Source organism: Thunnus maccoyii, chromosome 16, assembly GCF_910596095.1.
Source record: "Thunnus maccoyii chromosome 16, fThuMac1.1, whole genome shotgun sequence".
NCBI lineage: Eukaryota > Metazoa > Chordata > Actinopteri > Scombriformes > Scombridae > Thunnus > Thunnus maccoyii.
In genome coordinates this window covers 17,175,114-17,289,539 of record NC_056548.1, presented here as the reverse complement: position 1 = coordinate 17,289,539, position 114,426 = coordinate 17,175,114, and the positions used below count along the sequence as shown (strand labels likewise).

The window sequence follows — 114,426 nt, the reverse complement described above, 5'->3', positions numbered from 1 at the left end:
GCAACACCCTTTGACCTTTGTAACGCCTTTTTTCAACCCAGAGAAAAAGGAACATAAGCCTGAAATTTCATTCAGGTCAATTTATGAAGTTAAGGTTGAACATTGGATAGTTCCATTAAACTAAGTTTATCACATTAAGTACCAATAATTATATTTAATTGGACCTTCTCATGTGCATATGCATCCATCTTTAATCAAGGAACAACAGCAAACAACATCCATATTCAAGTTAAGCTTCAAATGTCTAAATTCTACTGTTGAATCCTCTCTGCCACTGACCACAGATGCCCTCATTTGTTTACCCTCCTTCATGTGTCTCCTCTGCCAAATCATCAACCATACTTTTCCTGTTTGTCCACTCTTTCTGCACACCCGACTAGTCCTCCAACATCCCATAAATCCTCGCTTTCGGCACATTGCTACCCCAACTAGGCCGGCCCTCCCTCTGCCTCCTGGAGCACTGACAATAAAGCATTACAGCAGTCAATCCATGTCAACAACAGCTTTGCTTAATTCCTGCTAAACACGTTTAAACTAAATCTTCACCTAATGATGCATAATGATTTGCTCTTTAGTGTGCCGGCGGCTCGTATCAATTTTGGTGGTTTATTTTTCCCGCGATCGGGAAGATGACTCAGGTGGTCTAGCCGTAACAGTCACTTAGGACGGTATTAAGGATCTCCCTGTTGAAATTAGTCAGGTAATTGTCACCAAACACACTGCAGAATGCATTTCACTCGTGCAGGATTTCACATGCAGGTAAATGTCCTTGGCTCTTATTTTTCAAACATAACAAAGTTCATCAGAGTCAAATGTTTAATTAGTGATCAGTTCAGTGATCACTGAAAATATTGAGCCGTAGAATTGAGAATGGTTTATAAACCGAAAGCAGGACTGGATATCCATAGAAAATGGTTATTTTCTATTCTTCAGGATTTCTGTGACAGACTTAATGGAAATGGTGGGGTGATGGGGCACACAGCCAGGCTCTCTGATGAGATGCAGATGTTGCCCTGGCCTTGACCTCCTGCCCATGTGATGCCGGGGCCAAAATGGCACAGGTGCTGCACCACCTTCAGTCTTGGGCAGCCAGGAGCTGCACTGTGCAGGATGTGAACGATGCCAACTCTCCTCCTTTGCTCACTTTTCTCATTACGAAGGTCTCGTCTGATGGGGCTTAATGAAACTCTCCCTTGATTCTTGCAATCATACACCACCGTCCTTTTGATGATGCTAAACTAGTGCGCTGTCCCTTATTTTCCTCCACCCTCCCCTGTGCCTTCTCTCCTATAAAAACACTATTAATTCTCTGCCGTAGTGGAGTGTTTTCCAGTGCTATTTCCTGGCCCAGTGCCTGTGCCTTGCTCTCTCTTGGCTGGGTTTGTCTGGTTGACTGCTCCACAGGAACAGACTGGCACTCTAGCTGAGAGTCCAGGGTCTATTAAGTATATTTCATAAGATATAATTATACTTAGCTAAAATTGTGCTTTATTGTTGTAGATGTAACAGTAGTTTAATTAAAAGTCTAAAATGCACTCTTGTGATTACATGCATGCATGCGTAAATAGATACAACATACACCACTGACTGGCAAATTGGCACATCCATAGTACAAGTACATAAAAACATACAGTACATAAACACTACATATTAAAATCACACAGTGAGAGTATAAAGAACAAATTGATTCTGATGGTTAAGGGACTTCAGTGCTAAACACATTCACTCACAGGGCAAACAAACATCTGTTACGTTTGTAAGGCCTATGGCCCTCCTAACCCACTGATGTTGAACCAAGCCTGTGTACACGCCAGAGAAACAAATGAGGTCTCTCTCTCCTCCACTGAAGATGAAACACTGCATCACCAAAGCATGTGCATTTGTCTAATCAAGCTTTTGCCTGCGGCTACATTGAATGTAAATGAATAGGCTTGTGTGTGCCAGCCTCTATTTCTGCTCAGACTGGCTGCGTTTGATGATGAAATGGTGCAGTGAACATCAGGCAGAAGGGGGCACTAGTGCTCCAGTGTTGCTCACCTCCCCTGTGGAGCCCTCTCTTCCTCAGAGCTCCTCACAATGGGGATCTGCCTGAGGGGGGAAATGTTGCTTTTTTAGGTCTGTGAGCCCATATCCCTTAATCCCCAGCCATGATTGACAATCATGATTTAGGGTATATGGTGTCCCATTCTAATCCACGAGCAATGATTTCATTTGCATACCTTCCGTACGTGGCCTCATTTTGGAGGAAACGGCTGCCTTTGTAAGTGATACAGAGAGAGGGAGAAAGCTGAAGAGAGTGAGTGCAAGATAGAGAATGAGGAGGAGAAAGAGAATGGATGGGGGAATGTTTGTGTTTTTTTTCTTCTTCTTCTTCTTTTTGCCAGAAGGAAGATGATAGCAGTCTCCATGCTTAACCAAACCTTCCCATATATGCTTTTCCTCTGCAGCACTTTCCCCTGACACACACACACACACACACACACACACAATGCGTGTGCATATTCAAGCACAAACTGAAGCATATTCAGAAATGTAAAGATGTATGGAGACGCGGGAACACAGAGGAACACACAGAGATGCTCCCTCACAAGATGCAAAACTAAATTGGTATTTGCTCATTTTATAACCAAGTCAGGCTTAATTATAATCATGGGAGTTTGGGAGTTACCGTATAATCTCTAGAAGGTATTAAGAATTACCCAGAGCGCACCACAGCAAAAAAGAAACAAATACAAATACGTACAATTATTTCCCAGTCATAACACCCAAGGGAGTCTGAATCAAATAATGCTCAGTGTTTGGTATGCCCACAGAGACCATTCATCCTCGCTTTTATCTACTGAGGAAGTGGAACAGAAGTAAAACACTGGATAAAAGGTCAAAAGGGTCATGTCTCAGTGTTAGGTAGAGATGTATAAGGTGAGATTTATTTTTATCCAGATAAAATACTGAATATCTAAATATATATTTATTATGTACTTTAGAAATGTGGATAATGTATATAGCTGTATAGCTGTGATTTGAAATGATTGGAAAAAAGACAAAGAAAAAAATATGTACAACAAATTACACCAAATTTAATCTGCTTATTTATTGTATATAAAAATGCTGCAAAATGAGACTAGAATTATGATAGTACTTGTAATTTTATCTTATTTATTTTTTTATTACTGGCAAAATAAATAAAAGGCATTAACATATTTTTTTTAAATTGAATTATTTGATTAAAAATTAAATTGTTTCATCTCGGATTTAATTATCAAGATGCAAGGTGTGAGATAATTACTAATAACAAATATAAACACAGACAGCATAATTTAAATTCAATTTTAACTCCCGAACAAGCAGCAGGTGATTCAGACATTTCAAACTCATGCTACGACACCAAAGGTGTATAATATTATGTATTAAATATCTAGAATATTTCAATGTGATAAAATGTGTCATGGGGTTGAATATTTCATTCAGTGTATGATATATGATATATACATATATAATGATATATACAGTCCAAATAAAAAATTGGACACAGCTGATACAAGATTTATATGATTCTGTCAGACAGTGTGGAATAAGATGATTTTAATTTCAGGGGAAACAAAAACAGAAAACTAAGAGATTAAACCTTGTGATTCAACAAAAATAATGTATTAAAAATACAGCCTTTTTTGTACATTTTACACACATCAATGCAAAATATTCTAATAAACAAATATACCTAATCTATATTTATCTGATTTGAGTCCCCGAGGCGACACTACAAAGGTTATGCTTACAACAGAAGGAAGAGATAGTGAGGATCCTCTTCCCCCTAAGTAATCACCACATACTGTACCATCCATCCATCCATCCATCCTCTCTGACTGACTGAGCCTGGCCAGGTCTCTGTGACAGAGGACTCCCCTTTGGAACAATAACAGTCTGATAATCTCCTCTTATCTCCAGTGTGTTTAGTGCCTGGTTAACAGGCTGTCTACTTGATGGGTGTCTTTCCACGCCTACGCCATAGGGGAATGATCGTGTCATCATGAACCTAAAAAACAGAGTAGTACAGTGAATGAAAGCTACAGTAGAGCAAAGCAGGGCTGGTGGAGAAAACAGAAGCAATGACACTGAAATTAAGCAGAGAAAAAATGAAAGAGGGCATTTATCAAAGTAATATGGAAACAAATTGGTAAAATAAACTTCTGGAATACTTTTTTTAAAATCACATCAATCTACCGTGACAATGAGGGCAGGAGTATGGACAGAGTTTCTGTGTGTCTGCTGCCCACCTGTCCTGAGTTTCCTCGCCCTCTGGCCTCACCAAGCCCACTTCTCATCCGCGATGTCAGCGTGGGAGGTGGCGTGGGATTAGGTGGCCCGAGGGTGTGAGCACTTGAGCATCGCACCCATCATCCCACCTCCATGGGCCATCCCACCCTCTCCACAATTAGCACTGTTTACCAGCCCTGGCCTAATTGATTCCCTCTCTTTATCTTTTTACCTCCTTAATTTTGTTATTAAGTGTGCGGGAGAGGCGCGAAAGCTCCTCTTTTTCCCATTTTGAGAAATTATACTCTTGTACTTGATCCAGCTAACAGGATTTTCTTAAATTACTTTATAAAAGACCATCTTTTAACTTTCTTCTTTCTCTCTCTATCCATTCATTAGCAGGTCTGCCTCAAGGCCTGCTCACATCAATTTCTTGGGTTAAAGTTACAAACTTAGGCAGCTCAGCTCGACGCTCACGGTGGTTTGCGGACGAGAGGGGGTGGCTGGGGGTGGAATGGGGACGAATTATTAATTTCTGAAGTATTAGAAAAATAAAGAGATTGAATTAAGAGTATTGGTCCTCTGTTATCCAGCATGGCTAGCCTCAGGGACTTACTATGGTGGAGGACATTATGCAAATGCTCTGCCTCTCTCTCTCTCTCTCTCTCTCTCTCTCTCTCTCTCATAGCCTGGTATCTTCCTTTCTCTCTTCCTCCCTCCCTCTTTCACCCTTTCTCTCTCTCTCTCTCTCTTACAGTCAATCTCTGCTCTCCTATAATCTCTCTGTCTCTTTAATCTTCATCAGTCAGCAGAGACAGAGACAGTGTGGAGAGAGTGTCTCCTGTCGAAACAGCTCGCTATTCTCTCATTTGCCTCCTCATTCATGAAGTGTTGATTCCCAAAACCTCCAAATGAAAAACTAAAGGTCAGGAAGAGAGACCCAAGACACTCACAGTTGCTATTAATAGCTACAGTAATGAAGATGTAAACTTCCGCAATGTCCATCATTTTATGAATAGTGCATATATGGATGTCAATGACAATGGATCCATCTGTTACTATCAATACCAGCTTTACTTTCTTTAAGCGTTATGTTACTTTAAATGTTATGGCATGGTTGGAGAGGTGGGGTGGTAGGTGGTTGTGTTGAGGGATGCCATGGAGTGTGAAGAGGAGGTATTTGCTTATACATCATGACATAGAAACCAAGCTAAACAACAAAGATATGGATATTATGGACTTATATAGATGCACTTGTCACATAAATATATGTCTGCAGACTCTATATATGCTATACAGTACATATATACTTACAGTACACATGCACACTCTGGCACCCACACAGTCATGTACAAAACATACATCCAGTAGACACATGCATACACACATGCTCATAGTCTGTTTTATCTATTCTCGTGTTTTTTTCATCTTGAATCTGTTGTAGCAATTTGTTTGTTTAGTTGTTTTAACCTGAATTCAAAACCTTAACCAGGGACAGGAGCTGCAGTACATTTGTTTCATTTTTTCTCCATATGTAACAATGTTTATCTGTATTGTCCCTGTTAAATAAACAGACAAATAAAATAAAAGGAATAAATGCAGAGTTAACGAGCTTGAAAGGACATGGAAGAAAAAAAAAAGAAGAGTCAATATTAGAATATTACTCCTAAATGCCGCCGTTTTACACAAGTACAAAAATCTACAGATATAATCAAATCTCCATATCTCTCTATTGATATTAGGATTCTCCACAATGTAGTTAGTTAAGCCAGTAAAATATCCCAAGATACTAAATATTTTCTTATTTAAGACAGGCAAGTGGAGACAGGTTGAAAACACTCATCATCCATGATCCATAAAAATCCAGATAGTCTAAGCTGACATGCAAAACTTTGGTCAATATTGATGTTTATTCAAGAAGGCAGGCGTTCTGTAGAAGGCTGATGAGGCCCAAGTCCAGTTAATTAAGCTTTAATGGAAGAGGGAGAAGAAGAAGAAGAAGAAGAAGAAGAAGAAGAAGAAGAAGAAGGGGCAGGCTGGATGATAAGAGGAGGATGGCCAAAAGGGAGGCGGAGAGGAAGAGGAGGAGAAGGAGGAGGGCAGCGAGGCATGGTGTCAGTAACAAGGCCAGTAATCTTACAGCAGGAGGGGGAGAGGCTCCCAGCAGCACCGGTGGCATCCTGCACCAGCGGCGTATTCGGCACTAGAGGCAGAACAGACAGGTTTGATGTTAGCAAATATTAGCTTTGTGCAGGACGTGGGTGTATTCTCTTTGACACGCTCATTGCATATTCAGAGACAGATGTTTCCGTGGCAGAGGCGAGGACGAAGGAGAGGAGGAGGAGGAGGAGGAGGGTGGCTGAATGAAAGGCCTGAGATGGCAGAGTCGCTCTCGGAGGAGCAAGTAATTGGCCCCTCGACGGTAGCGGCGACAGAGAGAGGCACACACACACACACACACACGCACACACACACGCAGCCTTTTCCCTCGCTCATCTCCTCTGCCTCTCTTCACAGATCTGATAAAGGTAAACGTGTAGCAAATTTGTCATTTGATGAGGGAGGATTTCCACAAACAGAGCTGACATGATGAGCCTGTGATCTGCCTGTATGTAGTCAGCAGGGGCCCAGGCAGGCAGAGATCTCAATCCTCCCTCTGCCTCTTCCCCCCCTCTCGCTCTGTGCCTCTCTTCCTCGCATACTGTCATACACACACAGACACGCACACACACACTTGGCTGTGTTCACATGGAGCCTCAGTCTCAGTAATTGCTGCCTGCCATCCATATCTTTCCCCGTCCTCTGTCTCTGAGTCCCTCGCTCTGGTGCTGTCTATCTCTCCTCCTCAGAGACATCCTCCTCTTCTTTTTTCCGTTCCTCTTTTCTCCATCAAATAAAGGGCCCGGCCCTCGCCTCAGCATCACACTCAATTTCTGACTCTTTCACTTATCTCTGGGCTCCATGCCTGCAGACTGCTCAATTATCCACACTCACCTAGCTTCTTCTCGCCCATGCAAAGAAGAAAAAAAAAATTCTCAAATATTTCCAATGCCATATTGACAAGTTTAAGGGGTTAATGGTCAAGAGCTAAGTCATAGACATGAGCTAAGTGATAAAGTTGCAACACATTCAGGTGATAACAGCCCCACTGGCATAATACAGAGATTTATGAACAGGTTTTTGGGGGACTGACATCAGATGGATTCAGGAGGACTAAGTTAAATGAAGTTTGGTGGCGATGGCTCATTCAGGCTCCTCAGCCAGAAATTGACCTCCATTACCACAATCATTGTCAGTACAGTAACCCCTCTGCAGAGATTATGAACACACTCTTTCAAAGTGATCACGAGACTCTCCTCTGGCTATAAAAACACATCTCCTCATCCCACCACACCTAATTGCTCTGCACTCCTGCAATCCTCTTCTCGGATGCATACACCCCTCCCTCCCCCCCTCTCCCTCCATCCCTCTCTACTTCTTTTTCTCTCTCTTCTTTTCATATCCATCTGATCTGAGAAGGAGTCACTGGGTTTGAGCCTTTCCACTCAGAGGTAATGGTCCTGCCTCTGCCTAGTCCCATGACTCTAATCCTGGGACTCGGGACCCAAGCTACTGCTCTCCTCCATGCTGCCTGCTCAATGCCCCTCTGTCTCTCTGAACTGCCTCGGCTGATGTTAACCCTTTAGCACAATCTCTGTATGCAAATGAATTATTTAGCACCAACAGAAAGGACAGGGCCAAAGCACATTCTGCAACAAACACAGTTAAAGGCTAATTCCGGTTTAACTCGGGTCTAATTTTTCAAAGTTTTGGCCATCATCACTGATAATAAGATTATACAACTGTAAGACTGTGTTGTGTTGATGGCTGTTTCACCCATTTGGAGAAACAGTCAACCAATCAGAGTTTTGTAGGTTGAATTATGAACGGGAACATCATCTTCCTACATAGCTAGCTATCCAACCTAGTTACAACAATATAAAATATAATGAAAGAAATACAGCCAGAAAATGCCACAAGGGTAAATGAGATCAGTGCAGCTGTAGAGGTTGTTGTAAGTTGACTTACAAAAATAGCAACTCATTAATGTCATTAATGTGCATATTTCTTAAATCAAGATGAAAAAAACCCACCTGTCAGCTGAAAATAACATTTGCGTCATGGATATGTCACTCGTTTCCAGTGTTGGGCTACAGTTATTTGAAACATTTAGTCAATTACTCATTACATATTACTCACTAAAAACTAAACCTACTAATAACTCAACAGCAGGAGTAAATTGTTAGATCACTTGTTACATGTTTGTTACTCTGCTCAGCTCGATGGTGCCTTTAAACAACTCCACACCCACACATCAAATGTGATGTATTTAACACGTGTAGAAATAGAAAAGACAATATGCTTTCACAATCATCTATCTTAAAATTAACCTCTTTGACTCCAAAAGGTCCACTCTCACAATACAGCTGTGGGTTCACCCTCCAACACCAGGTGACCCCTGAATGTAGACTTACCAATGGTTAATGTTACAGGGATTACTGACTGAATGTCAAATAGTAATCCCTTACCCTAATCATTACTGTAAAAAAAGTAATCATTACTGCAACATGTTACCGCTTGATACTTCTCATTACTGACTGGTTTGGTCAAAATAAATGAAACCCCCCCTCCTGACATGAAATCATCTCATCATCTAACATGAACACAATGTCATGTTGATAGAATGTAGTGAAACAAATTAAATGTTTCCTGATTTTTAGGCCAAGAAGAAGTAGCAGTCAGACAATCAGACAGGTCTTGAACAGGTTAGCCAGATTTATTTGGAGGAAAAAAGGCGTCCATTGCTAACATCCATCACAATTTACAGACAAAATTTATGGTTAAACCATATTTACCATAATTGTGAGTGTACAGTCCTCTTGTGCAATTAAGAATCATTACCAACATGTCATTTTTGGTTTTACCTCCACTTAAAGTGATTAAAATCATCTGACTAAACTGTTAGATTTTTTTTACAGTCAGTCTCTGATCATCTCATTGCTTGTATTTCTTGTCCCATCAAATTTGTTTCATGGCGATGTTGCTTTGTTCCCAGATCTCAGCAATTACTTTGGTGAGTACAATGTTATCATAACCAATAGAAATAATTGCCAAAACTATGAAAATAAGACCCGAGTATTATCCTTTAAGACCCTAACCACGCCTGGAGCTCTCTCAGTCAACTGTTTCCTCTCTTATGTACATTCTTCCTGTTTATTAAGGCACAGCACCCTGGAACATCATTAGAAAAAGCTCTGCTGCCTGGGAGAGGTCTTCTGTGGTGGGAGAGGGGTAGAGAAGAGGGGGGGTGGGGGGTGGGAAGAAAGGGGGGCTCAGAGGAGAGCTGAACTTTGTTAATGGAGTGTTTCTCCGTGCAAGTCACTCAGCTTTGAAAGCCAAGCCCCCCGGGTGAGGACTCTGAAGCGCAGGAATCAGACATGCACAATCAGTTCCACTCCTTAAATCTCCTTCAGAATCATATCTATTTGAGCAGCCTTTCCTTAATTTATTTCTCTATCAGTTAGTGGGTTGTGATCTGGCGAAGTGCTTCGGGAATAGGAGGCACCGCTGAATGGTGAAATGGAGAAGGTTCCTCTCTTTCTCTCTTTCTGTTTTCTGCTCCCTCGCTGATTTCCACACACACTCATACTCCCTATCTCTCCCCCTGTGCCCTCACCATCCATTTAGGCAGTGCCTCTGACTAATTTGCCCATCACGCTTGCTGTCTGGTCCTTTACGGTTGAAGATGTTTTGACGTGTCTCTCTCGGCTCGCTCTCTCCACTGGCACTGTCTCCACTATGATTAAGAATATTCTGATAATAAGCAAAATGCCAAGAGTCACCGAACGGCTGAGGAATCTGGAGTGCCACAGCGTGAGAGAGTGTGTTCTCCTGCATCAGTGGAAAAAATGTTTAGTGTGAGCAGTGCATACACAGCATTTTCAGTCAAAGGAAATGTAATCCAAGCTGCAGAAGGAGAGGCTTCTAGAGGGCAGATTCTTTATGCAGAAGATGAAAGAGTCGTGCACTCTCACAATGTTCATTTATACCTAAGATTTAACATCTAGATCAATGACAAATTGAATCATATCTCCTGTTAATTATAGGCATTTGTTAGTGGGGGGTTGGGTGGATTTGTAAGCACCAGCATGGATGTAGGTGCCACATGCACGCACCCACGTGGCCTTTCTGCATGGCCCGAGTCAACACCTCCAGCCATCCGGTGGCTCACTCCGGAGGTCGCACTGTTTGACTCTTCCCACAATCCCCTTGGAAAAAAGGGCGTGTCACTGACAGGAAGAATGTGCCAGGCCACCGCGGCAGCGCCCTTCATAGCCCTCATACCCCCCCTTCCTCTCCAACCCCCAACCCCAAACCTCCACCCACTGGACTCACCAAGTGATTAGTTGGGGATTAAAATATTTGCTGGGCAAATATCTGCCTTGGTTGTCTGACCCAACATCATAGTTCAAAGACATGGGCTTAACCAACTTTTCTCTTTACTTGACAAACCATCAAGACATCCCAAGACCACACCCAGTACACAGTCCATGAATGATTTATAAACCCCAGTTCTCAGTAAGAAGAAAAGGAAATACCGTTACTTTCAATTCATTGTAAATCTTTGCATTTAAACAGTACTTCAGCTGATTACACTGAATATGTTTGTTGGGTGTACTGCATATGGAGCTGAAATGCTGAGAATGCAAGTAAAGTATTGATGGATCATGTGCTCCACTGAAACTGAGGTAATTAGCTACTAGAGAGGTCTAACGGGCATAAACATGCATACCGTGGATTACAATGGACAAACTCGCACAGGCTGCTGGAAAACACGTCTTGTGCAGCAATGGAGGAAGTATTAAGATTCTCTAAAGTATCAAAAAAGTAGTTGTTAGGCAAAATTATTATTATCATTATTATTATTATTATTATTATTATTGCGTTTTGATGTTGTAGCTAGTCAAAATTGAGCTAATTTTAAATTATTTTCATTCAATTGGGTGGTTTTATCTATCTAATCTAGCTAATTAGGTGTTTTGCATGAAAATCTTCATGTGCAAAGTAACAACTGATAAATGTAGTGAAGTAGAAATTTAAAGTAGTATAAAACAAAAATATTCATGGAAAGTATGAGTAAGTTGTTTTGCTTAAATCAACATTTTGATTTTATTATTTTCTGAACATGATTTCATATATTGTGCAAACAGAAATTTGTGATTTGTACAGTAACCATATTTAACTTTGTATATTTCGCCTAGTCCTTAGGCATAATGACACATTTAACTAATTGCTTTTTCTGTTATGATACAGACTAAAGGGAAGATCAATTTATTGTTTAAATACTAGGAAGAACTAAAGTATGGAGTATATAGCATTATGCATAAATTGCCTTTATGTGGCATGTCAGATAATATTTGTAATTACATTTTTAGTTGAGTTTTTGTAAATAAAAGACAGTTTACTTTCTAACATGCTGTTTATACACCAGAGTCTATGGGTGCCCACAGGAGGAGCTTTTGTGGACAAATGCATTAATAAACACTTACATCTGCTTACAACTTCATTATAGTGTGTTTTGAAACATTAATTAGCCATTTATGTACTGATTCTCAATATAAATAGGGGGACTTAAAGGTAAGTGTAACCCTTTGATGTTTTATGCAGCGCTTATGTGAATTTGTGTCACAGCTTTTCTTCCTGCCAAATAGGAGTTCAAGCACTCCTGGTTGCTATCAAGACAAATTGGCCATTTTAATAACAATCAAACATCAGACATCTGTTTTTATTATTCATATTATTGTGAAGCTACATTTTGCCAGCTGGCTCAGTCACCATGATGACCTGAGAGAAGGCCCATCATACGTCATGATGCATTTCAGAACTTCCAGAACTCAGCAAACTGTTCATAAATTAGAATCTTCTCCACATCAGTTCAACTTTGTGAGTGCAGAACACAAGACCAATTTCTAACCATCTTATCTACAAGAGTTTGGAAAAACAGTTTGGAAAAAGAGTTTCATGCAACAGGATTCCTGTTGTAAAATGGCTGAGAAATCCAGCTCCTTTGTTACTTCTGACATGGACCTCCAAGTCTTCAGAGGAAGCCAGCTCTCCTCCATGTCCTCGAACTACACAGTTCAGGACACACTTGGAAAAGGAGCATTTGCAACAGTCACCAGATTTATCAAGATCAAGCCTCTGGAGAGAAGAAAGAGGGCCTATGCTCAAGTTTCCCAAAAAAACAACAGGAGCTCTGACAGCACCTCACCTGAAAGGAAGAGGAGGAAGATCTGTGGAGGAAGATCTCCAGTGAAAAGGCCCTACAGTGAAATTTCACCGGGCAGCCACAGAATCGCAGAACTCTCTTCCCCTGAAAGGAAGAAGAGGAAGATCTGTGGAGGAAAATCTCCGGTGAAAAAGCCCTACAGTGAAATTTCACAGGGCAGCCACAGAATCGCAGAGCTCTCTTCCCCTGAAAGGAAGAAGAGGAAGATCTGTGGAGGAGGATCTCCAGTGAAAATACCCTATGGAGAAATTTCACAGGGCAGCCACAGAATTGCAGAGATCTGCTCCTCTGAAAGGAAGGAGAGGAAGATCTGTGGAGGAAGATCTCCAGTGAAAAGGCCCTACTGGGAAATTTCACAGGGCAGCCAAAGAATCCCAGAGAACTCGTCCCCAGAGAGAAAGAGGAGGAGGATGACAACGGACATTGAGGAGAAAGTCATAGAACTACCAAGCACGTCTAAAGAGGCTTCTTGCACCGTGGTCAAGATCATATCTACGATGAGGAGAGAGGTGGCTTCAAGTGGCACCAGAAAGCCAGACACCATGTCCCCCCCTAAAAAGAGGAACGAGGACTGGAAGGTGACAGAAAGGGTGTCAAAGATCTGGATCATCGGCGACAGTTATGTTCGTCGAGGGGAGGAAGCATCGCATGAGTTTGGCAAGAATTTCGGACTTAATGCCAATGTTCAGTGGTTTGGCAAAGGAGGAATGCGTTGGAGTGGTGTCCTTCCCCGTTTTTATGCTGAGTTGGCCACACAGAGTCCTCCAGATATTTTGGTGCTCCATGCCGGTGGCAATGACCTAGGACTGATGTCAAGTCAGGAACTTGTATCTGTAATGCAGAGGGACTTGATGCAGCTGCATGCAGAGTTTCCCTCAATGAAGATTGCATTTTCCTGCATCAATGAACGGCAGGAGTGGAGAAATGGAAAGCCATGGAAGGTCAATAATGACAGGAAGATCATCAACAGTTGCATGAGGAATAATATTGGCAGCCTTGGCGGTGAAGTAATTGAACACCCCTTCTTGAGATATTACGACAAGAAAATATTTCTGCCAGATCGAGTACACTTCACAAAACATGGGAACCAAGTCTTTTTGACGAGCATCCACTGCAGGTTGAAGAAGATTCTTCAGAGGTCTTCTCCAAAACAGCCATTCTGAACTGACCGTAACTGTGAATATAAATGTGATTGTTGTTTGTATATGTGTATGAAATAAATACAAATTTTGAAAAATGAATTAAAAACGGATTCTGTATGGTGGTGCGATGTCTGTAGGGACAAAGCAGAGCAATAAATCTGAACAACAAATTCTAAAGTTCATAATTGGCAGTAGTGTTCAAAATTTTCATTTTATCTGACCTTTCTCTTGGCTAATCTTCTGTCCTTCCATTTTAGCTCAAAATAGTTATGTATATCAACCTCTCACATATTAATTAAAGACACATTACACTGTCAATTATTCTATATGACATTATTAATCAATGTGTAAGCAGAATTTTCCTGTTGTAGCTGCTCAAGGTGAAGCCAGTTTGAACTACTTTATATACAGTTAGCTACCTTAGTCCAGTGCGTCCCAAACAAGTGGCTGGGCCCCTCCAAAAGGTCAAAGGTCCAGGGGGTAGTGAGATGATTAATGGGAGAGCAAGAAGAAAAAACAAAGTTTGAAAAGTTTTTTAAATTAAACCATGTGAGATGTTCAGAGGGTGATAGAGCTGCAAGTCATAGACATCTGAAACACGACAGAGACACAACTACACAATGATTTTATACAAGATCTCAAAAGACAAAGAGATTGGAAACCACTGGTTTAATCTTGTATTGTATTTTATAAGCTTATTATATTTACCTTTGTGTAAAATCTTAATCTAAAAGGTAACTAGTAACTAAAGTCATAATATAAATATAGTGGAGTAAAAGTACAATGTTTCCTTCTGTAATATAGTGGGGTAGAACTATAAAGATGAAATATAAAAATAGGAAAACTCAAGTGCAAGTGCCTCCAAACTGTACTTTAGCACAGTACTTGAGTAAATGTATTAGTTAATTTCAACCACTGACCTTGTAACATTTCAGAAATTATTCAGGACATAATGTTTTGTGCCCCCTCTTCTACTACTTTTTCTTGAGCTTCTTCTCATATTAATATTAATATAATATATATATTAGTAGTAGTATGGGTTGTACCGCCATAATTATTGTATCCAATTAATTACAATATATTAGTATCCTGTGAAAAACTGACGTCTAACTGACATCTTCAAATTAGAAAGAATACTAGTCAATTGCATACAAAACTGAATTTTGAAATGTTTTCATTCTAATATTATTGAATATATGAATAAAATACCTTTTGGACAGTTGTTGAGGATTGAAACAACATGATCTCCAGTGTTTACAAGCTGTCAGGGTTTGTCTCATTAATATGTGTTCATACTGTGTGTCAAACAGAGGTGCTGCAACAGCACCAATGACTACACTAATAATGATGATGATGTGTGTGTATTTTGATTCAACGATATATGAATTGAAACAGGCTGATGCTCTAGACTTAAGATCTTAAGTTCTGGTGTCTGTAGGAAATATTTTCTAAAAGTTTGATTCATGGATATTCTTAGGCTGAAAAATGTCCATTCTGTCTCAAACCTAAGATTGAACCACTGGAAACACTCAATGCTAAAGCAGCTCTTTTGATTTTCTTAATAAATGAAAAGAAAAAATATTTTTTACAAGGTCTTGGGAGCAGTTTATGAGTAGTGAGGAAACATTTTTAAACTTCCACATAAATTGCTGAATGCAGGGGAGATGAAGAGAAGCTGCCAAGTACATTATTACCCCTCAGGGCCAAACAACACGCACCCCTGAGGACTTACATCACTCAGCAAATTAAGAGCGGGCTCTGTGGCTGGGGCCATCCACCTCAGCAGCCTCTACCTCCCCGCTGAACAATACAACCTGCACTACCACCGCAGAGCATTCATCTCAGCTCTATGCCTGGTCTTGTTATTCCTTTATTATGAGTCCTGGCCACTAACTCAGGGGGCTAATATTGTTTTGCTTCCGACGGTCATTTGGCACTGAGTGTTCTTAATTTCTTGCGCCCCCTCTCTCCATCCTACCTTTTCTTTGTGTCTCGTGTGGGTGGGGGCAGACGAGGCATGTCGGCAAAATGCAAAGGTTTAATTACTTTTTGTTGAATTAATTAAGGAGGAAAAACTTGTTCTTAGGGAACAAAAGTGAGGCTGGCTGGAGGCAGTGGTCGAGAATGGGCGTGGGGCACAGGGAAAGCGTCATAGTAGCCTGGCAGCCTCTGAGGATTTAATTTAGAGTGGGTCTCCTGGAGGGCCCATCTACTGGAGCCCTGGGCCCCAAATCGACCACTTGGAGGCTCTTATTGGTACCAAGCTTACAGCTATCCATCACTGTCACGCCACCCTCATGAAAACCAGGGCACACTGCGGAGAAACTGCATCAACACTTGTGGCTTCAGGAATCTAGAAGTCACTGTCTGCAGGATGTGTGCATTAAACCTGAAAACTCAAATTCTTCCTGCGCCTGCGGACAGTTTGCTGTGAATTTTGTGAAGATAAACAATTCTATCTCAAAAGAACAAATGAGAGAAATATGACTCTGATTTGTGATGTTATTTTGCCTGGAGGTGCTCCATTGACAGAACAGAAAGTGAATTTGTTGATACATCAAATGTTTGTTTTAGGTTTTACACCCTGAGGGCTGTGGAGTTTGAACCAGAAAATGTACTCATACCCCAGCAACATCTTACTGCATAATATACAGTTACTTAGCCAACAGATTAGGAGGAGAAGGAAACTCTTTTCTCCCCTTTATGGCCACAAGTGACATTGTGAATGTCCAGTAAACTACAACCCAGATAATACCTCCAGGTTATAAAAGAGAGAATACATGAGCATTCACCCTAAATAAAACAACAGAGGGTTAACCTTTTACCACCCACTGCTCTGCCAGCAGGATGCTAGCATGTTTCATGTACTGTATGTAACAGAGTGCCTTAAGTGTTACAGAAGCCACCTGACATAAATCAAAATACAAAAACAGTGAGGTAGGTAAAAAAAAGAAATATAATATATGCACTGATACATTACACTCTTGTCTCTTTTGTAATTGTGGAAGAGTTCAGCATTTCAGAAACCACAATTATTCACTTTCTTGCAGAGAGTAAGATGAGAAGATCAATACCACTCTCCTTGCTTGCCAAGTTAAGTATCTTCTCATGTGCTTGAAAGAATCTCAGTTCATGTTTTTTTTTTGGACATCTACCTTGTGGTACGCAGATAAGGGTTCAAAACAGGGACAGGGGGAAAAACAGTCTCAGCAACATGGAGATAAGTATTTCCAAAGTGAAATCAGGGTGCAGCTGTATATTGGAGTGCACTTGTGAACCAATGAATACAGATAAGAGGGAGAAACAGGACTGAAAAATCTCGACAAGGCACCAAACTTTAGAGATTAGATTCCTAGATAGTAATCATTTGATTGAAAAATACCTGAAAAGATCAGAGTTAAAGGTGAATATCAATGAATTAAAGATATGAAATATACATACACAAAGTTAATTCAGTATTCTGTATTTGAACATTCATTAATGTCTCTTACAGGTAGAGATGTGATCAGATGTGTTGAAGTAACATGTCTATTAGCGTTAGTGAGCTTAAATTGCCGGTAGGGGTGTTTTGTTACCTTCGGACAGTGGCAGGCTAAGTTTTTTTCCATGTTGCCCCCTGCTTCCAGTTTTTATGCTAAGCTAAGCTAAACTAAACGGCAAGCAAGATAACTACATGATGTGCTGCAGTGTATTTGTTTTTTGTGTTTTTGTGCTTGTGGCAAAGGGGGAGGGGAAGACTGTTTGAATACTACATCCAAAGTGTGCATGACAGAAATATCACCAAATTAGATGTCTCTAATCCCTTGGGAATATGAATTAGCCTAGAATGAATCAGTCCTCAAATGAGTAGGTGTTTTGAGGAAAGAGAGGCACTGATATAACACGCTGAAGCCAGTAAACAGCAATCCACAATGAAAATACAAAAAGAAGAGCGAGTGAAGCTGCCAGAGGAAGATGCCAATGAGATCTGAGACATTACATTCAGTATCACAAACAATGAGATAGTGCCATTGTCAACTGAGGATTTTTCGTCTCATGTTTCTTACCTTTTGGCTTAATGTGTACAAAATCTTAGGAAAAATATGGCACAGTTTTTGCTCAGTTTCTTGCGGAGGGTTTTGCTTTTGTTTCATTTGTCAGTACATCTAATATATGAAGTTCTAGTTCCAAAATGACAATTAAATATAGACACTGAAAGGTATTTCCGCTCTTTGTAACGAAGATTGCTGGATGAAACTGCCTCGTGCTGGTTAAACTGCTTTGATGTTGAGACGGGAGGGAAAAAAATGAATTTTAGTTTTTGTGATTTAGTGGAAGTAGGCTAAATGGAAGTGGTTGATATGTTCATGTCGTCACTGCCAGTGATTCAGTGATCAAAGCTGCTACTTCTGCAGCCTTTGGGTTTGTCAGTGTGTGTGAGCAGGAGAGCTGGTGCTGAACTAATGCCTACCATCGCCGGGGTGTAGAGTTTCTCCTACCGGGTGGCCATGCAGCCCCTTAGCTCTGTGTCTCCCCATGTGTCTGCCCACCCACAGTACGGAGGTGTTCAAATCTCCATTGGGACAAATCTGCATCTCTCTGGCCCATGGCTCCCTCTCTCCCTCCTCTCTCTCTGTTTTTCTTTCGCTCTCCGTTGGTTGGTAAGTGGCTGTGATGGCAGCCAAAGTTAGCGCTACCTCTACAGATGATCCTTTTAAGAAGCTTCAGACTGTTTTTAGGGTAAACAAAGTGGCACGCAATTCTTTACCTTTCTCCTCTTCTTTCCTACAAGTGAAATACTGCATACACACATTCACACACAGGCATCATCTAAACACAGAGATGTCCATGCTGAAATACAGGAAGACTTCCCTGCCAAGGTTCTGCAGCCATGCTAATGAATTCCCAATTAAAAGCAGGGTAGCGTAGCCTGTAATCTAAAAGTGTGCACTTTTTTAGAGGCACTATCTTCCCCCTTAATCACACTATCAAGTTGTAAGATCAATAAAGCTTAGTGCTTAAGCTCTGTTTTATTTTAGGGAGGAAAATGGAGGCAGTGTACTCTGTAAATGTTCTTACTGGCACATGTGAATTTCTTTGCACTCAAATTAAGCAGGATTAAGGGGTGTGAAGAGGGGGACAGAGAGGGACAGGGGGGGAGCACCGGCCTCCTCAGACCACAGCTCATGTGACAATAGCTGAGTGTGGTCAGCCAGACTATCTGTCCAGCAGCAGCCAGACATGGGAGCTGTAAGGTTGCCCTCTGGAGCACCTCACAATAGTGACACATATGGATAGGTGACAAATTAAAGAGGAAAAAAACAACAAAATGTGTCTCCGTGAGGTGTTGGCCACCACCACTAGCCGCCAACTGCTTCAGTGCACTTTGGCAAAGATATTCCAAGTCTCTGAAACTCGACTGGAACACCATTCTTCCAAAAGATATTCCCTTATTTGAATGTTGAACGTGGTCTGCTTTCATTATGTTTCTCCACTCATTTTGGGAAATATGCTTATTTGTTGTGTGTTGTTTAGTGTTAGATGACAAGATCAATACCACTCTCATGTCTATACGATACATATGAACTAGATGTTAATTAATGAGCTTCAGAGGTTCTGGTAGGCAGGTTTTGTTACCTTTTGATGGAGCCAAGCTAACTGTTTCCCCCTGTTTTCAGTCATTGTGCTAAGCTAAGCTAAGTGGCTGCTGGAGGTGGCTTCATGTTTAACGTACAGACATGAGAGTGGTATCAGTCTTCTCATCTAACTCTTGGCAAGAAAGCAAAGAAAGCATATTTCCCAAAATTCCAACCTATTCCTTCAATACCATACAAACGTAGTTTTAGCCTTCAATATCAATTCAATACCTCTGGGTAGTTTTGTAAATTCTCTCAAGAAAGGTCTAATTTCTGAGTGAACAAACAACTCTTCAATCATCACATGCTAAATTATTGGCACAAAATACATGTAGGCTACAGGAAACTTTGCTTTCTTTGGAAAGTCCAGGCTATGGCCATTTCACGATGTGTCACTTTTACTTCTTCAAATCCCCTCAGGAATAATTTACCAACATTACAGAACTACAGAGAGAAGTGAGATGCCGTTACCTAGGGCATCACCAGAAACTCTCTACTCAGAAACATATACACAATACTTCTACTCCCACAGGAATATTAACAAATTACCACTGTGATTATTAGCTCTGTATAACTGTGTTATGCTGAAAGTATCTAAAGAGTAAAATGGACAGCATAAAGAATGCCTGGTACAGGGCAACAGCTTTATATAATTGTCAGTGATGTTTAGTGTGACTAAAGAAGGATACAGTTGCTTGAGGACGCCTATAGGTTGGTGTGCTTTAAAGATGGAAAACGATTTAAAGAGTAACAGAACTTGGGGCAGTGGTGCCTCAACCAAAACAGATTAGCCTCTTCAGCCAAGCTTCATGATTACCTTCCTTCTCTCTCTTTTTTCCTGTCCTTCTTTCACTCACACACACACACACACACACACACATTGCTTGCTCATGTTGACCGAGAGCAAATGAAAGCAGCCAGACCTAGAGAATGGATGAGACTGCGGCCATAGTGTGAGGAGGGGAGGAGGCCCCAGTGTGCTGAAATAGCTTAGGCTCCAAAAGAAATGAGATCCAGGCACTTATTTGTCAGGGTGTCTGCCTGCTCTTTCCCCGTCTCTGCACTGTGTGAATATGCATGAGGATTTGAGAGGTATAAATAGCAGAGGTGTCCATATTGCCACTGCGTTTTCCATCAGCACAGAGAAAGGCTTTAATGGGCTTATTATGAACCGCATTACATCACCAACGGCAAATTACAAATTCCTTAAGGGAAAAGGAAAGGGAGAGCTTACTCTTGGGCAAAGTTTATGCAGCTGACAAGTCACATGGCCGCAATGTTTTGGTTTGTGTGAAGGCATTGGCCCTATAGGTGTCATGTAATAGCTTTGTGTAATGTAATAATATGTGTATGTCACTCTGTTGTGTCCATAAATGAGAAAATATGTATTTGATTTATCACCTGTTAGTGCCAGAGACATACCTTGATCATTACATATTGCAAAAACATACACCTTAAAGAATAGGTTTACAATTTTTCAAGGCTGTCTTAAAACAATAGTCACAATGAAAGTTGGTTTTGCTTGGTGTAATCATTCCTCCTGCTAATACTGACCATTAAAAGATCCCTTCCTAAAGTGTTTCAATGTAAGTCATGTGGGACAAAATCCAAAGTCCTTGCTTTGTGCAAAAATGTATTCCTAAATTTATCTGAGGTTTAAATGAGGCTGCAGCTGCCCAAACTATAAGTGGATACCTTCCAAAGTTACAGTCTTTTTAGTACAGTATTCCTTTCTATGGCAGCCATCTCTTCAGTGCTTTTATAATAATTTACTTCAGTCTTTCATGCCCGTCACTGCATACCAATTTTACTTTAAAAACCTAAACTAATAGATAACTCACTGTGAACAGTTTTCAGTGGAGCTATTTTCTACCTAAGGAATATTCTGTGGATAATCCAGAGTAATTGGGGCATTATTTCTGGAAAGAGAGACATCTGAGTTTCGAAAGGTTTTCTCAAAGCACCTTTTGTTATCTTACTGTATCGCTGCAGTTTTGGTAGCATATCGTAATAGTGAAATACATTATACCATAGTAACTTTAGGTTCTGCAGAATATCAGTGTTGTTATCATTATTTTTCCTAAAACTTCAGTTTTGTTTCAAATCTTTACGAAATTACTTTCCTCTAAAATGCCCAATTGCTATTCCCTTGATCCCCATAGTCTTGTTTTCCTTGTTTACTTGATTCTTACAACGAAATTACACAGTGAATCGCAGGCTGTTTTATAAAGTATTGCTGGTTTTTGGTTGTCACTGGTGTTTTGACTCTTGTTGGAGAATCTGATCCTCCTGTGTGTTTCAGAATACGATCTTTGCTTATGGTGTTTAAATTTGTTTAGCAGCGTGCACCCTGGCCCACTTCTACCCATAGTTCCTGATGGGGATTCGCTCAGTCAGACTTCTGCTCCACTTACTCCTCACAGTTCTGTCTTTGACCCACTTTGATTCACTTCATTCAGTGTCCCATTAGAACCAGCTCTGAACATGGTGACATGGGATGAAACAAAACTGGAAGAATTATGGATGTATCAGTGGAAATATTCTGTACAGCCATCCCACAGGGGGAATGAAGAGATGGACTTGAGGTTGCGTCATCTGAGGATGGCAACTACATGGTAAACGGTGCATTCAAGGAGAGCATAGAAGGTCAGAAGCAGAAAGCTCCCTGTATGGCTGAAGAGAATGAGTACAGCCGTGGGAGATTAACATGTGAGATACAGCCAGAGCCAGTGTAGGAGAGAAAGAGAGAGTGAGATAAGTTGAGGAGGGTGGGCGAGGGGGAGATGAAGCAGTGATCTCATGATAAGCCTGATAGAAAGAGGGCTCAGAGTTCTCCCAGGGAGCAGGTCGAGGGAGGCGGATGGATGCAGCAGACAACACATCGGGCACCCCTGCCATCAGCGGGACCCCAGCACCAGCAGAGGGCCTGCCGCCGGGTAGGTGCCAGTGCAGATGCAGATGAACGAGTGTCGGAGAGAAACAATTGGGCAGGGGGCAGCGGGCTGGGCATGAGGGGAGGCAGATAGAAGGAGAGAGGGAGCTAGGGAGAGGGTACCATCCCCGCCGCTCTTTATCGCAGCCATTGATCGTGGCGTGTGTGCATTGATCCAAGTCGACCATCTGCTACAGTTAGATAAGCGTGCGAGGGCCTGGGCATTGTGCTGTCACTCATGGAGTGTGCACTAAGAGAGAGAGAGAATGAGCGAGATAGAGGGAGAGCGAGATAGAGAAAAAGGGAGTGGTGATGTTGAGGAAGGAGGGGTGCTTTGGCTGCAGGGAATTATGGGGGCAGGATTAGCCTCCTCACTTGCAGGAAACAGAATTTTAAACGGCTGTCTCCTGGCTCCCTCACACAGACACACACACACCACCCCCCTGTGTCTTCTCTCCCTGCCCCCATCCTGACTCCTCACACACTCTCTATTACAGTGAACTTCATCAGAGCAGCTCCGGTGTGTGTGTGTGTGTGTGTGTGTGTGTGATGTGTGCGTGTGCCCCCAGAGGCCACACAGCGGATCGTCTCGATGACTTCAGTGGCCTTGAGCTTAGGCCCTCATCTCTCATCTACTTTCTCGCTCCTCTTGCCTTGGTGGCTCCAACCATAATAAGAGAGGGAACACAGCTTCATCAAGATGTCTCATTTCATATTCAAGTCTCCTCCTCATCATCATCATCATCATAATCTTCCTGGTAACTCTTATCAGATGCCTATGCAATACATCTTTCAAGTTCCTTTGTGAGGATTTCTGATGAAATATAGTTTCTAGAAATGGCTCAAAAGACATCAAATTTGGACAAAACTACAAATGAATGAATAACTACAGCCTGATTACAAAGCCATACATCCACTTTGTCCCATGTGGAAATATACAAATGGGTGAATCTGGTTTAAGGACCCTGGAGTGAGATCCACATTTTCTTGATCATTTCTGAAAAATCACTTTTGATCCACCAGCGAAAAGAGTCCTTGGAAGCTACAATCCCCACTTTTTTTTTGAGTTGTTCACATTTGGCTGCTTTTTTGTTTTACTGGCTAATCCAGCAGGATTTAGAAAAAAACAATATGGTGTATCACAGTCGGTATTTGTGTACAACGGTAAGCCCATGTGCATTCGGCTGAGTGGCACCTGTCCCCTTCCCTCTGGCTTGCAGTCTTTCTAGAAAATGGAAAATATGGAGGATTCGGGAAATATTTCGGTTGCCAGGGAGACCTATAAAAGAGCAACTGCAGCAGCATCAGGGCCCGACCTGAGGGGGAGAGTGGCAGCAGAGGGAGCGTGTGTTCTCGCAGCGAAGGAGTCTACCATGCCCCCACCCTCACCCCAGAGCTCGCCCTATCTTCTGTGCAACTGTCTTTAAGTCTATTCTGCTCTGTTGTTGCAACTTTTTCTTTGCTCCATTTTCCTCTTTAGAATTTGCACATTGGGGTCCAACGCACAAGACCGCTGCTTTGTGGGAGGGTGGGGGTGTTTTTGATGTGAAGGCGAAAGTGGTATGGAGGGATTAGTGTGGCCGGTTGGATCATCTTACAGCCGCCGACCCCCCCCAGACTCGTGGACAATGGGGATTAAAACTTCTCTTATTCTTCGGCCCCAAACGGCAGGATGACAAAGACAGTATTCCTCTGGGTCTTTTAACACCGGGCTGCACAGCTGAAGTTGTGGACGGGGCGGGGGTTGGGGGCCTGGGCAGGGGTCTTATACAGAAAATTAATCCTATGGAATTTTCTCCTCATTGCAAATGGAGATTTGTAGCTTTTGCCTTGCTATCTTGGCCAATTCCACATAACGCATCAGTGTCACTCAATAGAGGATAACAGCATCCGGTGGAATGAATGTTTATATCTGAGGCACCCAGGGGCCAGACACAGCTGATACGCATCTACATCCACGCAGCAGCACAGCTTCAAAGGCAAGGTGTCAATGGCTCATTTGGAATAGATGTGATAGTTTAATTATATTTCACTTACACTGGCGTCCCACAGCACAGCTCCTTTGCCAATTACAAGGCCCAGGCAATAGTCACCATGTCCAAGACACTGAACAGGCCTTGATTTTTTCCTCATCATTTCACTCAGTAGTGCAGGATTGTAATTCTCTGCACAGGGGCAGTGAAGGTGTTTCTCATCTGAAATTGACCAAGTATTGTGAATGGCAGGTCATCACACGAATCATCTGAATGTCAATCACCTGACTATTATAACCCGCCTACCGCTGTGACTCCGCCACATGTCAACAAAAGGCTACTTCTAGGTTCAATTATGCATGGGTCTAAAATCACTCTGCCATCGTCATATTGTATTGTGTTGTTGTTGTTGTTGTTGGTTGGGTTTATCCCACCAGAGGAAACTCACAATGTCACTCCGTTCTCTTTCACTGATGAATGGAAATATGCAATGTTGTCTTTGGGGGTTGACGGCGAGCAATTTCCAACAACAAATGACAAACTACCCCCATCCTCCACCCGGGTGTGTGGCAAAATTGTTTCTCTAATAAAAAAAAAAATGCATCTTTTGATTGTGAGGGCGGGGATATTTTAAATATATGCATATTATCTTTCTCTCTTTCACCCTAGCCTCTCTCACCCCCTCCCCCTCTCTCTCCTATCGCTCTTCCAACCCCCCCCCTCCTCTCTCTCTCTCTCTCTCTCTCTTACCCTCTTCTCTCCTTTCTGTCTCTTGCTCTCTCGTTCCCCCTCTCTCTCTTTGCAGTAAATAAAAGATTAAAATGACTGTTCTAAAAACACCGACTGGTCACCAGAAGATAATTGTTTCAGCTTTGTTTACTGTGCGTGAATGTTTTCTCCCTTTTTAGTCCTTTTTTCTTTTTCATTGTGTCCATAATTAAAATTCCTTTATTTTCAAAGTAGTTCTAAAAGAGGGAGCTAAATTGCCTTTTCTGTGTTTATGTTGTCATTGGCCCACTGTCGGGAAGGGTAGAGGAGGGGGAGGATGGGAGACAGCAGCAATGTCCTTGGGCTGGATGGTAGATCAACTTTTAGTGTATAGTAAATGCCATATGTACTACACACGTGTGTGTGTGTGTGTGTGATGGGAAAGTAAGTCCATGCATGTTTTTATGTACACTCAGACGTACACATCTGCTGCCATCAGATATTTTGTTAATGCTAAGATTAAAAAAAAATCAAATCGTGCTCCTGAATTAAATTCCCACCTGTCTACTGTGAGGAGGCGCATGCTGGGTGGGCTAATCTAATATCTTCAAATTGGTCGTTATACACAATTGAGGTGTTGATGGATCCCAAAACAACAGTATGTAAATGTGAATGAAAATTACAAGAGCCACTCTAACACCTTATAATGAACACCGCATCTCCTCAAAAACACACTGCACAAACACTGACCTGAAACATGCTTATCTAGCACAGGCGGCAGAAATGAATTTCCGGAAGCCTGACTTTCATGCATTGATGAAGTCAGAGTGTAGCTCCCATTTGCCTTCCACAACCAGGCCCTAAGTCTGTGCCTCCTCCACCTCCTTCTCAGGCAATGTCAGAACTGAGAACACATTTGATGATCAGGGAACTCATTAGAAAAAGGTGACAATGAGGTTTCACAACTCTGAATTTCCACCAGCCAATTTTCCAATCTCCCTTTGCTACCCAGAGCATGGCCAGGGAGACTGACGTGGGCTGCCTTTGAATGATGCCAAGACTCCTGGAAGAAGAGATCAGAGGGCCTTTTGCCCCTGACTCAAGACTGTGAAGGCCAAGACCAACACCATATTATAAGCCCTCATATATAACTCACCCACAGGTCCGAGACCAAGAATGTTCACGCATACATACACTTCACACAGATATACAAACCCAGAGACAAGCTCCTCCACGATCACAGTCCCCTCACCCCTGCACGCAGTGCTATCCCTCTTCTGCTTAGCCAGGCACCCATAATTGAATCTCAGGTTGGGATTAATTCTAGGAGCTGCACTTGACTCGGTCAAAAACAACTATTACAGGGAGGCAATGTATTTTTTTACACAGCACTTCACATTGATTAGGCAATGTGCAGCGATGAGAGATGCATTGGATTCTAGATGACAGTCATTTGCATTAAATGAGGGGTTTGCTGCATCCAGGGGAGAGGTGCTGCCTGACACCAAGCGGAACAGACTGAATAGTGCTTTCCATAATGTACTGAGAGTGAGACACACCTGCATGCACAAGTGCACACGGAAACACAAGCGTACAGGTTTGTATGCATATACATGCCAACTCTATATACCACATATGACAAAAAAAAGCTGGTGATATTGTATGGGTTGAGACATATAAAAAAGGGTTAAACCCAATAAAATTAAAGAGTTCACTGCCTATAGTGGAGGTGGGTGGGGTTTGCCCATGGATTGAAGTTGAAAAACAGTTGATTGCAGTGACATGATCATAGGATCTTGAATTGTAACTCCACTGTTGTCATTCCAAAAGATCAATGACACATCGTGAGGGGAGCTAGTGGTCCAGGGAAAGCCGCGGCCTGTTTCATTAAAGCATGAAAATAAATAGAGGGGTGAGAGGATGGAGGGTAAGGAGGGAAGGCAGAGCTAGTTGGGGGGACTGAAAAAGGCCCTCTTTCAGTTTTGAATGAGAGCAAGAGAACGTTTTTCTTGCCTCCTCCCGTTGTGCTGTCAAACTCGATCAGCACTGAGGAGCAGTGACGCTGCTCGCCTCCCAGACTCCCCCTCTGCACAATGGAGTCTGCGAGAACCCACCATGCATTTCACATTCAATTTAGCCCTCCCCGGGACATGGCTGTCAGGGTCAGCATCAGCGGTATTAGACAAGGCTGGGGGTGGAGGCCAATGTCTTGGACTGTGGCAGGTTTCAAGGGGAGGAGGGGTGTAATGACAATACTGATGGGTTTGGGCTCATAGTCCAGAAAAGGGGTGCTGGTGTTGGTCAGGTTGGAGGGAGGTCGGCGGGGACAGAAGATCCAAGGAAAATGGACAGCAGATTTGGGGTGAAAATGGGGGTGATGGAGGGTGGCCTCTTCCCAATAATAAAAAACTCAAAAAGAAAGGTCTGGCTAGAGCCTTTATTCGACAGAGCTTATGCTGCTTTCCATGGGGTCCTCAATGGGAGCTGGGAGACTGTTACTCTGCCGAAGCCCATTAGCCAGCATTAGGAGCGTCCACACACCCGCACAAGGAGATTTGAGACAAACCCTAAACAGCCCACAATAACCGCGAGGTACAAGCCTTGAGCCTTAAGACCTCGGCTTGGCCCAAAAGGGCCTTGAATAGACGCGCCCCAAATCATGTTGTTGAACAAATCAGGTATTAAGGAGAGAGGAGTTTGTCCGAATTTACTTTCCCTAAAGACTTTAGTTAAGCTAGTTACTGCGGAGCTTTAGTTAGGCGTCGGTTGCTTGTGTGTGATTGTGCATGTGTAAGGGGCCATCATTCTTCAGACATCTTACACTATGACACCCTGCAACCCCCCGGCAACATAAACCCTTCCTCTCACCCTCACAAATATCAGCACCGCCGCGCCAAAGCCTAAATTCACCCACTCCAAACAATAGGCCTCTATTGGCAATTAAATGGCATTTGGCGATCCAGGGTGCAAGTTAATGGTATTACTGTTGCAATTCTTCCCCTGAATGGCAAAAGGGATTTCCCTCTCCACCAATAAAGCACTAGTCACTATCTTACCAGCATTACATAGCTTACCTTGGGCTTATGATTCATGGCCTTCCGATTACCATTTGAATATTTCCCTTTTCTGGAGCGGTGGCAGATGTAGTTTGAGGTGCCGCTGGGCCTCAAGCTCTTCATGGATGAGGAACCGGGCTGTCGTCACCCATCGCAGGCCTGTCGGTCAAGCCTGCCGGTGTTCTCCCACAGCCCGTCACTGGACAACCACCCAGGTAGACTGGCTATACTCTTTGCTCACATTGCTGTCTGGATTTGTCACTCACACTCTATAGAAACTTGAAGCATCAAGACAACCTGTTAAACACGCATCAGTAGTCTTTTACAAATACCGTTAATGCTGTCAGGTGTGATGGATGCTTTACAATTTTTTGCCTATAAATGTTGAGAAGGTATGTTGGGAGGCAAAATAAATTGAAATATGGTTTAACATTTAATTCGAACATGAACTAAAACAAAAGTTTTAACTAAAAGTGTGTCATAAGAGCCTTTATAATACGACATTTATACCATTAAGCTTCCATCTAATTATGTTTTTATTCATTTGCTACTAGTAGCAACATGGAAAAGTAGGAGACAGAGGCAGAGGTAAAAAGAGAGGCATTTTTATTCCTCACCAGTGGTTAAATAATTTGCTCAATTTTCTCCATGTCTCCCATCTCTCTCTTTCTCCGCTGCTCTTGTTTGTCCAGAGATCCGGTTTGGCAGGCGCCTATTCTATGGACAAGATGCTTTGAGTAGAATATGAAAAGACAGATTTAAAGGTGACGGCTGGTCAGAGGGGGGAGAGAGAGAGAGCCTGGTTATCACAGCTATGTGACTACATTTAGAAAGCTACCTCCCCTTTTCACCCTTAGCTGAAATGAACAAGAGAGGAAATGCTGAAATTTAACAAAGTCACAGCTAGAAAGGTCTGTTCCTAACAAAGATGAATGAAATGATGAAAGGAACTGAAAAGCTCCGGGGAAATATCTAATGTATTTTTCTGCTGCTTTATTCACTCACACCTTTATTCTGGTCTGCGGCACATTCTCACAATATGAAGTGAGACTCAAACTTTATTACAGAGCAACTGCCAGATCTCAGACACATGTGCGCTGAAATATAATCTCCCCACTCATAAGGAACAAAAAACTAGCGTTTTGTTGTAGGGGCCAATTAAATAATGATTCCCATTGAAGGAGCGGGGATGATAGTAGGCCAAGGACAATACATAGGAAAGGCTCGGAGATCAGCTGAGGGCTTGTTTATAGATTTGGTTCCCACAAGCACTAGAGGGGCTCCCTTAACTTGACAGACCAAACAGATCAGGCGGAGAACAGAGCAGACCCTGTCAATAGTGAGGATTATGGGAACGGCTGTTTGGCCTCCTACCATTTTGCCCGCCAGAAGACACAAGAGGGCTCCAGTTTGATTCAGTTCCACTCTTATTGTCAAGTGTCTCTGGCGCTAAACAGGCCCAAGCACTAGCCGACAGACTGACAGAGATTTGGCCATTGACCTACTGTAGACTGAAACGCAATAACTCCTACTGTTGCCTTTCTAAAATAGAAATATTTGAATTAGCTAAGCCACAAAGCACTCAGATGATTATCAATTAATAAACCACTTCAAAATTGTGGAATTGATGTTACATGAAACATCATTACTACAGCACACTGGGAGCTATTCTCCTTCACGCGTAATTAACTTCCATAAATGTAAAGAAAAATGTATGCAATCATGCACTCTGCCTCCCAAACACCCTACTTTAAAACTGCCCTTTCCCTAATCGCCAATATGTGCATTCACAGGCTGCAGAAAGATGGCGTCTCACTGGCATTGTTCTGCTCCTCTGGGACCTGACTGGTATTGCAGTGCAGTTTAAGCCATTTCAGCCACAGCTATGATCTTAATTAGCTACACCTAAAGCCCATCTCTTCCCCAGACAAGTCTAATTAAGCCCAGCGCCTTTCCCCAGCCAGAGCCCCTCTGCTGGCTGAAAAGGAACCCACAATCTCTTGTCCGAGGATTACAACCTGGGATACATCACAGGCAATCATCTTTCCCCACAGCCTCAAAACCCTTGGTCGCTGCCCCCCCATCCCCGTTTCATGAAAGGCACAATACTATTTCCCCACTAATTTGCTGTGTGTGTATTAAACAGCCTCTTCACCCAAGTCAAAGAGGAGAATCCCTCTCACAGGAGTCTTAATAAGTCCAGGGCAGAGAGGCTAACCATGTAGCAAAGAGCAGTTGTTCCTTTGTACATGGCAGCAGTCGCTCAAGCTAAACGGCTTGTTATTAGTAGATGGGGGTGTAGTTCTTCTGCATTAGCTCGAACACTGACTCTTGCCTCGCTTGTGAGGATCCAACTTTGTGTGAATGCTTTGAGAGGCATGCTTTCTTAATTGGATAGTTCCCTTAACCCTGCAAGGATCTTTGATCCTTATTGTAAACTTTCATTGTTGTCCATCAGTCTTACAGCAGCTACTGCGATTGCTTGGTCTCATCTTAGCATCCTAAACTCCTTAGTGTTAGTATCAGCTCAAGCTCTTAGCGCTGGATAAGCCCTTGCTAATGTCATAATGGTGATGATTTGGCTGAGCCCTCCGGCGTTATGTCAATTCAGTCGAGGCAAGTAAGAGCCACAATTAACAGAAATTAGCTAAATGCTATTGAGTGGTTCTGCATATTTGAGGGCAGGGCACTGACCCCCACAACCCCATACTGTGTTGCCAATCAATTATATTTTCACTACTGCAGGCCAACTTCATGATTGTGAGATCCAAGCAGCTGTTAGTAATATTTTCTGTGGAGTTTTGATGCTTTTGCCTCATAATTAGAACACCCGGAACAGATATAAGTACACATTTTTATAGAAACTTGCTGCACAACCTAGCCTCAATCTTATGTATACATCTGCGTATTAGACACATTAGAAAATCTGTATGATATGTGTAGATATTTGAACTCAAACCATTTCAATATTACAGTATTTGTAGCCATGGTATCTAAGGGAACACTGTGGATGGTGTTATTGGCTCCACTCTCAGTTGAAACAGCTGAAATGACTCACATGCACTCCCACTTTGAAGTTCCTTAACAGACTTGTGGGTCAGACCTCCTGAGGAGAGAGAAAGACTCAATTCATCAGGGTGCAATAGAAGTGAAAGTAGAATATGCTTCATGTCCAATCACTGGAGGGGGGCCTGAGGAAGAGCAAGTGTGTGAGGCTAGAAGTGAGACTGCTGCAGGAAAGACGGAGCAGAGCAGAGGAGTGTGTGGTGATCTCCTGCAAGGAGGCCAGCCCTGGGTGGTTCTCACTGAAAGCCTATTTGTGGATGAAAGTGCAGCAGCCCTGGGGTCCACTCGCACAGAGAGACGAGGCCAGTGATTAAGGGGGCGCGAGGGCAGGACGGCCCTTTAATTTGGGGCTGCAGAGAGAAGGGGGGCCGGCACTGGTGTATCTGTAGCCAGACAATGGCGATTACCTTCCTCTTTATCTGGCGGAGAGGGGGCTTTGAGAGAGCAATCTGAGGAGCGAAGGAAATGGCACGACACAGGATTAGTGGCACAACAGGACGGTAAATTAAATGTTGGAGATGAAAGAATGAGGCTCTGACATGCATCAATAGAGAGCATTTGCTGCATTCTAATAACAGCAGCCGAGGAGAAATACCTGTAGAGATTAGTGTGTGTGTGAGAGAGAGAGAGAGAGGGAGGAAAGATACACAATCATATAAATGACTTTGGACGCCTTTTGTCATGTGACAACCCTCAGCGGGGAAGCAAACAGGAAGGGTGTGTTTGTGAACATGAATGTAACTCCACTATAAAGTGTGTGTGAGAGAGAAATGGTGCCAGCAGGTCATAACTGTATGAATACACTGAATGGATAAATGTGACAGCGTTTGAACCCAGCTAATCCATGGTACAATACACAGTAAAGGACCTTTACCTGGGCAGGTGAGAATTAAGTGCCCGTTTTACACATCCACCTCTTCATAAAAGGAGCTGATTGGTTGGAGCTGAGCCTCTAAACATTTTAGACTTTTCTTTAGTCCATGATGACTGCTTCATGATGTATATGGACATAGTTACACATAAAAAAGCAAACAAAAGAAATAGAAATACAATAAATGGAAGGTGACACTTGTTGCCCAATAATGAAAAAATACAATTAAAGAAAGAGAAAATAAATAAACAAATATACACATGAGCAAACAAACACAGTCTGGTAAAAAGTCAATCTTATCTAATATAATTTTAAGTCTTATATTCTTTTTTGAGGGTGACTTTGTAACATCTATCCAGAGACTACAGCCTCTTGGCTAACTCTGGCACATTTATAGCAATATATAGATTAATGTGCACGTTCCCTGTTGAATAAATTAATAAATAAACTACATTAAAGTTATTTAAAAGTAGCCTTTATTATTTTAACAAACCTGTAGATCTGAAGCCTACCATGCTACAGGCTTCTGCTATATCTACCTACTTTAATATGATAATCGCATATCCAAATACAGCAGATTGTATCTTAAAGGAGGAAATGGTTACCAATAATATAATAATATCTATTGCATATCTCTCTGTCCTGGAAAAGGGATCCCTTCTCTGTGGGTCTTCCTGATGTTTCTTTCACTTTTTCCCTGTTAAAGTTTTTTTAGTGTTTCTTTATCCAAATCTAGGGTCAAAAGACAGAGGTGTATTGTTGTATTGGTGTAAAGATTGTAAAGCCCCCTGAGGCAAATTTGTGATTTGTGATATTGGACTATACAAATAAAATTGATTTGACTTGACAATATCACACAGTTACTAGCCATTTTTTCTGACATTTAGTAGTTTATTGACCCAGACTAGATAATGAAAGTTTAAAGCTGCTCTGTTCACGGGTGTAAGACTCAGGAATTCAGGTAGATTACTGAGTGTTGTTTCTGTGGTTGCCGCAGTCGCAAACTGAAAAAGTTGAACCATCTTTAACGATGATAGCCATCCTCTCTCTCCTTATCACCTCTGCTGTCGCCATGGCTGCAGCCATGTTTACATCAGCAACAATGGAGGCAATGGTGACAACCGCTCTCTGGCTTAAAGTAAATTAAGTATTGAATAATTTTTCACATTAAAAGTATTTATGCTAATCTGTTTCTCAAAACCAGGACAAACTAATATATAATGATTTCTCATCAAAAAAGTAAAGGGTTGTGGCAGATTATGACTACCACAGCTAAATTCAGCCAGATTAGTTCTAATTCAAAAACAAAATTAGTCTTTAACAAACTATAGTTATTATACTGAAGATCCATATCCTTGAGTTTAAGGTTGACCTGAAATTTAATGTATTCTGAACGGATATTACTGTTACTGTTACTGTTGTCCGTTTCTGTAGCTTAACACAATATCTTATTTTAGGCCCCACTTCTATGCATTTTTACAATTTTGTCTAGCTTATATTATCTATGTAAAGTCGCCATTTACAGTAAAAGTTTCTGTGGGACATTTTTTTATGAATGGATTCAAACTGATTTGCTCAAGATTATGGGAGCCAATACCTCACTTCCATACTGAAGGATTGAAACTGTCAGATGATCACAATTCAACTGGAATTCACCTTCATATATTATATTTTCATGGTGTGACATAATCGATTCCCATAATTCAGAGTTAGTATTCATACAGGAGTCCAATGCCGAAATCAAAAACATATATTCTAACTCACAAAATCTAGAAGAGCATCAGACATGCAACGCCAATATCTGGTCACCTAATTTGAATATGAGTGTGTAAATGTGAGTATGTCATTTATGAGGCTGGCACCTATCAATACAAATGTTGACCCACAACACCTCCACAAGGATCATCAGTAAGTCCCTGCTGACATCCACATGACACCAAACACAAGAATGTACCTACAATCAGCTCCCAATCCTCCATGTAAGGCTTCCTGATCACTGAGAGCATAACTGTTCAAATTAGTTGGTTTCTCTCAGTGGATCCAAAATGTATCCAAACAAACCAATCACAGATGTCAAGTTAGACTCTATTAAAAGTTCTAGCAAAAGTTCTTTCCTCTGTGTTACAAACAAAAAGTAACATTCAAACATATTCAAGTCATCATTAGCGAAAATCAACATACACAAACATTCTCATTAGTGTCTAGCATTGTGACTGACAGGTATTATAGATAAAAAGTGAGAAAATAACAAAACAGAGATGAATGACATTGTGACAAAGTTATGAAGTGAAAGAAAGAATAGAAACGAAGCGTCTGATGCACAAGCGACAGCTGAGAGGGAGAGAGAGAGTGCAGGTCCTGAACGAAGGCAGAAATGATTCAATCAAAGAGTAGCTTTATCTAGGTTATTACTACACTGAAGCAGGATGATGAAGAGGAGGTTTGCCTTAATCTCGGCCACAATGGAAGGGAACAAAGGCGTACTTACAAGCACTATCAGCCACAAATATCAAATCAGCTCTAGCTGCACCTAATCCTGCCAGACAGCATTGTTGATTCAATGAACCTGCGGTCAGAGACATACACAGCCATATGTGCAAAGGAGTTACACACACCGACTCACACACACGTATGCGTTGTCGTTCACGTACATGGAGGCTGTTGTCTTTTCATTTGGTGTCAGCTACTGTACAGTGTGTCCCATGTTGTCATACAGTATCAGGGGAGTCAGATTGTTAATATTTGGCCTCAGAACTGCCTAAAATCAAGAACAACAGGAAGAAAATTCATTGTTTACTTTCTCATAATCACATTTGAACATAGAGTGCATGTTAGACTAGTGGTGTCATACAGATCATCTCTTTTTTTAGTTAGTGTTAGTTACCACAAATACACCATATCATTAAAGCAGAAATCCTTAAGTTACCACTACATCACTGTCTTAAAACAGTCTGTAACATTATATGCTACTATACTGCATCCCCCTACTATTCCTTGACAAAAGGTGGCTACCAGGTCCACGACACACTCTGTGACCTCTGACCTTGTCAACACCTCTGTCTTCAGGCCCTGTCTACAGTAACAGCAGCAGTGGTGAGAACATCCTTGTTCAAGATGGCATTTGGCAGAGGGAAAAGGACACTCGCAACTTCATTATCCCACAATAACAGGCTAATTATTGTGTTTGTTAGCAACAAATCAGAGCACAACAGACTGCATGTCCCTGTCCTGTTTTGAGCATCTTAATTACTTACCCCCCACACCCCCATCCCTCTCTCTGTTGCCACTGCTGCTGTTGTTATTTTGCATATAAAAGGCAACAGCTAATTGTCTGGACTATAAATATTCGGCATGCAATTAGCGTCCTGGCCTGCCTCTGCGTTGTGTTATCACCTCGCTGTTTGGTACGTAGTGCAGACCGCTCACTCAATTCTCCATATCTAATGGGAGTGTGATAGCAGCACAGAACCTTTGTTTCTAAGAACAAATGACAGTGAGCGCCTCCCCTGTTGTCTCGCCCATCCACTTGGCTTTGAGGACAGAACACATCCACATCATCACTTGAGCAAGGAAGCACTAGAAGGTTAATGCCACACCGATTATACCTGTGGATGGTATGCTACGTGGGGGACATGCAGTAGAAATAAAGTGCCATGCAGAATTTATGCATGGCATGAAGGGGTATTTGAAATACTGGGAACAATCTGTTTGAGGTGGACATTTTTGATCATGAGTATTGTAACAAAGAGAGAGTTCACACAGCTCTTGGAGACAACAAAGTCAGCTCTGCTGTTACAAGTAAAAAACTGAAAGGAAAACATTTCTCACAGGCCTCGAGGAAAAGGAAAAAAAAGCAAAATCCTGAGAAAGACGTGAGGAGGGGCAGAGGAAAAAGAGGGTCCAAACACCAGGGTGTGCTGACATTCTCCTCCACCTCACCTAAAATTAAAGAAAGTGGGGAAGGGGAGAGAGGTGCAGAAGAAAGACAGCAGGGGTGGACGGGTAAGAGAGCCTTCACGGATGATTGCAGCCCAGTTTGAGCTGCTAAAGTGCAGACGAGAACTTCTTTCATCTCCCTTCAGGGTCACTGTCCACGGAGGGAAGGGTCCTGTCATCCTGCTCTCACTTCCCCGCAGTGAGCTTCCCAGCCCCTCAAGCTTCCCACCTAACAGAGCCATGGCACCCTGTGAAAGACCAGCAAACACAGCAGGATCAACCAGCTCAAAGCTGAGAGCGGCACCACGGGCAGCTGAGAGTTAAGGCATCACACGGCCTAAAGAAGGCCAGAAAGAGGCCTTATTCATTCTTGGAGGGAGAGAGGCCATTAAGAAGTTCACTTTAGGACGAGTCAAAGCGAACCAAATTGGCTAATGGAGAAGTCATGATTTTACGAATATAATGAGCAAATGGGCATAACTATGATGATAAGTAAAAACACAAAAAGAAACTCTGGAGACCACTGCCATTCCCCTGGGGGACACCAAAATGATTAAAGAAAGACAGAATAAAGCAGGTGGAGATTTGATGGGGAGGAGAAAGGCCGAGAATGAAGGAGACTGACCCCAGTCTGTGTGGAGAGGCCGACTGGAGCCTGGAGACTCGTTAGAGGCAAGATCCTGAGGGCTCCTAATTGGGCCGGCCAGGGCCAGGCAGTCTGAGAGAGAGAAGAGAGAGAAAGGGGAGTCAGTCTCAAGATCTGGGTTTGGAGAGGAGGGATGGAGGGGTGTGGGAGTTAATGGTGAAGGGGGCTTTCCAAGTCACATGAAAGTTTGTGGGGATGAATGTACCATAATTAGATTAATAAGTAGCTTAATTTATCGCAGCAGAGGATATCAGCGGCTCCACATTAGAGGCAGGCCAGAAGATTAGCCTCGATCAGCGTTTCCAAAACACGATTAGCCCCCCGGCACAAAGACCAGGCTCTTTCACAGGTTCCTACCACAAGGGCTGGGATTAGAGAAACATGTTGAATAATCAGCAGTGCCCCCGCATGCTCCTCTCAAGTCTGCACTGCAGCCAGGGGTGCAGTGCAACCCTTTGCCCCCTCCCTGTCCTGCTCACAACACTTATCAATTAGACTATTAGAGGGCCAATTAAAGTCAAGAGTGGATACACTAACACCAGGTTTGCCTGTACCACCCAGGTTCAGATACACACCTTCTGCATGTTCACTTTATCCACCTGCACCTCCTGAAATAATCAAACATCCAATACATGAGTCATCCTCCAATAAAATCCGTGTATGGGTAGTAATTCACCCGATGGCATTTGCCCATGAAGTCAAGCCCAGTCAATTAGCATCTTGGTGTGTGTATGGCCACTAAGTCATTTGGATATCCCAAGAGCCCCTGGGGACACACAGCTTCATGGCTAATTGATTGTCCCTTCAATCTCCTCTAGAATGCCAATAAAGACCTCAGCATATGTTCGCTCCAGTCCCGACCACCAGCTACATGCATCATGAATGCAGCGCTCTTACTAGGCTTTAGATCCTTTGATCCTCTACATCCTCCACATCCGGCCTCTTGTTTGAAAAAAAAAAAAGTGGATGAAAAAAAACAAAACTGATGGGCCTTGAGCCAAGATCTTTGCAGAGTAGCCAATCTATAGTAGAGAGGTTGCAGCTGTTAGTCATCTGCTGATGACGCCCTCAAGCAATATCTCAAGCAAAACTCCACTCTGATTCTCAAGAACCTGTTTTTAGGAAGGGGACACCTGTCTTTACAGCATTTCTGTTTACCTGTATAGTTGAAGAATCTCAGGGAACATGGAGAGGGAGTAACACAGGAAAGGAATCTCAGATGGGACATTTAGTCAAGTGTAATCTTCACCACCTCTGGGCACCACAGGAGCATATTTACAGCATCCAATACCACTTCTGCTGCACATAAGCTATTCTAAACATGATTTATACCTCTCAAAATCATGGTATTGTAACAATGATACCATATATCTTGCAGAATTGAATGCAACATTACAAAGATGCTGGTGCAGGCTCAAGGGTGTTTATAAATCACTCAGCTGTCACCACCTTGTCAGGGAGACGAGTCCTGTTTACCCTTGAAAAAGCAGCAACTTTTACATTTCCTGCTGCTGTGCCGTGACTGCAGGCCAATTATCCTGTGTGACTATGCAGCGCCATGCATTGGTGATAATGTGCACAGAGTCAACACGTCCCACTGACGGAGCTTGCTAGCAGGGGTTGGCCTCAGCAAGCCCTAACCTACCCTGCTGTGCAGGTCACTGCAGCGGGGCTCACCTCTGTTAGTTAAGCTGGAGGCAGTCTATGTGTGTATGTGTGTGTGTGTGTGTGTGTGTGTGTGTGTGTGTGTGTGTGTGTGTGTGTGTGGTTAGATGTGGAGATGGTAGAGACCTTCCCTCCACTACACCATTTTTTTCCCACACTGGAAACTAGATATCAGCCATGTTTTCTGGATATGAGAGAATATGAAAACAGCCTTCTAGTGTCAAACTCTACACATACATCATTCTGCACAGTGAAGCTCAAACATCCAAGTGAAGGAACAATAAGTAAAACACATACAACACAGTGGACTTTAAAGTACTGTATATAAACAACACATCCTCATAATTAAAAGACCACATAGGTTGATTGTACCTGCACTCCAGAACGACTCATTGGAGCATTTTCTAATATGACGCCTCTATCAGCAGTAATCATACAAAAATAATGATGTTTTATGGTGAGACAATGCTGTGGTTAAGGTCTGGTTAGGTTTAGGCACAAAAACCACTTGGTTAGGGAAAGATCATGGTTTGGGTTAAAATAATCACTTGAAACGTGGTGTGGGTTAAAGTTACTTCCTTAAAGTTACACAACCTTCATGGCCATGGCAACAGTAAACGCCACAACAATTGAAGTTAAGGTTTTTTTAAAAAAAAAAACTGTCCCAACTCGCAGTTTGAAACAGGGAGCGAACATCGGTCTCCTGCAGCTAAGTCCACTTTTTCCATCCACCTAACCCGTCTCCTCCTGATATGAAAATTTGTCACATTATACTGACGTCATCTAAACTGTGTCACTTCCCCAGGTCATAATTACTATGGCTGCGAGATGACATAAACATAACTATAGGTCGTTTTTGCCAGCTGAATTTTCGACCTATACTTTCCTTTTTCTTGTGAAAATGGGTGAAAACATGTGTCTTTTAAATATTTTTTCTGTAAATAAAAGACTTTGTTAAAGTGCACACTAGTGTCAGCAATTTCTTATCCACTATCATTTCTTAACTAAACCTTTAATACTCCCAAGCTCTTTACTCCACTCTATTATCTGAATTAATGCTTAACAAAGAAATCAAGCTTAGTTTGACTTTTTAAATTGGTATCTTGACCTTTGAAATCCCTTAGCGGCATCAGATTGTCACATTTAAAGGGTGGCTGGAGTTGGGGAGAGGACTTAACCAGCTGGAGCTCCACCTGAGAGGAAGAGCCTGAAGTCATGAGTGAAAGGTAAAAACCAGTTTAGATATACTTGCTGTGGAGAGGAAGTGAGAGCTTGATGAAACACTGTAAGTAACTTTTAAATCCTTCTTATGACCAGCAAAAAAAACCTCTTGAATGGATTAGCAAGTATCTGTAGGTTGATAATGTAGTAGGACTTTCTATGCACCTTCTAACCAGTGGTCAGCTAGCTTCTCTCCAAGACTTCATCCTAGCATCGCAGCCCAACACTCTCTGCACTCTGCTTGTTAGATAGCAGCTGTTAAACTCTTTTCTGGTAGAGCAATGTCTGTTGCTGAACAAACGAGGGAAAAATAAACAAACCCCGGGCTTCATCAGGCCATGAGCAGTGTGCGGCGTGTTGCGCGCCCTGCTCCGCTCCACTAGCTACTCCGGCAGCTAGCCTTCGCCATGCACCAAATTAAAAACCCTCGCCATCAGGCAGACAGCTGGCAGCCTTCCCTCGGGAATGCCAATTAAGTTTGTAAAACATTTAGACAACAAAACTGTACAAGAGAAAAACATCCCATAGAGGCGGTTGTCCCCACAACTCCCAACAGTCCTCACCGTGACCCCCACTGCCCCCCCCCATCTGCAGCAGCCTCAGGAAACACCACCTCAGAGCATGCCCAGGCCCAAGAGAACAGCAAATATGCTCAGAGAGATACATGAATACCAAATCAAAGCCATTGATTCTGTCATGCTAATGTGTTGTTATAGCAAATTAAGAGATGATGTTTTATTAATAAGTTGGCGCCTTCTCCATCAAAAAAAGACTGGCAGCACAGGCTTCCTCTAAACAGTCACATAGTAACTGACAGCTCCATAACACTGTACTTCTGATAAAATCACTTATATTGACAGTTGTAGAGTCATCAGAAGAGACCAAATTAGAAGACAGGTAGCAACTGAACATCTCAAATCTGCCATCGTTGGCGTCTTATGCCACACGCAGTGTTGTAACAAACTAAACCACGGAGGCCAGCTTCAAACTCCAGCACCACGCCTGATCAAGTGTCCAGAAAGGTAACCTGAGTTTTTGGCCTTGGGGAAAAAAAGCTGGGTAGGGATTAGAATAATACCTAAGTAGCTTTCTGAAAATTGAACCCTTGAGTAGTAAAGGAATATGGTGGCCTTAGGCAAAGAGTGTGACCCACGCTCTCCTGCTGAATGCTTAGACTTGTTGTTTGTTCATCCAGGCAGCCCACTCCACAGTTGCTTCAGTGTGATACACCAAGATGTGACAGACAGAGTGACAGCGTGAGTAACTAATTGAGACGGGATGCAAAAGAGATCCTCTGAGCCTTAAGTAAATGGAAGTGGGAGAATGCCCTCATCTCCCAGCTTCCCCCCTGCTCCACACACACTATCCCTGCTCAGGGCATCTCTATCAATGTTAATTAGCTGAGCAATGATTAATATGGAAGCTAAATGAAGTTATTTCATGTAATCGGTGTTTCCTTTGAAAGATCATTCATTATGTCAATACAACTCTGTTTGAATTCCTTTAAGACAACATTGTTACAGCGAGAGGGGAGAGGTGTCACAGCTGAAAGACTGAAAATGAAGAAGAAACGCAGCAATGAAGACTGTGGCTTGCAAATTACCAAGTTCCCCACACAGACCCAATTTATTCATTCATGACAGAGATTTTCTTTCATCTCTTTCGTTTAAACAGAAATGCCCTTCTTCACAGTTTCCTCTCTGAGTAAGACTGATTCATAAATGCTCACACATGAAAAGCACTCGTGGCTCCATTACTTCCACGTGTTTGGCATTTTTTGGCTGCAGGTTATCAAACAAATTGTCCAAATTTAGACTCACACAAAAACTGGTGATGCAAAATCCATATTCAAGTAGTGTTCTTATATTAGCATTCAGATATATGAGAAAACAAGATTTCTTCCAAAGAATCTAGCATGTCGTTATTATCAACCCACAAACACACCTAGAAAATAAGTCAAACTCAAGATAAAGATATTCATTTGAATTGACTAAAAGGACTATAACAGTGTTTTGCATGCTGGAGCCCATGTACCACAAATTGTGCATACAACATTACTGCATGTAACATTTTTTTGGCCAGTTGGGGGCAGTGGAACAAGCTGTTAACACAACATTGACCCATTATTACCAGGGCATTATCAAGTTAGAAAACAGTATTTACTCACTGGCAGACAATTGCGTTCATTTGGTGTTGTGTTACTGGCCACCTGGTGAATGTAAGTCCAATATTCACTCTTCTTTTAGCTCTGTTTTGGTTTCCACCAACTCCTGATAGAAATATCTGACTTCTTAGCTGCTAAATACTCTAATATGTACACAAGCTAGTCGCTGACTGCCTGCAGTTTGGTGGTGGGTAGCATACAGTGGATTTCTCAGAGGTGAACACATCTGTCTGCTGCAGCTGGAAACAACACTAATGAGAGTGGTGAGAGTGAACCAAAACAGTAAAGTGGCTTTAAAATTAAAACAATAAGCTCAAAGATGCTAAAATGCTTCTTATAGGGCTGTGGGAACATGTAGAGTTGAGCAATAATTCTCTTTGGTTTTGTCACTATGAGTGACCCCTTTCACATTACACATAGTCATTTGATCCATTATTAACATACAATAAATATTACTGCAGCTTTAAGGGTAGAAAATGACCAACAAGGAAACTCAGCAGTTCTAATACCCACTTTGTTATAAAAACCATTACTTTCTGTTGTCTGAGACCAATAAACTTTAAGTGAAACTAACACATATCATCTAGACTTGAAATTCTGTAGTAGCATTTAAATTGCTCAAGCTAACTCCAGCTGCCTCTATAGTAATGAAGAAAGTACATAACAGGTGGAGCAAAGCTTTGGCCACTGGAGGCAGTGCAACACAAAAACTCCAAATCTAACTTTCCAATGTTTCAACTCTCTTGCAAATCAAGAGCAGCAATCAGTAGATTAAACTGTTGCCATTGTCAGCGCCTCTGTGCCTGATTTTCTCCTCCTCTCTCTCTCTCTCTCATCTTTGCTGCTATCAGATGACCTCTCCTCCACAGATGGCACAAGAGCAGACACTGACAGCTTCATAATTCTCTTGACAAACAGCTCAGTAAATGATCACTTTGCCCCTATGTTAACTGCCAGCGTGGATGTAAAGGACTCAGACCCAGGAACGGAGCCAGAATTTAATTTCAGCCAACCGCGTGCTACATCTAGATATACTTTTATTAAGAAATGAAAGCTGGTAATTTTAGATACAAGCAGTGTAAATTCACGGACTGTTAATGGAGTTCCATTTTGGAGAGGCCTTTCCCTTTTGGGCTTTTAGAATCTAATCTCAGCCTATTGTCAGGATGGTCAGGGTGTCTAATCACCCTTAACCTTGCATCAGTGCCATAACCCCTTCTTTTTCCTTGCCCTGCCGACAATTTGAACATGATTTGAACATAATAACGAGACTTTTAGCATCCTAGTGACTGCACCTTCTACCAGAATCACCACAACTAATGGGATCTAATCTATACAATAAGGGACATTAATATATATGCAAATCAGCCAAGGCTACATCTCTCGCAGGGGAGATAGACCGAGTTTGGCATACACTTGTATCATTTCTGTCACATGTGTCACTTAGTTGTTAATTACTGTTAACATCCCTAAAATGCAAATATGTGGTTCAGCAAATACAGCATGCACATGTATCCTTAAGTAATAATGTTCTGGGGAAGAAAAGGCCCCCTTCCCCCCTTGAAGGTCCAGCAATGGGGGGAATTTGAGGCATTGGGGGTTGAGGGTTGCAGGTCGGCTGTTCAAAGCCACTCTGTGCATTGTTGGGTAGTAGGGGATTAGGTCTCTCCAGGCTGCAGAATTTGCTTTCTAATTAAAAGGGATAAGATGTAGAAAAATAGTGAGGGGCATTACTACTGTAGAAAAGAAGGGGGTGGAAAGGAGAAATGCTGAAAAGAGGGGATAGAAGTTTGTAGTGTCACCACTGGTGTTTGATCACAAGACTACAAGAGTTACCAACCTCTTGTTCTGACTCTCTCTGCCATTTTCCCTCCTTCTGCTCTCCATCTCATTAACTCACCTCAAATTAGCACACACACTTTGAACCTCATAACAAAGACGACGCTATTTTTCTTTTTTACTTACTATTGTTATGTTATGGTAGTAAACATGCATTCATATTAAATGACAGAAAGTACAGTAGTCTTCAGACTCTGTTCCAGTCTGTCCAGAACATTTCAGACCGTCTGTAGTAGAATTAAACATCACTCAGCACATTATTCTGTTAGTTACAATAATAAAAAGAGTTAAAGAAAGAGCAACTGACTACAGCACTTAATTCATTGTGTGTAGTGTAGTAGATTTACTCAAGTACTGTACTTAAGTATTAAATTGTTATGCTACTTAATACTTTTATTTCACTACTTTCAGGAGGGAAGTATCGTTCTTTTTATACTTTTTGAATTACGAAACATGTGATCATTCTCTACAATATTTGTTATAAACTACCTAAGAGTATTTAAAATGAGCTCCACCTCAACCCACTACGACAGCAAAATTCCACTTACAGATAAATGCATCAATGCAATAACCTAATGTAACTCTCACAGAGGCCATTTTGCTGCACACCAAGTACTTTTGTTTTGATACTTTTGTTTTTACATTTTCTGTACTACAGTGAATTTTTAATGCAAGGCTTATACTTGTAATAGAATGTTTTTATATTGCCGTATTGCTATTTGTTAGCTAAGTAAAAGATCTGAATACTCCTATCACCTCTGATAAAAATAAGTCAAGATCAATGATGTGCACTATTGGGTTAAAGTGAGGTGTTAGCCATCTCTAGAATATTGAAACACTTCATTTGAGCCACTTAACTGTATAATACTGAACCCAGGGGGCTGGTCTGTGACCCAGCATGTTTTTATTTAACCCTTACTCCAGTGTCCACCCCTCCTTCAGTCAGCATGCTGCTGTTTTGTTACCTTGTCCTCCAGCAGGGGTCCAGCTCTCCCCAGGCACCTTACAAACGAACCCTTGGTTTTAAGCACACACAGAGGCCTGATTCTTTTCCCCTGAGCCCTGGGAGGTTAACGACATGCCAACGACATGCCAGTGGAGAACAGGACCTCCGCCTCGCTCCCCTCCTCTTTTGGCCAACCCCCTTACCAGCACACGCACTGGGGTTTTGTGGTTGTTCTGCACCAGCACAAACCCCTCTAAAACCTTCAAGCTCTGGAAACTCCATCTCAAACAGAGCAGCAACTCATTTCTTGGTAGCGTCTGGTTGCTGAAGCCCCCCCCCACCAACCACCACCACCACCTCCTCTATTTTTACCAAGCTCCATGAAGCTCTCACCTTTTACTCCCAGGCAATCCGATCCTATTTGGAGTGTGTGACGAGGGCCATTCTCCATCACCTCACTGATCAAGAGCCCCCCTGTAAAGCAGGCCCAGGGATGAGCAGGTAAAGATTTGGGGAGAAGAGGGAGTGGGGCATGTAGTGAAAGAATCTGCAGTGAGCCAAGGAGAAGATTAAACGGCGGCTAACCGTCAGTACTCCTCTCCCCCCCTCCCGCTTCCCCTAACACTCCCTTCTACTTCACTGGTGTCCTGAGGGGGAGTACCGGGGGGAGGGAGGGGAGGAAGAAAGCAGGGGGAGGCCAGTGGCACAGTGGTGGCTGAGCCATCTTGTCATCATAGCAGGACAAGCACATTCAACCGTGTCCTCTGTACCCTCCCATCTTATTCCAGACACTGTATTGCCCTCCACTGAAATCCATCAAAACCCCTCTCTTGGCCCCTGCCCCCTCTTGTTGGAAGAGTGCTCTCCGCTGGTGTCTTTTCTTTTTTAAAGGGCAGAGATGAGTCCTGGGCTCTGCAGTCTTTCCATGCGTCCAAATTAATTTGCGTCTGGGCAGCAACATAAGCAGCACGGGGCTATTTGATGAGAGTGTAGGGCAATGACATGCACTGGCAGTCATGCCTTGATCTCTTGCTTTCTTTCCTTGTCACTTTGCACCTCACCTTAATGCCAGACTCATGCCAGCCTCATCCACATGGGTGGCACATATACCAAACCTTGTGTTTCTAAGTGGGATAATAACTGGTGTGACTGGGAATACACTTCAAATCTCTGCTCAAGTGTGCTTTTTTTGTGCGTGTATCAAATATCCCTCTTAATGCAAGCTTAAATTACCAAACAACTAAAACCACCAGCACCCTAAAAAACAAAAAAACACACCAATCATGAAATGTATTGTCCTCACAGCGAATAGAATGAGGATGCACTCCATTGAGCAATTTCTGAAAATCCCTCTGCTAATTTTCTGATCAATACCTCAAGAACAGATCAGTTTCATAATAATAAACACACTAAGGACATCTACAAAACAGCATTCCTTTAGTTTGATAAATGGATGTCAAAGTGAACTCAATGCAATTTGACATGCAATTGAAGTTGTGATCCAAAAAGGGGACCACAGTTAATGCCTAATTAGCGTCCCTAAATAATAAAGCAACTTAGACTAATAATTATTGCATGTACCCGTTCTACCAGTTGCACTGACAATTAACCTTTCTCAACTGGTGATTCGCAATTTGAGTAAATCCTGTTATCAGCAAATATAACACATGGCACACACACACACACACATACACGTTTCAAACACCACTCAAGGAAATCTACGCAGTGTTTACGGTCGGAAAGCAGAACAACAAAACAAACAGCAGATATCCACTTTCAGTAAACATCACCCAACCACTTATACAGTATCTTCCCAGTGGCTTAGAGTGGGTGGGGAATCAACTTTAGGTGGCTGCTGTGAATGTCATTGAACTACTTGTGTTTATGCAGGCTTAATATTGCCGTGACAAGGTCTCTTTAAACACACAACAAATTCTTCAGAATGTATCAGGTCAATTCTGCCCGAGGGTCTGGTTTTATAAATGCCTGGCGTTGCTGTCAAGAAAATGACGAATAAAATATTAGAACCTGAAGAGAGGTGGGAGAATGCATGGTGTAGCAGCGGAGAACCTCACAAAGGAAAGTGTGGCTGTCTGTGGTGCTGCTGACCACTGTTCACATAAAAAAAAATTGCTGTCCATGTCTCTGATATTAGATCACTGGAGCCAAAAACACGATTACCCAGAGACAAAATAAAGGTGAAAAGATTCAGGATTGAGCATTCTCCCAAAATGTCTCTCCCTCATCCCAATTTGGCAGCACTTGGCTTGCTGCCCACTCACATTGTGTGGACGGCCCTGCCACTGTTGCCATGGGGATGTGTGGACCTGCGCAGGCCCTGAAGGCAGAATGGCCTGGTGGTGAGGTGGGGGTTATCATCAGCAGCAGACTCCGCTGGGCCCCCATCCAGAGGCCTGGGTGCTGCTGGAGGAGCTGTGAGGCAATAGAGGCACCCCCCTCCCCAATCTCTGCAGGGCCTCTCTCCCCAGTGGATGCTGCCACTGTTTTGAACTCAGCGGAGGCTCTGAGATGGGACTGAGTAGTGTAGGGCTCCGGCCTGTCCACTGGGGGTCGGCTGCCTGACTCCCATAAGCCTGGGCCAGACGGGGTGGGCTGGGGTGGGAAGGGGCCAGGCAAAGCGAGCTGGACTGTGGCCCAGTGCGGTGACTGCCTGTCTGCCCAGGCGCTGGGCCACGCTGCCACTCCCCCCTGGGCTCGTGCCCCTGCACTTGGATTTCAAAGGGATGTGACAGGGGGACTGGCTTTCCCTCTCCATTGCAGGATCCCTGCCCCACCAACAGCTTCTCCAAAGCCCCCCCTCAAACAGCTTTCAGCCCCCACTCTCTCCCAGCCCCCAAATGCCCCTCCAACAGCTTTTCTGTTTCAGCCATGAACCCAGGCTCCCTCTCACACTGTGCCATTCCCACCACTGCTGCCTCACATTTGGGAGGAGAAGGGGGAGGTTGTGCTGCTACACTGCACCCATCTGCCCCATGTCTTTCCATGCTGTGGACCATGATGCTGCAGCATGGCTCTCTGGGCGCCGTAAAGACTTTGGCAAGTACACTGGGCCTTCAAGCACCCCTCCCTTTGTACTCTCCCTGTCCGCCACATGCACACACTGATGCACACCATCTGATTTAAAATGTACGTACACAAAAACTAGTGCATGTGATTATGCTCATGTAATGGAGGTAAGCAGAGACAGATGGTGGTTAATACAGATGAATGATTAAGACTCAAACTAAAAAAACAACAATTTGTCCAAAGTCATGCACTGACTTTACTTCAAGCTATCTCGGTTACGCCCGCAGTGCCCCAAGCCATCTGAGAAAGATGCGAGTCAGATGCGGTGCCACTGTGTCTGTATGGCAACCAGCTCGTTCAGCAACTGGCCCATCATCAGTTAGCATCCTACAAAACCAAAATGACACTGACAGGCTGCGTTTCAATTGGCCAAGATCTCCTTTTCTCTCTCTCTCTCTCTCTCTCTCTATCTATCTAGGTTTCTCTCTTCATCGCTCCCCGCATGGCATTTCTCTGGCAGGTCCTCCAGTGAAATTCCTCCCCTCCTGGTCCCGGCATTCCCGCAGCCAGCCTCCCTGCCTGGGCAGAGCGGAGTGGCTGGGGTTGGGTGGGATGGCACTCCCCCCGAGCTGGTCCCAAGCTACAGCTACGACTCCAGCACACAACACATTCCACCAGCCGCTGACCAGTCGCCCCAGCAACCAGGAGAGAGGTGAAGCGAGGAGGGAAGGAGGCTTAGTGGCGGTGTTTTTTATATCATCTGCTAGAGTTCTACATGAGATGAAATATACATGATATCCCCCTTGTGCCTTGCAGAACGTGTTATTCATGGTCTCTGTGTTGCTGTCATTGCTGTTTGAACACTTTTGTGGACATCTGTCAAATCATCTTCAGTGATCAGTTTCTTTGTATTTTCTAAACAAAGGTTCAATTCAATCAAATGTCTCCTCAGTGGTTCACTGATGCTCAACACAGCACAAATGGACATCTCATGTTTCCCCTCAAGTTAACGAACTGCAGTGTCCTCCACATCTCAGTCCTTCACAGGGATGTGATGGGGTGTGTATCGCAGGCTTGAATCTCTCTCAGTCCAAAGCTGCTCCTGGACAGCTCAAGTAGCAGTAGGACAGGAGCCGGACGGTCCCCTCCTCCGCTCCCTCCTACTTCTCCCCCAAGCTGAGCCAGGCGCTGTGTTTACTCTCCTAATTACAGGGGAGGGGCCGGCTGACAGGCGAGCCATCACAGATTCCCCACAGGCCCAGGGCTGGGAACGCTACAAACACCCGTCGCTGTCTCCCAAATGTGACGGCAATGTCCAACTGTCACGGGGGAGCCTTCACTGGCAAAACCCAAGGGCCCAAAGAGAGATATTAAAGACATGAGAGGAATTGGCAGAGTTGGCACTAACAGGGGGTACGCTTGAGAAGTCAAAGTGGGGAGCTGGGGGCATCGCCAAAGTGTCATTCAAAGCAAAGTGGGGTTTGGACAGGGCACAAACACTGATTTACACACACACACACACACACACACACATTACTCTTGCTCTTATCGAACTAAGGCGGGAGAGTTTCGTTTACCAGACAAGAAATCCAAGCAGTGGAGCCACCAAACCATGTGATAGACCACATTTATGAAGTAAGTCCACTGGATAACATTATTCACCCCTCCTGTACTATTTAAAAACCACACAGCTTTGTGATTTACTGTATTTCTCTGCTATTTCAAGAAAGCACCTGGCCAACAATTATTGGTTTTTCAAACACACACCACTAAGTTTGATGGGTATGATATTTAAAGTCCCCCTCAAGTCAAAAAAAAGTATTTTATTTATTGTTACTTGACTTGGATGTTTGAGCGCCGCTGTGCAGAGTTTGACACAAGAGGGCTGTTTTCACATTTATCTGCTGAAAGTGAAAAGTTTCTCTGTGCTCACCTCATGTCGTACACAAGTATGATTTAGTGACATCACAACTTTGGAAGTCAGTCGGCCAGTCGTGGCTCGGCAAGCAAATTACATAAGTGTGATGCTGAAACCTGAAGCCTCCAGTGCACTGACTTTTTTGTCAAGTAGGAGACATTTCGTGTCTTATAGTTAAACCTTCGAAATGAAAAATATTTGCACTTTCGTAGATTCAGGATTTTTGTCAGTGAGGGAGAATGAGTAGATGTAATTTTTAATGAGGTAATTTAACTTTTAGACAGAAATAATTATTTTAAGCAGAATATTTTTATATGTCCAAAAACATTACACTCAGTTGCATATCATTTAGGATACTTTGTAAAAAGGATAAAATTATGTAGTCACACAGTTTGATACTTAACTGTATTGATGCAAAGTATGGAGCACTTTACAACCCTTGATGGAGAAAAGAATAGAGCTTTATTAATCTATCACTATGCTTTGAATTTAGGAAACTATACCTACAATATGTGTGTGTGTGTGTGTGAGAGAGAGAGAGAGAGAGTTTGTGCATGTACTCTAACCCTCCTCTCAGGGAGGTTTAATCCACTAGAGGTTGTAATGCTCCAGTGCTGTTGGGGGGTCTGAGAGAATCCCTCTGGAAGCATGGTGGCTGACCCTATCATATATTCAGGTCAAATAAACAAAACAGTGTTGAGAGAAAGGTTAAAACAGAAGCATCAACTCTTCACCGGCTCTCCAAAACGGCTGAGATTGTCCCGTTTCCCACCAGCAACACTCACCTCAGCCCCCGAGAGGCAAGACAAGAAAACCATTTGATAAATCATAAATAGTCACAGTTGTGCAAGTGCTGTGACCATTTCTAAAATTTATTATGGGGATTACACACAAAATCGCACAATGTAACATTTTCAAATGTGTTATGAATGCCTCCCAGAATCCAATTCAAATCCTAGGTTACCAAATAAGCCTGAACAAATCCCCCACATTGAGTTCTTCCTCCTTTGAAGACTTGAGAGGTCCGGTCTGCAGGGCAGGTTTTACCACGCCATGCAGACACCTCAGCACACAGAGAGGAAGCCTACTGACGGCTAGGTGGAGAGTGAAAGAAGGAGAGCAGGGTGGAGGTTTGACAGTGATATCAGCATAGACGTCTGTGTTTGCAAATTCATTTTTAATTACTTTCAAGACAGTGCGGAGACAGAGATGAAACATAAATACGATCATAAATAAACTTTGTTAAATTCTTCAGCACATATACCAAAATATAACATGAATTGAGAGTTATATCAAGTTGTGAAAAAAAAAAGCATCTAGCGACGTGTCTTTGTGGAAGAAGTAGAAAGCATCCAGTCATTCAGTCAGTGTTAACCTTGAGGCAGCAGGACACACGCACACTTCCTCCCGCCTTATATTTGTCCTTGTCGGTTTTTCCACCAGTCTTGACTTTGCCTCCTCATTGATGATCTGAAGGCGAGTGTGTTTAATTGCATCCGTTTGTTTGTCGGCGAACTCCTGCGCAAACACAACACAAACAATTATGGCACTAATTAAAAGGCATGTCATATTAATGGAAAAGGCAAACTTGGCAAACACACACACACACACACACACAGATGCAGCCACACAGCATTATGGAGCCACCACATTTGAAATAACAGAGAAATCTGTAAACCACATGATTTCTTGATCAGTACACCTTTTTCATTATAAAAGTAAAAAAGAGGCTATTTTTTTTAAGCTGTATGCATTTATAACAATGTTAACAATTAGAGATAAAATCCAGAGTTGCTTTGTGAATCAGTGTGGGTGCTTCTGAGTCACTAAACTCTTCCCAAACTGACACTGAATGGGGTTTCTCCCCCTTTAATCCCTGGGGAGGACTCTGAATGTGTTTTGATGACCTCTGGGGTCAGTTACATGTTACATTACACAAAGATTTAGCTCCTTTGTGATAAGGGAACAGCGTGGGGAAAGCCCTCTGTTTAGACATCTCGCTCACTACACGGTGCACCTTTTTTGCAAAGCAGCAGCAGCAGCAACAGCAGCAGCAGCAGCGGCGGCAGCAGCGGCAACGTATCCATCAAACCTGCCGGGCTAATTAAAATACAGCTTGTGATTATCCTACTTGAGCTCATCTCTCTCTCTGTCTCTCCCACACACACTCACCACCAAACATAAACACACACATGTATCCACAATAAATAAAGGATGGTAACCTCAGTCATTTTATCAGCTTCATGTAAAGCTGTACACACACATGAACCTAAATAAAATAACAAATATTTTACTAAATTTGTATGAAGGTTTAAATTTTCCTGTCAAAATAACAACTGGAAATATGAGATTCTGTAAACTAAGTTTAAAATGTGAAAGTGTAAAGGTCTTAAATTATCTCATATTTGGAGGATTAATAATAACAGTGAAAAAAGAGAAGAAAAAAAGATTAACAAAGCTAACTAAAGCAATGCTAAATGATCAATTCTTCAAGTTGTTTTGTTGCAAAAAGGCAAAAAGAAGTTAGTTCACTTTACATGCAGAGGGAAAAGCTTTTCTTAACATTACAGATTATCAGAATTTCTCTATATAAACTGGCTTCATTGGATTTTATTCCTTTTTTTCTGTCTCCTTTTTAAGCTCAGAATGAATTCCACCAACACATTCCTCATACTCAGCCATGCGAATATCAAACAAGGAGGGAAGGAGGCAGAGGAGAGGAAAAGCTGCCTGCACAGTTAGATGTATGTATGGTGTGTGTGGTAAATAAATGCTGCTTCAATTCAGATTCCCCACAAACAACATCTGCGAGCCAATATATAAATGCTGTTTTATTTGTTCTATTTAATTTTTAAAATCATACATTTATTCATTCTATAATGTATTGATTGTTTTCTTTTAACTGCCTGGATAAAGTGCACAGGGGGAGAAAACGAGGGGCTGCCTGCCCATTAATTATCCAATCTTAAAACACGATTTTCCTTTCAAGGCTATCATACAAGGGGTCAAACATCTAGGCCTGTGCACTTTCTTTGAAAAGACGTACAGGATACGCATTAAATGGTGGAAATCACAGGTTGGAGCAGGCCTGGTGAAATCCTCACCCTCAGGTTGAGTGTAGCAGAGGCGGAGATAAAAGCCGTCGTCGTCAATTAGCCGGGAGTCAGTGGGAGCGCTGCTCGCCAGAGGCGTTTAACTCCTTCTCCCTTTAAACGTCCTTTTAAGATACAAAGTCCCTGCGGAGGGCCTGGCTTTACAATTTAATAAATTATTTAGCAATTTAAACGGTGAGATCCATCAGATAACAGCGCCAGACGTCATGATTTTCCACGCAGCATTTAAAAAAAAAAAAAAAAAAAAAAAGTCTCGCGTTAGGATGCATTATCATGCAGCTGCAAAAACATGAGGAAGCATTCACATATTTTATGAGATGTAGTTTCTACCTGCAAGCTGATTATTCTTCAGTCGCCTTTTGAGACAATTCAAGTCAGTCTTAGGCCCGACGTGAAAGTAAAATTATATCAAATATTTTTATACAGCTGCAGGTCTTTTAGGAGGAGTATTTATTTTAAGGATGAACTTTATTCTGAGCTAAATATATATATATATATTTTTTGCAAAGAGTCTGGTCACAGCCACAAATATGACAAAGCTAAACTGTGATCTTTGTGATGCTCAAAAAAGCAAACAGCAACATATTTTAAACTCCATTATCATGACCTGCTCCTCTCACCCATTTAAAGCTGATCCATATGTGACATGAATTTATTTCAGAAAGATTTAAATCAACATGAAAAAAGGGAAGATCATTTTAAATTTATTCCACTTTTTCATTTGATTAGTTGTGTAAAAACATAAATAAACTATAGCAAATTAAAAAAAAACAGGATACCTGAAGGTGTTGCAGCTCCATTCCTCCAAACAGGCAAACTCGCAGCAAAACTTTTTTCTCAGCTGAGATGAGATCTCTGCTCGGTTGTTGATAGAAATCCAGGGTTATGATCCATACAGCCGCTTCCTCTGATCGAAATCTGTCAAAAAGAGATGTTACTGAGTTTGTGAAGTTGATATATATATGTGTGCCTGTGTGTCAGTGAGTGTGAGCCCTCGTCAGGCTGCCGCTGCACCTTTGACTCTGGCCTTCCGCACGAGCCACAGAGAGAGGCAAAACGACGATTCATAAAACCCACGGTCTGCCTGTGTTTATAAATCTAAATCAATATTCCAATCTGTTTGAAGTGAGCGGGTGTGTCCGTGCAAGCGCGCAGTATGTGTGTGTGTGTGCGTATGTGTCAGTGTGTGTGTGTGTGTTTGTGCGTGTGTGTGTGAGTGTGTGTGTGTGTGAGAGAGTGTGTGTAGGTGTTCCACAAAGCCTCTTAAGATGATACATTTACCAAGCCGTGACAAAAACCCTCGGCATATTATTTTGAGATGGGCACGCAGGTTCAAAATTCAAGTGACGTAGACGAGGCTTATTTGTCCCTTGCAGCTTGTAGGTCCTCCAGTAAATGTGACAGAGGATGAATCTTACACTACAGCCTTCAAAAGGACTACAAATATATATTTTTAATAACTATTATTATTGTTATTATCATCATCATTATTAATATTATTATCAGCATCCTTGTTATTATTAATATTAGCTATTAAAATGTTACAACACAACAGAAAACCTGCAAAAATGTCTTGTCTTCTAAATAAAATTGAAAATAAAATAGGCCTACCTTCATATAAAGAGCTGTCTTTCATCTTCTTTCACATCTTCCTCTTGCTGACACCAATAAGTGCCTTGTCGTCAACTGCAGCCCCGGCCTGTATCAACCTTTTTTTTTTTTTTTTTCCTCCATTCATTCATCCTCATCTCTGGGTGTTTGCACACTGCAGGTCCGGTGTGCCAGTAAAGAGTCCGCCGGCTGCTCGGTGCCTCTCGGTGGGAATTCCTCTGTAAATATTCTGGGTGATTTTTTGGTGCGGGCCTGTATCAGGCTGATGGGAGCAGACTGGCTGGCTCTGTGGCTGGGAGGACAGTTTTAAGGAAATAAGTCTCTCTAAATCCCCTTTTTTTGCGACGCGCTGGAATGTGAGAGGACGGTGCAGCCTTCACATGGAGTGCCCTGGCGATTTTTTTTTTTTTTTTTTACCTCCTCTCTTTTTTGTCACAGATTTATTTTTTTTTCCTTCCTGTTTTAAATCTTTTTCTCAAAATAGGAGCTAGAATTAGTATTAGTTACGCTCACATTTGCGTTATGATGTATCATGAAGTGTGCGATTCAGTGCTAAGATGCGTTATTATTGCTCGATTGTCTGCAACTTTTTAAGATTAGAAATAAAAATTCGGGGTGGTTTTTAAGACGAGCTCAATGAAGAGAAGTGATGCACTGGAGGGTATTTTCGAAGTATGAGTGTGTATTCCCACCAGTAATATATTGTAAATACATTTTATTTTAGATATCTCTTTATTTGCGACCGTCCTCACACAGCCAGCCTTTATATAACTTCTCTCAGTCTAACACCTCCATTGGATAACAGCGATGTCTAATATAAAATATTTTAAAAAAATGTGAGTAAACTGACTTTTCCTCGATTTAAACTCCACTCCTCATGACCCACCGGCAGACGTGCGTTTATTTATCATTAACGTCCCCTCTCTGCGGTGGGACGGGGATGTTGTCAGTCGCCCTCTCGCTGCCATTGGCTGAGGACCGTGCGTCAAAAAAGTAGCTGGAGACATTTGTTTCCCAGAAAAAAAAAAAAAAAAGAAAAAAAAAACGGGGGAAAAAAAATCCTCCCCACCAGTGTGAGAGACGGAGACAGAGACAGACCTCAGCTCAGTCCTGCGGCTCCTATTGGCTGGCAGTTTGTACAAAATCCAACTCAAACCACTTCACTCACAACACACCAACAAATCCTAAAGGCGTTCATGCAGCCTCCTCCTGCATCACTCCGCCGCTGCCGCACCGCTTCCAAACCTGATGCAGCCGCTCAACCTTTAACTTTTACCCGCACTGTTGTTCCGCCACTGACGACGACTGCTTCTGCTTCTGCTTTTGGTTGGTTTTGTGTATTTTTATCGACCAGGACGTCGTTGATCCGCACAGAGTTTAATTATTTCTCCTGGAGGAAACCAAGCAGACAAAGAACTTTCCACTCGCCAATAACAGGGTACGTTTTACCTTTATTATAATAATACAAATAATTATTATTATTACTGTTATAATTGTTATTATTATTATTGTCATTATTACTGCTACTACTACACTATATCGAAATTAAGAATCGCGGTCAAAATTTGGAAGCCTGTGGAAATCACACCTGCAATTAAACCACATTTCAAAGTTTACAACATAATTTTCTCCAAAAGAGAAAATAAAGCGTTTCAACTATGTTCCTGCTGCTAAAATAAAAGCCATGAACATACTCAAAGAAATGCCAGTGTGAACGGTGCAGACTGTTTAGTGGCATCACACTGAAGATGAAGCTAAACCCTTTTCTAATCAGTCCGTCTGTTCTTTTAATTTTTATTTTATTTTTGGAGAATACAGAGACAATAAGTCGCCAAACTCTTGTAGATTGACGTAAATCTTGGCGAGAAATGCACGTAGAGTGCACACAGAGCATCCGATCAGTAGTGCAAATTGATGCAAGTTACATTATCATTGGCTCAAATAGAGAAAATAAAGAAAACAAAGACAGATTTGAGCTTTTCGGATATTACAGGTAATTTTCGTCATAATTAAATGTTTCCTGCAGCTCAGTTTCACACTCTCACTGAGTGAATCCAGTACTGCCAACCGAGGGCACCGAGTCCATATTCACTGAGTGAAGTTTCAGTTTAAAATAAACCCTCATTTATGCCACACAGCTTTCTCCTCAGCAGGAATTTGGAGACGATTTAATGCAACAAAAGGGGATAAATGTGGATGCGTAAAAGTGACACCTGCGCTGAAGGGGAAGAAGAAAATATTAGGCCTGCTATGCTATCGAAAAAATGTTTCGGGGCCTTGTCTCTGTGCTGGCTATAATTTAGAGGACAATAAACCAACACGTCACATTTAATATGTCACACTTATGATTTTTGAGGCTCTGGTGACAGATTGTATTTATGCGTCTAAATCGGGAGTTTAGCTCCATTAATTGAACATTTATAATAATTAATCAACTGTTTCATTTTTTTTTCTCTCTACAAAGTGCTGAGGATTATTCTCATCAGACTAAATAAATAAAGACGGCAAAACGTAAACGTGGAGTTAATATAAAAGTCAAATGCCGTGTTTGATTTGCTGCATCATTTTTAGGAGCCTGGAGCACTTTAAACTGTAATCACAGCAAACTGCAGCTCCAGTTAGATGCCACTCGGATTATCTCGTTAATTCATCAACAGGAAAAAAAAACAAAACATTTATCGTAATTAATTCTCGGACAGGGTAATTATTATTGAGCGGGTGTGTGCAACTGGTAGACGGATCTGTTTTAAGTGTGACAGATTGGGATGAGGGGGTTAAAACCGTTGGATATTGAAGGGGAAAAAATGCAACTAATCAAGACGCACAGTGGGGATAACGGGTGAGGGTCACTGAAGTTGAAGTGACAGCAATCACGCATTTACCAATCAACATCACAGAGCAGGTTTATTTCTGATTAAAGTACTGCAAGGACAGTCACGTGTTCAAAAGCACGTCCCTTTTTTTATTGAATTAAGTCCTCTCTGCGTAAAATAAGATCGTGTTTTTAAGTTAAAAATATGAATAATTTTCACTCTAAATTGCCTTGAAAATTCATGCCAATCTTGTAGAAGAATTTTTTATTTAAGGTTTCTTAAACAGGGCCCATAATTAGGTCTGAAAGATGATTATTCTGATTATTAAATAGGATGGATATGTGAATTCACATGTTTCAGTAACATCAGGTAAATTTCTTCTTTCATTTATAGACAAAACTTTACATTAAACTAGAGAGACAAATACATGAAGTATAAAAACTGAGTAAACACTTTGGTGAAGGTTGTATTCATATTTTATCTTAAAGAGCACATGACAGTTAAAGGTACACGTATTTATTTAATTGTACAACAGGAACCAGTGACAAAAAATTAACTTTCAAGTGACTTGTTGCAATTATAGCAGCCTACCAGTGTATTGCTTTGTGTGTGTGTGTGTGTGTGTGTGTGTGTGTGTGTGTGTGGGAGGGAGTGGGGGGGCTTGTCGAGATGAGGACAGCTGGAGATGTGGTTGGTGCTTTTTGAAGAGCGCCGTGCGTTTTGGAGAGGGCTCATTTCACGACAGCGGCAATGCAAACGGACCTAATATCTCTTCATCGATGTTCTTCTCTTCTTCTCGTGTTTTGGAACAGGTGCCCGGTATAACACGGACCACGCTGCGAAAAGAGGACACCAAGTATACCTCGGGAGCTCCATCCATTTTCAAAATTTTCTCCAACTTCAGCCCACAGACAAACATTAGCATGATGTCGTATCTAAAGCAACCACCTTACACAGTCAATGGCTTGAGCTTAACTACTTCCGGAATGGACCTTTTGCATCCATCAGTGGGCTATCCAGGTGGGTTTAAACTTTTTGAAGAATGAAGAGTAATGACAGAACATTAATGGCTTGAGGCTAATAGGTAAACGGGTGGGATGATCCTGTGTAAACATCAACTACCAACCAAACCCACTAATATATAACACGATACTATATAACAAATTAAACGACACGTTACCCAACTTCTTGCGCAGACGCACACAATTCCTCTGAGTCTGCTCTTATGTGATTTAATTTTTTATGTGGCTTCTGAATAAATTATTGGCAAATTTGTTAGATTTTCTCGCTATGGGAGATCTGCATTTAGTCTGGGCTCATTAGACTATAAAATATGTAAATGCTTCAATTTAACACCGACGTCTACATCTCCCAAGACTCGTGCGTAATTACGCAAACAATATTCTCTAAGTTACATTTCTGTCTTTGATTTTTAAGTTTGTTTTTTTTTCAAATATATATACCAACATATTTTATTTAATTTACATTTCCCTTTATACTTGCAGCAACGCCACGGAAGCAAAGGCGAGAGAGGACTACTTTTACGCGCGCTCAGCTCGACGTTTTGGAGGCGTTGTTCGCCAAAACTCGGTATCCGGACATATTCATGCGCGAAGAGGTGGCGCTGAAAATCAATCTACCTGAGTCCCGTGTACAGGTGAGTTGACCAGAGCACCTGCCTTTTTTGAAAATGGTTAAATATGAATATTTTAGGTATGAAAAAAATTACTGGACTGTACCATCATTTATTTGAAAAAACGTCAAAGCAAAAGTGGAAATGACGGCATAATAACTCATTCTTGATCATTTACAAGCTATTATCCAGATTTAACAATGTGGAAAATAAAAAGGCGTCGAATTAAAATGTTTTAAAAATACATTTTATATCTGCACTGCACGAAACACTAATCTTAACCCGTGACTGACAGAATATCTAAAGCTTATTATTTTGTCTTCCTTAAATCAAGTGGAAAACTTGCCAGTGGGGTGAGATAATTCCACTTAAGGATAGACTCCTGTTTCGAGATTTGGGGAAATGAAATGAGACGGATCAGTCCACTGGTACCAAAATATTATAAGTTGGTTTGAGAAAAAGTCTATCAAAATTGTGATTTAGAGTGGAAAAGAGTGAGACGAATCGTCTTATAATTTCACCTCATTCTATTAAAAAAAAAGGAAAGACAATTATGAAAGTTATATTTTTTGTAGTAGAAAAATATCTGTTTGTGCTCTATCTTTGCCTACATCTTAAATACTGGGTTGTAATTAAGTTATAATACAGAGAAATTATGTGACTCTTCCAGGTCTGGTTTAAGAACCGGCGGGCAAAGTGTCGCCAGCAGCAGCAGCAGCAGCAGAACGGGGGCCAGAACAAGGTGCGACCTGCCAAAAAGAAAAGTTCCCCAACCCGAGAAGTGAGCTCAGAGAGCGGGGCCAGCGGCCAGTTCACGCCCCCCACCAGTACCACCACAGTCCCCGCCATCTCCACCACCACCGCCCCAGTGTCCATCTGGAGCCCGGCGTCCATCTCTCCGCTCTCAGACCCGCTGTCTACCTCCTCCTCCTGCATGCAGAGGTCCTATCCCATGACCTACACCCAGGCCTCGGGGTACAGCCAGAGCTACGCCGGCTCGACATCCTACTTCGGCGGCATGGACTGCGGCTCTTACCTCACTCCCATGCACCACCAGTTGTCAGGCCCGGGCTCGACTCTCAGTCCGATGAGCACAAACGCGGTCACAAGCCATCTGAACCAGTCCCCGGCGTCCCTCTCCACCCAGGGCTACGGGACGTCCGGCCTGGGCTTCAACTCCACAGCAGACTGCTTGGATTATAAGGACCAAGCGGCGTCGTGGAAGCTGAACTTCAATGCCGATTGCTTGGATTATAAGGATCAAACTTCCTCGTGGAAATTTCAGGTCCTGTGAACAGAGCAATCGCTTGTTAAAAAGTGCACAAACAGTGACGATCACATCAGACACAGCGCTGCCATCCCTCAATAAAACACACAAGACTGGTTAAAATGTGAGCCGTGCTCTGTGAGGCAGGGCTCTCAGGGGCCTCGAGTATGTTTCGGCATGATGGCTCTTCGGTCCTCCTAGAAGAGAGGTTTAATTTATTTTAGCACTGGCAAAGAGATCTCCCCCCCTTTCCCCTCCACCCACCCCCTCACGTTCATTCACAGGTTGTAGCCCCTCGTCCATGTCTGTCAGTGTGTGCCTCTATGCGTAAAAAAACACCTGTTGAGGACGACACAGAGCGGACTCTCAAAGAAAAAGTAACACCCACAGCCACGGAACTAATGTTTATCCAAGAACAAAACTCACGTTCAAACTTCTTGTGAAGTGCTCGGGATGGACAGACCTCCTTTAAGCTTCTTACACAACTTTGCCGACCTGTTTGGCAGAGAGACACGTTGATGAGGATGGTGTGTGGACATGGATGCACTACTTTATTTAAGAAAAAAAAAGTGTTTATAAGGAATCAATATGTAGTTTCTAAGAGACAATCAGTGTGTGTCTTATATAAATGGTACATATGTGTTTTTTTTATCTGTGCTAGCCTTCGAAACTGTGATCTGTTGTATTGTATGCAATTTGTGAGCCCCCCTCGCATCAGACTCTCTGCTGTGATTTTAATAGATTTCTAACTTTTTTTGAACAACGAAAAAGATGCTAATGGTTAAATTGCCGGGCATCACAAAGAGAGACGAGACTTTTCCAAGTACATGGTAGTAATAATCAAGGGTTAGCCATACTGGAAAAGACTCTCGGCTGCTGAGAGCTCCACACTTGCTCCCCCCCACCTCCCCCCTCCCCACCCCTCCATTGATCTCAACACACGGTGATTGTGGATCCTTTACTGGCTCCAAAGATGGTGTGACCTCACCGCTGAAAAGACATGAATAAAGGTCCTGTGAGCTTACTCTCTCATCAAGAGACGATCTGTGTGTGCGTGTGTGTGTGTGTGTGTGTGTGTGTGTGTGTGTGTGTGTGTGTGTGTGTGTGTGCGTGTGCGTGTTGGAGAGAGAGGATGGAGAATGAACAAAGTGAATCAGGCAGTGTGTGCAACATTAATTGCGGGTTTGTGCTTTTTTTTTCCTTTTGTTTGTTTGAGTTACATGAAATTTCTTAAACATATCATTTGATTAAGTATTAAAAAATAATTTTGCAACGAAATCATTAGGTCACATTATTATTTTTCAATAAAATAGAGCGTAAAAACAAATATTTCTGAGGATATTTTAGACGTATAATGAAATAATCTTAACATTTTGGGGGGAGAATGAGAGGAAGGAAATCCACACTTAATGAGAACAAGAGTTTCCAAATGGAGAGTAGCAGCAGTGCATGTGTGTTAATCATATAATCAATAATTAGCGTGAGTAATAATCATAATCTGTCAAACTCTCTGTCCTCGTGCAGCATTAGTTCTTCCAATTGATATTTGAGATGATCAATAAATCACACTGCAGTCTTATCATCTGTTTTCTATCTGATGCTCATTATATAAAATTCAAACTAAAAAAATAAGAGGATGGGGTCTTTTAAAGAAAAAAAAGGACGCATGTGTGTGGGGGTCACAGTTTATCCACCAGCTCTGCTCAGGTGGTGGAATTAATGTTTTTTTTCCCCTTCCGGTAGTTCAATTCAGATAGTCCCAACAAAGAGAGTGTGCGGCTGGAGAAAGCAGTGTTTAATCCCGGCCTCCAAGAGATGTTAATCCCAATATTTTACCGGCGGGGGTTTCTCCGGGGCGCAGAGCAGCAGTGGTCCCATTCAAAGCCCACCGCAAGGGTTTAACATGCCTGATCCCCACATGTGCGCTCTCATATGAAGCCTGCTATTTCATCTAACAAGGATAATGTAAACACGCAACAATGCTTCATTAAACTGATCGAAGAACTGTTTTAATTGCATGTTGTGCGGGTTTATAATTCATCGGAAGGAGAAACGCAGAGTAAAGCTTTAACTCATTATTGGAATATGAGAGTAAAAAGTATAAAAATCAACCAAAAATGATTTAATCATCTGCTGATGATTTTTTATAGTTGGCACTGTAGCTCATCAGTTCATTAAATATGATACTTGGTTATGAATAAAAACGGCATCCACAGGATAAATCTGCACAGACTCGGCACTAAAACTTTAGTTAGGAAAGCAACATTATGGGATGCATTTATGAAGCTGAACTCAGGAAAACTCAACATAATATTCCTGCAACATTATCATACCGGCTATAAAGTGTGTTGATTACTTTGAAATACTTGGAGATTGCTATGGGGTTTCAACTTTTTCATCTACATGCTGCACAAATTGAATGAGTTATTTATTTGCATACATCATCCTTCTAAAATGATTGATTTTTTCCTGACGGTAATGAAGTTGCACCTTGACTTCACTGAAGTGCAATGCAGAGGTTATAGCTTCTAAAAAAAAATAAATCTGAGGAGTCAGCTGCTATTAAAGGAGAGGTTTGCTTTTATTTACTTGTGTAACTCCAACTCTCAAGTCCAACGTTAGTATCAACTTACAAGAGACAATAAAGTCAGAGCGGCTGTGGGATCTGTAATGAGTCGACATGGCTCTGCAGTGGGCTAATTGTTAGAAGTCCAACATTCAATTAGCATCCTTGACATTGCCAATAATCTCTCTTTCATTGGAGTCTCCGCTAAAGGAGCGCACTAATTAAAAGCGTTGCTTGAAATAATCGAAGCGTTAAAGAGAAGAAGAGCGACTTTGATTCCTCCTCCTGCGTGGTCAGAACATAGGTGTGTGTGTGTGTGTGTTAGTGTGTGTGTGTGTGTGTGTGTTAGTGTGTGTGTGTGTGTAGTTTTGAAGGACTTCATTGCATGCATAACTTACATTCAAGGGTGAAGTAGAAATATAGCTTCTTATTTCCAGATCCTGACTGCTGCCTCAATTAATTCATCATACAGGCGCGATTTTAGCGTTATGGTAATAAAGTGCAACACAACGCCAAGTTTAGAAACGTACATTATCATTGTGGCGATAAACAATGAAACAATTGAATTTGGAAACAATGGCTCGGGCTAACAGAGGCCTGAATATTCATGAGATGCGTCTCCTTCTCAGTGTCAACAACTCCTCAATCCAGACTGCTGAAGTTTAAAAAAAAAAAAAAAAAAAAAAAAGCTTTCAGACTGCAGGCTCACTTTCAAATGTCAGCTGTAGAAAAAGTCCTTGTTACATCATACAGGAGTGCATGACTGAAAAGAGGAGTAATCATGACAAAAGTTTGAGTGGGACACAAAAACACTTTTGTCATGTTTATCTGAATAAATGCGGCTGATTGAACAAAATAATAATAATAATAATAATAATAATAATAATGATAACACGTCCAAGAAAAATATCCACTGTGGCTCCTATATGGATAAAAAACCTCACAAGTAAACAGTATGAGACCCCCTGAATATTACCACAGATTATTACAAAATACCTGATATATATATATGTATGTATAACACACTAAATTTGGGAAATGGGGCTCTTTACAGACGAATTGCTCACTGATACATCCAATAGACTATCAGCTGAAACACAAAAGCCTCATCCCACTTGTTATTGTAACCTTGGAGCCTCGTGTCTTCAAAGTGCACAAGTCAGAGGAGGATTAGACATCCGGCCTCCACAATACTTCATACATACAATGAGTTTTTAATCAAGACCAAAGCAGTGCTAAGGAGCATATGGGGCCAACAGACGCTGCATTAATCCCTCTTGGTTTTTTTGTCTAACAGCGGGCTGCACAGCGCCCCTCGTCCCCTGGTCTGGATGCTGTCCGGTCGGTCATCCTACGCAAAGCATCGGCCTGTGCAAAGTTGAGTAAAAAGCCGGCTAAAAGGGACTGACTGCAGGCCGCAAAGACTGCAGGAAGAAGAAGGGGGGGGGGGGGGATGGTCTACCGGGGCTGTGGTCTAGTTATGAAAATGACATGTGAATAAGTTGAACAAGCGATCATATTAAAAAAATATTACATGAGCAGGTTTCCCTCAAGGTTTTCCCTGCAGCATGGAGGCGTCAAACCAAGTGATCCCAGTTCAACTACAATCTACTTTTGCTGCTGAACTCTGTGGAACTTTCTATGAAAATATAAAATGTAAGTATTGGTGATGAAAAAGCAAAGCAAAGTAGCTCATTATTGAGAAAGAGACAGAGGGAAAGAGATTATTTAAAAAAAAAAAAAAAGAACTGCCCAGGAATGTGGGACAGTTTGTTAAAATTGCAAAAATTAATTGATGGCTCTCAATTAAAGTCATTTAGATTGCTTTTGGATCTTACATGTTTGATAGCCTGTTTGATATATGCATGTGTATTTATTGCTAGACATTGTGATGAAAATAAAAAATTAAAGCAATAAGATAATGATGTGAAAAATGTGCCAACAACTAATAATAAAAAAAAACAACAAAAATAAATAATATCTTTAAGCTAATCCAGCAGTATCCCCTTGAAAGTGCTTATCCAGGCTTAGTCGACATTTTCTGAAATTATTTAAGTTTGTGACATCATCAATGAATTTGATAATCTTGTCAAAGATTATATTAAAAGGGTTTTGTATGGCCTACATAATAACAGATTTAGATGTTTTAAAAAATGAAGTCTAAAGAGATTTAAAGTAAGCGCAGTAAAAAGCATGTTATTTTAATTTCTCAGACTGCTCACACAAATCCATGGATTTGCAGAGATCTGAAACTGATAATGATACTAGCAGCTTGACTAGCTGGAGGTCTGATAAAGCAAAGGGCCACACATTCTTTTTACACCAGAAAGCATCGCAGAACCTATAAGATAACCCCCCCAAAAATACTCAAAATATTTCACTGCCTCCTTCACAGCCTGCAGTGATTTACTGCTTCTGTCCCACGACTGTATTTCCTGTAGAAAAAACACATGAAAGCATATTTTTAGGGACTGTTTTTTTTTTTCCAGCAGAGTCCTTTGCCTACATTAGTGCTCTTTAAAAACCTGTCTCACCAAATATGCCTAAACATTTGGCTTATGATGTTCATAAGCCCCACAGGACACAGAGGGCTTATCAGTTCATTAGCCACTTGATGGCCTATTTCAAGTTATAGTAGGTGGGAGGAGGGCGATGGATGAGGATACAACCATCCATTACTGAGGCATATTTTGTTAAGCTATTCAGAGGCAGAAAAAAACCCTCAAAACCCATAAGAAGATTACCAGATCTCAGCATATGTTAAAAAACACATTATTACTATGCTTATGGGCCCAGTTAATACCTAGTTAGTTAAAGCTCACCTAGTTAGAACTGGAGAGGCTGTCCATCTAAAAAGGATGTTTTTGCTCAATAATTTATGTTTTATTCGGACAGATTGGGACAATTCACTCGGTATAAATCAACCTTTTTAATTGTTGTAAATATTAAACATAGACTAACCTCCACCCCTCCTAAAATAATGGATACAGACACATTTTAGTAAAAAAAAAAAAAAACATTAAAATGTTAAATGTTAGTGGCATTATACTTTCAAACTCCTTGGATTAAGTGGGTGTCCACATATTCTACAATATTAAAAAAATCTCCTTATGAGACAAATGGAAATATTTTCATAGTGGATTACGCATCGCCCCAATGATGATGTCCCACACGCAGCGGCATGATAAAGAGTAACGTGCTGAATCACCCTTAACTGATGATGAATGGAAGTCCTTGTTCAAACAGACCATTTGGTAGGACACTTACTTCTCTTTACTGTTACGTTGGTTTCCATCATACAGAATATACACTGCTATATACACAGGGAAAGCAACTGTTTCTGCCGCTGCAATGGTAATGCATGATTTAGTCTGTACAATATATTATATCAGGGAATGTCATCTGAGCTAGAGATGGATATCCCCACTTGATATCCCACTGAGAAGATGCAAAGTGAGTATTTTAAGCATCAAATGTGAGTCAGAGACAATAACACCACACAAACTTCAGTAGTGGTATTTAACAACATTTACATAGTAAGCTTTTGATATTCACTTCTGGCTTAATACTTACTTTCAACTGAAATTGGGAGGAAATAGCGGGAACAACTGACCTTTGACATTACATGTAAGCCGTGATCAAACTCCATAGTTAATGGCCTCAAACACACCTTTTGATCACAAATAGCTTACAAATTTAATGACTTCATGGTGAACGCAGCCAATTTCGCTCCATTCTGTCAGTATTCTCACCACAGGCTGCACAGTATATCAAAAACAGCCACAGTTTATCTCAAAAGAGGAAAAAGTAGTGAAACAACACCATCTATTAATTTCTAATTAATCCTTGGCCCCATGAATTCAGCAACAAATTAATTCACAAAAGGCAAACATTCTCTAAGAGTGATTCAAATTACCAGTAGCATAATACAAGTCATTTCTCCTTTTTCCTTAACAGTTGTTTCGACTATGTTAATACATAGTACTCTGTTTCTAATACTGAAGTTACTGTACCTGTGAAAGACCCACTTGTCTCCTCCTCACCAGGCCGCTGAGCTCATGAGACTGCTCATTATAACAATTAACACAGATGCTTGTGATGAGGCCTCACTGATAATTTACACCTTTCTAACAAACACTATCTCTTAATCTCCTGCAAACACCATTCTCTTGTGAGACAGTGGGCCTATAGGAAAAATTAATTAGCTACATCCAACAGATTAGAGTTTGGAGACCCCTCCCCGTCAGAGGCGGGCCGTCAGGGCTAGCAAGGCCTTCTCTGCTGGCCTAGAGATTGTCAGAATCAGAAAATTATATTTTATAATTTAATATATATAGTCATTAATGCTATATGTATTTAACAAAGTTCATTCCCATCAGTCTGTTAATGTCATTTCATTGCTACTCTTTCAGTACTCTATCAGTGGTGCTGCTTTCAGTGCAGCTTTTATCCAGTCAGATTTTCCCCCTGTGCTGTCTCCGGGGGGAAAATCTACCTTGAGGCCTTCAGAATTTCAAGTGAATCCCTTTACTGTTGAAGCAAATGGGGACGATGTTGTTGATTGTCATATTATTTGACCAATCAGATTTCAAGTTTGGCATGTTGGGCGTATTGTTTGACAAGCCGGAGCCTTCTAGCTTGCCTAGCCGCCTGCATCAACCTTTTTTGTGTGGTGTGATTGGATGGCTAGTTAGCTAACTGAAGTAAAACTAGCTAGCACGTAACGTAGCATTATCTTAGATTTATTTAAACTTTCTTGAAAACTTTCTCATCTAGATTTTTAGATTTAGCTTTAGATTTTATGTTTAGATTTTTACTTAGCTCTGTTTTTTTTAAACGCACAATGGCTGAAGGAGGAGAAGAAACGGATTCAGTGGCGGATTTACTTGCAAAGCCTTTTTTGAGAAGGACCTTTCACGAAAAGCTGGAAATTGTGAGGAAGGGTTGACCATCTCCGCAGCTAGTAGCCCTGTCCCAGCCGAGGAAAGGATTTTTGTGGCACTTTCAATCAAGCAACTTCAAAAGGTACACCTAGCTTACAGTGTCAAAGGAACACTGCAGATTGTACTGCTGGGAATGCCTGTCACTTGCAACCGACTGATATGGTGTTTGGAGCCACACTGGGTTGGCAAACCTAAATTGCCAAATCAAGGCGGCAATGAGACACCAAAGCATGGCAGGACACTTGCAAGCAGCAGCACTATTTAAAACGCTCTGAGACACTGATGTCAAGAAGAGGTTTGTCAGATTTGATGATGTTACAAGTGGCAAGCGAGCTGATGACATTGCTGCTCTCATTATCGGATTCCTGGAGGAATATGAATGCCTGGATAAAGTTGTGGCACAGTGCTTTGATGGTGCTACCATCATGGCATCTGGACTAAATGGGGTGCAGGCTAAAGTTAAGGTGAGGGCTCTTATGGCTTTATTTATACATTGCTATGCACATCGACTTAATTTAGTACTGACTCAATGGGCATCGAAGCTTAGAGAATGTAGGATCTTTTTTGTGCATCTAAATGGCCTAGTTATGTTTTTGTACAGATCCCCTAACTGCATGCAGCTGCTTGACATTTTCCTCCTGTGGTACCAACAAGGTGGCAATATAGCTCTAGACTGGTCAGCAGTCTCAGAGAAGAGAGCTGCTCTAAAGGAGCTATTTAAGCACATAGTAGAACACCATGATGAGTACAACAAGGATTCTGTGTGCTGTGCTGATGGATACAATGCGCATCTGGATGATTTTGAGTTTTGTTTTATTTCTGCTTTCCACTTTTCATGTGGTATTTGAGTATTTGGATGTGTTTTTTGGAGTACTGAAGAATAAAACATTCAATGTACAATTCTGTCTGTCAAGAGTGGACGAGTTTTGTGACACCATTGAGAGGGAGAGAGGGCAATTTGGTGAGATTTATGAGTCTACTGTGCGTGAAACAGGTGCACCAAGCACACAGAGAGGCAATGTGCAGGGGGACATTCACGTAAGGTACCAGAAACTCCACAGCAACATTTTGGACAACATCCTTGCCCAGATACGGAACCAGTTTAAAGACCTCGAGAAAGTCATGTTTCTCTTTAAAACAGAACTGACTGTAATGTATGCTGTGACTAATTTTGAAGGAAAAAGCCCTGCTGACCTCCTCACTTTCCTTTAGTAGAAAGATCTATGCAAGAGCATGTGTCAACTTTACACATTGGCATGTTTGGCGGCGACCATCCCAATATCTACTGCCCCTGTCAAACAGACATTTTCAGCCCTAAAATGCATTAAAATGTACTCAAGAAATACTACTGGGCAGGCTTGACTGTCAATACTAGCCTCCATGGCAATCTAGAAGGACCTTTTAGGACTGCACCGATGTTGTACTGTACAACCATGTCATTGAACTCTTGGTAAGAAAGAAAGGAGGATGGACTTTATCTTCAAATCATGAGCAACTTTGGTAAGTTTGATGAATTTTTATGTATCTTTACCAGGTACCGATTATTGCTTGCTTAGATTGTTGTTGCTGGTGTGAATGATGTTCAGATTCAGTGGCCTGGCTGTGCCTTTGAGTGTGCGTGGTGGCTTGTGCATTTAGGCCCAGCAGCTTGGCTGGAATCAGTGAGGAAGCCTGTTGAATCCTGATTGTGTTATTTGTGTTTTACAGCATTTTTGCTTGCTTGGTGGTCAAATAAGTAAATATGACTGGTTATTGTGAGTTTGTTCTTTGATAATGACATTGTTTTGGGCTATGCAATGTCTATTTGTGATGCAGCATCCTGTCATAGTGTATAATAGTGGTACTTCCTTGATGGTTTCAGTCACCATGTATTCATGTATCTGCAATTAGTATATTGTAACTCTCATAGGTGTTGATCCTCGTAATAAATCACTTTATTCCACTTGATAAAGGTTACTGTCATTGTGAATATGGGGTGGTTACATCAAATGACAATAGCCTATAGGCCTAGTATCATGGTGAGGTTATTTTGAAGGTGGTCTCATTTCGGGAGGATAGCACTGGTGTAGGTCTAAGGCCTAGGTGTAAAATACACGGCCCGCCACTGCCCTAGATGGACAGCAGTTAGACTACAGTACAGAGGGGAAGGAGAGGCAAATCAGCCCTGAGACAGAATCTCCTCTTTGCTTATTTCAATATTTCATTGAGTGTTATACATCAATGAACTGTTTCAGGGTGTCATCGGGCAGAAGCTAAGCCTTTTGAATTCATGGCCCGCCAGTGTATGCCTTCATCCAACGTGCCTTGAATGCTTGAAAGCAGGCGTCTCTATCACACAAGTTAAACATACTTGAACTTCTAGAAACGCCACATCCACAAGAGTGAGCCTCTTTTCTCCCAGCGACACTGAAACTCAACTTTTTATGTGGTCAAATATATCAATGTCTAAGAGACAAAGAGAGGTGATTTTTATCACTTTGATTATAAAAATGGTCCACCAAGCCAAACAGTGTTACATTTTGAATATTATTTTTTTTTGCACTGCCTACACTGTGGGATAATAATATCCATCAACAGCACACTCAAAAATAAGCCAATTTAGTAAGAATACTGGCATTTAAAAAAATACTAATTTCTACATACTAACATGGGAAACATAATTTAATAAATTTTGGTACTTTTTTTTATAATGTGCAACATGCATACTGTACTTAAACTCAGCTAATCAAGGAAACAAGGACACAGCTACAGAGTGTAAAAGAAATAAAGGTATATATAAAGACAATTTGACTTGTCAGAATGTCTGCTGTGAAAAAGTTCACCTGCCACTTTCAGTATACGCACTGTACCACTGCTGTCTTCACTATTACAGCACAGAGGTTTTCACCTGTGTGCACCAGTGCCGCCATACTCAGCGTCAGACCCAATTATGTTTCTGCTCCACATTCATCACATACCTCACAACTGAAGAAGCATCTCAACACTCTTCTTGTTCATCTGTTTTAACACAGGTTAGAGGCAAAATGACAAACGTGGAAAATCTTACAGAAAAAGGTTCTGGTGCAAGGGCTAATCAGCCAGTAAGATGTAATGATCTCCTGTTCTGATGCACATTTCTCTCAATGGTAGTGGTTTCATATAAAAAGGCCAAAAATATAGTGAAAGATCAAGTCATTTTAAAAGCATGAAAAGACCGAAGCAACAGACTGTCACCAGACATCAACTCAGAGTCTACAGGGCAGCGCCATTTCCTCAACTCATCTGACCAGTGAAAAACATGTATTTCCAAATTTAGTGATTTTGAAAAAAGGAATAAGCAAAACAAATGACTTAAAAACCTTGTCTGAAAAATGCGTCATCGTACAGCTGACAACAGGGATACTTTTCTTAACTCATGAAAAGTTGACATTTCGGAGATACATGGTTTTCACAAGAAACAAGCGACTAATGCTGGTTTATCATCTATCCATTTACAAAAGAACATCTGATGATGCCTCACTGCTGTTTTTGTCTCCATAGAGTATCTCAAAAGATAACTTTTTGCTGAAATTTACACTCGACAGATACAACACATAAACAGTGAAAACGAGGCCATTAAAATAGTTTCACATGTTTCACCACAAAGGAGTTCCTGGCTTGGAAACAGAGGCAACTGCACACAAACACAGCAACAGTTGCCTGTTGAAGAGATGATACTCTAGCGCCTCAAGAGCCAATATTGCAGTTAGGCAGAGACAAAAAGTGCTTCTCATAATACCGGTCCAAACATTTAATATGGCTTAAGTGAGTGAAATCTTCTGGGGATGGTCAAATCTCAGTTTTTCTACTTATACAGCTAATTTGACAGTTTCAAAATCCCTCTACCCTCTGATCAATTTTACCTCTCTTAATCCCCCTCTTCCCCCCCCTCCACCTGTTAGTCTGGGTTTGCATGCGTGCCTCCCTCTCTCCTGAGAGCATATGGAGCAGTAGCTGACCCAGGGAGTCGTTGAGTGTTGGGACAGATGCAGCCCCTTCTCTCCCCTCCCCCTCCCCCTCCCCCTCCTCCTACTCCTCCTCCTCCCTCTTCGTCCACCCGCCACGACCAGCCCTTCCCTCCTATCCACCTGTTTGGGTCACAGACCAGGGGGATGAGTGGCTGTGCGCGTGCCACACCAGCGGCTTGGCCACTGCTTTGTTATCCTACCCAAGACAAAAGAGTATTTAGGGAGAGCCGGCTGCCTGCCCAAGGGGAACACAATGCCATGAGGCTGGCAGGGCCTGCGGACTCAGGGCCGTCGATCACGTGCCCGCTTTATCTGAATGAGCGTCAGGGGGCATCTGTTGTGTGTGTGTGTGCGTGTGTCTAACCTGAGGTATTATGCCAGACGAGGGAGACAAAGAATATGACGTGTGTGTGCATGTTTGTGTGTAAGAGGGGGGTGCATAAAAACAATTGCATCTATTATAATTAAATGAGGTCTACACTTGAATACATTGAGGTCTAACTAACAACAGGTCAACTTCTGCTGCTAATGAAATTCATAATGGACTATTTATACATGATGCATGTCATAATGTATGCTTTTAACTGATTTTTTGGCTACTTTATGACACAATCTTTAGAAGTTTTTGGAAGAGCCTCACAGTGAACAATATAATCCACGACTAGCTAGTCTAAATTTGTCATTTTTAAACTTCTTCAGAGACAGGCCATAAAATTGATTTCCTGTTATAATCCAGTATATCCATAATAAACCAAAGTGTCTATATGTACCACTATATGCTTTAACATTTGGACTACACTTGTCCTACAGTCCTTGCTCACTTATATCGCTTCACAAATCAATACAATTGATTCGCTCTAACAAGCGATGATTAGCTGCTCCCGTCAGACCACAGGAGTTCCCCAGTGACTGTGCTGCTGCGTGATTTATGAACTCCAGCGGAGAGCGACGCATTGACACAGCAGGGGTACCGGGGTCAGGTCAGCAAAGGTTACCGAGGTCGGGTCAAGTTGAGCCTATCCGGGCTCGTGAGGATCTTGACCTCTGGGTCAGCGAGGAAAATGAAGTAACATAACACACGATTGGAAATGAAGACTGAACAATGCTGGTGGCTGGTGGTCTCTAACAACCCTGCCATCTTCAGCTTAAAATGTATAAGATGTTTCAAGCCAGGGGCAAGATTTGAACTGACAATTTCTTCCACAGAGTCAAGACAATCTCTGCCCCGATCATGACACCATTCATGTTTATTAATCTGTCAAATGTGAACAAAGGCACTTAGTCTCCTATTAATGTGAATATCAAATACATATCACCTCATAACATCTTTAATTCTCCTTCTAACGCCACCTTGTAAGTCCTAAACTATGTGTAATGGGCTACTGGCTCTTTGTTATGAAGTTAAATAATGTTATGTTAAATAATCCTATTGAATGTGTTTTGATTTCATCCTTGTGTTAACTAAATCACTTCTGACTATGTTTCAGTTTGTTTGTGGGCATAATCATACAATCACAGACGTACCATCATTTGTTGGATATCTGCAAATGTATGTAAATAAAGGAGGGAATTTTTCAGACAAAATGACTTCATTCATTGCTCAGATGTCCTGATTTTATATTCCTAACAAAAGACTGAAGACTGTTTTCTTTTCCACATGAAGAATTTTTGACATTTTAAGGGCTACCTACAATACTATTTGACCTTTACTGATCTCTGTTAAATTCCTGGTGCTGATTTAAAATCTTTCATCTAAAACTGTTTATTAGACCTATTTAAAACCGACATGGATCATTAGTGTAGACAATGAGGTTGAATTGGACTGTCTTTTGTAACTGTTATTATCTTTTAGTCTTTTATGATGTTGTGTTTCTGTTATTTTGTCCACTCCCTGTATGTATGCCTGGTCTGAAAATTCAATTCATTTATTCATGTGTGTGTTTTTGTTTAGTCTAGACAATGTTACATCATTCTGGCAGGGGTGTTTGTGTGTTATTGTGTCTATTGTGGCTTACTACAGCGTGTCATGCTCTCTCGACAGGCACGGTTACACATGGCTTGTGGCGCCCTGACCTACAACTCCCCCTCTTGTTTGTCAGCGGTTGTTTGGCCTACTTTCATAAAGACAAACACTGCCATTTGTTTTGTTTTGCATTTCCATGAAAATGGAATAAACAAATGGCAGGGAGGGGGACAGTTGGAGCAGTAAGGGGGGGTGGGGGTGGTATGGGGCAGGGAATTACAGGGTAGAACAAACCCTGAACACTTCAAATAAATAATTATTCTTGAAAAAAAAATTTTTTAAACACAAACTAGCAAAAAATGGCAACACCCTGCCTGAAGATTAACTGTAAAGAAATACAAGCCATCTGATATAAAATCCAATAAAAGTCAAACTAATTCAATACTTCTTGTCAGAAATATTACACATTCACTGGTCCTACATATTTTCAATTAGTAGAAGGAAAAAAAACACAATTTACAAACTTTGTTTTTCATCTCAGTAGTTCTTTCCTGACCTTCTGGACACCAACTGAACTGTGGGCCACAAGGCCAGCAGACCCTCAAACTGAATCAGCCCCTCCCTCCCCTCCTCTCTTGCCCCATGGACAGTAAGCATGCTACAGTCCGTTAATGAGTATGCTCCATAGCACTTTAAGAGTCCTTAATTAGTGGCACACTGACACTGGGCTGCCCCGCACTGGGAGGGGAATACTGGGAGGAAGACAAGGGGGAGGGGAGTCAAGTCCACAAGCCCCCTGGAGGCTTCACTTTTGCACATATATATGTATATACACACACACACACACACACATATATATATATATATATACGTGTCTGTGTGTAAAAAAAATAAAATAACCTATACAGAATTACCAGTCCACCAATGTGATTCATAAGAAAATCAATTGTTTTGACATGAGGAACTTGATCAAACAAAATTGATTAGGTCTTTGAAAGGGGTGTGACATGGATAGCACTCCAAGGCTAGGCAATGGACTGTAGCAAACACATGTGATTGAAAAGCTTTAAATGGGTGTCAAACAAGCAGGGACATAATGTTTGACTTAAATTATCAGCAGTCCCACAGGAGGCTTCTGGGACCGCTCCCCAGAGCCAGGGGTGTGTGTGGAATACAAACAGGGGATTCACCAGTGACCACTGGGTCAGCGCTGGAAGAGGGGACGGGTGCCGGTCGCTCCTGTGAGACTTGGCGACATTCCTACAGCAGCTTTTTTTAATTTGCTGGACATGACCCCCCTTAGCAGGCGCTAACGGGACAGACAACACTTGTAACATACAGCCACAGTCGCTTTGAGTGTGTGTTTGCGGGGCAGGTGGGGAGGGGGTGGGGCTGGTGGGGTTGCTGTTGTAGGGTCCCAGATGGGTTAATGGGGAGTTTAGCATCAGGATTACAATGCAACAGTGTGGCTTCGGATTGAGTAGTGATTACCCCAAGCTCACACTGGCAACCCCCTTCTACTGCTCACCAACACCACCGCTGGGCCAACAAGACAGGGCCTGGCTAGGATGTACAAATAAATAAAATGTTAAAATGATCTTAGTCAAAATGAACAAGATATAACATTATGTCGTTAATTACTTAATACTAAAAGTAACTGAAATGTATAACATGTCTGCAACCCAAAAAAGTCATTTATACTACAAAACATCTTTTTTTTTGTTTTGTATTATGTAAAAATGCACCTTGACTATTAAAACATTTCTATGATAAATACCAATGTGAATTTGACAGGTAAATAAATATAAACATTTGGGCCAATTTTAAAATAAAAACAATGCATTTCACTAAAAATAATGCGCCAAGAACCATTTGTCCCCTTTACCAAAAAGTCTCATGTATTTTGCGAAGAAATAAGTTAAACGATACTGCACTAAAATCTCAATTTCAGCTATTTTCATCTGTCACTATGGATGTGGAAGTGGCAGAGAGCAAGATGTGCTCCCTCTCATGGCCATAGCTGGTTATAGCTGTACATTAAAAAAAAAAAAAAAAGATATATAGTTATAATCATTATGATTATGTTTCTATTCCTTTTTGCTTTTTCAGACCCTCAGTGCTCCATATCCTTCTTTCTCCATCACCTCACACCAACAGGGTGCTAGACTAATCTGTTTGTCAAACGCGTGTCTTGCCTCTGCACTCTACGTCCACCACCTCCCCCTCCTCCCTCCCCAGCTGCTGGCCATCACAGGTCCAGCTCCAGCACCGCCAGCCCAGGGAGATTGAAATGTTAAGGGCAGGGACGAGAGCTCCACTAATTAAATTCCCCAGGTTAATCCCTGCCGATCCCCTCATCGCACTCTCCAACCAGGCCCTGCAAGGAGACAGGGGGCAGAGACCGGGGGGAACAACAAACAAACATTCAACACTAACAATGGGCACAAAAAAATATCTGTCTGATGCAGGACATACAAATACACCAAATCAAACATGTGGACAATAATGCAACAACATCATGGTTCATCATGCTGTGTCTTCATCATTAAAGCAGAGTTTTTGGAGGGACGTAGAACAGTGCTTCACAGTATCTGCTAATAATTAGTCTCTATACCAAACTTCTGAACCCCAAATCTATTTGTCATTCATAAATGTCATCAGTCATTAATAAACTGGTGATTAATCTTTAATGAAGCATTCAGAGAGAATATGAATATGAATGTATATTAATATTTAGCTTTTACACTATTTGGAGGACAAAAAAAAAACACAATCACACTATATGATGGTCCTATGTTACATTAAACCAGAGAATATAACAGCTTCAATACACTTAGTTGAATGTGAGGAATGCAAAGACAGCTTTGAAAGGTGAGTTTTGAATTTATGAATAAATACAAGTCAAATTTAACCCAGAACACAATCTATGTACTAAAATAATTGTGTTTAGAGTGTTTGTACTGCTCTCAAATGTAAAAATGGGTCAAATTTGACCTATACCAGTATGTAAGGGTTAAAGCGTTCTTAAATGTAAAGACTTACTAAAGCTAACAAACTGTTCCCATGTTGACAACCTATCATGTAACTGTGCCCTCACATTCCCAGGACTGTGTGGTGGCTGACTGCTCACCAACACCAGCCTTGGACCTGTCATCATCTCAGCATGTACAGTGACCTCATGTCTGACCCTGTGCCACTGTACTGCAGAGGACAGCTAACACGCTGTCCAATGACTGGCAAACTATGTGACCTTGGCAGCATCACAAGAGGTGTTAGATTCCACCTCCTCAACTTACCACAAATGCAGGGTGCAAAGGTGATTTTCAAACTGAAAAACTGTCAATCAGATAAAAATCAAAAGCAACAACCCTGAAGAAGCCAAGAGGAAAGCTTAATTTGTAAGCTGTCAGCACTTCACACCACCTCAGGGACACCACGAGTTATCAATGTCTAAGTTTCTATATGTCGACATATTTGTAACATGTTAAAATACAAAACTGTACTCCTATTGGACTGAAAAATGGGCTGGATAAATGAAAAAGAGTTTGTACATTTCAGTTCTGATACATTCACAGCTTATACATCATCAAAAAAACAGCGCTAGTGAAAAAAAATGAATGGATATGGTGGGTGCAGGAAAGTAGATTTAAAAGGAAATGAATAGAGCAGGTGCTTTTGTACACAGTGGGTGTGGTGTTGAGGAAGACGCGGGTGTATTACACAGTGTGGGCGTGCTGCGTCACAGACACCATGCGCCTGCGTTGTGGCTTCGCTCAGAGGTGTAATGCCTGATTAGGGGATTACAGGAAAGTGCTTCTTTGCAGTTCTGTGAGAAACAATTATTAACATGTTGGTGTCTCTAATCCTGGATAAACACAGCTTTTCAAGAACAACAGCGAGTCTTTCTTCCCCCCCCTTTTTTTTTTTTAAAAATCCGTGTTTAAACCCCGTAGTCACTTGAACTCCAAAGCCTAACTAATACCAGCAGAGGAGACAGGCCAGTCGTGTGGAACACTGTCATTACAGAGGTTGTGCTCTTGGTGGAAGACATAGCTGGCCAGCAGGCCTTCACATCAGAGGGGAAATCCAAGTTTAGCTTGGGGAGAGAGAAGCATTGTGCTGAGCACTGCTTGTTGAAAGGGCATTAGACTGAAACATGTTCACGGCCTGTAATCTTTTATTTGTTTGTACACTTGTCTCATGTAATCTGCTTTCTAGTAATACGGAGATGATTTCCTAAGTCATGTTGGGGAACCCGTGGATAACAGATCCAGGTGGGGTAGTGTCACAAAGCTTTAAGGCAGGTCGATGCTGCATACTACTGAATTTTAATATGTACACACTTTTGTCAAATAGTCCTCAATATTTTTAGGACTGCTAGCAAGAGTGTGGGACTCTGAAATATCGATTGGTTGCTTGGTTGGTCAGTTTAAAGCATTTTTTTTACGTATGAGGGGCAGCACAGCCTCTTTGGGCTACCAGCAGGGCTTTTAGACACTTAGTCTGGTTATTACAACTTTTATAACCACAAGTAAATCTAATCGAATTCAGTATAGGTCAGCAGGGTACCAAAGTGAATAAAATCCCAATTTACTCCCCTGCGAAGGGCAAGTGAAGTATGATCAGACAAGATGAATGTGTTTCAGTGATTAATGAATGAATGCATTAAGAAAGAGATAAGCTTAGGGACTCGTGAACTAAATTTGATATTATTTAGTGCCAGCTGTGTGTGATAAAAGTCAAGCAGGAAGCAATCAACACACTAGTGATTCCTGAGCCACCAGTCCCCACACACACACACATACCTGCGCGCACACACACATACACACACACACACATACCTGCACACACACACACAAACACACCTGCACACACACACACACTTTATCATTTCAGTGTTGCCTGTGGCTCTGAAATACAGCACATCAAAACAACCTGTAAGTTTCATTTCTGATACCCTTGAACCTGCTGACTGGTCATACTGTCCACTGGCTGACACTTTGAAGAGTACCTCATCTCAGTCGCCTCTCCTGCCGCCGTTCTGTGTAGTCCTGGGAAGAGACGACCGCACGTTCACTGCAGACAACATGGCTGACAGACATGTCTCATTTAGTTAACCAATCTATTAATGCAAGAAATACCGATTCTAAAAAAAAATATTCAAAGAGATATTTTTTTAAAATACAAAAATTGAAAGCTTTTAATGGATAACACTAGGTAGACTTCAAAAAGAATTTAGTGGAATCATGTCATTGCACTTTTATTGACCTCTGTCTCAATAGAGAAGCGTACCAGTGAGTATAACCGTGTTTCCAGTTGCTTATTTCCAGTTGCTGGTGTTTGATGTTGGGGATGTGTTGTGCCCATCTGGCAGGGCAGGGTTTAGCCCTAATCCCAGAGCCCCTCGGCAGGGGAGCCCCAGACTGTTGATCACTGCCCCCCTGCTGGCTCCTCCACACTCTTGACCTCCTCAGCACATAAACACACAGACCCCTGCCACAAGAAAACATGTCCAGCTTATGAGTATCAGTTTATAAAAACTTCATATTCCACAAACATTCACAAATAGCTACCATCCTTGTAGTTACATGTCAATATTAGGTGATAAGTTTTGAAGTCCAGTAGACTGCACAGTACAAATATAAACACTATGAAAGACAAGGAAATATGACCCCAACCAAAAGAAAAACACAGAGACATATATCCACACACATGCAGAGGGCGTAGAGACTTGTTTTTGTGAGGCTATATGGCAAAACACATTTATCACACACACAAGTAGGGACCGAGTAAATATACACACACATAATTACAAAAACAGACAGATAGGCAAACACACAGACACCCAGAAGCAGTCACCCAGCCATACACACCACACACCTAACCACTGATAATCCCCTAGACACAGGAACACACACACTCACACACACACTGAGCATCATTATGTTTATCACTGTGAACCAGCCCACCGACACCCATCACTCTAATTCCATTTGTCTGTTTAGATTCGTTTTGCTTTAATCCTCCCTTGTTTGTGCACATCTGCAAGCACTGCAATAGTACAACCACAGCGAGAGCGGGAACGAGAGGGAGAGAGACAGAAGGAAAGAGACAGAGAGTGAAAGAGAGAAAGAAAGAGAGAGAGAGAGAGAGAGCTCACAGGGAGCAGTCTCCCTCCTGACATCCTGGTCCCTGTAGCTCCAGCAGAAGGGGCAGACAGGCATATCTCCTTGCCCAGGGAGAAGCTCCCTGTCCCAGCCACGGAGCCGCCGCCAGGCCCGCAGGCCCCTGTAATCACTGCAAACAGTCAAACATCCAGTCACACAGGCTCTTACACCAACACAACATTACAGGCTTTTTACACAGTATTACACCACATCTTATTATCCCATTCAAGTCCCTCTATTAGCTCAATTGGATGGTGGGATTTTCATTTGTAAATTGGGGGATTTTAGATTAGCTTGTCTGTCAGCGATGAAATGCCCCCTGAGACTGTGAATTATGTGACCAATCACATATGAATCAATGCTTACGCATGCTGTAGTGCATGAATGGATGGTGTCAGCAAGAGGAAATGGAACAACTTTAGCCCACATTATTTACTGTATGTACATGAGATCACAGATTTTATCAATGTAAGAATCACAGCTGTATGGCTACATGGTCATAGATTAGATCCACCACAGTCATAAACTCTTTTCAAGATGCTAAATAAGGACATGTGAATTAGTCCTAAATGTATTAACAAAACGGGAATGACACCGTTTCTGAATAGCCGACAATAAGCAGTGTTAGCTTTTATATGGCAAATAATATTCAGGTCTAATAGAGAATTATTAAGGAGATAAATATTAGCTGCTATACACACCTAGAAGCAACATTATGCAGAACTGAAGCGGGTTGGTTGAAAGGAGGCGAATGAATTACCCCTCTTCCTCCCCAGGCCTTCCATTCAGACACGGAGTGAGAGAGAGAGGGAGGAGAGAGAGGAAAAAAGGCACCCCGAGCTAGTCGAGAGACCCGGCAAATTATGAAAATGCCTCTCTGTGTCCTAAATGGAGGCCGAGCTCTTTAATGTGGCACAAAATTAGAACCTGGGGGAGGAAGTGTGGCCCGCTTGATTGGCGAAACCCCTCCTGGACTCCCCCACCCCCCAAAGCACACAGAGATATTATCCTGTGCCTGGTGGCGCTCTCTTGTATTGAGGAAACTGAAGGACCCCAGAGAGAGCCCAGGGGCGTCCATAAAGGTGCCTAATTTGTCAGTTTACTCCTCAATTATTTAAATAGATCTAAGAAGGGAGCGGAGAATGGGGCTTTTTCTGCCTCTTCGCAGTCAAGCAGAGAGAGACCTTTCTCCACGGTAGCCATTTTCAATTACGCTCTGCACTGCTGTCTTTGATATACAGAAGTGCTGTAGTGGAGAGGGGCTGTATCAAATAAACAAATGTGTGTACACAAGATAACAACGGGAACTTGGGGATAATATTCAGTTTGCTCTGAAGAACTCAAAGTTATTTCACATTTACAAATTTACAGATTAAAACTAACTTTACGGACGTGCGCGCACACAAAGTACACATGCAAACGTTAACAATAACTACTAAGTCATACATGTGCAAATATACACACACACATGCATCTATCACTGCGGATTACGGTGAGGTTTGGGTATACAGAGCGAGGACCCATTGTTACCCGTCCCACTGCTCTTTCATCCATCCAGAATATCAGGTTATAACCCCCCACCCCCTGCACACACACTTTACTATCAGCACCCCACACCCAGCAGGAGCACCAGCTCACACCGCCTGGCAATGCCAGTGCTTCAGCCAGAGAGACCACTGGAGGTATGTGGGGCCTAGGGCCAGAGATTACCAAGCGGGTGAAGATTGATCCTGGAAATGGAGATGTCGCATTCCCCAACCCTCTGACCTCTAATCCTCACATATCTACCTCTATTGTTTGGTTTGTTTTACTAGACGGGTGAGGTTGTGGCAGGCTGAGGAGGATGAGGATGCTGCGAAGATGGAGGGGGTCCACACAGGGTCCTAAGGTGACCTTATCTCTCGCAGGCGGCTGGTGGAGGCAGGTAAAGGGCCCACTCTATGTCTGAATGCTTTGCTGCAGACCCCTGTTGTGATGAACTCTCATCTGTGCGAGAACAATCACTTGCAATAAGCTCCATATCAGCAGCAATGCCAGCGCCACGTCCAGTGGTAGTACAATAGTCTGGGTGCGCCTACACAAAGATGTGAGCAGCCGAGACAATGGCAGACTCCTTTAAATACAGGAAAGACACTTACAAACAGCAAAAACACTTTGTCTGTTTTGGCACAATAGACACAAAGCAACATAAACACAAACACAATGGAGAGCACTACAAACACCTGTACAAATACATTCAGTAAACATACTGTACCTGCACTGCAGGCACACAAATAGTGGCTACCACACACTGAGAAACACACCCATCAAGAGGGATGGCAAACAAAAACCTGAGTCAAGTCAATCATGACGTCATGTCAACACAGACTGACGTTAATGGGCCTAATTCTACCCAATACACATCAATGAGTTAAGAGGAAAATATTTAAGTTAACCAAAACAACAACAGCTTTAAAAATGCTACAAAGGTAAACGTCGCACTGTTAAGAGAATGTACTGCTATCTGAGAGGTTACACTCAACCAACTGACAAGAGTTGCCGTTTCAGATAAAACCTGCAACTTAGTACACTAGAATAACAACAATCCGGGGCTAAAAATATGTGTGGAGTTTGGTAGCAGGCATTGGCAACCTTCACAAAGATGGGTGGCACCTCGTAAACATCCTTGAAACAGGTTTCTCATGCTTAGGAAAGGGATCTGCAGGCAAAGTTTTTCAGAGTGTAAGATTCTGCAAAATCTGTGGCCAGCTCAGTATATCATGCCTCTCACACCCTCTATTCTCTTCCCAAACACTAACCAACACACCCCAACCCTCCGCCTCCCTCCACTCCAAGCCTCCATCCAGCCAGAGAGAGGAGAGGAGATAGGCCCAGTTGCTAAAGCTGTCTTTTCAGCCCCTGCTCCCGCTCGGTCTATCTGAGATACACAGCAAGCGGAGGTGTCGCTTTTCCGCTGGCATTTCGGACAGTATCTACTTATAGACGGGAGAAAAAGAGAAAAGAAAAACAGAAGGGGTATTATCAGGGAGGGATGAGAGCAGCAAAGGCATTTTGTCTTTTTATTCCCCTCCTAAGCCCTGGGCTTTGCTCCCAATCCGATTGGTCGATACGGCCAGGGATGTAAATGAAATGCAAAGAGGAATAAGGCTGGCTTCCCATCTCCAGTGTGTGCCCCCCTAAGTCCCCCGCCCCTCTTTCTCTGTCTCACTCTGTCTTGCTCTCTGGCTGTTTATGGTGTTGTGTTTCTGTCTCCCCATTCACAGACTTGCTGCTCTCCCTGTTTCCATCTCACCCTCACTCTGCCTCGTCCTCTTCCCCCCCCCCCCCTCCCCCCCGCCGCTCCTCTCTCGCTCCATCCCTCCCCTCTCCCTGGCTGGGCTCACAGCTCTTATCTCCTCAGACGCCCCACATTCCAGCGTTGCCGTGGCTCCCTGCCTGCATCCCTGGTCACGGCGATTCCATGGGTTCCCACAATCCTCAGCAGCTTGCTGATTTAGGGTGGGCAACTGACTCTCAGAGACAGGGGAGAGGAGAGGAACAGAGGGGTTAGGGGAAGACAGGGTGAGAGGGGATGAGAGGCAAAGAGGGTGGGAGACAAGAGGGGGATGACAAAGGGGAGGACAGGAAGAAAGTAAAGTAGAAACATAAAGAGGGCATGAGACAAGAGACTGAAAACCACTCCGATGTAAACATGCAAATACACACATATGTAACTGAGGTTAAAAAATGGTTGAATGATGAAGAACAGTGACAGAAACTATTCTGTTATTAAACCTGTGACCCAGAATACCTAAGTCTACTTTGGAAAAAAGGTCCAAAAAATATTTTTAAAAAACAGAATCTTTATTGAAATATTTTAACGGTAGAAAGCAGAGTGACAGTTTTCCTTTTTTTTTTATACAAGAAACCGAACCATCTGTGCTACAATGGGTCGACTCTCATCATCCAGCCAGCTGACAGCCGCTAACCAGGCCTGCAAATGGAGAGGGCAGATTACATTCTGAGAAAACTACACATACACTTACTGTCCTCTGCTTTCTAGTGGCATCTTGAACAGCAGACTCCTCCAACAGTGCTTTATAAATCTTCTGAAAACACACTGGTTTGACCTCTGATTAACAAATTTTCATGGCACAACGCTCATTAAAAGCTGCATTGTCTAACTGAGGTGTCAGATCCTGAGAACATGTCAAAGATATAAATGTAGTGTTCAAGTGACTCTGGTGTCACGTTGTCTTCCCAGCAACCCTCACAGGGCTAAAAGTCTATTTTCCTGGGAGCTCGTGGTCTCGCGTGTCTACGTGTGTCCCTGCAGTTTGCATGACTTTGTGCTTGTCGGATGATCAAAGCACTTTGCTTTTCCGTGTGTCAATCTGTTTATTGTCTATGTTTATATGTGGTTCCGGCAGGGCTTGGGTAGAGATTTAAGCATGTTCACCAACACGCACACGCACGCACATACACACACACACACACACACAAACACAGAAACGAACCTCTAAAAGGGTCTCTGGCATTGTGACATTTCACATTTCATTTAAATCCATGAGGGATTACAGCCCTCCCGTTAGGAGGGAAGAGAGAGAGAGAAAAAAAAACACACTCATGAATCCATTAGTTTTAAACATTTAAAGGACCATCTAAGATAGACTGATGGATGGATAGAGGGGTGGGTGTGTAGTGCTGGTGATGTGGAGTGAGGACTGTGTGGCACAGCACAAGTCTGTCCTAGATTAAACAGCGGCTCTAATCCCCCATTTCTGCCCCCTAAATTGGGTTTCCCTCAATCTCTGCCATGCCAACCTAATGTGAGAAAAAGAGAACTAGAGCAGCGGCTGAGGCAAAATAATCAGAATGTTAAAAGCTGTGAGAGCAGAAGAGAGAGAGCGAGAAAAAAAAAGAACGAGATGTAACGATAAAGCAATCGAATGGGCGAGTTTAAGGGGAGCACGCACAGCTTGATTGGGGTCAGTCAAGGCTTCCTGAAGTCAAGCTCTGTCCCTGGTCAACTGTAAACATCCATCCACTGAAGCATGGCTCAGTACTTTTAACTCCATCTTTTGTGCAGAGTTCTGTACAGACCAGTACTTCTGCATCAGCTTTCCCCCTTCAGTCAAACTCCCAACTCAGAAATCCAATTTGGCCATTTAGAGACCACTACATCATTCAGCATCCCACTGGAGCACCACCTTTTAAGCATAAGAAGAGGCCTTAGACTTTGTCCCCTTCGCCTCACACTTCAGTCAAGCTCGCGGCACACTCTCAGGGTGCCAGCTCCGTGTAGGTCTCCCTGGATGCTGTCATGGGGTTCGCCTCCGGCTCTGGCGGAGCTTGTCTCTCTCTTTGAGCAGGTGAGCAACAGCCGAGCGTATGGCTGCTGCCTGGGGATCCGTGGGTTCCTTCTCTAAGTAGAGACTAAAGTGCTGGGTGCTGCAGGTCAGCAGGCTGTCTGGACTGTAGCCCCGGTGACCTGAGCGGAGCAGCCTCTCGCAGGCCAGTGCCAAGTTCTTGTCCCAGTTTGAAGGGTAGTCTGAGTGGGCCTCCACAATCTCCTTATACAGCTGCCCAGCAAACACACACACACAAACACATGTACACAGACAGATACAGACACACAATTATAAAAGCATATGTTACCAAAAATAACAAATAAAGCTGCTGAATATGCCATACTTTGCCTTGTGTGATACTTTAATCTTCTCCATTATTATAAATGACAGTACTGTTGCATGTTTGTTGAGGTCAGACTCACAGTGTAAGACAGCTCAAAGAGGCGAGCTTTCCCCTCTCCCTGCATCCTTTCTGCCAGGTCAAACAGAAAGAAAGCCGTCTTCATCCTAAAACAAAGCACGCAGGCTCAGGGCTAAGTGCTGGATGGATGAGCCATGCAGATCCACACTCTCAGACGCACCACTCCAATGGAGTGATTTATGTAGATGCCGCCACCAAATAGAATGTACATGTAGATGCTCTACCACACAAGACTGGTTTATGGAGATGTTCTAGCAGGCTAGTATGCATCGTGACGCAGCTTTTATCTGCAAAGTATACAACCTCTCAAAAGAAGAAACCAGTGTCTCCTGTAAAAAGTTTACTGTACCTGGCTTGCCACATCTCCTCATTAGCCACACGCTCCCAGGACGCAGGATGGAAACTGTTCACACATAGAACAAAAAAACATTTCTTTATCTAAACAGCCTCAGGCGTTAGCTTGTGCACAGTTCCACTAACTATAAATGATTATTTATGTGAATATATTGTTCCACCCAACTGTGCAGGTTTTGATACACTAAACATCAATGTTTGCTGCATAAACATTAAATGACTGAGCAACAATACCAGCTAGCACATTAGACATGGAGTAAAACCACATCTCCCTTTTTTCACTTTGTTGACTGTAAACACTTGACCTCTTCTTCAAAAGAATATTTTAGCAGGGTTCCCGAGCTAATATTTGGCTTGTGGGCATCGACGGACACGCTTGTCGTGAGGGTGCGGGAAATAATGTCACAGTATTCAGCCGTGGATATCTGAGTGAATGAAGGGCTGCTGGCAACAGCAACAGAATATGGAGCTTTGACTAATTCCACTTTTGACACAGTTATTGACAAAACGCAATAAGAAACTCATTATTTTTCATCTTCAGTCTCATTTCAAATGGCTGAGAGCCTAATGTCTTGCTCTGGTGGAATTCACAAAGAGCTGGATCACAGCATGGAGAACAGAGGACAACCTCACTGAGGGGAGCTCTGTGGAAGGACGACTGAAGACCACAGAGAGAAGCGGCAGCAAGGAGATCTTTTCTGCTTTTGGTGACAAAATAACGCAGTTAGGACTCACTGGTTGGGTTTTATTATCTTTCTGTGTCAATATTTCTAGTTTTCATGCGAAGATCATGTCTTGTTTTAAAGAACTTGCCAAAGGATTCATCTGTTTTCTTGGCAAAAAGGACAACAACATCTTGCTCATTTTGAACCCCTCAAAACTCAGTAACTCATTAAAGACTTATGCTGCGTATTGTTCAAACCTACAAAACTTAATTTCAAATTCTAGTTGAGATTCAAAAGTTTCCAAAGATATCAAATCTGTCTGGCTGAATTTGGGGAAATGTATATAAAATGATGGCCGAGCCATCTAGAATATTTCCATTTGACCGATTAGTGCAGCCATAAAAAATAACATTTCTGAGGTTTGAATATTCTGACAATTCTGGCAGACAGTGTGGATTTTTTTAAGCCTTAAAGCTACTTGAGAGGAAAGAAAGTGTTGTTTACGTGTGCACCTGTTGTGTGGCTCACTCCAGTTGTAAATGTTGCGAGTGTGATGGGCCCACTTTTCAGGGTGAAACTGCCTCTGAACGGGTACTAAGTAGTCACACACACCCAGGGGCCAGCGGGAGAAGCTACGTTCCCAGCTTGGGTCTCCATCAGACAGCCCGATGCAGGCAAACACCTCCCTCCTACAGAGAAACAAACACAAACAATCAGAAATAGGCTTCATACTGCGCCCTTCCACAATTATCTCCCTTTCCTTTCTCACCTCAGGTAACTGCTGCTGATGAAACACATGTAGGCTAACTCAAATACATTTCCTCATCCAAATACCTTTGAGCATCCCTCAAACCATGTGCTGCTCACCGAAGGCTCGGGCCCTGAGGGTTAATCCCACAGGTCAGTGTTGCCCCGCTGAGAGACAGGCATGTTGGCCTGGCAAACACTGCCCCCTGGTGGGCTTGGTATTAACAGGTCTCCTGCCAGTTTCTGGGTCTCAGTTACTCCTGGAGGAGTGAGTGATGAGAGCAGGGAGCAGCAACGAGTGCGCTAGAGACTATTTAACCAAATCAAGCAGATTAGTCGACTTCTGTAGTTCATCAAACTCATTTTATGGCCTCAACAGTTCTATGGGCTTATCTTCTCCCTGCACTCACCGCTGTGTCGACCATTCCACTGATCTCTGCCTCATTAGATCACCCACTTGTTCATTTGGACCATTGTATCCCTCTCAATTCATTCTCTCTCTCCATTTGATACCCTTTTATTTATCTGTTCAGACCATCCTTTTATTCTCTCTCTGCTCTCTCCCTGTGACTCACTGTCTGTTGTGGGACAGGAACTGCTCCAGACTGAAGGTGTCTTTCCCCTCAGGGTGGAGAGGGTCCCACCAGCGGCCAGGAAAGTAGACCCCTGGGTGGTGCTGCCCCAGCTTGGCCACATACCAAGTGTATGTCATCATCTAGAAAGAAGAAAGAGAACCGCCAACTCCATTCAAGTCTTTGTATCCAGTGTGATTAGCAATTAAAGAATTACCACACAGTGTACAATCCGGTTAAAGAGAAGGATTTATTGACTATCTTAGTGGCTTTCACTCCATGTTTGACGTTATAAGGGAGTGTTCTGTCCTTACTTTTCACTAATTGTTTATTTATTATTTATTACATTGCTGTTGTAAAGCCCCTTGAGATTGGACTATTTATTAACGATGTATGTAATGACGACATTAAACTAAACTAAGTCAGGTATCAGACAGACAAGGTACATTGACATTTTGCTAAAAGATATTGTTCGCCACACAAAATCTATCTATTCCGAATTTTATTAGGTCTTTCTTAGTTGACAAATTTCTCAGCTTATAAATGTTTTACAATTGTAAAACATACAGTATAATAATTTCATTTTAATTCTGTTTTTCGTGTTGTCTATGGATGATTCTTGTTTGTATACCTTAATGGTTTTCTTTTATGATTATTCTTTAGGCATTTTTTCCCTTATCTGGTAGTTGAAGAGACAGGACACATGTGTAGAGAGAATCACGTAGTCCATCAAGTAGTATGTGTCTTTATAGGCTATTGCGCCCATTAATACCTACATTTTTTACAACTTCATCTTAACTGTGTCCTCAGAGAACCTTTTCTTCTAGGTAGGTTTTTGGTTCTGAAATTAAGATGTTCTTAACAAGACTTTATTCTTAGTGTTGCTTTCTAGTAACATCAAAACTAAACCACAACTGTTCTGGACCCGACATAGACAAGACATCTGCGAAATTAAAGCTCTGACCTCCTGGTCGACCAGGCATACATCAGGCCGTACGTTCTGGCAGTAGTGTAGGTAGCGGAGGGAGTTTCCTGGCAGATCTCCTCTGGTCAAGATGATCGAGTCTGTCGGGATGGAAGCTAAAAGCTCCCTGCCGAACCTCTCCACCACACTGTTTCTGCTCTGGTCACATTCCCTAGGATCATCAGCGCACACACCGTCATACTGTATAGCATCATCAAAACAGCAGTTGTGTTTACTTGCTTTTAGAAGGGCAAGTGAGTGCATCCTTACCTCTGCTCAGAAGTGTGTGTGATGTGTGTAACTGCGTGTATGTGAGTGTGTCCCTGTTTGTAGGTATGCTTTCAAGGTGCTCTGAGGGTAAGTTGTCAGTGCCCCCACCCCTTCCCCTCTGCAGAGCGCTCTGGCTGCCTATCTAATCGTGGGGAGACAGGTGTGATGGGTCTGACAGCACAGGCCATGCTCTCTCCTTGATCAAAGCCGCTCAGTGATGGCTGTCTGGCACTCCCCGGCACTACGCTGGTGTAATCTGCCTTCTCGGACAGCTAACATCTCAGACTGAGCTCTGTGAGTGGAATCTATGTGCTAACCGTGCCTCTCTTTAGCCCCTACCATGGGGTGAGCAGAGAAAAACCTGACATGTGGAGTTCAGACCTGCGGTATGAAGCGCAGAGGAGAAACAAATCGGGTTGACTCAGGGAATACTTATGCATGGGGATTTGAGAAGGAACTAGAATGAGAAGGGAGTTTTTATTTCACTTTAACTTTTCTACACTGAAGTAACTTGGGACACAGGAGTACTGTAAAGTGAAAGTTGATCAAACTTGATCAAACCTCAGCAAGCATTTACAGCGATTGTACAAGAAGTAGCAGCTTTTCTGACAGGACCACCAAAAGAAACACAAAACAAACAAAACAAAAACTACAAAAAAGATGCAACAAAAGATCAGTTTGAATTGAGAAACTGATGAGAAACGTTTTTTTGTATGTTTCTTCTGCCAGGTTGAGTGTTCTGTGATTACTCTGCTGTTGTTATATCTCTCTAGTGGGAGATAATAATAAATAATGTTATGTCTTTTAACTTTTTACTCGATTCCTGACTCAACTTGATGATTTTTCATCACATCCTAAACCAAGTATGCTAACTTTGTGTGATGCTCACCTGTGATTAGTGTGCACCATATGTGCCAGCAGAGCCATGGTGAGGACCCAGCCTGTGGTCTTCCACAGCCCCCCATGGCCCAGCCTCCTCTCCAGCCCAGTGTGTGTCCTGCTCAAGCCGAGGCCTGCCAGCACACACACTGCAGCATCACTCTGGAGCCAGAAACGCTCAACCTGCAGGAAGTGAGCATACGCATTTACACACACAAACACACACACACACACGTGATTCCTGCAGCTTTTTTTTTCCTCAGCCCAGTCTCAGGTCCAGTCATGGATCTATTCCAGGATCAGCTTCAATAGGTACTACTGTTTAAGTGCTCTGATTTCTGAAAGCCTGTTCTACCTGTATGGACTTCTCATATATAGAAAATTGTGCTGTGATTGCAACTGTAACTCAGTCCATGAGCACATGTTTACATGACCACAAGTAAGTGAAAACAACAAAGCAGAGAGAAGATGGCAGAATGAGCTGAAATTTTATATCTCACCACTCCAAGCAGTAGAGGTCTACTGATGTCCAGGTTGGCTCTCCAAGCAAAAAACAGTGAGTAGACAAGCAGCATGGCAGTGAAGAGCCAGGACACTGAGCAACACGTTCTGAGACAAGAAAGTTATTCACATACTGCATTAAAATATTCATATTTACAGTACTTTTCATTATCAGTATACAAATATTGTTCTACTTAACTCTGGATAGCCATGTCCATAATTTAAGCCTCTGTCTGGTTATTTAATAAAAAAATACTTGTTTTGAATAACTCCATAAAAATATAAATGCAGGGATGGAGATCACAAGCCCGTGAGCAAATGTATACATGAGCCAGCTAAGAGGTGCATGATTGATTTTCTAATGCAGACTGAGTCATAATGAGCTGGTGCCAAGCGCTGAATCACATACTCATTACAGTACAGCTGTAAAATGTACTTATACACTAAAAAGAAAACACGTTACCCTTATGGCAATGACAAATCATCATCTGAACCTGAAGAGACACTTCCAAGCCACAGAAAAATACTTTTGATTTTCCTGCCAACAGATTGATATGACAGTCTCCGCTGGCTGGTCACTAAGTCAGTCAAGCTTCCCTTTATTTTTGTTTTCCTCACATTAAGCACAATAGTTAAAAAGTAAATGCTGACTTTTGAGTAATAAAATGTTCTTTAATATTAGGTAAATTAGCGTTTGCATGCTTTCATTTTGGCATCCTATAAAATGACCTTGCTCTTTTTTTTTTTTTATCTATGTGTTTGTAGCCAAGTTTATCAAAGTGCCCCCCAGGAGAAGGGGGAAGCGGGGGGTGGCCGATGCCCTACAGAGCCCCAGGGTTTCACTAGGCTTTATCAACTCCACCCCACAGACTCTCGCAAAGGCAACACTGTAATGAATTACTGGATCACGCTGCCACATGCGGATACATACAAGCAGCGATTTACTTGTACACACACAAACATGTTTTTGAAAATCCAAAATACACATCAGCCCTTCTTGATTTGACTGTGGAGCGATGCGACAGCTTGACAGTTAGGTGCCTCAGTGTTTTTTTGTATTCTTTTTTTCTAAGATCAGCATTTTGTCAGTGGTTTTGTTCGCTGTCTTTTACTCCAGGGGATTAGATTTGTGGTTGAAGTGGCTGCTGAGATGCGAGTGTGACAGAGTTTGATGTGTTGCATCCTCATCCTACCTATCCCATGAGGAGAGGAGGAGGCCTGTTCCTGCCAGCACCAGAACAGGAAGGGAAAGGTCTGTCAGGCAGTGGTCCAATTGGGCCCTGCACACACACAAGCACACATATAAATATATATGATGGACACCAAAGACAAACTCAATTACTCTCCCTGCTACTGAACTCAAGGACACCAATTATTAAATGCCCTCCATCCCTTATCAAAACAAACTCCTTGGACTCTGCGCTCCTCCTTTCAATCGGATTGACAGATACGAATGACTGTGTCATCCACCCCCTGCTGCCCCATCCTCCCCTCACAGCGCCTGTCAGTCACAGAGCGCTTGCTCAGAGCACAGAGATAGTTTCCTGCCTCTTCCTTAATACCCATCTCTATTTGACAGCTTATTGAGTCTCTATATCTCCCAATGTACACTATGTGTGAATGTGCTCACAAGCGTGTGTTTGTGAGTGTGTGTGTCAGCTTCTCCAGCGGGTTTACGTCTCCAGTGCGACATGCCTGTCATGTTCGCCTCTCTTCCCCATCTTGAAGGTGTGCTTGTCCATCAAGCAGCAGGGGTGATGGGAAGGGGTGGGTGCCTGGCAGAGGGGGGGCTGGTAGTGGGGGGTCTTAAGACGCACACGCATCCCCATCCCGTCAGCTGGTGAAAGATACCAGGAGTGGGATGACTGCAGTGGTGGTAGCGAGGAAGCAGGGGAGAGAATCGGGTGGAGGAAGTGGGTGGGTGGGGTGCTGGAGTGGAAAAATACAATTTCTCCAGCTCTATTGCAGTGTCTGTCATCACAGCTTGTCACGCTTAAACACCAGAGCTGAGTGATCATTTCAAACTGCTGGAGAAACAGAACACAGCGATTTGGCCCTCTAAGCAGGTTCAGTTCTGCTTTGATGGGAGAGAGTGGAATGGGTAGAACAAAAGCTGCTGGAGAGAGAGAGAGAGAGAGAGAGAGAGAGAGAGAGAGAGAGAGAGAGAGAGAGAGAGAGAGAGAGAGAGAGAGAGAGAGAGAGAGAGAGAGAGAGAGAGAGAGAGAGAGAGAGAGAGAGAGAGAGAGAGAGAGAGAGAGAGAGAGAGAGAGAGAGAGATGGGCTGGAGAAATGACTCTGGGCTCTCAGAACGGATTGGTGTCTTTGGTTAAACCTGTGTAAAACACCAGAACCGGCGTGAAGAATGGTTGGGTCCTTCATCTCTTGAACCACTTGTGCCCTTCACTGTATCTCAGATCAAATCCCAACATTTCTCTCTATTGTTACTCAACTACTCCGTTTTAGAATCTACAGTCTTTATAGACACAAAATGCTACCAAGGGCAAAGAGACTGCCTGAAATCAATGATGCTAGTGCTGAAACAATGAATCAATTAATTGATTAGCCAATCAACTTATCAAATTGTTGATTCATTTTCAATATCTATAATTGATTAATAAGTCATATCAAGCAAAAACAAAACAAATTTGCTATCTTCAGCTTCTCAAATGTGAGGATTTGTTGTTTTTTTCTGGTTTATAGTATATCTTTGGGTTATTGGAAGAGCAGTTTGAAGACTTCACTTTGGACTATTGGAAACTGTAATGGCCATTTTTTTGACATTTTTATAGACTAAATAAATAATTGATTACTCTTATAAATAACCAAAAGATAAATCAATAATTCAATTATTTTTGCAGTTCTAAATGACACAGACAGTTTTATTTTCAAATGCAATGTGGGATATGCAGACCAAGGAGATGAAATGCAACTTCAAAGAAAAGTGATTCAACAATAAGTACAGCACAGTGTGAACTAAGTACATGCAATGAGAAACTTTTGTTCAGTATTTCACATGTGTTTAGTCAAAAAGAAAGATTAAAAAAAAAACTGAAAAAAGGCCACACAAACTCACTTTAACATTGTGGTCAGGTTCACGGAGTTCTCTGTCTTTGCCTGCAAACACAAAAAAGAGAAGACAGAAAGGATGAAGATTAATGACATGATTAGAACTGAGTGTGTACATAGTAGTAGTAGTTTAAATATAGAAGGGCAAGCGGGATGTACCAGACTGAAGGTGCCATATTCAGCCCGCAGCAGGTGGGTCAGCAGGCCTGACAGGGTGGTCTGGTCCCCCCAGCTCCAGCGAGCTGTGTTGAGGTAGGAGGAGATGGGCAGGTAGATGTATGGCAGAAAACCCAGCAGAAAACACACTCCCAGAGACACAAGGATACGCAAAGACAGCTCCTGTTGACATAACATGGAATACGGTACTTATTTTCATGTTCCCCAAAATGGATGTAAAATTGACCAACATTTGAAAAAGCTGCATCCCAAGAAACCCTGTTTTAGATTTTTTGTTGTCACACATAACCAGGTATTTAATATATATTAAATTGCTGACAGTAACAAGACTCAGATGTGAGAAATTACTAGAGTTGGAATCAAGGAGGTTTTTCAGAGAAATCTATATACATATCTGTCAGAAACACTACTCCCAGGTTTCATTCCATTTTCTTGGATAAACCGTTTCCATTCATACAGGTACATACATATTTAGAAGTATTTCTACTTTACAGTCTGTAAAGTCCAAAATGAACAGATGGAATCTATAATTATTGACTGCACACAGCTGAGTGTATGATTGATAAGTGCCAATTTTATTGCCTTTACAATGTGTTTCTATGTGAGATTCTATAAATAAAGCCCTAGTACTTACCCTATGAGAGTAGAGTCTGTGAAGGACCCAGGGAATGACGACCAGTACGTAAAGCACCAAGGTGTGCTGGTTACAGAGCCCCAAACCACAGCACAGCGCCCCCCAATATGAAATCTGACAAGGACAAGCAATCCAGTACAGCACTGTGAGTTCAAGCCGAAGTTATCTTTGCAAATCACATGAGGAACAATCAGAAGGAAAATGAAAGACACAAGTCATCAGTTACCTTCCTCCTCTGAGAGGCGTTTTCAGCACAGTGAAAGCTGGCCGTCAAGAAGAAGAGCAGCCCGACAAAAAGGTTGTTGAGAGTAAAGACCTCTGCAACCATGGACCACTGCCAGGTCAGCCTGGAGACAGCGAAGAGTCCTCCAGCCAGTACTGCGCCGGGGCCGGGACCTGCCAACCTGACAGTGAGGGAGGAGAGGTTAACATTATTATATGTTATTATAAAGATTTGTGGAGGAGGATCCTATGTTTACTTAAAATCACATATCTGGTTCTAACCAAACTACGGATTCAGGCGCTGTCTGGTCAACTAAAATGCTGTTTTAACTTTGAAGACATTTACACTTTTCGAGGAGGTCGCTGCAATCATCAAAAATCATTTGAACTAAAAAGAATCTGGAAAACATTTTAACCAATTCAAATATACCAATCTTAGTCTTATTTTATTGTTTTTAGTCCATTTTAAAGGCTACAAAACTTCAAGTTGTTTTTCCAGTATGGTATTTGGCCTAACTTACACTGCAGTGACACAAAAAACAACAAAGTCAGCAGCTTCACACAAAATTAAAATTCTGCAGTCAAAAAAAAGCCACCACTTCCCCCAGACTAATTTGGGGAGCCATTATAATCTCCCCGCAACCCAAGTTTGCTTCTCGGACAAGACCTTGAAAAACACTCTCGGTGAATTGGGCCATTCATATATCATGAGAACTCCCTCCCTGGCAGCCGGTTGATCTCGAGCAGACTGGCACAGAAACCATCATGGTAGAGATAGCACTTTATCCTCAGCTTCTTAAATATAATGTGTGCACAAAAGTTTTCCCCCCTTCCTCCTCTCCTGTACTGTCTCCATCTCCTTTGCGGTAATTGAAGCAAACTTGGGATAATCTGTCATACGCTAAGACCCACCACTTACTAAAATGAGAGACAGAGGGGGAGAGAGAGAGAGAGAGAGAGAGGCGACAAATGATGGGGAGAAGGGAAAGAAAAGAAAAATAGTGCAGAGAAGTGTGCGTTAAAGGGGTGAGACAGTGTGCGGGATGAAGGATGAAATATAGAAAAAGGAAGAAAAAAGTTCAAGAAGAGAGAGGGGAAAAAAGAGAAAAGGGAAAAAAAAAAGCAGCCCAGTCCCCGGCATGCTGGCTCTGAAATATGAGCAGGCTCGACAATTAGGGAAGTCAGGCAGTATGGCCCTTTCCGCCATTGTGTGGAGTGGCTTAGAGTCCTCATCAGCCTATCAGCTAACTGACAGGCAGAGAGCTGCTCTATTCAGCACCGCAGATACAAGCTGCAGGCCAAACGGCTGCCAGGTCCCTTATGACCCCACAATCCCTTGCCGGTGACAGCTTCAAGCTCCATAGCAAATTAGGCGCTCTCACATTACAATCGCAGAAGACAGATTCCATTAACGGTATCTGAAATTGAGTAGAGAGCAGGCCCGTTATCAGACCTGACTCATAAGCACCGCCATTAATCACAAGGCATGATACCATTTATACATTTCCAGCTCTCTGCCTGCCGCTGTGATAGTCAGCCACAAAAGGCCTGATGAGACTTAGGCTAGGGGAACAATGGAGCTTTCTGAGGAAAGCGCGGTAAATCAGGAAAAAAAGGAGAGGGAGAGCGAGAGGAGGGTAGAAAAAAAAAAAACTCTTGCTTGCTGACTACTTCCCCTTTTTTTTCTTGGGTTTTCTCTCTCCTTCTCTCCACTATTTTTCCTCTGTGTTCAATGTAAGGCGAGCCTGGTGAATGAGTATGTATATATGTGTGTGTATGCGCACTTAAAAGAGGGGGGGGGGGGGGGGGGGGGGGGGGGGGGGTGGCGACTTTGTTGATGGGGTGTCTAGGAGTGGGTCTTAATAAGAGATAGCAGCGTCTTTCTCGCTGCACCGCTCCAGGAATTAGTTGTAACTTGAAGGAGGGATGAAGAAGGGTGGGGGCAAATGGGGACTTTTGTTGAGGTGCAGAGACCCCCCGCACCCATAATTTTACCTCCCTGCATGACAATTAACCCATAGCTCGTACACCTAGCAGGGGGGCTGGTTTTGAGGTAGCACAGGGTGCGGAGCAGTCGTGGGGGTCCACGGACAGGGTTATTACACCAAGTCTGTTCTGGCTTCTGAAGCCCCGCCTGATAGCCAGGCAGCACTCGTCACTGTTCAGAGACGCGCGCGCGCGCGCGCGCGCACACACACACACACACACACACACACACACACACACACACACACACACACACACACACACACACACACACACACACACACACACACACACACACACACACACACACACACACACACACACACTCTTCTTCTCCGACTTCTTTATTCTCCCTGAGTGGCTGACAAATCTCTCTGTTAGAGCTTGTCAGTCTGTAAGAGCCCAGTGATGTGTGTACAGTGTGGCTGTAAATGACCTGTCTGTCTGCGTGGGACCACCTGGGTCCCAGTCAGCCTCTCAGCCTCTCCGCAGCTCATTCTCCTGGCTGGCTGCTCCCAGGGCGCGCAGATAAAGCAGGACACATTCTGACACCAATGTGGCCGTGTTCCCTGTTATCACCACTCAATGCGGTGCAGGATGCTGCTGTGCTGAAATGTTGTGGCTCAGTGACAATGGCCTGGTTGAGACGTGGCAGGAGTATAACACGGCTGACAACGAGACTATTCTACCCTGAACTGATCCACCCTGCCAAAATTTCTATGTCATCACTTGGGTAATTAACTGAATGACAAATATTATGCATAAAGCCTGAAATGAGGCACAAATTTGGAAATAATGTGACTTAGAAAATTACCAATAATTCAACTTTTTTTCAACTAAGAGTATACATAAGGAAGAAACATAAGAAAATAGGGAAAATAAGAAAAACAATTTTACACGCAGGTTCAAAAGGAAAGATTAAAGGTAAATAAAAAAATAATAAATGACAATGACACAACAGGCTCTGGTAAGCAGTGTCCTATTCAAGGACACAACAAAAGCTCAGTACAATCACTTTGAAGTGTCAAAATGGGACCTGCCTCATTTACCCTCTCAGTTCTACAGTATAGGCTAGAGACGTGCCAGCACCAGTCGTCTGTGCTAAATAACAGCACACAAAAAGCCTACACCAGCACTATACACTGAATGAGGCTTCACAATGGCGTTGGCCAAGGGAGCCACTGTCACACACCACCCCGGGGACCAGACAATACCACAGCTGTGCCATCACGGATCAGTGCTGTACTGTTCTCTAACCGAGTGGTGGTTTGGGGGAGCAGCGCTGGAAGAGAATCACACATTCCTGAAGAGGGTAGAGAGCCCGTAGAGGAGGTGGCCTGCTCGAGCTGAGGCTGAGGTTTCCAGCTGGCCCTCGATGACACCCTAGGGGTCTCCTCTGGCCAGGATACCAGGCAGGGTACTTAGTAGCTATTATATGACAGTGGTAACTCTCTGATGCATTGCTTTGAAATTTCAAAGCCAAGCAGCAATTGATATACAAATTTAAGCGTTAAATGATACGATATATACAGTATACATGTCAAGAAATCAAAACCTTATTAAATAAAATACTTCAATGTGTTTTAAAGATAGTCAGTGTGTGGATTACAGCTGTGCAATATTTTTGTATTATTGATCAACTTTCAGTGGAAACGTATCATGACAATACAATCGTATTGTGTTATCATTTAAAAAATGTTTTAAAAAGGGGTATAGTAAGAATGTACATAGTTCAGTTTACAGTTGTATAATGTCATCTGTAACTCTGGAGGGAGCCTGTAACAAACTGGAGGCGAGCAGCTGGAAAGATATTTACCAGACTGGGAAGGTTTAAATAAAGATGCTATTGAGTTGCATTATGGGAAATGTAGGATACAGTGTTTTAGGGTCTTGACCCACACTTGACACTAAAAGTCAGATGTTGCAACCTCTGCTGCTTTGATTTTGATGATTCTTTATGTATGTATGTATCTCTTGTAAGTCCACAACTTCGTGGAAGTGCATTACTAAATAACTGGAGTGCCTCTTTAAATCAATTATTTCAGACAAATTTCAGGCAAAGATGAACAAAATTATATTATGTTATTTAAGTTTTTATTTTAAAGTGAAGTAATTTATACATAATTTAATGATATTGATTTCAGCCATATCACCCATACTTTTTATGGATATATTATTGATATTGCTATATCATATGATCTTGAACTTTTTAGGCTGCTCTACCTAATTGAAATACTCAATGAATTCCTCATTTTTTAAAAATTTGTTTTGTGTGAAATTATTTTCTGAAAGACCCAAAGGTTAGCACTAAAATAATATCACATTATCAATATTAAGGTAAACAAATCTAAAACCTTTAATTGTGTTCAGTATTGAATCAGCATACTCCTTTTTGCCTAACTGACTTTCCAAAACAGTATATCTGAATCTGGGATGCCACAACCTAATTTTAGGCCAATCACCAAACCGGGCACTTCACTGTCTTCCCTGCCTCATCCAGAGTGTGCAGTAAGGATGCTGTCTGTGCGAACAGAGACGAGGGTAAATAAGGGTCCCAGCTCTGCCGCTTAGACACCCCTCCTCCAGGAAGCGCTCCAGTGCTCCAAGTGCGTGTAAAATTAATCACCACAATTCTGCTCAAACAATGCAGCCACTGACATGACAATTTCTCCCAGAATGCCATCTTAATCTCCACCCAACACACAAAAAATTACAGGAAGAGGGAAAAAAAAAAAACAATTTACAAAAACCCTGTGTTTATGCAATTCACTGAATGCCATTTTTATTGCTGCTTTTTCCAACAAAGTCATTAGGCACACACCAGTGATACATAAATGTTGCTGTATAGATTCCATTAACTAATTCTGGCTGAATTGTAATTGCCGAGTCTGATCCGTCTCCGTGCCTGGTGCCTTATTAAGACTGCCTGTGGTGGGTGAGGAATGTAATATTGACGTCCGAGGCAGACACAATCTCAGGCCCACGGGCGAAAGGAATATTAAACTGGTACTGTATTCTGCTGTCTATCTAGCCCTCCTCCCTCCTCCTCTCTATCCACCTCCCGTAGCCAGTAATGAGGAAATAACATCTTCATTAGACATCTGTTTAACTGTATTAGAGGATGAGTCCTGGGGGAACTATTGGTCATGCTGAGGATGGGGGGAGTAAAGGGGGTCTGTTGGACTACAATATGACGAATGAGATACTGCGGAAATGGAACAAAAGGTCCAAAGATTGGGGCCTTTTAAATAGACAAACCTAAAATTGTCTTTTGCATTTTCAGAAGAAAACAGCAATGGGTGTATTCTCTATTGCCACTTGGGAGGAAGATTTTATCTGACGATAGCAGATGTGAAAGGGAGGGGCAATCTTGCCACCTGCAGGGAGAGGTGAGTGCATTATCCAACAAAACTGCTCAGCTGTTTCCAAGATATCACAAATCACGTTAAAAAAAAAAACTATGCAAGTGGCTGCAAAAAAACAATCCACCCCACACATTGCTCCTTCCTTGACCCCAAAAATATAAACACAACCCCACCCCTGTGGAAAAACAACCCACTTGAATGGGCAGAGTGGAGCAAGGAGGGAAAGCATCATCAGGACCATATGGTGGAGGTCCTTATAAGGAGCTGAAGACGCAGCACAAGGCAGGGGATGGCACCACGCCCACCCTCCGGTCCACTGAGGTATCAGCTGTGCCACATGGGCCAGCTCCTGGTGGGGGAGCCTTTCGCAGGTGTGCATTTTGTTTCGAGGGCCGCCAGGGAAAGGGGAGGCCAGACACGTTTGGTGTGCTTCAACAGTCCCGTTATGTAATCATGTGATCAAACAAAAAGTGCTGATGACTGAGCGTTCCGAGGTTGTTTTTCTGCTCTGATGGCTGTCATCACGCTAACGTGTCTGCTCCTGGTTTCATGGGATAAGCTCGGAAATGGAGAGAGATTCCTCTCAGGTAGCAGAGATTCAGAGCAGCTTTAGCAGATAAACTGTGAAACGAGAGAGCACAGAATACCGAGCTGTCTGGATTATCCCGCTATGAAGGGTGCATTCCTCTACAGACTCATGGCTGAGGCCTTTAGCATTCCACGGGCCAAATGTTTCTTTCTGTGAACCTCCAAGTGCAATCGATAGTAATTATCATTACGTCGACCATCCTCAAAGGCTTGTCAGGCCATGGTGTGAAAACATAACAAGACATGCAATTTGGCCATCAAACCATATGATCAAGCCAAGAGAACTGTAATTGACAAATCAAAGGGAGGCTAAGTGCTACATTTAAACTTATGCAAGAGAGAGAAGTGGCTTCCAAGCCTATCAACTTACATTCCCCCACATTAAACACGGCAATCTGGCCGACTAATTTAAATTGATACATCAAAGGCTTGCCATGTTGGGTATATTCCAGATGAATTTCAAGGTCTTACAATTTACTATTTGAGAGAAACTGCCTTCAAGTACCCGTATTAACTTCAATATATTTTGCCATCTGAAAATAATGACACAAAGAAATGATTTGTTTGGGGGGAAAAAGTCTACTTCTTAGCTGATGCAAACCTCCAAATAAGAAGTAGCGAAAAAGTTTATGTGGGTCTCAAAGAGACAAAAGTAACAAAAGACATTAGAGAAATTAATTATGTTTGAGAAAAGAACTAGAGCAAGAGCAAACGGATGTCACTGCAAGGGTAGAGCAGGTATGAATGACCGTCAATTGATCAGTTTTGGCATTTCATCTGAGAGACTGGTCCGGTCAGAGAATCCCTGCCGGGATGTGGCATGACTTCTGTGCCAGTCTTCTTGATATGGTCAAAGCACCCAATGCTCTCTGTGCCAGAACCAAGAGAGAGGTCTTGACCATCCGGAAACCCTGTACCCCTCTCTTCACCTTTTAGCCCTCTCCACTCACCAGGCCAACTCTGCCAGCTGATCCAACAGCCACAAGCTCATCCCAAACTAGACCCTGAACCGATAATAACAAAAACCTTTTATGCTTATTTTTCAAATTGAAAGCATAGATTATACATTCATACTTAAGAGCTTATATGGTGTGACTGTGTGCTCTGGCTGAAGTCCTTGCTACCCATCAGCCCTTGTTGGGGGGGTGGGTGGGGCTGGAGGTCCTCATAATGACTTTTGATTTGACCATAATCCAAAATTGGATCTAAATCCCCAGAGATTACAAACAGGGCTACAGTTAACATGCACACTGTAAGCTAAATATCACCCAGACTGCATGGATATTTTCTGGCCTCAAAATAACTGTCTGTAAATGTCTGGCCAAGAGCTGAGTCCAATCCTCCAATTGACTAGTAACTCATCAAATGCAAGACTAGAGGGGGTCAGAAAGGAGATAAAGCCAAACAGTCAAAAAGAAGCACAGTGTTCCTTCGCTTTCTTTCTGTCCTCTCTTTATTCTTTCCCTCTCCAATGTCCTGTACTGTCCTGGGCAGTGTGGTGGTAGCCGGCAGGTTCTGATTCACCTCAGAGGATCAGTAAGGTAGGGTATGGTCTAAGGCTGATGCAGTCTGGGCTTAGAGCCAGTCCCCAGGGGAGCACTTCCTGCATAGCCCCTGCCCTACTCCAGCAGGGCTGACCCTGTACCCTGACCTTCTCTGGACCACCTGCCACCTAGTACAAACTGGCCAAGCACACAGGAAATAGGCCCTGTACTGCGCACCTGGGAACAAACACACAACTCTTTTCACCTGTTTCTCCCCCACTATCAATGAGTCCACGTAGCCTGCCAAAGAGTACAGCAGGTAGAAATTACATCATATTCAACAATTCCTATTCTAGGAGAGTAAATTCAAAATGCCCCACTATGCATAAATAGTGACAAAAAGAAAAAAATGTTGACACTAAGCTGCCACCAACAATGCCATGTGGAAAATTACTAAGATCAGCAAAAGAATGATGTAAGGTAGTCCAGCCATCCACGCGAGATAAACACACACACAAAGAGCGAAGGGGTAAAATACTCCTTACATGATGGGGTCAGCAGCAGGCAAAACTGCAGGGTGGTACATGGCAATGCAAAGAAAGTAAACTGTGCTCATGACTGAGCGAGGGGAGAGGTGGTTGAAGAGAGGAGAGAGGGAGGAGCGGAGTTAGTGATCCTGTTCCTCTCAGACCCAGGAGGCAAGAAGGGGGAGATTAGAAATCGTGCTATGTCAGGATTGGGAGCATGCTGGGCAATGGGGGGGCAGGGGAACAGGGACGTCAGGGTGGGGGTTGGAGGGTGCGATAATTGTGATATACATACACACACACGCACACTCACAACGGGTGGCTGATGGGTAAACAGGCAGGGCAGGGTGGTGGGAGGGAGGAAGACGGCTAGGCTCTGCTCCTGAATACTGAACAGAGGATCAGAGACGCCACTGCCAATCAGTCAGGACCCAAAAATACCACTCTCTGTTCCAGACAGCATCAAGATGCAAAAAGTCAGTAGGGGAATGTTGAAAAACCTCCTCCACTCAAAAAATGTCTTCCTCTTAATATTACTCCCCTTGGATGTTTGACTTTTACTATACAAATTGATTAGAGAGTGTGCTCAGTTCGTCACGAGAAGGCAGTTGTCTGATTTCTCTGCAGAAGAAGGAAGGCGTCTCTGTACATGTATGATATGCAAGTTTGAGACATGCAAAGACTAACAAGATTTTGTGACATCACATCCAGTGTAGAGGCAGTCATGAGTGAAAACTAGACAACAAAAAACGGCTTCTCCGGGAATTATTTTTACTCAAGCACTTTACCTGAAGTCAAAGCACAGTGATAGCAGAGCAAAAAGAATTACACAAATACTCTACATTGTAATATTTTCATGTGCATACCTGCAGACAGTAAAGCAGAGGGCACCACAAGCTGCAGCCCCCAGCAGGCTACTCATCAAGTTGACGCTGTGGGCTGGCGAGAGTGAGGGCAAAAGACACATTGCCAGGCGAGCTAGTAGGGTGAAGACAGGGTATCCTGGAGGATGAGCCACCTGAAAACAAAATGACAAAGTAAGAAATCCAAATCCAGTGACACAATAAGAGATACATTCACAGCACCAAGAGAACAGCACATAAACCAGGTATGATTCACTGAAAATGTGCTTCAGCAGGTAGCATGCTAAGAGGGCGGATAGTGCAGATGTTGTACTTTGTTTTGAAAAGATATAGGAGTATAAAGAACTGGGGACAAATGCTAGACAGACAATATAGGAGAGCACTGAGTGAAAGTGAAAGAGTTGTAAGGAAGTGTTATTTTCATTTGTCCTTCCTGACTGAGTGGCAAATCTAGCTGCTATTCTGCCTTCAGTGGGTACCAGTGGTGCTGTGCTATAGAGCTGCAGTAATGGAGGAGAGTCAGACACATCCCGCCTGGTCTGACCGCAAACTGACTCTGCTATGATACAAGAGCCCTCTTCTCCCTCTCTCCCTTCGTCTTCTCACTTTTTTTCCTCTGGCCTCTTCCCAAGGACAGTGCAGCTCCCTAGAGTCTGTGGTAGAGCACGTGGTGCTCGCCAGCCCCAGCCCCCAAACCACCTCCGAGCCGCAGTCATTCTCGCCTGGGGGATCTCAGCAATCACAGCAATTAGCCGCTAAGTCTCCTTCACCCAGATAAGGGCTCAGTCATTAAACACAGACTCATTCCCTAGCACTGATAACACGAGCTACGCAGGCGGGGAGAAGGGGCAGCTCTTCAAATGAAGACAGAGCTGAAAGGTGAGAGTGTGACTACCTCACTGGTCACCTCAGATGCAGCAAATGCTCTTTGGCTACATTCAAACACGCAAAAAAACTTCACCCAAAACTGAGGGAGGGATTTGGGGTAGAACATGTAGGTCAGGAGAAGCTGAGGAGTAAAAGAGAGGGAGTTAAGCAGAGAGTAAGAGAAAGAAAAAAAGATAGCAACTCAGCAGGCAGCTTAGTGAACTCAATGGTAGCATCAAATTGTCAGGTAACTCCACCAAAATGAGAACGAGTTATGAGTGCGTGGAGGACGGACTGTGTGGCCGTCAGGAGTGGACAGACATGCAACTAAAGGACAGCTGAGGGACAACGGCCAAAGGGAGGAAAGGGAGGCAGAACTCTGGGGATCAGAAAGGGGGGGCCAGCAGCCTGGGGCCCAGGGACGGCCTGCAAGGCCCTGGGGAGGCCTGAAAGGCAGACAGGGAGGCCACACGGACTGCAGCACTAACGGCAGGATTACTGGCATAGTGACACCGACACAGCCTCCCTAAATGGATCACAGCGGCGTAATAAACTTTATTAAATAATAAAACTTATTATAACTGTTAACCCGATTTAGTTCATTCTTCGCGGCTTACACACACACACAAAAAAGAGGGGTGGATATAATAAGCCTTATACCGTACATAAGGCAAAGCCTACAAAAGCCATCGCCTTACCATTGACTTTAATTGGATTTGAAAAACGGGTTGCAAATTATAGCATTCTCTACTTGCAACTTAGTAAAATAAGTGTATAGAAAAGAAGGGGAAAAAACCTGTGGACTGAAAGTAAATTAATCTGCTTTCTGCCCATGCTTAATTAAACTTCCTTAATGCTTATAAGAGTTAATGAGTGAATTGATTAAACAATACAGCTAATACTTACCCCCAGCTCACAAGCAGTGGTGATCAGTTCTCCTGTGGAAGAGAATAGGGCAGGAAATTAATGTAAACCCAATAATTATTATTAAGAGACAAGTCTGCTCCCAAAGTTTTCCCAAATCAAATACTTGCACTGGGGTTTTGCATTAATTTGCCAGGATCAAAACCTGCAAATCTTCCCAGTGTGACATTTCCTAAGCGGCACGCTCATTCTCTTCATCTCTCGCTTCTCCCCTGATGCCTCCCTCCCCTTCTCCAGCACATACACATAGATATAAACACACACGCACACACAAACCATTAGACTCCCCCTCCAATGCTCTGTCACACAAAGACACACATATGCTGATCTGAGAATAATGCTTCCAGTCCCATCCTCCCCATGCATCAGGGTCCTTTCCCTTCCTCTTTCTTCTGCCGCTCTACGTGCCTCTCGCCTGCTCCCACACTCCCAGTGTCTCAATGTCTCGTTTAGTCCGTTGGGCACAAACAAAAAGCCAACGTTGGTGACAGTCACAGAATGAGGTAAGCTGTAAAAATAAGAGCCCGTTGCACAATTTCTTGACAAGCTCTGTGTGAGGCGCAGCACAAAGTGAAAAGAAAACCCCTAAAAGCTATTTGAGGAAGCTTTAATGTATCTGGGCACAAACCCATTTGTGCCAGAATACACCCAGAGCGTTTCAAATTATACTGATTTCTCACCCAATGTTTGCATCTCCCACTCATGAAAATTGAAATTTGGTTCAGATTAAATGACATTGATAAATGTTTGGGTTCAAGACAGCTCCCTCTACTGGTACTAGATGGGTAGTCCTGCATCTCCTCCATCCAACAGAGCCAATGGAACAGTGGCCTGCCTCGTTTCCTGCATCAAGACGGACAAGGGTACAGTCTATTATTGCAGTTTTACAGTCTACAGTATATTACATGTAAGATGCACTACATGCAGCCAAGGAAACAAATTACATTAAATAATTAAAAGGTTTTTAAATTAACTTTTTTTTAAAAGCTTTGGGTTAAAATAGCTCTCTAGGGTTACACATCACACTGGTTCAGAGCTAATCAAACATTAAAAACAACAACTAAATATAGCTGGTTATTTTAAGTCCAAGCAACTGTGAGGGTTTTCACATATTCAAAATAAACAAAGAGAAACTTACATTTGAACAGCAGGAACGCCAGGACACCAACCATTATAGAACAGAATGGCTGAGTTTCAAATGGCAATGGATGCCTCACTTATTTTGCAACCTTGCCGATACAGTGAATTATGATGCCTAAATTTCTGCCACATGAGGAGCCCTAACTCTTATCAGTTTAATGGACCATGAAGTCAGAACTCCTCCACCTGCACAGCTTAAATGTTTTCACAGCTCCATTTCACCTGGCATGAGCCGCCAGCTACCTGCCATCATTTTACATCACACTTTCTCATCCTTCATCGGGTTTCTCAATTTCACTCATTTTCCCTCAGTAGTGGCACACTTTTACACCATTCAACATAGAAACTCAAACTAATACTGAGCCAAAACATCCATCTCAGTGCCATATAGATGCAGTTCTGCAGCCCCAATACTAAAAAGGGAAAATATTGACTCAACGGGGTAGCAGCAAGGGTGCCAAGAGTCTTTGTGATAGTGGAGCATGGGCACCCACACCAGTCTTCCCATAATCCCCATCATTTCCACACTCCACATTCCTAGACAACAGCGTACCCGCGGGGCTGCGCTCAAGCCTCTCCAGGGCACATCACACCTAAAGAGATTAGGACACAGAGACGGAGACCTGGAGAATTCGGAGGGTGTTCAGCTGGCACTATCAGAGCGGGCATCCTGCACCGTCCCTAAACACTGTGGAGAAGGGGCTGGCCATTTTTTCAAAGGCTCTGTTCGCTAGACAGCAGCACAACCAGCCGGGCTACTCAGCGCTCCAATTGCCTGCTCTCTCCTCATCTCTGCTCGCTCATATCTGGCCGAGCTTTTCATATGCTTTCATTCTGCAAATGTGCATTCCCTTTTGCAGCTTGTATGCCAGAGCAGTGCAAACCTAACAAGCAGAGCCTTCATGCCCTCAAGTCCACATTTACAAGTTTGTAACCTAGCTATCACTTCTAAACACTGTTTGTAATTGAGCAAGGCATTCCTTCATAAACTGCATTACAAGAATGTTGGAAAACACACTGGCCTACAACATGTAAAGGTGCTGAGTGAAATACATTTTAGTCCACTGATAAAACTCCTTACAGAACAGTGAAAACTTAATTTATGCAGACACACATAAAAAGGCAAGGACTGTCTATAATTCTTTGGCATTACAAATGGTGTTTATATTACCCACCATGGTAGTGCAGTGAGTAAAAAACAATGTTTTGGCACTTATAGTTTTACTGTTTTTTTTTTCCTCCTTACAGCTTCTGGAAAAATTTAACTTTTGACAATGTAAATTTTCTGTTAGTTTTATGAATGCACTGTTGCAGTGCAGGTGACCAGATGGATCATATGGACAAAATTATCATTATAATCATTGTCATAGCATAATCTATAATGATATGTCTCAACATGTACAGAAGTATTACAAATAAAATGTTAAATTTAAATTAATCCAGTGGGTCAAATATTCATTATAAATATCCAATGATATTTTATCCTGAAGCAACGGTTTAACATTTCAGAGAATTCTCTGATCACATACTTCGTGCTATCACAAGTAACACCAAATTCCCTCTAAAATCAATATCTAAGTAACTTAGAACATAGAAAATAAACTTTACAGTCCCATCAGGGCAGAATTGGCAGAAATGTGTCTTACTTTCAGTGAAGACAAGAAACACAGTAAAAAAAAACAAACAAGATTAAACACATCACAAATCATGAACAATACAATATCTCAAAATCTAATGGTAAAGCGATAACTTTGTGCTGTGTGTTCATTATAATCATTGCACATGGCACAAAAGACCTCTTGTATATCTTACCAGAGGTATATATAAGTATAGTGTCATCAAATGGGTATTGACTCAGATGAATTTACTCTACAGGGCAAATGCAGTCTCTTAAAACATATAACTCTGCCTCTGACATTAAATCTTCAGAATGAACTAGACTCAGATATACTTTCATTCACTTGATCAAACTCTAGAGTAGCTGGTCTCACTGAGTGACTTTGAAAATATTAATATAGGATCTATTAACAGCTCACTAAGAAGCCGCCTTTCATTTCTTTAATCATTTGAAACTTGTATTTTAAAAGCTAATGTTTCTGGGTATTAGTGTTTTATTTCCCTGAGAGCTTTATGCCCGTGATGTTTGCACAATTTGGGGGTTTTTCAAGCTGGTGTACCTGCACCTACTGTACCTGCAGTTCCCGTTGGCGTATAAAGAGGAACAGCAGCAGCAGCACCACGGACAGCTACATAAACAAGGCTCCACACGATTGGCTGCCCGGCAACACAACAAAGCCATGTGACATAACCGGAGGAACATTAGCATTAGCTGGTTAGCACCAACCTGAGTCTCCACCGGGGACGGTCCTCTGCACACAAGGCACATACAGGGCGGCGACACAAGCGACCGTAGCGCCTGTCAGTATCCAGCTTCTCCTCTGCTCCACAGACATCGTCCTTCCTAAATAAAAACAGATTTGTTTTCACACATAACATCCGTCGAATAACTAGCGAGCTAACGTTAGCATCCATACATGTTGAGCACTGGAGAATGTAAATATGCCTCTAAGCTATCAGTTACCTGAAGACCGATGTCAGACTAGAGCTGAAGTGAATTCATATGATACAAATTGATAATTTAAGATTTTAGCGGTTTTATTTGTGCCGGCTTAACGCTTCTGTTCCCTCGGATGTAACGTTAGAAACCCAATTCACGCCGATGAGCTAATCTCGCGATACTACGGGGCGCGCCGTTCAACAGTCAATTAAGTAGTTGTGATACTGCACACCATGGACGTACAAAAAGACCATCCATGCTGCAGATAGATGAATGCTATAAAAAGCTATGAGTCGCAGCAATGGATGGTGGAAGATGAATGTTCTTCCCTCTTACCTGTGATAGTGAAAACCCTCGTTACTACACTTCCAGGTTCACTGTGACTCAGGAATGAAGAGCAGTGATTTCTCTCATCACCTCTGTACACATGGTTTTCTGAGGGAGTGTCCGCACCTATTATCTGCACTGCACAAGCACAACGGCTGTTGTTTCTTTACACTGAGTTTGTCTTAAAATAATTAATAATACTCAATCTTTTAAACGACACTTTAGCCTTGGTGGCATTGCTTTCAGGATCACTTATACTCATTCTGACTTTTTGGGTGTAAAATTTAAAGATTTACCATTTAAATGAGACCAGGGTTATGACTGTAAAGTCAAAAGGATTGAAGAACAGTAACCTGCTTATTTTGGATACATTATTGTTGGGCTTTTGCACAAAAATGGGGTGCCTGGTGGAGGTTCATCTGTTTATTTGTCCCATATTTGTTTTTCTCTAGTATATATTTTTAATACACATAGTGCTATGAATGATCTATAATGACATAATAACTAAGTTTTACCATCCGCTGTTTCCAAGGTCAAAAATTAACTTTCAGTCTTAACTTAAATGTTTGAGAAGGATATCAGAGGAATGGAAATTTGATCTTCCATCTGCTGAGGAAAACCATGCATGCTTATACCTACAAACTATGAACTGTGAAAGAACCCAGGCACTGTGCAATAACCTTGAAACACTATAATACCCAGTGCACTTACAAATTATACATATTTTTTTTTAGCCAAAATACAATTGTGCAATAGATTTTACTCATTAGCACAAGCTGTATATACTATACATAACCACCAACTACGTCTATGTAAAGTAGCATGTCATTTTTTTTCCATTTAATATTTTTCTCAGCCCTTGCACTTTTCACTTCCTTGCACTATCCACATCCTGTTTACAGTTCACAGAAAGGGTTTCACCTGTATATAGTCATTTCCTTGCATGCGTAACATACCACAATAGGTTTCACTCAAGTTTGCAAACACAACTCTGGCACAAATCCTGACGTCATTCACATTTGGTTTAAGGCTCGGACCTAAATGTGTGCATCATTCTGTTCTCCATTGTTCTGTTGTTGATGCAGCCGAATCCTGTTTTCACAGTGGAGCTGTGCTGTGGTGAGTGATGCTTGATGCATTACAAGGGGTTCAATACACAGGGCCAGCTTAAGATTGTTGACATTCCAGGTAAACCCAAACTCAAACATAGCTGCCTGCATTACCTGATTTGGAGCCTTGTAGCCTCCTTTAAACTCCTGGGAGTTGATGTATGATGGATGGATTTATCTGAAATTCCTAATAGCTGTTTTATTGTGGCCACCCTTTCCTAAAAACACAGAAAATGTTTTTTTTTCCTTTTGTAAAGCTGCTTGCAAAAGGATACACTTTGAGTTCCCTCTGACAAATGGCATTTAGATTTTGTAGTAAGAGTAATACTACGTTTAAACAGGGTACATTATCATACTGCTGCTAATACACAATTAATTGTAGCAGAAAAGCACCAGATTATAACTGAAACAAGATACATGCACCCATAAATGTCTCACAAGTGTCCATATTTCACAGGTTGAAGGGTTACTGTAATAAAGAAATTGCCCTATTGAACTGATAATAATCCCAGCCCACCATAAATGAGTCTGATCCCTCAGTAAATTGAGCCCTTGGTGAGGTGGAGTGGTGTCAGCACCTAGCCAACTCTCAGATGGCTCTCTAATCCTCGCTTCCCTCTCACTACCACCCTCACCGTCTAATCAGTCTTGAACACACACATAACGCTCACACGCCATCTGACACACACACACACACACACACACCCAAGTACTCACCCTTCCTCACACTCGGGCTCAGCCATCTCTTCAGTGTGATGTCACTGCTAATCCACGCTTGGTTATCCGCTGGGCTGCAGCGCTGGCAGAGGGATGTGGGGAGGAGATGGAGTGAATTTGGGGAGGTGGAGGAAAAAAGGAGAGGGGGGAGGGGGGGGGGGGGGGGGGGGGGGTAATCAGGCACGTCATGAAGTCTTCTCTCTAAAACCACCACTTCCATTCCATAACCCCTCTCCTCCCCTCTCCCTCCCCCCATAGAAAACCAAAGTCTTGCACCCAGTCAAACTGAGCAGCATATGCAGAAACGCTCAATAGAGTGTTAATATGAACACACATTTCAGCTCTGATAGGAAAGATAAAACACAGCTGTAAGTATATTCACAGAGGCCTGTAGCTCCTATTCGAGGCACAGAGGAATCATTAGAGAGTCTGCTGGATTAAGCGCATCCTCCGAGCCTCCTCCCCCCTCTACCCTGTGCATCCAGAAAATGCGAGGCCTTTTTATTGACAGCTTGTCCAAAGAGAGGAATTACCCACATGGCTGAGGCCCTGTTTCCATATGGCACCAGGCTATTAACAAACATTAGTTGACTGTAATAGCAGTGGTATTAAATTCATTATCTTTTCAGATTGTATGTGAGGTGTGTGACTTTGTGTGTGTGTGTGTATGTGTGTGTGTGTGTATGTGGTGCCGGACTGCATGCACACACACCCAATGTGTGCCAGTGTGTGTGATTAGAGAGTTCTAATATTCCAGCTCTGGGGATTTGTAGCATGAGATAAGAAAGGGCATTAATGGTAAATTGTGACGGTCCAACAGAGCAAAACTCTGTTGTTTGAAATGTGTGTATGTTTCCTTTTGCTTTTTGTTTTTTGAAGTAACAATCTACATTATTATCTCATACATAGAAAGGCCTCTCTGAATGTTGCTGTTTCTCTTTAACTCGGTGCCTCACAAATACACACAGGACAGCCATGCATGAGCAAGTGGCTTACAAGACCACTGAGCGAAATTCAATCTATCTGATTTTGTATTTTCCTCACTTACCGCATATCTGTTTTAATCTTACCTTAAGCATCCTTGAAATGAGGTGTAATCCAGTTAAGCCCTTTTGAATCTGCTTCACAGCCATATTACACCCATTCATCGTCCTATAAACATTCTCCCTGCTAAACAGTTGAGTGTCCACAAGCCAAGATTCACAAACTGTAGACGCAAAGCAAAAAGAGTAAAAAAAAAAAAAAAAAATCTGTGGTATTTGCATTAGTGCACTTGTGATGCAGGGACTGCAAAATAGCAACCGTGCTTTGTCGACTTTCCCTGGATCAACAAAGGTAAAAAAAATTACATCATTTGGATTTAAAACTGTTGTTTTATGGGCACTCATGACAAATGTACAGCAGACAATTAAGAGTCCTTTTGTGATAATGTGTGTGACGTTAAGCGAACTGTGTTGTCAGTGTGGGGAAACAGTATTCTGTTAAAGGGCAATACCTTACATCATGCAAAATTGTCCCTTCTTCTATTCAGAAAACCATTTTGCAGTGGCAAAGACTGCAAATAGGAAGCTGCGAGACACATGGCAAGTGTGTAAGTATTTCAAATCTTACATCAAATGCTGGACTAACAAAAATCAACAAAACAAGCCAATTTTCCTGAATTTCCTATGAAACATAGCAAGGCCTTGAACCAGTGAATAAGTCTTCAGAGAGATTAATTCTCCTCTGTGATCCTGTTCTCATTACAAGAAGCAGGGGACTCAAATACACGTAATAACAGGGCGGACTGCTGTTCCTTTGTAACATGTGGCTACCTAAATGATCCTAAATAAGATAGATGACAAGGATAAAGCGAATCATAATCGGCATTTTGCACAATGGAACATAATAGTCTGAAGAGAACAAGGGACAACATACGGAGCTCCTGTTTCCATCGCCTGGAGCAGCACACCTAGTCGAGAGCAATTAAAATGAGAGGATTCAATTTTGTCAAACACCAGGAACCTAAGATAAATCTTGTATCTCATTTTCCAGCGGAGGACACTCCCTCGCGCCGGTGCTATCATGTTTGTTATGGTATTTTTAAGAAACAGCTGGCTACTGACAGAGTTGGTAAAACAACCCCCTTCCCCAATGACACTAATCCCAATCATTTCAGTGTGAGACCCAGGGGTGAGGGAGAGGGAGAGTCGGGTGAGACTGTGAATAAAAGATGGTCTCGGAGTGTGGCGTTGGAGGAAAATTTAGACAGAGCTGGAGGGGGGAGAGCAAGACAGCACATCGCTGCATGGTTTCCATGTGGGAGCAATCCACTTACTTGAACTGATAAAGATTTAATTAACACAAGACTCTGCAATTACTCCATAATTAAAGTAATTTGTCCCCTTGTTTGGATGAGTAGGCAAGACGCCACATGTGCCTCTGTAAGAGCAAATGAGAAGAAAGAGGGCATCAGGACCTCAAAGATGTAGACTCTGTCCCACTTTAATGCTTGATTTTCCAAACCTATTTTCCCCTCATATGTTCTAATAAAATATTTGCATCAGCCTCTCTTTAGCCTGTGTTTATTTGCCTTTTATTTGACAACTCATTTGTTATTCATTGAGAAAGTAATAAGCTGAGTAGGCTGAGTACAAAGTATCATCAAGAGCCACATGAAATAGTAAATAGGCCTGATACAATCATAATCCTCTTCAAACTGCACTGCATACAGCTTGAATTGTGTAAAGTTACTGCTGCAAAGCTTGCCGAAAGCTAAAGTAGAAACATACAAAAAAAATATGTGTTTGACAAGATCAAATTGTCAGAAGTGAGAGTCCTGTGTGAGGTGTTTGACCTTGGGCCTGCATAAAGAAAGGTGGACCCATCTTAAAGCTAAATAACAGTGCAATGTAATCGACGAGACATTCTCCTCAACAAATAGTGACTAACCGCACAAGACAGAAATAGTGAGGAATTAACTGCAGCGTCCAATATGTGCCACCGTGCCATGGCAGTCCAATTTGCCTAGAGATAGAAAAAAAAAGCTGCCAAGTTAAAAACCAGGGAGACAAATGTGTCTTGTGTTTGTTTCCGAGGGTTGTATGTGTTGTTACTTAATTTAAGTGAGGGGGGAAGAGCACTATCTCTTATTTACAGATGATGATCTGCATATAATTTGCCTCAGTTGCACACTGGGTAATTGAGGTAAATATCACAGCCTTCAACTTGCCAGCTAAGGTGTCCTGCTGATAGCTTGGCACACGGCCCGCAGCCACCTGTGGCATTTCACATCTTAGGTCTCAGGGCAAACAGGAGGCAAAGAAACATGAAACAAGGCTGAACCCTTTAAATGCAGCTACTTAAAGGTGTCAGCTGCTATGTGACAGCTGTTGAACATTATAGTCCAGCCTTGCCTTGTTGTCAAATGAAAAACGCCAATCTAAACTACTTTCTTTCAACTTCTGAGTGACTTCCTGAATAAATTGCGAGATAATTATTTTTATAGATTATCTAAATGGTATTTAGGTGGTTTCATGCAGAATTTTCTCAACTCATAAAGCAGACTGTGATCCCCCAAATGAAATTCCTTAACTTATACATTATTTCAATATTCTCACTATACAGGTTATTGCTATTGCAACAATGTCCAGCTCATCTTATGCTGTTAATAAAAGACATATCCTTCTTAAATAAAAAGTGACCCTAGCAAATTATTCATATCAGTAGTTTGCATTATGTGATACTATGTCTTTCAACACTGTTCTATAAGCAAATGGTGAGGCCAAAGGTCAAAGCCGAGCATTTCGTGCACCTTTTCT

The 114,426-nt window shown here is 42.4% G+C and overlaps 2 protein-coding genes and 2 long non-coding RNA genes across 6 annotated transcripts; 1 reads left to right on the top strand and 3 right to left on the bottom strand.

The window, feature by feature from the left end:
• Positions 1-50,423: 50,423 nt before the first annotated feature.
• LOC121881367 lies at positions 50,424-59,598 on the bottom strand. Its single transcript, XR_006091765.1, has 5 exons — positions 59,515-59,598; positions 54,033-54,324; positions 53,201-53,339; positions 51,326-51,408; positions 50,424-50,826 (listed from the first exon to the last, which is right to left on the bottom strand). It is a non-coding gene; the product is annotated as an uncharacterized LOC121881367 (long non-coding RNA).
• LOC121881365 (homeobox protein OTX2-like) lies at positions 55,516-59,772 on the top strand. The gene is made up of 3 exons (XM_042389121.1): positions 55,516-57,865; positions 58,351-58,502; positions 59,149-59,772. Exons 1-3 carry the CDS (start codon positions 57,625-57,627, stop codon positions 59,770-59,772), a joined length of 1,017 nt encoding a protein of 338 aa, XP_042245055.1. The 5' UTR covers positions 55,516-57,624.
• LOC121881366 lies at positions 59,680-82,181 on the bottom strand. 2 transcript variants are annotated; one of them, XR_006091763.1, is made up of 6 exons: positions 80,072-82,181; positions 79,364-79,500; positions 78,496-78,696; positions 78,161-78,254; positions 60,172-60,240; positions 59,680-59,766 (listed from the first exon to the last, which is right to left on the bottom strand). It is a non-coding gene; the product is annotated as an uncharacterized LOC121881366 (long non-coding RNA). The 2 variants fall into 2 exon arrangements; XR_006091764.1 differs by having other exon boundaries at positions 78,215-78,254.
• A 1,025-nt stretch (positions 82,182-83,206) lies between these two features.
• On the bottom strand, positions 83,207-108,638 carry tmem260 (transmembrane protein 260). Of its 2 annotated transcripts, none has more exons than XM_042388870.1 (17): positions 108,498-108,638; positions 108,261-108,377; positions 104,759-104,790; positions 102,989-103,140; positions 94,177-94,354; positions 93,951-94,064; positions 93,299-93,478; positions 93,147-93,187; positions 91,267-91,353; positions 90,073-90,181; positions 89,583-89,755; positions 88,424-88,595; positions 87,463-87,602; positions 86,653-86,829; positions 85,471-85,524; positions 85,123-85,207; positions 83,207-84,931 (listed from the first exon to the last, which is right to left on the bottom strand). In XM_042388870.1, exons 2-17 carry the CDS (start codon positions 108,367-108,369, stop codon positions 84,671-84,673), a joined length of 2,064 nt encoding a protein of 687 aa, XP_042244804.1. In that variant the 5' UTR covers positions 108,370-108,377; positions 108,498-108,638; the 3' UTR covers positions 83,207-84,670. The 2 variants fall into 2 exon arrangements, with proteins under 2 accessions (XP_042244804.1, XP_042244805.1); XM_042388871.1 differs by having other exon boundaries at positions 108,261-108,373.
• Between the last annotated feature and the right edge of the window lie 5,788 nt (positions 108,639-114,426).

What these genes read in the sequence shown, in the direction of transcription:
- tmem260 (XM_042388870.1), bottom strand. Translation starts at nt 108,369, where the DNA reads ATGTCTGTGGAGCAGAGGAGAAGCTGGATACTGACAGGCGCTACGGTC. An exon ending in CTCCTCTCCTCATGGGATAG is followed by an intron (nt 90,182 to 91,266) that starts GTAGGATGAGGA and finishes TTCTTGTCTCAG; the next exon opens with AACGTGTTGCTCAGTGTCCT. An exon ending in GAGGAGATGTGGCAAGCCAG is followed by an intron (nt 85,208 to 85,470) that starts GTACAGTAAACT and finishes GCTTTGTTTTAG; the next exon opens with GATGAAGACGGCTTTCTTTC.
- LOC121881365 (XM_042389121.1), top strand. Translation starts at nt 57,625, where the DNA reads ATGTTCTTCTCTTCTTCTCGTGTTTTGGAACAGGTGCCCGGTATAACA. An exon ending in TCCATCAGTGGGCTATCCAG is followed by an intron (nt 57,866 to 58,350) that starts GTGGGTTTAAAC and finishes TTATACTTGCAG; the next exon opens with CAACGCCACGGAAGCAAAGG. An exon ending in TACCTGAGTCCCGTGTACAG is followed by an intron (nt 58,503 to 59,148) that starts GTGAGTTGACCA and finishes TGACTCTTCCAG; the next exon opens with GTCTGGTTTAAGAACCGGCG.